The sequence below is a fragment of the Neocloeon triangulifer genome, unplaced genomic scaffold (genome assembly GCF_031216515.1).
Source record: "Neocloeon triangulifer isolate White Clay Creek 2 clone unplaced genomic scaffold, ASM3121651v1 ptg000009l, whole genome shotgun sequence".
NCBI lineage: Eukaryota > Metazoa > Arthropoda > Insecta > Ephemeroptera > Baetidae > Neocloeon > Neocloeon triangulifer.
The window spans coordinates 4,091,950-4,213,845 of record NW_026775551.1 but is presented as its reverse complement, the minus strand read 5'-3'; the positions used below and the strand labels follow the sequence as shown (position 1 = coordinate 4,213,845).

Here is a 121,896-nt window from a genome sequence, read left to right as displayed (position 1 = left end):
TTTTGCGCCACTTGCTTTTATTTTGCGCACAAAGCTTGCACGAGTAGTAAAATTCTACGTGTAGTATAAAAATAATAAGCCGCCCCCGCACCCTGGATTCGAGAGCCCTTTGACGAGACCGTCACTCACTCCGAGGACGACGGTGCTGCCGCCGCCACCGGCAGGCACCCCTTTGCTCGCCTTCCGCGCTCACTCGCTCTTCAGTTGTGGCCAAACAGCCCGAAGGGAAGCCACCCCACGCCAAACGTCCGCTTTTCACCGCACACGCACGTGACAACCTAAGTGAGTACCAAATAATGATTTTAACAAAATTGTTCTATTTTTAAGTTGACATAGTATATAATTAAATGACTTTATTTTATAAATTTTTATAATCCTTTTCGTGTTTTATTTTATTGTAATTTAAAATAATTAATTTTAATAACATAACACATTTTGAACTTGTAAATTTTTATATAATAAATTAATTTACTATCAAAATAAGCACGGTTTCTTATATTTTCTTTTTAATTTTTTTTTTCGATAAATGATGATGAACACTTTGTAGTCAAGATATCAAGATAAATCAAATTGAATATGAGGGAGCAAGGTCCGCGCATCAGCAACAATGAAAAATGATTTGATTGTTGTTTGAGCTCTCTGATTGGGTACAAGAAAAGTTGTACCCAATCAGAGAGCTCGACAACAATCAAAATTTTCTGACGAGCGGACCTTGTGTGGGAGAAAATTTTTTTTGATATGTCGTTTTCTTTGAAATTAATTTGCTTGAAAAATACTAATATTTTATTAAATAATTATATCTAATTTTAAAATTTTTACTCTCAAAGACCTAAAAGAAGAGGAGCTATTTTGTAGTATGCATCAAATATATTAGTAGCTCATATTTTATCGTGGTTTCTTCTTCACGAGTCAAAATAATAAAATGTGAAGAAATGGCAACACCTCTGGCTAATAAGTTGCTAAAACGCGGGCTATTTTAAATTTCAAATAATAACCGTAAAATTGGGATAAATTTATTTTACAGCAATTTTTCTTTACATTTCAGCAAATATTTCTTGCTAAAAATTGACACCATTATAAACTTCTACTTAGAAAACGACAACTTAATAAACCTTATTGTTATTAAAAAAAGAAACACAAAAATTATTAACCAGTCAGATTAATGAGTCTTCGGCAGATTTTTCCAGCTAACAATAAGTCCTCCTGTATCCAAAAGGTTGAAATTCATCCTAAATTCTATTAAAAATAATTTCATTGCTTTGATACGTCCAAAATGTCACTTTCAATCGCATGAATATTTTAAATCGGAAGGCTATGAAAAATTATCAAATTTTAGAGCTAATTTACATTAAACCCGGTTTCATTGCTTGACGTTGAAAGGGGTCAAGAGTGGCGAGAAGTTAACTTTAGGCGCAATATTAACTTACAATTGAAGCTGGCAAGTTTGCCCGCTTTGTGTCGCGCCGGCACCTTAAACAGAGGGAGAGACAAACACAAACGGAGTAAGAGCGAGTTGAGCGAACTCATTAAAATCCCCACTTAAAGAATACGTAGTGTGTTTGTACTTACATAATATGTAACAACTATGCACAGAGAGAGTCGTCGAGTGTTGCTGTTGCAAAGCAAAGAGGACAGGCCGTTTCGAAAGTATGCAATGCGCTTAGCTCCCCAACTCAACCGGTTGCATAACAGCGACATCAAGTTTAATTTCAAAAATTTCCGGAAGGACTAATTTTGACTCGGCAATTAGAGCAAATTAAATCCTCACTTTCGCCGACTCTCATTCTGAATGAAACTTAATGAAGGCGCGTGACTGCTTTCAATCAACTGGGCTTTATTTGCAAGAACAAAAACGCGATTAATTTGCCATTTCTGACGGAGAATTAATTAATTACTGTGTTTTGAAATAGACGTCAAGAGCGTGTTCGGCTCGTTGGAGAGCACTCTCGCTGCTTTTTGGCGTTAACAATTTTTCTGCGTGAAAAAGTTGTGTGCAAATTGAATGATTAAAAGAGCTTTCTCTCTGCTCGCACTCACTTTTAAGGGCGTAGGCAAAATATTTTCATGCATTTGCACACCCGAATGAAACGAACGCGGGTATAAATCAGCGCGACACCATGTTGGGGATTTAATTGGGCCGCGTACGGTGAGGTATGTGCATTAAATCAACGCCACTCTGGGCACATTTCCAATTTAAATGCTCCGTTTTTCTCTCTTTTCGCTTTCTCTCTACTCTGCTTTGCACAAGCTTCAATTTATATCAATCAACGCGCCGGCGCCTCATTCGTAAAAAAAAAATTGCTTTTAATCATGCGCCGCACACGCAGGGTGCTTAATAAAAACGACGATCAAAGCAAAACTAAATTTGTAATTATTGCATGCGCGCAGAGAAGTAAAAAAAAGCATTAAAAAAAAACACGGTAGGCTGCCTCCGATTAGTGATGAAATGTTTTCAGTTTTACATTCAATGAGCTTTGCAATCGAAGCCAGATGGATTAATGGCTGACAGCCAATAAGTAATAAACACGTTGAAGTTATATTTAAAACGGTCATTTCATATTTTTGCTCTATAGAATCAAATAATAATAATAATAATATGCAGATTTTTGCAATATTCACTTCAGATCCCTGGACAATACTGTCAATTCTCATAACTTTTTCATCGCTTTTCGAAGCTTAAAACTGATTAAAATGTTAATGCAAAATTATATTTTAATACAAAATAAGCTCAAATTTTTACAATAATACTGTACATATTTCTAACTGAAAATCTCGTCGAATGTCTCGCCACCTTTGCTCATTTTTATAAACTAAATTTGATTAACATAATTATAAAATGAATGCACATTAATTTTTCCTTTTTAACTTTGTAAAAGATATGTTAAAAAATTCAAATAATTATTGAATATGTTATTTTTCAATAGATTTTTTTATATTTTAGTATCGCACCAGGATTACAATATATTGTCAGAAGGGATGTTGTTTACAAATAATTACTATTATCAAGTTTTTGCAGATTAAAAAGTGTGATTAATTTTCAATGTTGTCAGAAATAATTAGCCGGAAGTAATGAAGTCCTGGTCCTGTTGAGGCTGGCGCCTATGAATCGATGCATAAATAATCCAGGGATGGAAAATAATGAGGCCAATTATTCATCACCGGGCCGATGCTAATGCACGTGTCGAATTAAATGTGAATATGCATCGGCCACATACAAATCACCATCAGAGTTTATCCTTTCAAACAGCGACGGATGAATAATGAACGGGCTGCCGTTCGGTCAGTCGACATGCATAAATAAATATAAGCAAATGAATTCGCGCAGCACGGCGCAAATACAATTACTAGGTAAGCAGGTGAGTGGGGCTGTGGACCGGACTGGAGCGCTGATAGTGACAATTTGCAGTGGGCGCGCCGCTACTGGCGATTGATCAAAGCGACACGACTGATTATGCCAGCCAGGATCAAACAGAAACACATGAGTAAGCCTGCGTCACTCAAGCCGCTATGGAACGTGTGTGTGTGTGTCTGCTCGGCCGTGCACTTATAGATTAGCCAAGTGGAGTGAGTGCATGGCCTAATGCCTCCTCGCGTCCCACAAACTCTCTGTGCGCGCACAAATAAGCACATAGGTGCACTTGGGCATGCCTTTCATCATGGTCGACAGCTTCGAGGCCTAATAGTGCGCGGTCGGCCGACAACAGTCGCTCGCCGCGGTTATCTAATTTTCATGATCACACTAATCAATCAAACTCCGAATCAACAACGACTGCGAGAAACCTTCAAATTGATTTAAGAAATCTCAAAATTTTCTTCTTCTTAAATATTATTAATAATAAAAACGTCACCACTGTAATGCAAAAATTATTTTCATCAAACCAAGAGGAGTGGATTTAAAGATTATGGAACTACTGGTGTTTGTAAACAATTAACTTTTTAGTAACTTTTTCCAATTTAAAATTTTGTATTGACCGAGAAAAATAATTAATAATAATAATAATAACTGAATGTAGCCTAATGTTTAAAAGAAAAATCAATAAAAATTAAAATAGAGAAGAATTAAAGGGATTGAAAAGTTTTCTACTGTGTGAATTTTCGGCCTATTTCCTTTCGGATAAACTCCGATTTTTTTTCGGACTATTTCCAAAGTTTCAGATGAAGTCCGTTGGCATTTTCAGACAAATTTTCAGATGAAAGGCGATTCACCCTATAAAGTTCAGTCTTAGTAGAGATAAATGATAATTGGTGCACCCTTCAAAATGGTACTCCAGTTATAATTTATACTCGCTTTCATGTCTTTTTGTCTGCATTCAAAAGTAGAACATTGGAATCTTGGATTTAACTGATTTTTCAAGTAAAGCTCGAACTATTGCTCCTTTGGCACGATGTTTTCCTATTTTCAAACATCAAAGACACACGTTAATTGGCGAGTTTCATCAAACACCGATGGCGGCCATATTTATTATTATTTATTATTATTATTGTTGTTTATTTGTCCAAATTGTTACATCACATTGTTTATTACTTTTTTTCATTCAAAATGGGGGCAATTTAATTTTTTGTTGACAAATTTAAAAATCTTTTTCAATTGCATTTAAATAAAATAAATTTTGAACAGTCAAGAGTAAAATATTCCAATTTCAATATTCAAAAGGCTGTGTAGACATTCTGTCGAGCGCGCAGACACATTTATACATTACAATTAACATTATTGTACATATCACATTGGCGACTATTCGCCATGTACTCACTCTTCTTGTACAAACACACTCGGTTCTCACCAGAGCACACTGTAAACTCTCAAAGCCTCGTCATATAATAATCCAGTCTGGAGCAATCAAGTGTCACCCTGCGAAACAAGCGCCCTCGGGCGGCTACAGAAGCGCTTATGCAAAGCCCTTCTCCATCTATGGATAGATCTATTTACATGCAGCGCCGACTATTTATCCACGGACGTATTTGGGTAATGAATTGCAGCCGGGCTTAATAACGTATGCTAATATTGGCGGCACCGCATGATCGTCGTCCCATCCGGCAGCGCAGCTACCCGCTCGCTGCCGGGGGCCTCATCTGATCGATCGACGAACACACGTTCCTTAATTAAAAAGTCGAGAGCTGTGGCCTGATTGGCGACGCCGCTGCAATCACCTCGGCCCGTAATTATCTCTCGGTCTAATTGTAGGTAAACGCACGTGAGCGTGAATGAATTGCTGCTCCTCAGCATCTCGACGGAAGACGAGCCATTGCAAATTACAATGCAGATGATCGATCGGGCGCTGATCGAGTTGAGAAAACGAGCACGAGATGAAAATTGAAGCAATCTTGGCGGGGCGAAAGTCGGCCTGGCAAGTCTCTTGTCACTTTTGACGCAATTTGCTTGACAGGCGTACGTGATGTGGAAATTATCAGAAATTATTTTCTCTTGTAAGAGAGGATTTTATTTAAGTTGTCAAGTCCTTGAAGATTATCGTGAATTACAATAAATTTAAAAAAAATCTACAATTCGAATTTTATTTACATTGAATTTACATTTAAATTAGCCATAATTATTGTTTTTTAGTTTAAAAAATTTTGATTTCACTAGCAAATGTGTCATCATATTAATTAATCAAAGTAGCTAATGCGTTTAATAAATTATTTTCAATATTTCTCATGGTGGAAGAAAATAATTCTAAACTTTATTTAATCAAAAATACAAGGAAAAAGCCCCTCAATGCTTTAATTTTGTAATCACCTCCATAAGTACACACTTCTTCCATCAATCAATTATTTGTAGTTTATTCAATATTTCATTGAAAATTTTCAACCAGAATGATTGATGCACATTGTTTTTCCACGAATCTGGCCGCGGCATTGAAAAGAGCAGCGGTGGCAGCAGCCATTGCTGCTTTATTGTTTGGCAACATTTTGTCTCATTGTTTGACAGGGCATGACCCACCACCCGTTCGTTCCCTTCGGCTGCTCGTGACGTTTTGAACTTCACAGCAGCAGCTCTGAATCCGTCGTTTGCTGTATATACTGAATTCATACATATATGTGCCTGTCAAAAGCCCTCGCAACTCAAATGCACACTTTCTGCATTTCCAAAGGGAGTCGCGCAGGCATTTTCGTTCGTCCCCGCAAATCGATAAACACGCGACTTTGGAAATGAGAGAATATAAAATGACGGGTAGGAAACCGTAAGCTGATTATCAGGTAAATACTCTGTCTCTCTGTCGATCCGATATCATTCAATGCTGGCGTCCGAACAAACACACATATAAATCCTCGCGGCCTATTTGCCGGTTTTCGCAACCGAAAATCTGGCGAATGTAAGCCGCTTTCCACGTTGCAAATCGACGCGTATTGCCTTTCAATTTCGTCTATCAAAGAGATCAAACGAATTTTTCGCTCGCCTTCGGCTGCTTTACAGACACGTTGTATTGGAAAATTAATTTGCCTGATGGTGATGGCCTACTTTTGCCTATCAAATTACTTTCAGTAAAAACACGTTTTATCTTTTTTAATACGGGTTCATCACTGCACAGTTGTATTATTTATAGCCAAAAGCTCTCAGAAAAATTAAGATCACATTTTATTCCTATATTTCAATCGTGCATAGAAGTTATTTGAAAATAATTACATTTTTTGTTAAATTGATATAAAGAGCTATTCAATAATATATTTTCTTTGGTTTAGCCAACAAATGATTATTCAGAAAGATAAAATAAAAATTATGAATAGAAACAATAATTTTAGTTTCAAATCATGTTTATTAATGTATCACCGGGCATTCTCTGCCCAAATACATCATCCATACATTCAATATTTTAAATTAAATTGATTAAAAGAGAGTGAAATTAATTTTAAATCCCAAGGATTTTAATTTTATTCAAGTTTATTGATCAAATTTTTTTTTCATTTTTATGAATCAGAAATTTATTGGCATTTTCTCCCTGTTAACGAACAATCCAATTAATCTCTCCTTTGCCTTTCTTTGCAGAGCATAGATTGAATTTTTCCAACAATAAACCCTGTTAAGATTTTCAAATTTTTAGGACACTTATTTTTAGGACACTTGAAATTTAGGACAAATGAAATGAAAAATTTAGGACAATTTATTTTAGGACCTTTGATTTTAGGACAAATGACGAATTCAGTTTTAGGACAAATGATTTTAGGACAAATAACGGCGACTCCTCATTTGCGATACCAAGATCTTAGAGATCTAACGTGATTATATGCAAGTTCACATATATTTTTTTTTTCATTTTAATTTGTTTATGCTTTTCAGCAAATAAAATGTGTAATTTTAATTAAAATAAATTTACGTAGAACCCTACTCAAGAGTCAAAGAAAGATTAAATTTTAGTTTTCAATTGTTCCCAGGGTGGGGAATGAAACATGCAAATATTTATATATTTCAACATATTTTATAAATAGTAACACTTGCAGATTGAAACAAATATGTTTATATCACATCATTATACAATATATGTTGAAAACACCCTTTAAAATTTTATAAAAAAATAAATATGCAAAATTTTATTAATTAAAAAAATTCAATCATTCACGTTTAAAATAAAAGGACAAAAAAATTTTAGTTACAAATTTTAATTTAACAAAAAAATTTTAATTCTCATCAAATAAAAAGGTCAACAGCTTACATCACGTTTGCCCACACGTGTTTGTTAGGATAAATGTAATTAATAATGGCCGTCCTCCCATTTTCATTATCCGCACGTTCGGAACGTTGCAGAGGAAAATAGATGGATTCGTTTTCGAACAATATTGTTCATTTACCAAAGTGCTTTGAACGGTATGCGTGCTGCAGCACCCACAGCAGCAACTCGGTCCGCGAAACATCAGCCCAAGTTTGCATATTGGATGGACAAACACGATTTCGAAATTAATTCGTTCTTTGTGTTTCGCCGTCAAAAGCTGGCGCCGTTCGACATTAATGTTAGGGTGTGCGCGGCGGCGGCAAATTGCAATTCGCTCACGTGGCGTAAATTTAATGTTTACTTTTATAATATTCCATTATCGCGGCTAGTTTGGTCGGCTTTGCAATATATGCGAGCGCAAAAACCCGTCAGTGTGTCTCTCGCTCGTCCCCGCCTGCGAAATAAAATAATGTATGATGACGCGCTCGGCACCCTGTGTGCTCCTTTATGCATGTACGTGTGGAAAAATATCCCCACGGAAAAAGGGAAATTCGAGAGAAAGAGGCCGAGTGTGCCAAATAATGGGTGAATTGGAGAGCCGCTAGCCACTGTCCTGCAACATAGCGGTCAGTGATTGTATTTGCTTAGCTCAGCGCTATTTGGATTGTAAAGCCAGCAAAAAAAGAACCGGAACGTTCTCGTTGTGCCCACAGGGGATGAGGAAATGCAAACACAATTTGCGTGCAAATTTGTGGTGATATATTCCATTTCCATGCAAATTATTATTTCATTTTTTCTAGTTGTTTGATATGATATAATCAATACAAAAAATAATATATAAATTCAAATGGGGATTTGACAAAGATTGAAACTGATTTGGACTTTATGTTGCAATTTTTATTTATTCATTTTTTAATAATGTTTGTAAATAAATAATAATTTTTATTATTATTTATTTTATTTATCTATTGATTTACTAATTTACATATATATTAGTAAATTATTTATCTCTTATTTATTTATTTACATGTTCATTTATTTCCCAATCATTATAACCATTACATTGCTAAATAAGTAAAGTATAAAAAAAGCGGAATCGCCATAGAAAAGTAGTAAAAAAAAATAAATTGTAATATAGGAAGTCCTTATTTATTATTATTGTTGTTTATTTGTCCAAATTGTTACATCACATTGTTTACATACAAATTGTTATCTTATCAATCTTTCCATCATAATTTATTTAATTTACATACATAAAATTCCATGTAAAAATTTCAAATTTAATTTTTTAACTTCTTCGTCGTCAACAAAGACAAAGGGTGGGTCCGAATATCAGAGAAACGATTCTTGAGAAATGTTTCTCGAGAAAAGATTCTCGCGCAAGGATTCTCAAGGAACGATTCTTTAGTTGAGTTTTAAAGGCAGAAACGATCCTGGAGAATCTTTACGCGAGAATCTTTTCTCTAGAAACGTTTCTCTAGAATCATTTCTCGAGAAACGTTTCCCTGATATTCGGACCCACCCTAAATTTTACTTTTTTTTTTAATTATTATCTAATCATTTTTTCCAAATTTCTTATTTCTACCAAAACTTACCTCTCTGAGAAAAAAGATATAAGAATAATTTTATTGCACCAGCCCTCTTGGTACATCTTTCAAGCGCGTGTGTATAGTTCCGAAGCCAAAATATATGGTGCAAGTGTACGTATATTTTTGCTGGTGCTGCAGAGTGTTTGCTCATTAGAATAGCACCGGCGTCGCCCGTTCGCTTGCTCGCTCACTCGCTGCTATGGCGAATTTATTTCGACATGCTGCAAACACAGAGGACGTGAGCACAACAGTATAAATAGATTTTCCTATCGGGGCTTGCTGATTTTTGCATCAACTCGATTTGCAAATGTAAAATTTATCTATCAGCAATAGATAGAAACAATTCCAAATTCGGTGCCGCGGACAATTTCAACACCGACCAAGTGTAAACGACCCATTTGCGTCGTGTTTTAGTCACAGCCCAATATTTTCAAACGAGATATTGCAAATTCTCTATTCGCGGTCAAAAATTTCGCAAATCGCATCGGGGAAATGGACGCTCGTAAAACTGTGCTCAGTGTGTTGCAAAATTATTATTCATGTGAATTGTGATTATAATTATAACCTGGATTTAATATTATAAATTAGAAAATCAAAGTAGAATTATCGCTGCAAATGTGAATTTATGTTCATTTTATTTATGTATTAATTCACAATTTAACTTTTTCTTTTTGGACTTGCTTCATTGGGCTTTTTTCCAAATCTTTTCGGCAATAACTTCCATTTCCTGGTTTTACCCATAAATCCTCTTAACACCTTTCGTCTCTGCGAAATATTAACACAGAATTTCACACTTGCTCCAAAACGTCGTTGAAATTTGAATGGAACGCGTTGCCTGGCATGAAAACAAACGTGACAAGCCCGCTTTTTTCTTTTAGTGAATTAACTGTGAGCGACGGGCTATGCGGCGCAGCTTTATTATTATAGAGTGGAAACTTACTTAGTTAGTGCGGAGGTGGCTTATGTGTCGCCAATGTTCTTCTCTTTCCACCTCGAAGGCTTTCGCGGCTGATTGCTAGATAAAAATTTATCGTTGTTGCCGCCCGCAATGAGGATAAATGAGCGGCGTGCCGGTGGCTCTAGTGCCTCAATTCTAATCCCCAGCCTGCACTTTCTTTCGGCCCGTCCGTGCGCGCTTCTCTCATATAATAAATACATTTTCCCTTTTGCGTGGAGAGCAAACTCGGGGGAGATGGAAATAAGCGTGAAATTTTCCTCTTTTTATCCAGTGAGCGAGTGGGTTTTGGGGAATAAAATGAAAAGGAAGGATGCGGAAGACTGGCATAGCCGAACCGCAGTGGCCGTCAACACGCAAAAACTTCATTTACTCAAGTTTGCTTTGGCGCAGCACAAGTGTTTTTGCGCCGGTACTAATTTAATTTTGTTTGCTCTTCTACAGACAGGAAGGAAAAAGCTCTCGGTTAGGTTTTTACATTTAATTTTAATTATATTCCAAGCAGACCGTTCAATTTGAATAAAAATATCATTGGAAAGAAACTAGTAAGCTATTTTTCAACATTTCTATATCTTTGATAAAGAACTAGTATATAAATTAAATGTGTCATACAAAAAATAATTATACTAACTACAAAGATCATTTCTTCAAAACAAGTTGTAAATATATAAATTTTGAAATAAAATAAAATATTAATAATAAACAAAATACATTTTAATGTCTGTTTTTTTTATCAAAATACATAAATAATATTGGTTTTAAATTTTTTTTTTTTAAATTATATAAAAGTTATAATTTAAATATAAAACTTTGTTTTAAATATTAAAATAAATTCTAAAAAATAATTCATGACATTGATGAATTTTTTTTGCATAAGTGTGTATCTTAGCATATTAGGAGCCTGAATTTAGTTTACAATCTCTTTAATTATTTTTACAGGAAAAACATTTAATTAGAATTTTCAATTTTCAAGCACAAAAAGAGAGGCAAAGGGTTTGTAGGGCTCGCCGCCGGAATTTATCTGCATTTCCCATTTAAAACGGCCTTTTATTTCGGCTCGAGAGGATTGATGGTGGAGCCGGCGTCCGCCTCAAAGTGTTGGTCGCAATTCGGGCCGCAACTTTCTCTCCCCAGCCGGCTGCTCTCGCTGCTTCTTCTCTTTTCCAGTTTCACGGCCGAGCAATCGCCAGAGGTTAATGGCGAAAGAATGCCAGCGAGCTCAAAGTGCTGCAGCAGCCCAAACTTATAACATACATACTTTTGCACACACAAACACAGCCTACGTTCCATTAAAATTCCTTGTTCTAGAATTCCCTGCATCTCTGGCCGGAAATTCGAAAATGTTTTATAGGAGCGATTGTCTGAATTGGCACAACGCTATCGGCTGCAAATGAAACGCATCTCGTTGTTGTCCGGGCCATAGAAGAGCGATTAGCTGCATTATTGTCCGTGTTAACGTCAATTGCGACGTTGTTTTGGCGGCCCGAGGCAGCCGCACGGCTCTTCGGGCGAAATTCGCGCGCTCGCAAACACACCCGGATTACACACAACACACTGCGTTTGCCAGTCGCTCTCGCAAAAACAGCCTTTATGATTTACTGCCCCGCCTGCTGTATATTATTATCGATTCGGATCGCACGCACGATTCGGCAGCAGGCTCGGCTCTGCCCGATAAGCAGATTTCAGGCGCAGGACGAACAAACTATTCCGACAGAGAAGTATGGAACCTAAATTTATTGCTTATCGAAACAGAAACGGACTTGATGGGTGAGTTAGTGGTGCATCTGAAGCGTCCTCTGCAAATTATATTGCTTTGGAACGAGTTGTTCCTGCCAATGATCATATAAAAGTTTATTACATTTTGTTATTGGTGAATATATTTGAATGTTGTTTCAATAATTAAAGCTTACTGCGACGGATCATGGGGTCTTTTTGATCTGGGAAGTTTTAGCAAAATTGTTTTGCTAGTGGTGGTGCCGTTTTGTCCAACAATTCCCTTTTTTCTCAGATAAATTGTTTTCAACATTAAAATTTAAGCACTGCAATGTAGCAATTTGGACAAAAAAACAAATCTAAAAATGCTAAAATTATACTTTGTTTACTTTCAATTTAAAGTTGTCGCTAAATAATAGTTTCTAAAAATTGTAAAATAATATTTGTTTATAATTAATAATTCTTTTATATTTAGTTTAATTTATGTTTTAATTTTTTTATACATAAATTTTATTTAATTTTATAATTTAACAAAAAAAAAATAGTAAGTGTTTACTTTATTTAGATGATATTCTTAGTAGAGCAAAATATTGATTCATTAAAAAGAAACAAAAAATATTTATAAATTATGAAACTAAATATTTATTTTCATGTCGGCAATGAATAAATCATCCTATTTCTGCTATTTAATTTGCATGCAATTCTTATGCGAAAATATATTATTCGCTTTTTAACATTTTAAGGCTGCAAGTAAAATTGGAAAGATGAAAATTCAGATTAAAATTTGCTTCCATGAAATAATTATATTTTACAATAAAATTATAATTTATTGATGTTTGATAATAATATAATTAATAATTCAATATTGATTGATGTTTAATTTTAAACGTTTTTTTTTTAATCAGGAGATTTCAAATTCCATTTAATTGATTTGTAGGAAGAATAAGTTAGTTAAAGATTAAGCTAGTTATTGTTAAAGTTTATCAAGGCGCTGCAACTGTGTGCAGACATTTGCTCACTCACTCGGTCCACCTTTGCGCAAACAGGCAACGCGGCGCGTCTCCTGCTCTCTCGTCAAAGTAACTCCAGCCGAGCTACTTAGAATACATAATTTAGTCGTCGGCGCGCGCGTGTGTGTGTATCTCGCTTGCATTATAAGAGCGATTAAATCCTTCCAGATGTATTACTTATTTAAGCAACAGCAGGCTAGGCGGCGGCGCTTAATCAGTCAGTCTTATCTCGCAACCAGATCTTGAGAGAAAGATTTATTGCCGTGTTTAATTAAACAGCAGGAATTTTGCATGCGCTCCCCATGGCACATGCACTGCACACATACGACGGCGAATTTCATCTCGCGCCTCGCACACTTGCGCAATTTCGCGCTTAAATAAAACAATGCGATGGTAGTCTAATTAATGTTTTTCGCGTCGTAAGCACTTAAAACTGGCGCAAAGCCTCTGCCTCTGCGACTCGCCCGCTGAAAGGGTTTAATTTAGTGTGAGCAGACGCAAGTTCATTGTTTCAAGCAAGTATGGAAACTTGGTCTGCCAAAGAAGATATTGTGCGTTCATTTTATTTTCAAACAATTTCAAATTATATTTTCAATCAAAAGTCAAGGCCCGTACCAAAGTCGAATTTGTTTGAAGAACTTGACACTCGAGGAGATGATCATGGAAATGAAGCGATCGGGCTTTTCCTCGTTGCAGAAAATTCTTTTTATTCAAAAACAAATGGCTCTACCAGTTTATGTTAAATTGTGGTTTTTTTTTCAAAAGTCAAGGCCGCTAAAATTAAAAATATGGAATGAGGAATGATTCACTTTTTACTTTCAAGAAATGTTTATTGTGTTCGATATTAGGGCAACTATGCCTCATACATGAACTCATCCAAATAAGTAGCAAAACAAAAATTTTAAATCAAGATAGAAAGAAAACATTAGTATTGCTCAAAATATTGCTTTTTCAGAACTGCTTTAAAGAAATTATCATTTTCATTTGACACACAGATTTGAAAGTAATGCATTCCAGAGAATCCCTAGAAGTTTTTAAAGTTAAAGTTTCATACTAAAACAAACAAATATTAATGGAATTGATCAAAACAGGCATTATACTCGTTGAAACAAATTTTCAAAAACCTTGACCGAAACGATAGAGCCGTTTGTTTTTAACAAAAAACAACTTTCCCAAAAGGACAAAGCCCGATTTTTTATCTCTCCCACGATCGTCGCCTAGAGTGTCAATTTCTTCAAAATAATGAATATCAGGAGAACTAATTTAATAACCTTTGCTCTCAAACCACAATGTTTACTCATTATTTTTTTATAAAATTGAACTCTTCTGAAATGCATTTTATAATAATGATTTATTCAAATTAACTCCCATGAAAGATATTTTTAGAGAGCACAAGAAGCACCGTCTTTTCTAAAAGATTTTTTTTTTTTTTTAAATATTCTCCACTTCCTCACTTCATCTGAGCTCTAAAAAGCTTTTACTTACCTTGCCTGTTTATAACCAAAGTTTGCGGTCTTATTCTTCAAACTCGCAGCCAGGATAAAAGCCTTAATATTTTTTCCTTTGGAGCAGAATTCAAAAATACAAAATTGGTCACAGACGTGTCTGTGAAATGTTCGCACCGCAGTTGAACATAGTTGGTGGACTTTGTGAGGCTGGCAGACTAAATATTTGGGCGCTTTGTCTCGTCCGCAGCGCACAAAGGACGAATCAGTCGTGCGAAAATACTCCGTTTGAAGTTGTATGTGTAATCAGCATTAAGGCTGTGTATGTTGTGTGTGTGCAGCCGGCGCATTATCCTTATATATGCGCGAGCGAGAGAAAGAGAGACAAACATAAAAGATTCGCGGCTTTGATATGTCTGTGGGTTCTTTTTCCTGTTGGTGAGAAAAAAAAAGTGAGAAAACAACGAGTTTTTGTTTCGCCTCTCGGCAGACGAAAATGAAAAACAAAACACATACAAGAGAGTGCAAAAGTTAGACCGCAGGGATTTGTCATTAAAATTACTTTTTATTACACGACGAGAGAAGAGAGCGCGAGTCACGTGTGCGAGTACTTTTTTGCGCAAGGCTGTACTTTTACTCAACCCCTATCATCATTACGCAGCAGTAATGGTTCATTATTTAAATGCTCTCGCTAAAAGTGTTTGGGCCTCTAATGTCAAAACAGCAGCGCCCTAATGAAAATAGCTGCGCCAACTCTTTACTCTCGCCTTTGTTCCACTCTCTCAACCTCGGAGCGCAAAAGTTTGTGGGAAAAAATCTGCACGCAAGAAAAGTCGGGCGAAACGAAACGCGGGGCAGTGATAAATGGCAACCGTCCTTTCTGAGGCGGTCGCACCGCGACAAATTGAGTAGCGCGTTGCTGCTTTTTTCCAGATGGATGCATCGCAATTTGTAATTGCCGAGAGCCGGGCAAACATACACGAGTGGGGCATTGTTTGCGTAGCATTTTTTGGGTTTTAACAAATTGAGCCTCCGCTGTGATTATGTCCAGTTTTAGCTAATATATCATCATTTTGTCCAGTGAGCCCAATGTTCTTTTTTTACATTAAGGCGGCTTTTCAGTTTTTGTATTAAATATTTCGTAAGGTAAAATAGGTGACATTAATAAGACTGATGTGTGATTGATAATATTTATACAGACGACACAGCGAAGGCCTGAATCAAATCAAAAATATTCGTAAAACAAGATTAATCTTTAATAGAGCGAGTAGAACGACAATTATAACTAAATTCTTAAAAAAGGGGGGGGGGGAAAGAGAATACAAAACGCATTTATTAAAAATAATTGTTTAAAAAATAATACAATATATCAAAAATATTTAATAAAAAAATATTAATTATTAAAAACTCATTTTTGAAATAAATTTTTAATATTACGGTTCTGATTAAAAATTGTTATTATAACACTAATATTAATTTTAATAATTTTTAATTTACTGCAATTTAATAAAAATAATGTTAATGAAGAGTTTAGGCTCTTCCTGGTTGCAGAAATTGTTTTTTTTTAATAATCCGCTCTACCAGTTTCGATCACGGTCTGCGACCCTATTTCATGAGCAAACGCGCTGCTCGCTGACTGAATAAAAAACGATTTCTGCAACGAGGAAAAGCCCGATCTATTCATTTCCATGATCATCTCCTCATGTGTCAATTTCTGCAAACTAACAATAAATAAAATTTAATAAAATTAAAATAACAAAAAAATATATTCAATCATATAGTTTTTTTTTTTTAGTTTTTAAGATTTTAATTTTTATTTTAAAATATGGTGTTTTTTCAATTTGCTGATTTTTTGTTTTTTTTTCTTGCTCATGAAATAGGGTCGCAGACCGTGACCGAAACTGGTAGAGCCGTTTGTTTTTGAATAAAAACAATTTTTTGCAACGAGGAAAAGCCCGATATCTTCATTTCCATGATCATCTCCTCGAGTGTCAACTTCTTCAAAAAAAAATATATTCAGATTGTAAAAACAATTTCCTGCTCTAAATGTTTTGCTTTTACAAAATTTTCCCATTATACCCAATAAATTTATTTTCAAAAATTCAAATCACGCATAAGATAAGTAGAATTCCCATTTCTTTGGTTTTAATTTAGTGCTTTCTCCGCTCGTAAAAGTTTCAAGTACCTCAAGCATAAACGCACCTTCGCAATCTATCCGCCTCGCACTTGATCAAAAGTAACTCCTAAAATTTATCGCTCTTAATCACCAAACTTTTGGTGATGGATGGTGTTTGAGTGCATTTTTTCACTTCCCCAGCAGGCGGTAGATGCGCTCGCTCATTTAAAAGAGGCAGGTTTTGGTGGGAAAATCTTGGGCCGGGTTTTTAGTGTGGAGCTAAAGCACTCGGCTCATACTTGGCAAGACAAGTTTGCGCTGTTAATAACTAGGAAGAGAGCACCGAGGCTCTAATCCGCCGCGCTTATCAAATAATAATTCATCCGGCGGCGTGTGCAGACAATAAACAGCAGAAAAGCGCCAACCTTGGCTTCTTCGGCTTCCTTATAAGTCGTGAATAAAACGCCGTTCCGCTGAAAAACGAGGCCACAAAGGAAGAGGCCCTTTCTCTCGCTCTGGAAAAGCATCAATAGCGGATTTGCTTTGGCGGCGGCAGCAGCTTTTTGGTCAGCGTAACCCGGGGCCCTTTCTCTGCTCGCTCTCCCAAGAATACATATAATGCCAGTTAAATGTGACGGTATAATTTTCATATGAATGTCTGCCGCTTCCTTCTGAAAACAAACCGCGTGGACACGAGGAAAAAATAGCACAGCGTCTCCTAACTTTCCCGAGACGCACGCACATTTTAGGGGCGAGTTTTTTGCTCTCTTTGGCTGCTGTTCACAGTTCAGTAAGCCATTCCAAATGGACGATTTGCAACACAATTACGGGGCGCACCGTTCGATGAAATAAACGGCCATATCGATTTTGGACGAAAATGGAGCCACCGACCGCTTTCCGAACAAAAGGCCAGATTGCAATTTATGATTTTGGGGCATTTCATGAACACTAGCTTTTGAATTTGGTTGGCTTTCATGAATGTAGTCGTTTAATGAAATCAATTTCCTATTTCCATTCGAAATCCTTGCCTGTGAGGACCACTTTCAATTTACTGAAATCCCACAATAATATTTTTCTCACTGAGAAAATTTAAAACTTAATGCATTATTTTATTCTACCGATAAAGTAGTTTCCCGCGGGACCGGTAACGTTTTCTTCAAGAGCAACGGGAACGGGACGCGGGACCGGGAAATTGAAGTTAGTTGCAAAGACAAACCAGTTCTAAATTCCCTGTTCTGTCAAATGAATTATAATTTTCAAGCCAAGTCAAAATTAAAAGTTTTTGAATATCATATTTTTCTAATTGCAAACTCCGTTTCGCACTTTCTTTTAAAAAAAAAAATATACATAATCATAAATAAATTAAGAAATGAAGACAATATTATAGAAATTTGAGGTATTGATAAAAATTATGCAATCCGCAATACATACGAGTAGTGCTATTTGCATACCACGAAAACTACTGGACGATTAATAGCTGATTGCAGGAATCGGGACTCGGGGCGGGTCCGGGAATTTCGTTTCAGGCACTCCCGGGAACGGGACCAGACTCGGGAAATTGTTTGAAAAAAATTCGGGAACGGGACGGGAAAATTTTCAAAAGTTGGTCCCGTCAAACACACATGAATTTCAAATCAAGACATCAAAATTAAAAATTAAAATTTCTAATTTTTGATTATTTCCTATAATTTCTCTTATTGTTGTAACAATTTTAATTTAATATATTTGCTTATTAAATTTTTTTTCAAAGGAAATGAATAGTATCATTAATATCTCATATTCATATTATTCCAATATTTAACTATTTGCAATGTTTTGCATTATAATTTATAATTTAATTTCGTTATAAAACCACCATCAAAAGTTGTTTTTGATAGGGAAGAAAAGCACTTTGTTCAAAATTTCAGTTTTAATATCTTCCTATGGAGTTCCCAACCTAACAAAACTTTCTGCAAAGCTGAGAACCGGGTTTTAAAATTTCATCCTGTTTCGGGCGTTTTCATTAAAACCTCTCATATCTCTCTGTGGCTCGACGGCAACCGAAACTCGCCTCAATCAAGAAAAAGTAGCCCTCGGTTGAGAGATTTTTTCTCATATCGCAGGCAAACACAAACACAGGCAAAACGCACACACGGCGATCGGCGTTGCCAAAGCAAAGGGTCGGCCGAGCGTGTTTTGTGCTGCGGAGGCAGGCCTGGCGTTATCAGATTTATAGTGGGCACTGTTGGCAAAACATAAGTGTTGCATTATTAATGGGCCGCATATGAGTACCTCTGCAGTGGGAGCTCTTTCTGATGATAATTCCGCGCTTTGAGACACTCTTTCAGCGACGGAAGCAAGAGGAGGAAAGAGGCTTGTGTGTGCAAAGCTTACGCCGATCGGCCGCAGAGATAAGAATTCCCCGTCTGCGCCAACCAAATTGCCCCGCTGCAATATGCATGACCTGCTGAGAATGAAGCAGAGACACACGACGCCGAGGCACTTTTGTCATCCGCGCCCAAACTATTAGCAGCATTTTTTTTTTTTTTTTGCCACAGATCTGCCGCCGGAGATAAATCCCTTTATGGAGCTCTCGTGGGACTCACGGGGGTGTGTTGGCCGAGCTCAGGGTGCCCACGTTCGCAAGTGCGTGTGCCGAGTGTGAATGGAAAGGGGCGAAAGCGCTCGCAGGGAAATTGTTTTAAAAGCCCTCCGTCCACTCACGGTTATTGCGAGAAACGGACCACTTTCTCGCCGAGTCATTTTTTCATTGTTATAAAACACTTTCAGCAAAAAAAAAATGTATGTTCTTTCATAGCGATTATGAGGCTTGAACCGTTATAATTTATTTTAACTCTCTCTAACGCTTTTTTCTCAAAACAAAAAAAAAAATGAAAAATTTCACACTTTTGACGAGAACAATTATTATAAAGTCAATGAGAGTTTCTGACACGTTGATCAGAAATTAATTGGAAAACTACCAAACCAAACCAAGACATTTACATTTCTTTATAAATTCAAAAAATTTCCTTAAATATGATTGCTCATTTAAATAGTAATTTCTATTTTGTTGCTATTTATCACAAATGAAAGCGCGCAATCTAAGCATCTTCTCTTAAGTTTAAGCCTGATCGTGAAACTGTCCCACTATTTGAACATGGCATCGTCAAACAACAGCAAACATATTTGCACAACGGAATTAGTTCCAAAGCATTTCTATATCTGTATGTCTGCAGTTCTGAGCGTTTATTTCGTCCAGTGTCTCTCACACAGCATTGTTGCGTCAACAAGAACGCCATTATGTAATAATGAGCTTATTCTGCTCCCACGTCCGCTCTTCATCCCAAATGTTTGCAGCAACACGAGATATTCCACAACACCCACGCGCAATCGCTAATTACGAAATTTGTAATTTGGATTACACTGGTAATCGCTTTAAAAGCTCAAACGTTGCGCAAAACGCGAGTTTAAAAATCCAATTTGAAATTTGAGCCGCGGGTTGCGTGCTAAAAATGAAAATCGCAAAAAAAAAAACAATTTCAGGTCGCCAGGGGCTGCGATACATTTTGCGAAACACGCGTGCATGAAAATTCGTTGTGTTTTGTTTGGCGATAATCCCACGCGCCCATAGAACCCAATATTCAGGAATTCCTTATGGAACCTTATCTTGATTTATGTCAACCTTAAATTTAGTACTACGCAGCAATAATAATTGAATTAACTCAAATAACTATTATTTTCATTTTTTAATTTGAATTATTGAATTAAAATAGACAATATTAATTTAACACTTGATGGGTCTCGGATACTTTGTCTTTGGGGACTCCAATGCAAATCCTCACTTGGAAAACTAAAAAAGTGTGAGTAAATCTGGTTTAAAATCATTAAAAATTGATTAAATGAATCACCTTGACAAGTTTTACTAATTTCAATTTCAATTTCTTCAGTTAATGATAGAGAGGAATATTTTTTACAAAAGTAAATGGCTGGGAAAATTTTGAAATTTATGATTGAAACGATTTTGCGATTCCATGCTGTAGAGGGAGATCAAAGATGTTTGAAATTTTTCTCATATTATTCATTCATTTTTTTTGCAAATTTTTTTGGTGATTAAACTAAGAATGGAGTCCTCGGACAACCCACATCACCCATCAAGGGCTAATAAATAATTTCTTTCGTAAAAAATAATTTGCCTAGTTAGCATAATAACAACATTTTATCATTAAAAATAATTTTAAATCATAAGTATCACTTACTTAGCAGAAAGAAATGCATCAAAACTTCTGCAATTGCCAGATTAGGCACATTATTAAAAATGTATTTTGAAAATTTTCCAAGATTATTAAGACTATTATATTTTGTTCCGTTTAATTTAAAATGTAAAACCAAATTAAATTAAATTGAGAATAGCATATAAATAGAAATTTCTACTTGCAGTCATGAAAAAAATAATTAAATTATTTATAGACACAAGTTTAATTTCCTTCAATCATGCACACGAAGCTTGAAAACATAAAATGCTTGGTCCAGTGTCAAACCGGAGTGGCACAGGGAAATGTGTTTTCTGCCGATCAAAAGGGCTGAGCGAGCCAACGGGCACGCTGACCCACAATTTCGATATTGTTGTGCCAACAGAGAGTTTAATCCGCACCGTTGGGATGGCCGGACCGGCTGCTAATCAATAGAATTTGCGTACTTTCGACGTGCGAGAGAGAATGCATGGCGGTCTAATGGCGCATAATACGCCGCAGATACATTTCTCGTGATGGCACGCCATTAATAAATTCATATTAGCAACACAAACAGGCTGCTGCCTCGGTAATTGCATTCTCACTGGCAACTGATAGTGGAGCTACTCTTGCTTGCGCTCGCAATTAGGCGCTTGAATTAGACTGCTTGAAATGCCATCCGTCCGACGAACGTGGTAATACGATCAGAATGTTAATTTGGAAATGCATTTCGCATGGTTATCCCTTGCCTGCGCTCTCGGCATAAACAGCAAGCCCGTTAACCTTAATCTGCGAGCCAATTATCTCTGAAATCTGATGCTTGACGTGTTCCATGCCAACTCGTGCAGCGCTGATCAAAACAGGATTAATTCATGAGGCCTGGACCAAATTTACTATTTCTAATCAAGCAAGTTTGGTCAGAGAAAAAAATTGGAAAATTTTTTGTTAAATAAAAAGTACCAGTTAAATTGATTTTTGTTTAGATGCAATTGTGTTTATTTTGTATTAAATGAATATCCTACGAAATTGTTTAAGATAAAATATTTATTTTTCTGTAGTGCATGTAGCAGAAATTTTAGAATTCAAATAAGGTTAAAAAAGTGAAAAATATATCTAATAATAGTAATAATTTATCAAATTCGTGTAATTTACTCAAATAAGTGAAGAAAATGATGAAATGAACGTAATGTGATTTTTTTATTTTGATTAAATAAATTATTTTATAACCTTGTGTTTAAGTAATTAGAGGCAAATCAAGCATTTATTTAATAGAAAAAATGCATTTATCCAAAAAAGATTATAATATATATTAATAATTTTTTGCTATTTAAATACAACAATATAATTAAATCTAATTTTCGCTAATTTTATTAGTAAAAATTTATATTTTTATTTATAACATTATTAAATATTATTTTTTTATATATATTAATTACAAATCAATTTTTTTCGATGTTATTTTGGTAATATAACAATTTATTACTATTTTTAGTAGTTATTTCTTTTCATTCTGTTTTAATAAAATAAAAACGGTTAAAATCCTTGCCGGGTGCCAAGCGTCAGTGAGCCATCCAAAAGGCTTAAGATTGGCTTCATCTTCTCAATCCTATTGACAAGCACCTTAAAAAATAAAAACATTTTTTATTCATCAATTGACCATCAAAATTGTATCAATGTCCTCTATTCTTGGTCTAATGATTTCATTTTTATGTTAGAATAGTTTTTTTATTCAATAAACTATACTTTATATTAAAATATTGAGTTATTACTTTTTAATCTGTACTTTTTAAGCTTTAAAGTTTTTTTTCGTAAAAAAAGTTTTGCTTCTGCTCCAAGGGTTCAGCCAACGGTTCCGAACCGTACGGTCGACTCTAGTCAGAGGCACTCTCTGTTTATCCGTATTGAAAAATTATTGCGGCCGTTCAGCAGCTCTGCGAAATAAATTTTTCACCCGCCGAGCCAATCCAATTTAGAGCCAATTGCTTTACATGCAGCATCGGCTAATGCAGCATCCGAATGGCAGATAAAGGCGGCCAGGGCTCGAATAATAATATAAAATCCGCCATGGTGTGAGTTGTTACAGCGCTGCTTCAATATGCAAAAAAAATACAATAATACGCTGCTCTGCTCTGTATCCGTGCATTATTATTATGCAGCAGCGCATACGCGATTCGCATCGTCGCGCTTTTCAATTCCAGTGTTATTTCGTTTTATGCGCACGTGGCATTACGATTCAAATTTACTATACTTGTTATTTGTACTTTCAAAAATCGAATAAGCGAAAAAAAATTGCAGCTAGAATATAATATTACAGGGTAAATATAATTTATCCTTATCTTTATAATTTTTTTGCTGCGTCATTTTAGTTTGAAAACAGTGAAATGAGATTTTGGATCACCGCATAAATTTTATATGAAATTCTTTAATAATGGTCATCGATGAGTAACTAACAACAATTCAAATATCATTTAAATTACTTAATTAAATAACGTTAATTATATTTGAGTACAAAAAATCCTTTGTTGCATCCAAATTCTGCACACAAATCTAATTAAAAAATTAAAAATCTCAATTAGGAAAAGTTGACAACAGAAATCTGAAGTTTTAATTGTGCTGACGAAAACAATTCTCATCTCAAATTTGCGGCATAAATTGCAAGCAACAGAAATCCCCCGGAGCCAAAACACTCGCTTTTGTCTATTTGTTTTTAGGCCAGCGGGTGGAGAGGGCGTAAAACAAAAGTAAAGCTGCGAGTGGCGGCAGAGGCGAATCAGGCTGAGCAACAAATTAACAACTTTTTGCGCGAGAACGAGGGCGAGGGAAAACGACAGTGTCGGCGCGGCACATAGTTAAGACGTCAAACTTTTGTGTCAGAGTCAGTCGAGTTGCTAACGAAGCTGAAAAAAAGCTTCAGGTTCAAACACATCTCTCTCGTTCCATGGATTTTCCGTTTGTTCTTGTCATCAGCAAAGAGGGAGAACGAACGGCGCGAAAAGGTAAATTAAATCTGCGCGCCGGCAGAATTATCTGAAGGGCGGCGTCGGTCGACGTGAAGGACAGACTGACTGCGTGCGCAATTTGCCAATAGCAGATTCGCGCTTGATTAATTTCATTGTGCCCCGCAGATGATTTATTGTGCGTCGACTGCTGCAACAATTCGATTTATCAAATTTATCGCCAATCCAGAGACATTTATTCAATGAGCACTAATTCTGAATCCTTTCTCCGTGCTTAATTGAACTGCCAGCAACAAAAATCTGAGCGAAATTGCTTTTGTCCAGAATTTACCGAGACGGAATTTACCAGGTTCACATGTACTGGTGATTTTGACAGTTTGGTTAATTTCTAAGTCTATTTCTAAGTATTCTAGAAGTAATAAATAATTTATAGTCTATTTATTTGTAATTGTCATATTTATTATTGATTAAAAGCAATATTAATTTGATTTTTTAGAAGAAGGATGGACTTATAGTGTTTTAAATTTATATTTTCCTCGATATGTTTTCTGAGTCATTTGCACCAAACAGCAAATCGTTCCCAAACTCAACACTAAAGAAAACAGCGGACAAAAGTGGTGACAAATAATAAAATGCATTCTTTTTACAAAAATCAATTGTAAAACCTGCAAACTCAAGCAATATTGAAAATTAATCCAGTTACAATCCGTCCCGAAAAATACTATGACTTTTTTCTCTATTCTGATTCGTATTGATATAAAATTTACTTTCAAAAAAAAAAAAAAAAACTGTTATAGTTTTCCTATGACTGAATGGTTTTGGTGAAACATTGAAACTTTCAATTAAGAGATATTTTTTTGATGTTTAAAAAATCAGAAAATTAAATTTAATGTATTAATTTTTGTCAAAATTATTTACTGCAACCCAAAGCTAGAAACACATTGAGCAGGGTATTGCTTTTTTCTGGTTTTCAAAGAAAAACTATAATAAAAAAACGTAGAGGAACAAATGTGTAAACATTAAATTATAAACTAATAAATATTTTTCCTAAACAACTCAATTTTTAATTTTATTTTCATTATAAATTAGAAAAAAATTATACTTTTAAATCAGTAACTGATAAAATCAGTTTCCTTTTAAGTGCATTATATTAAACAAGGGGAATAAATTTTGGCTCCCGCCCCACATATAATCACGTCTCGCGGACGCAAACCAGTCCATTTTCCGCTCTGATAAATTTGCCACTCTCTCGAAAATATCTTCGTCACCCCTTTCGACTGACCAAATTGCGCAGACACGCAATTTCGCAAATTCCCGGACATTGCCCGCTCGAGCTGGCGGGGCAATTAATCATGTCGTTGGGCGAATGCATAACGCGCCGGCTTTAGTGCGGCAGCGGGATAAAATTTTAGCTGCAAGACGCGGTCCATTCCACGCACACACGGCCTGTTTGTTGCTTCATAAACTTTTATGGGGCGCTCCTCTCGCGTGGTGGCGCAATGAAGCAATAATTATTGCACCCATTACCATCAGCCGCGCCCTGCATAACATTATAAAGCACCGCCCGTATTAATTCCGCATTAAAGGCCGCGCGCGCGTTCGTATCAATTGGGCCCCCCGAGCAAGATTTGGCCCGATTTGGACGCGCTCCTGACGCGGTATACGTGCTAAATTCGCGCTTTCCTCGCTCATAAAATGCTTTATTGCCGCAACAAAATTTTATCATCGCACACTCGGTCGTTCCTTTTGCGAACAATGCAGCAGCAAATTTCCCGTGCAATGAATAGCCGGTACTGGAAAACGGAAAAGACATTTGGAAGTGGAGAAGCAAGTAATAAAAACGCAAAACATGGTTGATTTCAATGAAAAAATATAATAAAATGGCTCTTTATAGGTTAAATTAAAAATAAAAAGACAATTATTGGGAATCTTGCCATAGAAAATAACAAATTGAAATTACAGAACTCAACAGACTTCCAATAATTGTTAAATAATAATTTATGCTACTCGATATTGAAATATATGTTTAAAACTAAAAATTTAGCTTTTAAAACTTTGCTCAAAACATTTCTGCCGATTAAAAATGGCTCCCATAAATATTCTTGTTAAAATACTTTTACACTGAAAAATAAATAACTAATTTTTCCCCTTTAAATATTACAAATTATAACAAGCAATATTGTCTAGAAATATTTCACTTCCCTTTAAAAAAATGTAAAATATTAAATAAATTTACCTCTTAACTTAATTCGACTCTCTATAAATTGGCGTAGGCGTATCCTATTTCATTTTAGGCAGGTATCGCTTTCAAATTTCCTTGTTATTTCCAACTTGCTAAATTCTGATAATTACGTTATGTTGTGATTCCTCCTACGTAAATTCTATTCTGATCAACAATCTGCACTAATTGGAACGGAACTTGACTTGCGAGGACCAGTATAATAATACACTGGAATTTGTGCTAACTTCTGACGCATTTATTTGGCCGTCGCTTAGTTACAACAAACTTCCCACGCCAATAATCCAGATTCAATCCCTACCCACTCCACTGTAAAACCTTGAATTTGAATAAAGAAAACAAAATTCACGTAAGACTTCAAATCCCACGACTTTCATTGTCCCTATAAAAATACCGAAAGCAGTAAAATGTGTTACGAGCCGGGGTGGATCAGGTTGCGCGAGAAACACCTCCTGGAGTGTGACTTTTGAAAGTGCAAAGTCGCATTTTGGTGCCGGCTTTTGCGCCTACCCTGCGACGCTGCTAATTGCAGTGCACACTTCGGCCCGCTCCGCTCTTACCGGTGCTCACGTTTATACATACTTTGCGCTCGCAGGAAACCGACCCGGCACTCACCTTGGGGCTAGTCAGCCTTTTCCCATAATTCTCGCCCGAGTCTAAAAGCAAGCTCAGCGCTCTGCTGAAAAGGCTTTTAGTTTCCGCAGTTAATTCCTTTTCTGTCATACAATACAAGAAAACTGTATCACGGCACTAGATCACACGCACACACCCACACTTTTAAGGGCACCGATGGGAAAGGGTTCCGAGAGTGAGCGCAATTGGCCCGAGCTTTCTCGCTCATTCTTCGGAACGGATTTTAGCAGAAAGCAGGTCAGAGAACATAACGTAAGAAAGAAAGATTTTTTAAGTTATTAAACGTGCAACTAATAATTAAATTTAAAAATAATTAATTATAGAAAAGGAGTTATATGATAATTTGTTTTACGATAGGTTCGAATTTTTCGGACATAGATTTTAATTAGTAACGTAAGGACTCTGACGTGTTCTAAGAGCAACATTAACTAGTTTCGGTAGTATTATTGTGTTTGTTAATGAATGTATATTTTGTGCTCAAATAAATAAATAAAAAATTTAATTTAATCTAATCTAATAACATTTATTATTGATATTATTATTATTATGAAGATTTTTATTATTATTATTAATTTTTATAAACTTTTTATAAATATAAAATTTAAATTATTTAATCACTTATTAAATTGCTGTTTAAGCCTAATCCATTTCATAAAACATATTAAATTAACAATATTTTTATGAATATTTATATAGTTATACTGTAGACATGATCTATTAGACCCTAAACATAATTAATTATAATATTACTATGAAGCTCTATCTTTCTTATCAATAAATTTGTAATACGCTGTTTCATTTATATATTTACTGATCCACAAAAGCTGCAAATAAAATAATGAAGAAAATGTGGAAATTTTGCTAGAATCTCTCGTAATTTCTCTACATAATTTAAAATTTTTTTACAGTTACAAAATGTGCTTCTCTTGATGGATGGACGGTAAAATTGAATTTTCTCTCGCCACCGCAGCCATGCTGGTGGCAGCAACAATATTCGGCGAAACAATTTTGAAATATTTACCACCACAAACACTCGTAACTCGGCGGTGGAAAAACAATACCGCCGCTGTCAGAGATGCGGTGATGCACAGCTTGCAGAACGCTAAACTTTTTTGTAATGCCCAGGCCCAGAGAGCTCAACTAACTAGCCAAGGTAAACAGCGCAACTTTGCCGGCGCGATTTTCGTCAATTATAGATCCCCTGTTGCGAGAGAGCGCTGGACGGCGAGCGGAAGGAAAAACAAAACGTGCGGGGAATGTGCAAGGATGGCGCCCTCGTAAATTGGGTTTATCATCCGGGGGCAGCGTAATCCGGAGCGGCGTCTCCATCTCGGCCTATTACCACAACAATATTTCATCTCGACGCGCTGACTCAATCAAAACCGTTCTGATTTCCCTGAACGCCGATCGCACCCCCTTTGGTTTTCTGCAAAAACAGCCAAAATGAAAGGCTCAATTTTCAACGCTAGCTGTCGGCACAAAAATTATGAAAATTAATATAATAAATAAAAGTGCAGAACATTTTCTGCCATAAATAATGGATATAAAATTCTGAATTATACACATTTGTCGCTATTATATTTAAATTATAAATTACTAAAATACCGCTTTTACAGGCTCGTCAAAGGTCACTAACTATAAAATTTTCAAAAATTTTTATTTATTTCAGATATGAACAACGGTAAAATTTTGCAATAATTAGATTACAGAAAAATAATTAATAATTAAGTGACTAAAGAAAATATCTAATCTAATCTAATCTAAATAATTTTGATTATAAATATGAATAACCATCTTTGCCAATGATTACAAACCCACATTAGTTGTAGTTTTAACGATTATTAGTGGCCAGATCTGATTCTGAATGGCTCTTTTAGGCACTTTAAAACTTTGATAGAAACTTAATTGCATCTCTGAACGATTGTTCAGCAAGTTTGAGGATAATTGATGTTTGCTTTCACTCAGCTACTTTGCAATGCAAATAGTGACGAAGTTTCTCTCACCTGTAGATTTTTTCAACAAACTGCCTCCAACCAGGCTTTGCGATTCAATGTTTATTTTCCAGCTGATCAAATTTTGACCAGGCTTTTTTTTGTATTTGTTCTATTTGCATTTTCGGCATGGGAAAAAGTAATCTTCTCTCAGCTGCGAAACAATTTTCCCTCCGTAAGCAAACAGCCGCAGAGAAGCGCGGCGGAAAATCGAGTTATTTTTCCGCCTAACTAATCGCATTTCGAGGCGAATCCGGAAAAAAAGATTGAATGGAAAATAAACAAAGTTTCTCGCTGCGAATTCTGAAAAAAAAAAAAAAATCAGCCGGTGGATGCTGCGAGCGCTTTGATTAATTTCCTGGCTGGTGACCGTGCAGCAGAATGTGCGCGACGCAAAAAGCGTCAGAGAGGGTGTCGTGATGGGGTTAAATTTATGACACAAAGTGATAAAGTGCTTTCCAAATTGCATTACGCTAACTATAGAATGCAGTCTGCACCTGTCTCTGCATTTGCTCTGTTTCCTCCATCGATCGACAGACCTGCAGGGTCATTTTTCAGTGACGAATAATAAACACCCCAGTCAATAAATCACGTTCGGAATTTATTATTGGCACGTTATTTATTTCCTTTCACACGTCTTTTCTCGCAGGGAGGGTTGCTTTATAACGAGCATTCCTCGTTTCTTCCGCATATACATTTCTCTCCGCTGCAAAGTTATGAAGCTTTCTATTTTTCGCCGTGCGCAGATAATTCACTGCGAGTGCTATAAATTTCCCAATGATTAAAGGCCGCACTGAGACTTTTCGACGTTGCTTCTGCTCGCAGAGAGACTCACCTTGATTTCTTTTTCTCTCTCTCCAGCCGCGCACCATACATTGCCAGGTTTGATCGTTTGCGAAAAACGCACAGAGCTCGAGAATGAGAAATTTGACGTGGTAAGCTAGTGTAAAAAAATGTTGTATGGAGCAGTAAATTGCCGTCTGACTTTTTATTATATTCGTGTGAGCGAGGAAATAGTGCTTTTCCTTGTACTCTAAAAGAGGAATGTTCGCAAACGTTATAGCTTACTACATTTTATTAACCCTGAATAAGAGTTATACAGGACGTTTCGGAAGAGATAGAAATTTAAGGTCAATTGTTATGAAATTACGACGTAAAGTAACCTTAACTTATTGTTAGTTGAAAAATATTTTCCTTTTTTTATATTTATTCTTTTACAAATTAATTGGAATATTTTCATTTTGACATATAGCGTTAGCAAATTATATAATTTATAAAGATGTTTTGCTACGACCGAGTTATGGAAATTTTCCAATTTTTTTAAATAATAATGTAAAGCTTTTGTTACTTGTAATTATTTGAACAGTCAGCATTGCACCAATATATATTGAAGAATTTCCTCACGCCGATTGAAATTATTGGTTGAATATTTAAACAACTTGGTAACGCAATTGTAGCAAAGTGTTTCCATCGAAAATGTGCGACTGTTGCGCATGTAAATTCGGAGTGAAAATCGATTCGTTCGTTGAATTGACAAGAAGTGAGCGCACACACACGCATTAAAATTTAACAGCGCTGGCAAAACCCATTTTCATTATTAATTACAAAATCCTATTCCACGGAGGTTTGGACCACTTTTTGTCACTCTGCCTGTTTCAAATTATGCTTTTTCATTCATTTTGCGTTTGAATAATATTTTTTTACTTTAATACCAACGTTAACATTTAAATTTCTAAACGAGAATTTCCATTACCAGAGTAAATGGAAAATTTGAAATTCATCAAATAAGTTTGGCTATCTATAAATTAACTAAAAAAACCATTGTTATTGTTTCAGATACCGTATTTCTACGTCTGCCCCTCATGACGCCATGCAGATAATTTGGCCAGCTTTTCTCGGCCTCCTACCAGGTAAGTCACCTTTTCCATGTTTGATCTATCACGTTTAGACATCGCCAAACCGCTCTTTGTATGCAAAAACCAGCAATCTCGATTTCACATCGAACTTGACGACAGAGAGCTGCTTCAAAATTCACAGAGCTAAGCCGCACTAAAACCGAATTGGCCGCTGTTTTTGCGTCGTTCGAACATCCCTACACGAAGTTTTCTCCCTCGATAATGGCGCGTGTCTGCGCAAAAAGCGGCTGTTTACACACAAGTTATTCACCTCATCTTTCGCCAGCCGTTTTGTTATCTTGGCAGCCAACCATAATTATCGTGTAAGCAAAACACAATGGACCGGATTCGCGCGCCAACGGATCGATAAATTTAATCTCATGCGATTTCGTTGCAAGACGCTCTTTGTGAGAATTATATATGGCTAATAAAACAAGCCTGCTCTGGAAAATCCGGATTAATTCGCGTATGTGTGCTGGGTAGCGTTTTATTTGCTGAGAACTCGTCGGCAATCACAGCTGACACGCATATTATGCGGCGCGCGAGACTCGGCAACCAGCAGCAGCGCCAGGAAATCGTTATGGAATTTAATAAGCCAGAGCAGTGAGGGCGAAATGTATTCGCACCCCCAAGAGAGGGATTACCGGTGCCAAATGCCGTTTTTAACCCTTTGTGTGCCACCGCAAAATGCGACAGAACTGACAGACGGACGTGGAGTGTTGTGTTGAGACTTATGAGCTGCAGAAAATTGTACACATGTTTACCTTCAAAATTTAAAGTTTAAACTCCATTTTTGCAAAACAATGCTTAAGTTTTGATTACAAAAAAAGTGAATTATATTTATAATGTAGTAAAAAAATACTTCAATAATTTCTCACGAAATAATTTATTATATGTATAATTTCATCATTTATTAATCTTGCAGTTTATATTGGGTTGGTTCTCTTCTTAATGAAGTTTCAAGTCAGGAAAGATATCATTTTTTATAATCTGTATATATTTAACACGATATTACAGAAACACGGTTGAAATATTTATATTGATACCTCTATGTACATGTAATGCTTGCTACAAAGCATTTCTATTAATGTGACCAATTAATTTTATCATGTTATAGAATAAAAAGAGTTTTAGAGAAAATAAAATAACTATAAAGCATAATTTTCAGATAATTATATATTTATTTATAATATTAATTTAATAAAATAAAGACAAAATATAAAATATAAACAACAAAATAAATACCTTATTAAATTTAATAACTTAAATTAAATTGATAAGTAAGGTTCATAAATGTTCAAGCATTTTAAGGTAATGTAGTTTTTACAGCAACAACGCTGCTATCCCCTTTCGGGGGAAGAGATATAAATGTCATAAATGTTTTTTTTTTAATAATTTCACGATCGAGAGTTGATTCATGGTGATTTGAATTTAAATTCGGCTTTTCCTCGATGGGTTTTTGAGAGTTGTTTATTGTTTCAGTAAAACAATATCCTGCTCTACATGTTTCGGCTGCAGCCATAATTCATGAGCTGTGAAATTATTTTGACAAAAATTAGTACAACAATCAATTTTATAAAAATATTTTTCTTTGAAATTAACAATTTTTCGTGAAAAATTTATTTAAAGGTTACATTTTTCTGAAACAATAAAAAAACTCACAAAAACCCGTCGAGGAAAAGCCGAATTTTAAAGTCAAATCAACATATATGTTTCGTTTAAAATTTAAAAATTTTCAACTCCAGCCAAAGATTGTGTCAAAGCGTTTGTCGGTTTTTGGAAAGCGTCAGCGTGGCAGATCAGAAGACAAAGTAGTCATAAAGAGGATTTATTCAGTCGCTTTTATTAATAATGCAGGCGGTCTCGCGCACTGGCAGCGCCACCCCTGGAGGGATTAAATCTCGGTCGAGAGCGATTCTCTGCCTCCTCGCGACGGTTGCATTGAAAATCACTTAACTAAATGAGAATGTAATTCCTTGCCTTCGCTCTCCTTCGTCTCCAGCCTCCATCGTCTTCCACTCAAATAGACAAAAGGGAAGCCATTTGCAGAATTTCGCTCGACGGCAGCGGCTTTTTGAGCAACACACAAAATCAGCAGCGCTTGAATAAATAAACACGCGAATAAAACGTGTTAAGTAAAACAGAAGCTGCCTCTGAAGTTTATAAATTGAAAGCGCTGCGAGCGCAAGAAATTGCCTGCGCATTAAATTAAATGCCCCTAAATCGCCTTATTTATCCCTCCCACCGCGTGCTCTCATTTTTATGGCTCGCGGACCTCAACTTTTCTGCAAACACCGTGTCTCTTTCTCTCTCTCGCGAGAGCCTCTTTCGTCCACAATGGTGGCGGCGGAACAAGAAGAAGACGCCCTCATTAAAATCCAGATTATTTTCCCCGAGCGGAATTATTATATTGTGTTCGTCGGACACAAAAAGATTCTTTTCCTCTTTTCTCTTTTTCTCCTGGAAACTTGCTGCTGACGAAGTTGAAAAGTTCCGCGTTCAATGGAGCGAATTACTTTCTCTCTCTCTCACACGCTAATTGAGTCGTTAACAGTTCTAACTTTCCGACCGACTGAACTTTCAGTCGTGTCTCTCGCGCTCAAATTATTTTCACTGTAGCGCCTGCCGATCCGAAATATGCAACACGCGGAGCAGCAGTGACGAGCGCGTTGCCGAAACGCCGCATTGATATTCTATTTCGGGAGGCCCTTTCATGCCAGTGGACGCAGCTCCGATTCCAAACGGATGCTTTGATGAGCAATTTGATATTTCCCATTTTGCCAATCTGGGTTTCCAGAAGACGGGGCATGATTGATGTGTATTTATATTATTATTTTAATACAAATGATTTCTAACATTTTGGATGTTTCGTTTTCTTGAACATTTTTATTTTAACATTAAAATGATAAATGATTTGATATGAGTAGATGTAAGAAATATAAATTTTCATGACGTTACACATTTCTGTTCAATAAAATTTAATCTATCTCTTATACTTATACAGTTTTTTAAGCATCGGTAAGAGATTTTAAAGAGTTTTATTTAAAAAAAAACCAAATATTCAACACAAATTAAAATTGCACAGCATAATGTTAAGGCCAATTTTAGAAACTGTGCGAGGGAGCAAAAAACTTTTGTGAAATTAAAAAATTTGTGATCAGTCTTTAAATACCAGAATTTGAGCTTTTAAATTAAAATTTATCATTTTTAATTTCATCTGTCAATGATTTGGCCCATGAAATTTGATTAATCTGCGGCTGTGGCATATTTTTTCTTTAATTCAACAATTTAACCATATATCTTGAAATAAGTCTCAATATTTATGTGCCTCCAAAGATGCTGCTTGGAATATTAACATTACCAATTTTGCAGTTGGCACCTTCAAACGACTCTAATTTGTTTGCCCGTGAAATTCTCTGGAGGATGCAGCCATGCTTCTGCTCCGAGCAGCAGCATTTGTGTATCGAGCCAGAAATTTTTTGTTGACTCAAAGTCGTCGTGGAAAAGGCATGGTTCGTCGTCAGCGCGGCGCAGAGCGTGTGTTTTCGCAAACAGCACTATCATTAGGCGGCGAGCTCGAGTGTGTTTTTCACCTGCCCGGCAAATTACAAAAGCAAACAACAAGCGCCGTCCTGCGAGGAGAGGAAAAAAATTAATTAGCCCCGAGCTGCGCTGCCAGAGGAAACACCGCCCTTTCTCTCCACGGCGTCATTTTTACTTTTCTCCGCCACCGTGCCCAAATTTATCTGGTTTAAGCACAAGCCCAGGCCAGAAATATGCGCCCACTTTAATCTGGCTTAGGGCTTTTTTTATTATTTTTTTTTCTGGAAATAAATTCACCGACGGCTCCCTCGCTGGATTGCTGAGCTGAATGCAAAGGCCTGTTTTTCGGTTGATATCACTAAGCGTCGGCCGATCCACCTCGCTGGGCCTGCACTTTGAATGCCTAAACAATAGACCAGCCTAGCCGGGTCAATACATTTTATGAATTAGCCTTTCGAACCGACCCAACTCTCGAATCTCGACAGGATTTCAACAGAATTTAAATGCTGCCCAATTTGAATGGTCCTGTACTAAAAAGTAGTGCTCGTTTGTTCTTCCTTTCTCTCTGCGAAATAAAATTCGCTCGCTCTCTCTCGTCGAAGGATAAAATCGACCCCCCGTAACGTTGCTCTTAATTTATTTATGCTTTTTATATTGGCGCGCAGGAAAAGAGGGTTTTATCTTTATCGGATTTGCGTTTGCCGATGCTGCGTTATTTTTTTTTTCCTTCTTTTTTTGGTGACTTTGTATTAATGTCCCGTCGCGATCGATCTAGCGTTGTGCGCCATAAAAGTTTACGAGTTTCGAAAATTTTGCTGCGTGGTTGGTGTTTGCGGGAAGAGGGTCGTAAACAGCGGTTTACCAGTTTTTTGTTGTGTAAGACAGTGTTTTCTCTGTAATATGATCTTTAATAAGATTTCAGACTTAATGCGCTCAAACCGATTACGGCAAAAAGCAATTAATTACGGCACAGCGATTTTGGAGAAAACGAGGGAGATGACAAAAGGATTAAGGCGCTGAAAGCTTTTTAGAAAGAAAACCCCACAAGCAGTAATCATTTCAATTTAATCGTGAATGAATGCCCGTCCATTTAAATTGACGCAAATATTGGTACACGCATATTTTAAATTAAAGGTACTTAAAACAAACACTATTTACTAAAAAAGGGGATTTTTTGAAAAATTCAATTAAATTTGTTATTTTATAATATTCTTTAGCATTTTGTAAGTCATTCATCCAAATTGTTTTATAACTATTGATGTTTATTTTAGTTTTTGGTGTAATTTTACGACCGAACGTGTTTGAATGACAATGATAATTTTTTCAAAGCAACACAAATGAAGCAATTTATACTTTTCTTATTTTAAATTGTTATTTTGTCATTTATTTGGGTGGGCAAAGTTGCCCTTTGTTTGAACTCAATAAACATGCTTTTGAAAATAAAAAACAAAATCAAAAAGAAAAAAAACATATATTACGTTTGAAATAAAGAAACACCAGCATATTAAAATTACGTTTCGTTCTCTTGGATACTTTTATTGGACGTAAGTAAACGTCACGCGTGCAAATCCTTGTTCGCTTTGATAACAATAACCACTTTTGAGTCATAATATTCTTTATCTTCTCTCCATCTGCAGCTGCCGCCGTTTTAAAGCTTCTTGTACAGCGTGTGAAACTTCCTGCAGCAAACTCTCACAAAAACTTCTTTTGCGCCTAAAGCCTCTGAAAACGCCCGACAATCCGCGCCTTTGTTACAGTCTCAGCCGCAGCTGATCCTAATCTGGTAAAGCTCGATTCGCACATTTTTATGTGAGTGTGATACACACAAAAAGCAGGAAATTTGAGAGACCAAACACTCTCTGGGGCGAATGTAGGTTGAAGAACAATAGACGCGAACGTGCCCAAGAGAGAATAAAAGAAGCGCGGCAAAAAAGCAGCTCAGACAAGGTGAAGTGTGTTCGAGATAAGCAGCGTCGCCGTCGCTGGTGTGTATCGGGTGTGGAATGAGGTGTGTTTAAAGATTACGCGTGTCGGCAATGACAGGTGACGGTGGCGAAAAAAGAGACGCCTCGCTGGCTTTGCATGGCAGTCAACAGGGTGAAACTTTGATAACAAAACTCACGGGGCGGCCCAGTTGCCAAAAACTTGATAATAACTCCGCGAAGTTTCTCTCCGAAAGAGCTCATCCATGCACCGTAAAACTTTAGATGGGTTTGCAATTTGCAACTGAAAACATACATTTTTTTTAATACATAAAACATTTAAGTACTTTGTTGTTTCTCTAATATACTAAATATAAATTCTCTATTTAAAATATACTTCATTTTTTTAAATAATTTATTGCTTGATTATTTTCTAATGTATTATATATAAAATTTATGCCTGAAATTTTTAATATTTTCGTCCAATTTTTGCATTCGTAGTTTACACTTATATTGGTTTTGAGAAAAGGGGTTTTTTTGGACAAAACGGCATAATACATAGTAAGATAAAAATGTTAAAATATTTAAAATTTATTTTATTCTAATCACTCACCAAAGAATTATTTCTTAAATATCATTTAATATTTTTAATTAAGATCGAAAAAAGTTTATGAGGGAAAGAGAAGCACATTCTATTGAAATAAAAATAGAACTTCAGCCTTTTTGTTAAATTCTTCTCTTGTGTAATAAAATTTCATTCAATTCTCTTGACAGCCAAGTTCTGGATCGTTTGTAAGCCAACAATCCAAAAAACAAACTGTTTGAGTAAATTTCCGTTGAGGAGCGCATCAAATAAACTGATTTCGGGAGTTTTGAGCGACCCACTGGAGAGAATGACGTCGTCTTTCCCTCTTTGTTCCGCTTTATTCACGAGTCAGTTTTCGCCAAGAGAGAGTTTGAAAAAGCTTCTCATCTGCAGCTTTCTCCTCCTTCCCGGGGGTTTGTCGGATTTAGTTCGTTTGATTTCACACAAGTATCCATCATTTGGTTTTAAATCAATTTGGCGGCGTCGTCTCGAGGAGGAAAAGCACACAGTGAAAATAAAGCAGATACCTGATGCCTTCCTCCTTACTCATGCGAAAGTGCTTCTCAAACTCACTTTTCTCTCCTGGGATGAAATTCTGCTGTGCCAAAAGCAAAGGCGGCGCAGGTTCTATTTTTCGCTCAGCTCGCGCCGCGCCCGCCTCCGGGATGAAATCTGTTAACGTGGCATCATCAAAGTTTCACGCTCCAATGATTTTATTAATCGATTTTTCTCTCAAATTGATGCCTTGCTTTGCCTCTCCCACGGCGATGAAACTCGTTCGCGCTCACGAGAGGGATCACTTGCTACTCATTTGAATTCTTAATTGGCCTTTTTAATTAGGCGTGGGATCGATTTCGTGGAATATGCAAATTATATCGGAGGGCAGCGGCGCTCGTTTTTAATAATTCCACGCATTTTCATATAATTTGCAGATAAATATTCCGGCCAACTCTGCTCGTTTTAATTTAGGCTGTAGATTTTTGTCTGGTGCCAGAATAATGGACTAAAAATATATTTAAATAGGTGGTATATAATGAAACAGAAGCCAATTAAGTGCTAAATTTGCATAAAAAAACGGCCATATCACTTGGACAAACCATTTCTCATAAAATGAAAATTATGATAATTATATCGTCAAGTAAAATTTATAAATAATAAAAAAAAAACTTTTTTTAAGTGCGCGATAAATTATGAATACTAAATTCATGCTAAAAGCAATTATTTAAGGTAATTTCCAGGGAAATTTTTAATTAAAAATATTTTCAAAAATTGTTTCTTCAAATAATTGAATCCGTAATGATTCATTTCTTGAGGAAAAGTACGTAAGTATATTTCTTATATATTGGAGAAAACAAAATAATCAAAAAGTAACCAAAATTTAATTAGATTTCTTTCAATTAGAAGGACGTAGAATCCATTAATTCAAATTTTTCTCTTCTGGTAGATGCAATTTCTTAATTAATACCCGGTTTCCTTTGATCCGCGAAGTTGGGTCATTCCGAGTAGCCGGCCAGTCTGCCGGAGCAAAACTTCTCGGGGCCACTCTTGGCGATCATCAAGATTGATCCTGCAAGTCTGCTTCTTCTTCTCGTTAATTCCGATGAAAGCAATCAAAGCGGGCGGGGGTGATAAGCAGCAGCGAAGGCGCTTTGCATTTGCACAAACTTGCAAATTCAGCGAAACTGCCGCCGCTGAGTGGAATATTCTGGCTTAATTAATTATTCGCCGGCTGAATGTTGTGATCATCGCCGAGGAATTCTGCCTTATCTGTGGAAAAATCCAACGAGAGCATTTTGCTTTTACGACGAGAGCAGAGTCAATAATCCGCTTGACGAGAATAAAAGGCCTCGAAGCAGCAAGGCGGGGGAGGAAGAGCCGCCGCCGTCCTGGGAAAAGAACAAAGGGCTGAAATTTATGCAAAATGGCAATATGCCGGTCGATTGGCGGAGATTCTCTCGAGTTATGCTCTTGAGAGTTGGAGGAAACTGTTTGAGACTTGGGAATTGGATGTGATTCGGGGAAGAATGGAATTTTGAGGATAATTTGAGACAATTTAAAAATCGCGCCATTATTTATTCTAAACGAGTTTTATTTTTTCTGAAACTAGCGAATTTGTAATGCAATATTTACTGTATCATCAAGTTACATCTCAATTTCATTTTACATAATTATTGAAGAGATTAGATATTGAAGAAAATTGAACTCGGCGTTTTCTCCGTTGTTTCTATGAACTTTTGTTGAAATATTTGCTCGTAATTATTTAAATGCAGGAAAATGATCCTTCTCCTGTTTCGGTAATTTAACGAAAAAGCTTAAATAACATGAAAATGAAAAAGTCTTATTTAACTTCATATTCGCTAAAAATTTATATTTTCCTTTGCTAAAATGGTTTTATCCAAGTAATAAAAATAATTCAAGCGTTTTAAGATAATAACATAAAAATAAAATTCATTTTAAATAATGATTTGATATGGTAAATAATTTTTATAAAATAATATCAAAATTCCTCTTTGTTTTAGACTTTTTTAAATTAAAAAATTACTCATTTCGCCTCCGATATAGGACAATTTTGCAAAAGCACGTTAAACTCGTTACAATCTTAGGGCCGGCAGTCGTTGAAAAACCGCAACACGCGAGATTAGCATTTAAGGTGAGCGGCGCCGAACACACTTTCGGCTTTATAGGTGGCCGTAAAATCCAGTGCAGGTGCACTACAAACTGGGAAAGACGTAAAGTTTGCGAGAATGTGGGCTAGAAAAGCAAGGATAATTGAGCGCACGACGCAAACCTCGAAGTTAAGTGAATGCAGCGCGGCGGTTCCTAATTTCAGCGGCGACGACGCTCTTGCTCTCTCTCTTAAGTAAGAGAGCAAGGCGCAGAATTGGAGTATGCAAATGACACGTTAGCTCTAATGAGTTTACAAACTTGTGTTGCGGCAGGCAGGGTGAAAGAGAGGGCGGAGAAGCAACTCGCAGGGCGACGCCGCCAGCCAAGCCCCCCCGGCCAACGACTCGAAATGCGATTAAATCTTCTAATTAGAAAGCATTCAGCCAAGCTCCAACGCTCACTCGTCGGTACATAGAAATACCAATCACGTACACTCGTACGTAATTTGCATCTCGCAAGGTGAGAATTTGCCGCCGCCTGACGACGACACGGCGGCGGCGACGAAGCTGCCGCTCAAACAACTCCAACTGGGTTAATTAACTTGAGCAGGCGTTTGCCGCTGCTGAATACCTAATTAGCTGCCGCCAATGCTGCAGATTTTATTTGCTGAATTTTCTTTTTCGATTAATTAGTCATGCTGATTGCTGCATTTCACGCGCCACGGATTTCCAGTGGGAATTAATAGAGTTAAAATTTGGATGTTTAAAATTTACTTTTATTATATAACAATTTATAATTATGCGTATAATTACATTTTATAGAACTTTGATGATTGAAATAATACAATTTTCACTATAGATTATTATTCAGCGAATAAAAAATTACACTCATTGTCAATGAAATGCTGTTTGTAGCTCTCATTCCAATGTAGCTTCCAAGCCTGAATTTATTATTACTTATTGACAGAATTATAATATTAAAATAAAACATATTTAATAAATCAACCAATAATTTCTCATTTTAAAATAATTCTAAAATAATAAATTAATATAAAATATAATTAAATTATCTAACACAATCATAGAAAATAGCCTAAATATAAATGGAAATTATAAACATTTAATGCGTAAGAGCCAAGAGGTTTTACAGCAACAGTAAATTACGGTAAACAAGGCAAAGAATGAGTAAATTATTTTCTTGCAAGTCTTATAAAAATTTTAAAATTAAAAACGATGCAAAATGCGCGGAACATGTTTTATCTGGAAGTATTATAATTATTTATCAATTGATCAAGAAAAACCAAATTGTATTCAACAATTTAAAAAAAAAAAAATTTACAGTTAATTTTGCAACAAAAGAATCAGCAAACTCGAAGTTCCAAAACTTCATTCCGAGGCAGCGACAATTCGGAAACATTTTGCAAACTTTTGCGCTCGAAGGGAGTATGAGTTACAAATTAACCCAAAAAGACGTAATCAATCTCTCAGTGTGCCACTTTTATCGGCCGAGAGAGCAGCAGAGACGATCAAAGGCACAACTCTCGGGTTGAAATATACAAGCAGAAAATCTTTTCTGGCGGCGGCTGAGAGAGAGAGCGGAGATTAAATTGGGCTGTCAATGGTACACGCAGACGGAGAGAGCACACAAAAAGTTTCGCATAAAAGCTGCTGGTCGACTTTGAGATTCCATCCCTCGCTCTGCTGCAAAGTGTTTGATCTGAAAAGTTTTTATATTAGATCATCAGCAAATGGGTCGGCCGCACGCTGATGATGGCGAAATTTTAATATTCCGCCTCTCTAATTCTTTTCCTGCTAGAGGAAGAAAGGACGTTGTAAGACGATAAAAGCTACAGCGAGCGAGAAAGGGCCAGGGATTAATTATATTTTGCTCTTCCACATAGGCAGAGAGGTGTTGGGATTCGGTAATAAGATTTTAATGAATTCCTAATGGCGAGAATTTTCGAGCCTCGTCGTCGTTGCCGTGAAAGAGTTTGCACAAATGGAATTATCGCCGGTCGCTCTCTCTCTCTCCGCTCCGACTCGTTTGCTCCATTAATTAATCGATTTTTGCAGGCGGCCGTGCTTTTCAATTTGGCACCGGTCGCTCCTTATTAATAAAGCACGACGGCGAGTAATTATTTCGCAAGAGGGACAGACAAAAGGGTCCAAGTGAATTATTCCACTAACGAACTGTCAAGCCCAAATCCGTCCCTTTGGCGAATTAATTCGTAATTTTCTAATAAAGTCTCTAAAAAGTTGTTGATCTTTGTTGCTCCGAAACGGTCTGATACCCGCAAGTTTCCGAACGGGGATTAATAACTATAATTGCAAAAGTTTCCCGAGTCTTGCTGGATGCTAATCTCACGTAAATCTGGAAGTTGCAAGATTTCGCAGAGTGCCGCGGAGTAAAGTTTTTATCTATCAGGAGTGAATAATGGAAGCAGAAACTTGCGAAGAGGGGAAATTTATTCTGCCTCACCTGTGGATGAAACGGCCTGTTACATTTTATTGATTCGGCGAAATATTAAATCTAGCAGGCTGTCAATTGGTTTGACTGACACCCGACCACTTATTGAATTTCCTCCTGCACGCGCGAGAACTCTTTACACGCGGCGCAGATGGGTACTGGGAGCTCCCGGGAGCCTGCCATTGACATTGTTGCAGCGTTTCATTTGAAATTGATTTCCCTGCAAAATACCAGCGAAAACCAGCAGCAAAAGTTGAAGACTTTCATAGTAGAGTTTTATTATTTTTTATTTATTTTATCTGTCGATAAAATATTTGAATTAAATTTATTATGCTTGAAGTACTTTGATGAGAACCATGGAGTACCTAGAATTCACCCTTATAGCACGAGAGCATTGCAATTAGGACCAGTAATTGAGCCTATAAAAGAAAGTAAATATTTCAATAGAACGTCGGAATGAATATTACCACGTTTGTGGAATCTGTTGCCACTAGAGTTAAAAAACTTGCAGAACAAAAATGATGTGAAATACAAATTTAAAAAAAATGGATGTTAAAACAAAATTGAACAAGTTGTATGAACAAATTGAAAATAATATAGAGCACTGTTAAATGTCCGTGTAAGCACTAAAAGCTTCTAATTTGAAGCAATTAGTCTGATAAGCACCAGCCAATAATTTCTTCGGATATTGGCTGGACTTGTAATGAAATAATAAATAAATATCTTTCAATAAAAAAAAGTATACAAATTTAAAAACAATTAAAGTAGATGATAATGTGTTGAATTAATTTATTATATAACATTTTTAATTTTGTGTGGACCAAATCTTGGCAATGAAATGTCACGTAATTATCCTAATGGTAATGAATATAAAGCATGAAAGGTTTTTGACATATTTTTACCAAACTCAGCCAAAATTTCTTCATTTGCATTTAAAAAAATACATTGTTCACTATGAGAGGAGGAAAGCGCATTACAATTTAAATTGAGTGCAAAATTACAAAAGTGGATTACGTTTAGAAATATTACTATTAATTGCTTTCAGAGGCGAGTAATTGCGCCGTGTGCAGGAACAGGAAAGCGTCTTTTCACATTAGCGCGTGCATAAAAAGTGACTTTCGTCATTTGCGCGGAGAGTTAAAATATGACCGAGCCGCTCTGGAAAGTGGCAAGTCGTTTGCTTTTAGCACTCAACGCGCTGGCAGAAATAAATAACACAAAGAGCAATGAGCGTGTTAAAAGCTGCGGTGAATATCAACGGAAACGCGCGCAGCGGGCGAAATACCGCTCGTCGTACCACATAATGCAGACATTGAGGCTCGCAGCCTCCGCGCCACGTTGCGAAATGATAATAAATTAAAAGTGCTGAGCTGAAAGCCCAAAAGACTCATCCCGGCCGCCTTTTTGCTCTCTCGAAAAAATTTGCGTAGAATGCAGAAGGCAGCAAAAACTTTTCCGCAGTGGCATTCTCTCTTTTCCACTCGGCGCTATTGCCAGGAAAATGTATTCAAAGTGGACCCTGACGCGCGCATTCCGACCGTTTTTGGTCAAACTTGGCTTGCTCTCGGTGATGTCTGAATGCCGGCAGGGCGTGTTTTGTCTGTCGGCAAAACTTCTTCTTCCTTCTTCTTCGGATCTCGAGAGGGTCGACGGCATATGCCGGGAATTCGTGCCCGAGCTTTTTCTTCTACACCACCCCGGCGGCCTAGTTAGGCAACAATTGAATTATACGCGGGCAGAGGGTAAACGTAATTACTAAAAGAAGCTCCGTGCTATCAGGAATATTGATTTCGGGCGTGTTTGCCTTCTTGCTGGCAAAGCTAAGCAATCCCTAATCTATACGAATGGAGAACTCGATCCTTATGATTCAAGCAAATATTAAGTTTGTACCGGTTAAAACAAATTGAATTACTTTTATTGTTAGTAAAACAATAGGTATGATTGAATGAAAAGAAAAATATAAAACTCATATAACCATTCATACTTAAACTAAAAGAGAGAGGGTTTTGCTAACGGCACGATTCATTTTGAAGGTAAATTTTCTCTATATTAAAATTCTTTTAGTTTTTTTTTTAGATGTGCGAGTTCTATGACAATAAGTAATTGAGATTAACTGATTTTTTTATATTTAAAATTAATTCTCATGTGAAATTTCTAAATTAATTTTTGCTCTTCAAATTTGACATGACCAAAGAAGTTGATAAAGATATCAGAAAATCACATTTATATCACCCAAATCAAGATGGTGAAACGGGTAAAACGTATAAAATCAACAGGTATGAAAAATTCACGTTGCATTCTTTTGGGAAAAAGCAAAGAAAATTTAATTTCAGGGTAGAAATTTTAAGCTCCTTATTAAAGACATTATTTGAATAATTTTAGTTTTTTTAAACCATTAAAATTTGCTATAGATTGATTGAATTTTGATCAGGGCCAAAAAACTTATCTTCTTGGTAGTAAACAGAATCAGACCCCATTTCTACGTGACAAAAGAAGAAATGTTGTAATATTTGGCATTTTATTTAAAATATGAAGTATGCAAACATATGTTTTGTAGAAAACACTTTTGAACCACGCAATCCTCCACTTGCTTTGTTTTTTCTTTCTTGCACTCCTTCCAAGAAATGAGAACAAAAAAGCATCAAAATCTGAGCTGACGTATTGCGCCTTTTGCAAAAAAGTTAATCACTTGTAGCTCTTTCTCTCTCAGAAAACACAACAAACGATCCGTGTTCACGCACCTCGCCAAAACTTCTTCTCCAAATAGAAGAGAGCAGCCATTATTTTGCGAAAACACACGCTCATCATTCTGGGTGGCTTTATTGCAGAAAGGTGAAAAAATAAAGAACGAGACCACTTCCCAATATTAAAAGTTATACACAGTTGCATTGATTTTGGCGTGCTCGGCGACGGCGCCTCTGGGCCGCCAGTGTTTATGATAAGGCGGTATAAGTAGAGTGAAGGAGCACGGGTGCCTGCTCATAAAACCTTTCAGCGGGTTGATTAAAAAAGCAATCTCTGCCGACGCCTGATACTCTGAAATATGCGCCCCGACCTCGTTCCCGCTCGCTCCGCCACTTTAAGGACGCATATTGGCTTGTAACCGGTGCAGGAGAACGAGGAAATGACTTTGAAGTAGAAATAAAACGAATCAAACGTTATCGCAGCTCGTTAATCGCAGCAGCGGCGCATAAACTTTTGCAGCGCGCAGAACACGTTTTATGGGGCTGCTCTCGCGCGTATACTTTTCACTACTTTCGCTCCACGGAATGGATCTCGGGCCAAATCAGGGCAGTGTGAGATTGTTCTGCATATTAGAAAATCGATTGCCAAAAGAGGAACTTGGAGTTTGATTGGCAAAGTTGGCTATAATAGCAACGGCGTTCCGTTGATTGAGCAAATCAGTTGCTGAAAATAGATTCATTGGACGCGGTCAATGATTAAGCTCGTAATTTAATACAGACACACTGGAGAAGTTCCTTTCACGATTTTATTTAAAACTTTTCAACATTGATTGAATTCTGTTGATTGAGAATTTGCTTAAATTTTTTAGTTATTTGCATTATGTTTTCAAGATACATCAAAATCTTTCGACGGTTTGATACTTAATTTCAATAAAAGTTGAATGACATGCAAACTGGATTGAATTTTATTTTAAATTCCATATAATAGATATCGCTAAGTGGAAGATTTTATAAATTTTATTTTTATTAAAAAATTAATTAATCATAATTTATCAATTATGTACCATAAATGGAGAATAAATAAATAAATAAAATAAAATAAATAAATAAATATTATTAGAAAAAAACTAACAAATTTTTGTTATATGAATCATAGGAGCAATTTTTTTTTATTAATTTCTTGCAACACTTAATTTTTTGTTTTGAATACTCTAATTTGGTCGCAAGATTCAAATATTCTTTTGCATTCAATAAAGATACATTTTTGGATCTAAAAACCACTAAAAAATTTGAGTTTGTGACTCTTGACTGGTCCGCTTACTCAATTAATACATTTTCTATTCGTCTCACTACCCTTTTCTTATTGTTCCTTGAGGCGGGTTTCGCGACATCTGCAGCCAAATATTTATCGCACCAATAAAGTGAGGCAAGTCAGATTAAATTTCCATCTTCTCTTCTTTATTCCATCACAGAGCAAGGTCTCATTAAATTTAGCGCTCGTTCATTCACTTATCGGATAGCACCGAGTGAGTTGGAGAGTGATGTGATCATTAGTAATAACGACCTGCCACCGCTTCGAGAGGCCACCGACTGCTGGAAATAGCTTTTTGATACGAATAACTCTGCCGTCGGCACACCGAGAAAAATCTCTTTTTTCACGTAACGCGTGCAGAGGCGTTATTGAAGCAGTGAGGAGCAATCAGGTGGAAACTCTATGCTTTGTTCGCGAGCCGAGTGCACACACTTGCGCAATCATTTTTCCGTCTTTTATTACAATAATTGAGCCGCTGCTGTCGCTAGACAAGAAACTGTGGAATGGAATAATAATGATGAGGCTAGTGGGCGACCGTTGATCGTTATTCTCTACAACTATTGCATTGCTTAATAGGGAGATGGAGGCATGAATAATGTCTAACATGTTACATGCAGATTGAGGCCACTTGTAGATATAATGGGAATCAATTTGTAAAATGGAGCGAGTGCGTTAGAAAATTGTAATTCCTGCGAGAAAAATAATAATTATGCATTAAATTGCAAAACATGCACTGCATTTCCATTAAGATCATCTTTCTGCCTGCAATGACAAATAAAAATATTTTGAGGGCGATCCAAAAGCCTAACCTGGCCCAGGCTAACTTGACTTAGCCCCGGGCTAACTTAGCCCACCAGCAAAATTGAATGGCGGGTTAAATAAGCCTGGGCCAGGTTAATTTAGCCTGGGCCAAGTTAGCCTTTTGGATCGCCCTCATTGTAATTGTATTTTTTTGTGATCAAATTTTCTTGCCTCTCATCATTCCCTTTTTCATCTTCAACTTTCAGTCTCTTAATTGATTATGAGGATTTTCTGAAGAATGCCAGTTCTGCAAAAACCATTAAAGTAATTAAGGTGTTCAAAATAATTAAATTATCAAAATGTTATTAGAAACGGTGTTTTGTTTTGTTTGTTTGTTTTTCATTTTCAATATAATCGCATTTGCAATACAAAATTTTTGCTCTTAATTTCAAATAATAAAAAATAATAGTATCTCATAAAATTACTTATTGAGTAATTGTAAATTGGAACGTTTTGAAGTATGAATATGCCCCTTTAAAGTCACATCATCTCAAGCAGCGCATTATTTCAATGCAGTCTGTTAAGATATTGCAAATTTCACCACGTCTCGCTTCGTTTCCGAGGCGCTGCAAACGACACGAGAAGAGCCTCGCCAACGTTCTCTCTTTATCAAATGAAATTTCTCCATTCCGAGAGTTGAGAGTTGCGAAGCACTGGTGTCTGCTTTGATAAATAAATTCCGTGTCTTATCTGCAAAATTATTACCTGCTGCAGCGTGCACGCTTCTCTATACTCGCGCACACACGTACCATAAAGTGCCTACGTATGCAGGAAAATATAGAGACGGCGCGTGTAAATTAGCTCAAATAAGTTGTGAAACATGCGACATTATTCTGCGGCGACCGTTATGCCTGTGCGATAATTACGCGCAATAATTGCAGCCAACCGGGTGTATGCAAATGAAAGGAGTCGCTCTGCTTCTTGTCTCTATTACGACGCCAATGACAAATTGCTCGACGGCGCGAGGCACGCAACCCGCCTGGCACGGTAATTAGACCTTGGTTCGTTCGCACGCGTGCGAGGGGTGTTATTAGTACTCTCTGTGTGTACATGTAGGGAAAAACGCACGAATATGCGGGTATGATTAAGCACAGACTGTCACTCACTCCGACACTTCGCCGTCTTTGATGTGCAAACCAGTGCAGATTTCCAGCTCCTATTGCAAAGCTAAGTTTGGAAAGGGTTATTACTTGAAAGCTAATGGGATAATCAAAGCAAAATAGATCATTGATAATTTTAAATTTGGTTTACAATTAACGCTTTTTATTATTGTTGTTTATTCGTCCAAATTGTTACATAACATTGTTTACATTCAACTGATGAAAACTGAAAACAATTTATTTGAAATTGTTCTATAAAATATTATTTCAGATCAATAATAATTTCTTTTCGCTAAACTCATTGACAATATCTTGGCTCACTATTTATTCAAGCAACAGATAATTAAAAATTAAGTTTCAAAATTAATAAAAACAAACGGTTGCTATTCTTCGAATTATTATTTATCACGTGAGAAAAAAAAGTGTAAAATTGTAGTCTTTTTTCGTATTTCACTTAACACATCATGTGTGCTCTCGACCCTTCACATATTCGCCAAACAAAACACGCTCCGGCCAAAATTATGGGCGAGCGGGAGCATTTTCGAGGACGGCGGCGGCACTCCCAAAATTCCATTGGAGCGAAAGTTTTACTTGTTGAAAGCACGAGAGCGGCGGCTGCTGTTGGGACCAGTGGTCAATACGTTCACGTCCTAATGCACCTTTAGTCCTCTGTGTTATTGTTGCCGAGGGACGAGGAAGGACGCGCTCGGCGGGTCAGCCTAATGCACAGGGTGCGTGTAATGCATTAGGTATGCCGTAATGTAGCTTGGCATCTGCCGCCTGCACGCAAGCAGCCTGCAAGACCGGCCAAGGCGCGCTAGTTCGTACAAGTGATGTGTGCTGGACGGACGTTGGTGGTTTGCGAGAGAGTTAATCCAATGCATTAACGTGTCGCATGCGAATGACCTGGAAAATTGGTCCATTTACGCTCCGACGACCAGTCATGGATGCGCAAGGCAGATTAATTCCACGTTTCCGATTGGCTCTGAAATTTCTTTTGAATTTGTTGAGGAGAAAGTTTGAAAATTAACATTCTAATTGCACAAAATAATATCTAGACTTTATTTAATAGGGTATATTATTTATTAATTAAATAACAACTGGTCCATATGTAACTTTAAAAAATTGTTCTGTTAAAATAATTTTAATGCTACATCAAACCTGCATCAAACAATAAGATCAAGTTTTGAATTTAAATTTAACAAGTTCTAAATATATATTTTTCCTTTTTTTAACAAAAAAAAAAAAATATCCTTTAATATTTAAAATTATTTTTTAATCATTTATTTGTTTTATCATATAATAAACACACTAAAAATTATAATATTTATTTTATTTACATATTCATAAAATCGATTTCATGTCATAGAATACCAGATTTGAGAGCAGAATATATATTTTTAATGTTTATTTTCAAATTAATTATTATATTGGCTCTGAGAATTTGCCAGATCCATATAATCATTTTTAAATAAGAGATAAATTCGAGTTCTCTAGGGGTGTGGCAAAAATGAACAATCCATAATGAATTCTACAAAGTTAAACTTAATTAACCATATATTCGTGCCACGAACATGCGTCTCTCTTAGACAAGACGCCAAACAAGCGCGATATGGCTGCAAATAGAAACGCAAGATTGCCTCGCGGCGGAGATGTTTTGTGTGTGTGGGGATGCGTGTAAATGGCGTGGCACATGCACATTATGCAAATAATCTGCTCGCTTTCGCTCCCTCGCTCGTCTGCGAGCGAATTTGCGAATGGAGAGAGAGAGACGCGCGCGCGGAGAGTGATTAAGAAAAGGGCGGCGCGCGCGATTATGATGGCGTGCTTCTTGTAACCACAACTTTATTAGAGCTGTCTGCGTGAGGCTGCGGGGTGCGTGCCTTGGCGCTCGCAGGACAGATAATAATGCCGCCCAAACACCCCAAGCACGTCCTAAAACCAACTCTAGCCGCAAAAGGCTCAAAGATATTCCGAACTGTAAGTATGTAATACCGAAAGGAAAAAGTTTTGTCACCGCGGAAAGTTATAGCATCGTGAGAAGATCAAAATAATCTTGATAAAAGCTAAATAAGTTATGAAATTTGAGATCACTTTTCCTTTCCTCAGGCTTTCAATTAAATAATATCGATTGAAAATTAATATATTTATTTCCTTAAATGAAAACATAATTATTAAAAAAAAGATATTAATGGCGTTTTTCCCAAAAAAATCTGAGCTTTTTTAAAGATTAATATATTTTACAGCTCATCTATTGAATAATGGGCGAAATTCTTCCAGAACTGGTCTTTTATTCATAATTCATATAAAGCATTTAATTGAAAGGAAAAATATGATTCCGCAATAAATTGAGATTTTTTACTATCAAAATTTGTTGTGTAATTTTTTATGCCTCAAAACTTCTATTTTTCCCTCTCATATGCTTCATTGAATACCATTTCCAATTTAATCAAACTTTTCTTATTATTTGATCAAATACAATACTTACAATAGGAGGAAAATATCACGGCTGAAGAGATAAATATAAAAATATTCTTTCTCTCTCACTTACACAGTGCAAAAGCAGGCGATGATAGGGCACTCAATGGAAAAAGTTTTAAGCTGCTGCCGGAAAATTACACAAAAGCGGCTCGCACGGCAAGAGCAAAAGAAAGTTTGATAAATTTTTCCCGACAGCACCTCGAAAACAGAAATAAAGAGCAGATCCCGCTCGCGCCACTCCCATTAAATTGTAAATGCATAGTTGAGCAATTTGCCCGACGAGATAATGGAATTTCGCGAGCGCTCTCTGGCCGGACGGGCCGAGCTGGTGACGAAATTTATTTGCAACAGACATGAGCTACTCTCATTCGCGCGCGCATTGTTATTCAGGCAGCGGGCATAATTCGATTTTCCCGGTGGTGGCTGCATGAGCTGCTGAAAAGAGCGTTTTTCTCTGGACGCACGGCGCGCACGCAAGCTGCCAGAGAAAAACGTGTTTTTCATTCGGCAGATGAAGATAAAGGAGCTTTAAGACAGTGCTTTTAAGTCAGGCGAGGAGGAAAATTTTCCATCACAATGATTGCGCGAGCGTGGATATTTTCTCTCCGCTTTTTTGCAGCACGTCACGCGGCCAACAGTATTTCTCAATTTGAGCAGACACCTGCAGCTTTCGTTCCGTTCCATTTGTTGGCCACACTGCCGCTGGACACGCGTCTATTTGTTTTCCTTACGTTCCGCCGACTCCCTACACCGTGCCCGTCTTAATTTACATAAGATATTTCCGGGGTCTGCCCTACTGAAAGATTGTCGTAGATTTGGATTTGCGGCCTGAGAAAACCAAGCGCGGAGAGCTTAATTATTCATCAACAATTATGTTGTTCTGATTATATCATTATGAGTCTAACCAATTGACCAAAGCATCGATCGGTTGGCAAAGAGTCATTTTTTTTAATTTTTTTTTTTTTTTAAATAAAAAATTTGCAAAAGTTAATTTGTGAATTTTGCACTTTTACCGATGGTTTAATCTTCATTCCGAAAAAATACGCATCTGCTGTGGCCAAATTTAGTTTTTTATGAATGATAAATTTATAAAGGAAGAAATTAAAAACAGACCATTTTGACTATTGGCTAAATTTGACATATTCAGGCTTCATCTATGCAAATTTATATTAATGAATAATTCCGAAAAAATTGTTCCCACCTGCTAGGACAATTTAAAAAAAGCCTTTTCAAAGATGGAATATTTCTCTATAATTTTATTAATACATAATTATGGCCTCTAGAATAAGACCTCTGAACCATTTGAACAGCTAGGGTTGAAGAGGGCGGAAGAGGGGATATCAATTGTTTAGGTTCTGGCCGTTTTATTGTTTTTCAAATAGAATCTGATTTTGAAGTTACGTTTTCCTGGAAAAATTTGAATTTTTTTCCGCCAAACCTTTTCACCTGATTGTTTGCTAAGAAATCCACGAGCCTTTTTCCAATTTACGGGTATGCATTTTAAACAAACCTTAAATTTTCCTGTATTTTCTCGTTTAAATATTAATTAAAAATTGAATTATGCTTCAGGAATAAACTTTTAAAAAGTCTATTATTGCAATTTATTGCTGTTTTTCCAAATTATTACATCACAGTGTTCACATTGAATTGTTAAAAAATTAATTAAAAAAAAAATATTATTATTTTTAAATGTTATTCAATTTTAACTACTTTTCAAAATGTAATATTTATGATATTTTTATAACATAAAACATGTCATCTGCAATTTTTATTAATATGTTGATAAAAACTTTCCCCTGATTTTTTTTATTATTTATTAACAATTTTTTAAGAATTTTATTCGTTTTGGCAACATTTTCGAATTCATTGAAGATAAAAGAAACGGCGTTGCACAGACATAATGTGTACGCACGTGTAGGTGTATTAAAATAGAGCCAGTGGGTAGAAATAATGATGCCACGGCTCAATGAGCGCTTTTACGAGTGCACACACAGAATATAAAAGCTTGGGGCTCTTAAGTTGGGCACAGTGGCGCACGACATAGTGAGGGAGACACAATGGAACGAGAGAGAGGCACCACCGCACGTCGCATTCTTTCCTGAAAGAAACCTCCAACCTGCGCAACAATGGTCGACACACTCGGCGAAGGCTGAGGGCCTGTGCAGGAAAAAGAGAAAAGCCCGTCTTGAGAGGTGAATTCGGCCGGCCGGTCGTTTTTCGCCGGGGTGAAAATATAAATGATGATCAGAGCGAGGGATGCGAACGAATGTGGTGGCGCAGGATATTGGCCTCGCAGTTCAAAAGATACTCAATCCTGCCGGGAGAGAGTCCTTCCCTCATTCAAAGGACGACTAATTCCCTTTGAAAGCTTCTCTCGCTCTTCCAAAACCTGCAGAAAGAGAGATTTGTGTACCTGAAGCTGCAACTTTTGCTCTGCGAATCATAATGACGAGATTCAGAACGGCGGAAATATGGGGAAACGAGAGACGTGTGCATTCAAAAGAATCGTAATCAAATGAAGCCATAAGTCGTCGTCGGCATTCGTGGCTGCATCAGGGGGATGGAATAAAATAAAAAGATTTTGGATGAAATAAAAAACGGTCGCGTCGCAACCTCTACTTTTGTCTGCGGTGGGCGCGGAATCCTTTCAAGTATGCTTTGACTCGTATCAATTATCATGCCGTCGGGATGGTATTAAATTTATATCTGACTCAATTTCCACTTGTTACTGTTGTTAAAATTTCTCTTAAAAATATAATTGAAAAATTTATTTAATTTACTTTGCCTAATTTTATTTATTAATATTAAAATTAAATTAAGATTTCTGTTCCCTTAATAATCCCTCACCAATAATTTTATAGAATTTTTTAAGAGGTTTTTAGGGTATTTATCAAACTGAGCGAGATAAACTTGTCTTTAAAGAATGGAATACATACTTAAATTTTTACTTTTAATTAAAATAAAGGTAAAAATTTTGTGTCATTTAAATTTTATTTCTTAATTAAAAGTAAAAATGCTGGTAATATATTCCTTATTCAAAAGCCAAGTTTTTCTCGCACAGTTTCTGTAAAACAACGTAAAAACCTATTAAAAATTAAACCCTGAAACTGCTTCACACTTTGCAACACAAAGACACTTCCCTACACTAATGAGAACAGAAAAAACACACGCACACTAACAACTATAGAAGAATTTTATAGAACTGCAAATAATTGCAAACAATGTAAAAATGAAATTCTTATGAATTTTGAGCATTAACATAAGTTTGGAGCGATATGGTTTGCAAGGATGTTTTCAAACACAATAAATTTTTAACTTTAAGCTCGAGCAACTTTTTACTTTTAATATTTATTTTTTTTCTATGAAGACAACTTTAACAAAAAGAATCCCTTTGATTTCAGGTTTGCTGGCACTGAGTTTGCAAGGGCCCGTGTTCATCCAAGAGCCGCCCTCGTCGGTGGACTTTTCCAACTCGACGGGCACCATCCTCGGCTGCTCTGCCCTCGGCAATCCGCCGCCCACGGTCACCTGGCTCGACGCCTCGAACCGCGAGTTGCCCACCGTGATCCGCTACAGGTAGGCGCCATTCTGCTCAAGAGCACTCTTCTTTTACTTGCACACCATAAGTGCTCCTATTTGCAATGCAAATTCAAGAGGGGTTGGGTGCTCAGTCGGCGGCACGGCTCAATCTTGAAACTGACGAGAGAGCAAACACCAATTAACCGACTTAATTATCTCCGAAGAATTGCGTTAACGTCATGGTGGTCTTGTTAATGCGCCGCCTCGTTTGGCCTGGCGCCAGAATTGAAAAAAAAACTCTGCTAAAATGACGAAAAGAAAAGAAAAATTTTCATAAAATGTATAGCGGTTTAATTTTTTTTTTTATCATTTGGCTATTTTCAGTTCCCTTTGTTTTTTTGCAAATAATTTTGGCAAGTTATGAGCCGTGCTCATTCTTGGCACGTATATGAACGTTGTTTGTTTTTATAACTTGGCTGCGACGCTTTAATTGATAAAATCATACAAGGCGCGCGCATCGCTCATTCTCTCACTCCTTTTTCATTTGTTTCCCCCGAGCTGCGATAATAACCGGCTGACGAGTTTGACGCTTTTATTAACCTTTTGTTCCACTTGGCGCAACACAAAGACCATTCATATTCTTTAGCCCCGCCGCCCGGGTTTTATTAAAAGAGATTAATGTCTGTCCGCGTGCGTATACTTTGTGCGGAAAAATTGCTCTACGTTGACATTTGTGATAAAGATGAATGCGGCGGAGGTTTCATGAAGAAAGGAGAGGAAAGAAAGGGGCAACTTATTTTTCCTGCTTGAGCAATTTGCTCTCGTATCACCGGCATGATATGCCCAAGGAGCTCTCTGACGTCAATTATACCTATAAATGGAATGCAAACGTCACAAATATTATATGAAAAGAAATTGCGACTCATGTTTTGGAAATAAATAGAGCGTCAAAATCCTCTGCTAAAAAAGTTCATTTCCTTTTTTAGTGAAAGAAGGAAAATGGTTTAAATAGACTGTTGTGTATTGATATGGGCAGAGACAAATTTCATAAACTTCAAATACAACTAATAAAGTTAAATAAAAATTGAATTTTTATATACAAATTTTTTGTAATGTGCGAAGTGACTAGAATCCTTGATAGCTTTAGTAAGACGAAATCAAGACCTTATGAGAAATTAATAGTATAAATCAGTATTAATATAATTTATTATTATTTAAAGCAGGGAGTCTCTACGAATAAATATTATTAACCAATTATATTTGCTCTTAGAAATTTGAATATATATTATTTGTTCTTCACTAAGCTTCTTTCGGCTAACAAAATAATAATATACTAAATGGAAGAAAGATATAAATTATATATTTGTCGCAAAGAAAAGTGTAAATAAATTTCCTTATTTATTTATCCATTCATTAAACTGTTTATCACATATTTTTTATTGGTGGAAATTATTGTTATTATATTGTTTATTTGTCCATATTGTGAGTAAAATTTTTTTCGTAGAGATTATAATTGCAGATTAAAATTAATTATAATTAATCCAATTGAAAGCTATAGTAAAATGAGAGTTGCTATGCTAGAATTTTTTTCAAATTTTAATTATAAAAAGCACTTAGCAAGCTCAAATATTGCCTAGATTTCCCCTGGGCTTCAATTAATCTGCTAAACAATATCCCATTAATATAATTAGCTGAAATCAACGCAAGGACAAACTATATTGAAACCTATTTGTATATATTTTCATACGAATGGAGAGCAAAAACGAGATGAGTAGAAATCAAAACCCAAAGTTAGCAAAATGAGCCTGGGGCAATGTTAACCCACCGCATATGTATGAGGAAGTTTGAAATTGAAATCGTAGATGCGGCGGGGTGAGGGCGACGATGATTAAAAATGGTGCGAGTCGGCAAACGGGCGTTCGGATCAGCAGAGAGCAGGTCTTTGAAATGGAAACTGCGCTGCTCACGGATGACTAACTGAACTGCGAGATAGGGATTAAGGTCACACGGTTTGATTACTCGCCGGCGCGGTGTGCGATTCGCCGAGCCTGTTTAAGGTGCATGTCATATAAATGTGATACACGGCCACTCTCTGTGCAGCCAGACTTCTGTGCGACGAGGAGTCGAGATTTACATACACACACGGCGAAAGGGTTGTTCATTCCGAGTGATGGATGCCGCCGAGTGCCGCAGCCCATCCGCAGGCCGGCTTAATAGTGCTCTCGGTTAATGGCCCCTTTTAAATTGTGCGCCGTATTATATGAAATTATAAGCCGCGGGTGCTGCTCGTAAACACACACGCAGATATGATTTAATTGCCTCTTTTCATTCGCGCTCTTTTACGGCTTTTGTTTTTAATTATTGCGCCAAAATAAAGTTCGCAGGTAATAAAGCGGCATGACAGAAGTAATAGTTCTCGCTTGCCAGATGTAAAAAAAGGGAATTCTAGAGTTAGTTTACAAAGGCGGACATTAAGAAAAATTTTACACTGTTATCGTGATTTTTATCATTTAATGCTTCTGCATCGAAGAAGAAAGAAGCACAAAACAGGAAAGTGACGATATGATAACTTTGGCGCTATTTCTCGTTTAAATATAATTAAAGTAATTATGGCATTAATATAATTATTTTAATAACAATATTGCACTGGGTTTAAAATAAGTACAGTCGTCGTGTCTCACAAATCGTTATTCCAGTTATGCCGGTTTATCATTAGGTTCAACGTCAAACACATATTAAGAAATTAATTTAATTAATATTCAAAAATTTTAAATTAACAAGACATTTGGACACACAATATTTATCTTATGCATTTGAATCAGCATTGGATTTATATATAATATCTTTAAGATCCTACAATTATATTATGTATTTAATAAAATAAAAAAAAACAATAAAAATATTTAGAAATAATAATTAAAAAAAAAATATTGTGAAGAAAAATCTAAAAGCTCCTGGTAAATTAAATAGTTATGATAAATGGTCATCAATAGAAAAAAAATAATAAAGAAACCCAGTACATTAAATAAATATTCTAGACAAAAAAATTCACCATCGTTTTTATGCACTAAAGAAGTAATTTATGAGCCTATAATTCCACACAGTGAAATGTGCTAATTGCATAATCCCATTGATCTTTCAAGCTGCGTCGTAAATAATCGCGGATAATGTAGTTGGTGTGCAGTGCACGCGCCACGTTGGGAATATTTACATTTCAAATTACACCTCGCGCGCTTCCACCGCCACCACCGACGACGACGACAGCGTTAAAAATATTTTAATTTCGCCTTGCGCTCTCTTACTTGCGACACACAAAAAAACTCAATAATTAATGAAAGCTATTTGCATAATAACACCATCACGCCGCACAATGTACGAAAAAAAATACGTAGTCGAGAGTGTAGCGCATTCACTTTTGCAACGCAAAGAGTTTTAAAAACACATCAGCGGAAGAGGCGGCGGCGCAGCTCATCAGCACCGCCAGCGCTCTCGCACCCTGTATATTTCATATTTATGGACGAGATGCAAACGAGCTTAATGGAATACATTTTAATATAAATCCACTCAAAGGCTTTTTCGCCGTTGCGCTGCTGCTGGCGTCGAAAAAAAAGTGCGGACGACGATAAGTGCAAAAAGTGCGGAGGCTTGATGGCTTTTGTTTTTATCACTGATGAGCCGTCGCTGCATTTTACTCATTACACATGTTGGCAGAATTAAAATTAACAAAGAAATATTTATTCATTTACTTTAACACCACGTGGGAAATTTCAGTACAAAATATATTTATATTTAAAGTAAAAATATAGCTAATTTAGAATAGTTGATTATCTATAACTAGCATTTACAAATAGTCGTAAATAATGTTTTATTAATTTGATAATTTATAAATTAAAATTAATTTTTTTTATTTATTAATTATTTTATTGTTAGAGCGTTGAATTTATTTCACACTTGCAGTAATTTTAGTCAATTTAAAATAAACATAAATATTTTTATTTATTTAAAATCAACTGTTGAACATTTTTCAGCGCAAGAGAAGACAATTTAATTAAGCAGTTTTAGGATAGTGGAGAAATCTAACAACTTCATATCATAAATTTCCAAGGCTTGCTCTTTTCTGTAATTTGTTGATTATCTCTTTCTTGAAATCCATCAAAGATTGAAATACTTAATTATGGATGGTGCATTTTGGGCAGAGACATGATTATCGCATCTTGCGCGCCATATTTCATGTTTAATTCAATTAATTCGGTTTCAAAATGCAATTTCCTCTCATTTCTGATTCAAACATATAGAAATGTAACCTGCTGCTTAAAAATTTCTGCACATTACCTCGAAGCCAAAGTCACTCGGAGCTAAAAGCAGCTCTCGCAAAAATACACTTCCGAGGTTAACGAGAAAAATTTCATTATTTTTGCCAACCTCGGTGCGCCGGAGAAAATTTTCTTTGGCAATCTTCAAAGCAGATTTTTTATCCCTCACACGAGGTTTAACACGGTGTGCGAGTGGTGCGGCTGGATATTTATTCCGTCTATGTAGTCGGAAGGTGTGAGCGTATTTATTCTGCAGCTTTATGAACACGGCACTCATTACCGCGAGCAGAGACGCCGCACCTGCCGCTACTTTTGCTGCGCGTTTAATGCACACGGCACTTGGTGCGAAAAGTGGCGCTCCTTGCATGTTTGTTTTTGCACGACTAAATCCAGGCTAAGCGCATATTTAATCCTGAAAAATTAGACGCTTTAAATCCCGGTTATGTTAATTTCGGTTCGCACCCTTTTCACAGGGGGTTATGAAAAAAATTTTGAAATATATATCAGGAGAATTAAGTCGGCATATAAATTTATGTTACTTGCAACACCGTGTTGGATTTGAGAATTTCAAAAAAAAAAGTTTAAATATTTAAATAACAGTTTTAATACAACATTCCTCTATAAAATGGGGAGAAATCCTGAGAAATTTAAGAAAAAATATCAATAAAATAAAATCGAGGCTAAATTATTTGCACACTTTGTAGAATTTGTTGCAATGTTCACTCTGATTTATTTTACTGCTCTAAATTATTCCAGATTATATTCAAAATTATATTCCTATAAAAAAATTTATGCCAACGCAAACTATTAATATACAATTCTTTTTCAAAAATGTAGATGCAAAAAATTTGGTAAATTAATTTTTGTGTATAAATCATCTTTATTCATGCTATTTTTCCTCCCTAAAGATATTGTTTGGGAGTGTAAATATGAAGAAATATTTGAAATTTTTAAATGCAATTGGAAATTTAAGACTCCATAATTATCAGCAGTTAGCCTCGGTTGATTAATATTGATTTTATTTAAAAATGTACACGAACCAACAAAAATGTGCGTGAAAGAATAGCGAGTGACTTAAATTTTCGAGTTTGGCTCGTTTTTTCTAGATTTTTGTCTGGCAAAGACAAAAATTGCGTAGTTGCTGTGCTGGCAATCCTAATCCGCCCCTGGAGAGTGCGTTAGTGAGAAGGGCAAAATTAATGAAAACACTGCACGATGGAGTAAGTCATGCGTTGATAATTGGTTTAATTATACACGCACATATACAAGTTTGCCGGGAAAAAGGTCGTTTGCTGCGCATGCAGCTTTTGCTCCATTTTCTCCGCACGGGGTATTTTCAAATACAAACATGTACCGAACGCGCAATGTACTTTGTGTGTACCAGCGTTATATGCTCGTTCACCTACCTTCTCACTCGAAAGAGCTTCCAGGCGGCAAAATCGCTTACACAGAGGCGCGTAATTATCCAATTAGCCGCCGTGGAATTATTAATGCTGCCACTCTATTACCGGTGAGCTGCAAAGTTATTCAAGCGTGATATTAATTTGATTAGAATTTATTGAACCTGCTTATATGTTTCATTTTTTTCCCAATTAGCTCAAGTAATTTTGAAATATGTAGAAATTATTCACCATTTTTTTATTAGCAAAAATATCAATATCAGAATCTACAAAATTAACTTTTTTCTAATTGTAAAATATTTAGTAATGATGTTGAAAATAAGCAATTCACCAGAGCTCTTGGCAGGACACAATCAAAGAGGAATAATTAATTAAAATTAAATTGGGTGGATCCAGGTATGATTTGGGTGTGATTGTTGATGAAAAGTTACCATTTTGAAATTCATGTATGTTGTTGGGGTTGGAAAAAGGTGCTTCCTCCTAAATTTTCAGCTAAAAATATTGGGTGCTTTTCCGGGAAATCAGATTTATCCAAAAACACTAAAATACCAATATCTCTGCTCCTACTAAGAATAAACGTATGCTCTTTTCACGTTCAGACGTAACTTTTTACGCCCGACAACTTTGCCGTTGACAAATTTGGTAACTTTTCATCAACAATCACACCCAAATCATTCCTGGATCCACCCAATTATAAAATGAAAATACAGGAAATAAAATGCAAGGTAGAATTAAAAAGTTTGAAATTGTTTAAGCTATTATTATAATTAAGTGAATTTGCAAATTATAAAATAACACTGATAAATCACAATTATTTAATTCAAAGCTGTTTAAACCATTAAATGCAACCTGCATTTATTTCTCTTTCATTTCAAATTTGTTAATTTCATTTACATAAACACGTCCTTATTATTGATGTGTTTATTCGTTGCCAAAATCAACAATTCGCCAATGAAAATACGCGTTTGCAAATAAACATTCAAGAATAACATTAACTCGCGTTTGGTAATCAATAAAGGCCGATGACGCAACTTGCTCCCAATCAGGCTAATTAGCCGGTGTGCAATCAGGTGATCGGCAGCACGCTCGACGCATAAGACTCGTCGCAATTCCCTCATGAACTAAAAGCGCAAATGGAGCAAATGTTGCATCAGCAAGGCTCACTGCTGCGGAAATTTTGTCAAGATGCAATTTTCACCTCAGCTTGAGATATTTTGCAATTTCGCAAAGATACAGTTTGCTTAATATAACAAGTACCGGCATCAAAATAATAAATTTTATTAATTTTGGTGTCTTTTTTTTAAATATTAAGTTCAAAATTTGGAGTTTTTAGCTTTCATCGACTTGCTGTTAAATTTGATTGAATGTAAAAAGTTTGCCTGGAAATCACAAACAATTTGCAAAAAAAATATATTCATAGAATTAAAATTTTATTGACTTTCGGATTCTGCTTTGAAGGTCCACAAAAGGAAATTCTAGCGGAAAAAATTTATTTAAAAATATCTGAAATTTGAAAAAAACTAATAACTCTCTGGCATTTAATTTTCATTCCTAATTAATTTTTTATTATCAGATAAAAAGTTTTCGTTCTTTTTTTTAATTAAAAAAGGCCAAGTAACATCTGGCAGACAGCAGAACGCAAATAACTATAAAAAATGTCTGTCCATCCAACCGCCTGGCTCACATAAGGTGAAAATCATCGCACTATTATTACGAAAGAGGTTTTTACAACTGGCATTCTTTGGCGGTCGTATTTTGGCGGTGTAGACAAATGACAAAAAAGGCTCGCGGCAGAGACAAATATTTTACGATTGCGATGCCCGGCATCAGCACAATATTTCATTTTGCGTGGCTGAAAGAGGAAAAGCAAGAGGCCCTTTTCTCCCTCACAGCCCAAAGGCGTTGCAGCGACCTAAGAGAATGGAATAAACGTCTGCGCGTGGATAATTGCGTCAAATTCTTCGAAGTTTGTTATTTGCTCCGCGCCGATTTACAAAGAGAGGGCCTGTTAAAATTTCCGCCCTTGGCGAAAAGTGAGCCTTTGCGGCGCATCTCGTTTCTCACAAGGCTAGGGTGTTTTGTGCGAGTCGCAAGAATAAAAATAACCATCTGGCTGAGGGGAATAATGATGTCCTCGATATTCGAGGGGATTGAAACTTATACCTTTATCAAATCGTATTCTGCCTCGCAGGAAATTGGCATCCTTTATCAAACTTATCGAAAGTCACTACGACATTTCGTCCAATTTTCTGCAGTGCTCTCCTTTTCCACAATGTCAAAAAGACTGCTACACGTTGAGCGTGTTTGGTACGGATGAAAAATTGGAAAAACCTGCACGCTTGGATGTTGAGCGTATTGCACAAGAAGGATCGTTTTAGAAAAGTTTAATAAAATTATCCTATTATTCTGCATTTTATTTTATCATCGCTTTTCTTTTACTCAAATGCATCCATGTAATTTACACATTTTGGATAATAACAATTAATTAAATAACTTCATTTATCTCTACGACATTACTTTTAAGCTCGCACTTTTTGTGCCGATGGATTATTTCCGAATTTTTTACAGCGTACAGCTATTTTTGCGATTGTGTTATAAATTGATGGAGAATAAATTAATATAATTAATATTTAATAATGTTACAGGTAATAATAAAGATCAATTAAATGTCCCAAAATTTTAGAAAATTCAATTCCACAATTAAGAATAACGAATCTGATTGAATTAATTGAACTGAAAATACTAATACGTTATTAAGATGAATTTCACGATCAAGGGTTGATTCATAGTGATTGAATTTAATAAAAAGAGATGCAATAATACTAATAATAATAATAATTACATGGGTTCTGTTCATTGTGTAAAATTAGTAAATAATTTGAAAAACCCATTTTAAAATATTTTAAATTCAAACGTCATGAATTCATGATGAAAAAAGTGTTAGTATCGTTAAAAAAAAATAAATAAATTTACTGCAAAAATAAATTCCTAAACCATTCATTTTATTTTTAATTGATGTTAATCAACTAAACTTCTTTCAATGTAGAACATAGGCCTTGTATTTCATTTAAAATATATAAAAAAAGAAAAAAAATCATTTTTGGTAGACATTTTTTTCCTCACGTGCTTTTCTTTTTAACCGTTCATAGTAATTGTCGATTGAATTAAATAAAAAGAGAGATACAATAATACTAATAACAACTTTTCCTGCTCTGTTTGTATTGAAGTTTGTCAACTAAGCTTTGTAAACATTATTATCTTTTTCAAAATAGAACAGAGACCATGTATTTAATTAAATATAATTTTAATAAAATTTAAAAGGAAATTCAACCTCTCAAAAACCAATTTTTTTATAGAAAATGTTATTCCTCACGTGCTTTTTTCAAAGTTTCATTGTTGTTTTTTTTTCCTGTAAAAGCTGAGATTAACTTAACATGAATAACACGAATGCTTGCAGAGAGATTTTGAGCAATGGCAGCCTCTTCTTTCCACCGTTTCCACCTGAGGAGTACAACCCCGAGGTGCACGCCGCTTCCTACAGATGCAGGGCGACCAACACCGTCGGCTCCATCGTCAGCCGAGAGTGCAAAATCCGCGCAGGTCAGTGCCCTTTGTGTTTCATTTTCCAACACAGCAATATTTGTATAAGCGTCAAAGTGAAAAAGAAAAAAATCCAAATATAATCCTCTGCGTGTTTTCCAGTTTTAATTATCTGAAAGCCGTTTTTCCACTTTTCCCTGTTTGTTCCGATCTCACCCGCATACGGTCGTGCAAATTTCATTCCGCGGATACGAAGCGTCAGCCGCACTCGTGCTGCTACACGTAAACAATAAATTGGTAAATCGAAACCGTGCGAGAGCGAGGCGAAAGCCGATGCTTTGGCAAAAAGTTTTTGCAGTCGCGTCTCTCTTGTCGCTCGCATTGATAAACGAGCCGCGGGCGTTATTTTGCTTCAGCTAATTAAAAGTTAGTTAATGAGCTTTGGGACTTTTACTGCCTTTGTTTGTCTCCGCGCTGGCTGACAGGCATCGTCAATATAGCCCTTTTCCCTCTGTGTCGCGCCTATTATTATGCATCACTGCTACACATCCCTTACAACACTCTGATTTCCTTTGCTCTGCTTTACAAAACAAAGCACGCCACCAGAATCACTGGCAAAACTACGTGTTTATTTATACACACACAAACATATGAATGAGCATGATTTTAGGACAAGTAAAGCTTTGTTAACAAAAAACCTGCAGTCTAAAATTTATCTGATGCTTGATAGTTTTAGTTATTCTCATCTTGATTTTATGTTCCATTGGACGCAGTAGATGTTATTAAATCTTTAACTAGTTTCAAGACAAAAAGTGTTATTTTATATCTGAGAATGTAAAGATTAAGATTTATTATATCAAACGCAGTTTATTTTCTCAAAATCCTCAAAATATTTAATTAAACGTTAACAATGTGATGTATTATTATTGTTGTTTTGTCCAAATTGTTACATCACATTGTTTACAATTTGTAAAGTTTCGAAGAAAAAACAATTTTGTGTTAGAATTTCATGACCGAGAGTTGAATTCATTGTGATATGAATTTTAAATCAGCTTTCCTGGATGGGTTTTGTGAGTTGTTTATTGTTTAAGAAAAATCAATATCCCTGTTCAACATGTTTCAGCTGCGGACTGCAGCCATAATTCATAGGCTTTGAAATCATTTTGACAAGGATTAGAACAAAATTCAAATCTTTTTAGATAATATTTTTCTTGCTAATTAATATTTTTATTTTTTGTTACATATAATTTTAAGAATACATTTTCACACAAAACAATTACTAACACAAATTTGACACTTGAATTCAACTTTTTTTAACAAATAAATTTTTTTGATAATTTTCGTCGGTTAAAAATTGTTATTATCTTAAACAATAAACAACTTTGACAAAACCCATCGAGGAAAGCTGATTTCAAAATTGAAATCACCAACAATAATAACAATAACAACAATAGTTTACTGGCAATTTATTTAAAATAATTTAGAGTCTGCGGTCAAATTAATAATATAAAAAAAACGTTGAATACAAATATATTTTGAATACTACAGATCAATCAACTTTTCCACGATGGCGTAATTCTTTTCATTCTTTCTGTCGCACATTCATTTTCAGCAAGCAATTAATCAACTTACTGTGCGTTCTAGTGTAATTCACATTCCTTTTTCCCACAAAGCTCTCGTCATAATATATTTATTTCCATCTGCGAAAATTCCAAATTTCTGCTGAATGGCGCGCCGCGCGAGACTAATGAAGGCATTAGAGGACAGCAGGTGATTTATCACCAAAGTGCGGTTGCTCTTAATCATGGGGGCTTCAACGGCGGCATTACGGCGAGTGAGTGAGGCAGAGTGTGTATCACAGGGCGCTGGGCGTGTCACCCTTTGCAGAAATTAATGGCTCAAGGTGCGACACAATAACTTAATAACACCAGCACGCGCCCGCCGCGTACACGTGTCCGCGGCTTGTGCACAAACTTCGCTAAACCTTTAAAACTTTTTGTCTCACACATCTCATGATTATCGTAAAATATAAATGTCACATTGAGCCTTTCAAAAAACCTTTTTGCATATAAAAAATACGTTTAATTTTACGGTTTAAGTTTAATCCGTTTTTATGCTTAAATTATATGTTATTATGTATAAACGGTTTATGTAACCTGTAAATCAGACTTTTTGAAGATGAAATTATTGAATTTATTTTACATAAAAAAAATAGTAACCATTTAATTTTAGGGAAATATTTTTGTTGTGACGAATCAAATTTTATAAATAAATTCTAGATTGAGACGTCTTTATTCTCAGATAAAGACATCTTTTATCTCAGATAAAGACATCTTTTTTCTCGGATAAAGACATCTTTTTTCTCAGATAAAGACATCTTTTTTCTATGATAAAGTCATCTTTTTTCTCAGATTGAGACATCTTTTTTCGCAGATAAAGTCAACTTTTTCTATGATAAAGACATCTTTTTTCTCAGATTGAGGCGTCTTTATTCCCAGATAAAGACATCTTTATTCTCAGATAAAGACATCTTTTTTCTCAGATTGAGACATCTTTTTTCTCAGATAAAGACGACTTTTTTCTAAGATTGAGACGTCTTTATTCTGATAATTATCAATAATTATTATAAATATTAATATTTCCGTGATATTTTCAATACCATATTTATTTGATATAAACTTATTGATAACAACAAAAATATGATCTAATGGACCTGTATTTTTCAGACGTGTCGCAGACTTATCAGCTGCAGGTGCAAAATGTGTTCGTGGTGCGCGGCAACTCAGCGGTGCTGAAATGTTCCGTGCCAAACTTCATGAAAGGCCTTGTCGTCGTCAGTTCTTGGATGAAAGAAGATCCGGTGCTGGGACGAACTTCCATTCATCCTGGTGGAAGGTACGAGTTTTTTGCCGCTCTCATGAACTTGTCAAACAGGGCTGATTGATCTTTTCAATTTCTGACACTCCACTTTTTTACCACATATAAATAAAGTATCTTCAAAAAGTGTGAACAATCAAAGCTGGGCTATGAATTATTAATAAAAAAAAAATCTTGAACGAGGGAAATTGTCAAATTGAAACGATCACTTACAAAATAAAATGTGATTTTAATGTTTTTTTCCCTACAAAATATTGTAAATAATATTAACATAGTTCCTGATTTAATTTGCGTTATATTTTCAATACCAATTGAATTTTGTTTCAGGTTTACTATTACTGCCGGCGGTGCTCTGCAAATCAGAGACGTCCAGAACGAGGACGGATACACTCGTTTCATGTGCCAAGCGATGCACAAACTCTCGGGGGAGCGGCGCGTCAGCATGCCTGGCCAGCTTATCGTCACAGGTCGGAGCATAAAAGCATAATTTACTTTCTAAACTTGCCTGTCTCGTACATTTTCATTAGTCTTTCAGTTTTGGTGAAACAATATTGTTGAAAACTCCATTTTATGTTTGTATTTGCGCGGTGGATGCGAGCTTGAGCGTGGGTGAAAATTGCAATTTCAGATCCTGACGGCAACACGGCGCCTCGGATCGAGCAGTCAGTCTCCAGCATTAACGTGCCAGTCAACACGCCAGTCGATTTGATGTGTTCAGCCCGTGGATTTCCACCGCCCTCTTTTCGGTCAGCAAATGATTAACTTTTCAAAAATAAAAGCTTTTAGCGAATATTGCAAAATATGGAAAATGTAAAAATACCATCACAAAATCCTCTCTAAAAATCAGAAAAATGTCATTTTCATTGTTGTTAATTTCTCTATTTGGAGAAATTTTATATCATTTAAATAAATATTCAATAGAACTTGGAGTTTAAATAAGATTGAGAGCAATAGCAAATGATATTTAGTCACATTTTGTTGTAATCCATTCCAAAACTAAAAAATAAAACGTAAATTATTTGCCCTCTGTGTACTTTTCAATTGAAGGTGGTACCGAGAGAGTGGTTTGATGCAGCAGGAAATCAGCCTGGTTTCGCCTTTCATTCGACCCATGGGAAACGTGCTGCAGCTGCTGAGACCCCAAACTAGCGACTCGGGCCGCTACATTTGTGTCGCCAACAATCCACTCGGGGAAGACAGGCGAGACGTAAGTTTAGACTGATCATTTGCAGCCGAGGGTGGCTCAGGCACATTCGATTATCCCACCCAACTTTTAGCAAGATTGATTTCGAGCAAAGGGCCACGCTTATTCGCGCTCTCGAAATTGCACGTCGGTGGCGGCGATCAGTCGCAGAATCCCAATCGTCCCTGTGGCTTCATTGAATTTCATATTATTTCATTGAGTAGAAACATTGATGTATTAGAGCCACCAAATTTTTTAGCATCGAATTGATTTTTTTTCCCGACACCTTTCAAGCCAAAGCACAGGTCGGTTGGCAAGGGGTCGTGGATTTATTTGAAAAAAATTAGGTGAAAAGAACACAAAATTTGACGGATTTTGGCGTGGAAAAAACTCGGAAAAGTCAAAAGCTTTCCCGGAAAAACGCTACTGTAGTTTCAACTTAAAAATGGAATATCTCGGGTTCTAATTGAGATACAGAAATGCGGCTAGCACCAAAAATTTTCTTTTTACCTCCTCTTCAATCCTGAGGGGTCAAATAATCCAGAGGTCAAAGGTCAAGGTCATTTTTCAGGGGTCACACGTACAAAAAAATTCTAGCAAAAATATGCCACCTTCGATTGGGCTGAAATTTTTTTCTAAGATAGTCCTAACATGTAGGAACAACATATTAAAAATTCAGAATGGCATATTTTTTAGATTTTTTATAAAAAAATCACAAAGGTAAAAAAACGTGAATTTTTCGTATTTTGGCAATGGTCGGATATTGATTTTTAGAAATTTTAAGAAATTTTTTGAAAATTTAGGAATTTTTTGTCAATAAATAAATAAATTTACCCATTTTAGATACGTACTTTCTCAAAATAAATTTTTGATCATGAGCAAAATGCGAAAAATTCACGTTTTTTTACCTTTGTGATTTTTTTATAAAAAATCTAAAAAATATGCCATTCTGAATTTTTAATATGTTGTTCCTACATGTTAGGACTATCTTAGAAAAAAATTTCAGCCCAATCGAAGGTGGCATATTTTTGCTAGAATTTTTTTTGTACGTGTGACCCCTGAAATATGACCTTGACCTTGTACCTCTGGATTATTTGACCCCTCAGGATTGAAGAGGAGGTAAAAAGAAAATTTTTGGTGCTAGCCACATTTCTGTATCTCAATTAGAACCCGAGATATTCCATTTTTAAGTTGAAACTACAGTAGCGTTTTTCCGGGAAAGCTTTTGACTTTTCCGAGTTTTTTCCACGCCAAAATCCGTCAAATTTTGTGTTCTTTTCACCTGATTTTTTGCAAATAAATCCACGACCCCTTGCCAACTGACCTGTGCTTTGGCTTGAAAGGTGTCTCCCTATAACTCTATTCAATAATTGCACAGAAAAATTTAACAGTAATTCTCTTTAAATAAAGATAAATTTTTTTTTTAGAAAATTTAACTTTCGATTGCCTTAAATTTTAAATGAATTTAAAAATTCTTATTTAACACGTAAAGATTGTGAGGAAGAATGAGTTTATATTTAAATTAAAAAGACCTTAACAGTTAATTTAATTATACAGAACAAAAATTTATGATGGATTATGAATCGATTGCGCTGGTTGGCATTTAGGTGACTTTGACGGTGACCGCACCGTTGTCGGCCTACATCCGTCCGCAGCAGCAGATGGTGGACGCAGGGTCGGTGGCCAACATGAATTGCACCATCGCTGGAGACGCGGCCGGCCCTTTGGAGGTCGCGTGGTTCAAGGACGGACGACCCCTCAACATGGGTGGCCGCCACACTTACACGGAGGGAGGAAAAGTGCTCACCATTCACGGCGTGGCCAGGAATGACAAGGGCATGTACCAGTGCTTGGTCAGGGGAAGCGAAGACAACGCTCAGGGCAGCTCGGAGCTCACGCTAGGAGGTGCGATTTAAATACTGGAATTCAACCACATTTTGAATTTAAACTTTAATCCAATTTTTTTTTTAATTATAACGAATTTTATTTTATAATAATTATTTTAATAATTTTGTAATTTACATAATTGGAATCACAACTTTTTTTCATTTTTGCAAAGCCGTGGCTCCAGAGCTCCACGGCACCTTCATTGCTCAAACAATCCAGCCAGGGCCGAGCGTGTCCCTGAGATGTGCGGCCTCAGGGTCTCCTCACCCACACATCACTTGGCTGCTGGACGGTGCAGAACTCGGGGGAAGCAACGGCCTGGTGCTCAATTCCTTCCTGGCCTCCGGAGGCGACGTCGTCAGCCACCTGAACATCACCTCTGCCAGGGTCCACCACGGCGGACTTTACACCTGCCTCGCCTCGAATGCGGCAGGGACGGCGTCTCACTCTGCCCCGCTCAATGTTTACGGTAAGATTTTTATGTAATTGTTTAAATATTAAATTAATATTCTTAACATATTTTAAACATTTTTCTTATTTAAATTTTTATAAAAAATAATTCATTTAATTTTATAAATATTTAAGGCACTCTTTTGTTTTGTTCTGGTCAATTCAGGGCCTCCTTCTGCACGGCCTCCTCGCAACCTGACCGTCGTCGCTGGCACTGACGTGTACCTGCGTTGCCCAGTGGCCGGATTTCCCATTTCCAGCGTGACCTGGCGTCAGGGGGATTCATCTCTGCCCGCCAACCCTCGACAAAGGGTCTTTTCAAATGGCACCCTGCTCATCAAAAACGTCGAGGGTAGCATCGATAGCGGGAAGTACTCCTGCGTCGTTTCTAATACTCAAGGACAATCTGCACAATCCAGTCTTGGCCTCGATATCATGAGTAAGTTAAAAGTATTAAAATAATTAAAATTAGGAAAGCAGCGTTGTAATAAAATTGTATTTTACATATGTTTTTATGAGTTCTATTTAAGTTTTCAGTGATTAATTTAAAAGTAAATCCAACAAATTGGATTAAATTATTTTCAGAGCCGCCAGAAATTGCACCTTTTCAATTTCCGGCCACTCTTCGAGAGGGAATGCGCGCCCAGGTGTCGTGCAGCATCATCTCCGGTGACTTTCCCATTTCCATTTCGTGGAAAAAGGACGGCGCCCCTCTCGCGCCCGAGCCCGACGTCGCCGAGCAGCAACACCAATTCTTCAGCAACCTTCTGTTCATGAACCTGGCCGCGAGACACTCTGGCCAGTACACGTGCATCGCCAACAACGCCGCTGCCACCGCCAACTACACTGCCAGACTCGTAGTCAGAGGTGAGAATTTCTAAAAATTAAATCAATTTCGCCCGAATTAAATTTTGCCTCTGACACACAAACTCGGAGAGCAAATTGCGGTCCCCTTGATTTTGGAGCAAATTTTAGTGAAAGCCTTTCATGCGTTTTGCCCGCAGTCGCTCCAATGTGGGAACTCGAGCCCAAAGATACGTCCGTGCTCTACCAGCACTCTGTTGTCCTTCACTGCCAGGCGAGCGGTTTTCCGCACCCGACGTCCACATGGATGCGGTCCAGAGGTAAAGTTTTGAACATTTTCTCCATTCCAAACCAATAGAAAGATCAACATCGACGAAAGACAAAGCAGATTCTATTTGTTTACTACTGAAAAGGGAATAAATAATTTGAAATTATTGAGAGACGGATGGAGGCAAATTCAAATTGTCCAATTCGCCTTTAAAAATTTTCACATTGGAGATAATAGGGCGATCCAAAAGGCTAACTTGGCCCAGGCTAAATTAACCTGGCCTGGGCTAATTTAACCCGCCATTCAATTTTGCTGGTGTGCTAAGTTAGCGCGGGGCTAAGTCAAGTTAGCCTGGGCCAGGTTAGGCTTTTGGATCGCCCTCATTAAATTTTTTGCTATTACTTTAGCATTTTATTTTTATTTCTAAAGAAAATCGCCAAATATTTTTCTTGGCACAATAGATGTGCAAGAAATGAATTTTGGGATAACTGTTGTTTTTTTTACATATATAATTTATAATAGTTGTTAAATAGGCTTCACAGATTTTATTAAAATACTGGATTAAAAAAATTGTTTCTAATAAACAGTAAATAATATTTATACAAAAATTCTGCTTTTTAGCCAGTTAACAAAATCGTAACAAAATAAAGAAAAAAAATATCATTTAGTAAAATTTATAAATAAAGGTTTATTGATGGTGTGAATATTATTTAAAAATTCGCAAGGAAATTTTTTTATATATATTAATTTATATTTTGAAACTTGTTTTTGTATGAATTTCTTGCTAAGTAAAATTATTGTTATTATTACTGTTGATTTGTCCGCATTATTCCCAATTATTACATCACATTGTTTACATTCAATTCCTTTTGTTAAAAACAATTTAAAAAAAAAAGGGAAAAAAACTAGCAAGAATTTAGCTAAAACTTCCGAGATAAAAAAGACCCCATCTGCCGCAGTGAAAAGTTAAATAATTTTAATAAATTAATCAAATTAGAAATCTGCTTTTTTCTATAAAATTTTCATTGTGAACCGTTTCTGAGCGACTCCATTTCTCATGAGCAGATTGCGACAGATTGTTTTAAATTGAATCAAGTGACCTTAGTAACATTAAGAAAGACCCGTCGTGCTTCCCGCGAGCGGGTATGCGAGAGAAATAAAAAGGAAGCACCCTAGATTCAGAGTATGGCAAAAAATCGCGCAGGCCTTGCTTTCATGTGAGTCACGTAGGGGCCAAAACAATAAAGTTAAGACTTGCTACAGGTTCGGCGTCAGACGAGTTCGTCCCTCTGCAGCCTGGTCCCCGTCAATTCATCGCTAACAATGGCTCCATTGTGATCCACGCGGCCGACTCATCTCATCAGGGCCACTACATGTGCCAGGCAAACAATGGCATCGGCCCCGGACTGAGCAAATCAATTTTCCTCAGAGTCAGTGGTGAGTGAGAAACACGCCCTTTTTGTCTCTGATTTTCTCTACGAAATACAAAACTTCTATTTTTCTGCTTCTTTCAAGCTGTTTGATTATAATTGATTGTAATTAAAAACTAATGAACTAAATTTCATGCGATGCTAGCAAATAATTATGCAACGGAATCTTAATGTTATCAAACAATCTACTTGCGGGTTTTGAGTAGAAATCCTTTTTTTGCATGAGTTACAATATGGAAATAAATTTTTCTTCACAAAAATTTACTTTTATGGGCCTCATTAGAATCTCGCCGGTCCTTAAACGATGGTACAGCAAACAGCATCAATTTTGATTTATGCTTTTTTAAAGTTTTTATTTTAAAAATAAATATGAAATCAATAAAAAAAATTGACTTTTTTAAGATGCAGTATCAAAATTATTGAATCATATTTGGAATCAAAAATAATTTTAATACCTTTTATGATCTTTCAATAAAATTTTATTATAATAGACAATCAATAAAAAAGTTAACGTAAGAAGACGTCCTCTGACACAATTATCAGTTTTAATTTCGTATCAATATGAGCACACCTGATCAAAGCTCAAAAATATTTATACTCTTTTAGGAAAACACATTAGAAATTGTTTAAATAAACAGCTAGCAAAAAACAAATTAAATTGTTTTAATTAAATAATAAAATAAAATAACAATGTAATGTATAAAATTAAAATAAAATTATATATAATTATATAGGCAGATAGTTTAAAAAGCATAATTCAAAGAAGCGATAAGATTTATTATTAACTTTTAAAATGAAAGTTGTTATAAAAAAATTTATTTGTCACATTTTTTAAATGAAAATTTGATGTCTGAAGAAATAGCCGCTATAAAATCAATAATGCCAAAAAAATTGAATAATAATTTATCTATCACGCCAGTTCCAGCACATTTCAGCCAACGGGCGATCAACCAGAGCGCCGTGGCGGGCGAGTCGACGGTGCTCGTGTGTCCCGCGCTTGGAGACGCGCCGCTGCGAGTGACGTGGGTGTCCGGGCCGCGCTCCCTGTCCATGGGGCAAATGCGCGAGGTGTCGACGACCGGGGGCGGCGTGGCGGCCGAGCTGCACCTGAACGCCCTCACGCGCCGCGACACCGGCGCCTACCGCTGCGTGGCCAGCAACGAGTTCGGCCAGGACGAGCTCACCCTCCACTTGAACGTCAAGGGTACGTACGAAGGAAATTGCATGTGTCACTTGCCGCGCTAAAGAGGAAATTAAATGAGCGAGCGCCAGACGATCTGATGTGCATTTCGAGCTTTGTTTGCGGTGGGAAAATGAATCGCTTTAACCCTTTCCGCGGATTGAGGATGTTTTGCAAGTTAATCATCTGGTATTTTGCTTGTGACGTTTTGCATTAGGAATTTATAAAATGGATTTGGATTCCATTAAAAAAGATCAGGAATCGCTTTTATTTATAATGTTTAAATTTTATTAATACTCTTTAAGCATACAATATATTTTATCCACAATTTAATGTGAGCTTCAAATTCTTTAAGAAATTTTCTTAAAATATTTAATAATAATTTATTTAATAAACGTTTAATTTTATTTTCAAAAAAAGCCACATTAATTATATGGTTTATCTCATTAAATTCATTTTTTTTTCGGTGTCTCTGCATTCATTTGTAAGAGAAAAATCTGCATCACTGTTTAATATGAATAACATGCTTGCCGGCTTGAAACTTTCAGAGCCTCCCGAATCTCCGACCGGAGTTGCTCTTCAGGAAGCGACGAGCAGATCAATTACCATTGGATGGTCGGCTCCGTATTCAGGTCATGCAGCAATTTCACATTACGTGGTTCAATATAGAGAACAACACACTACGCTTCCAGCCAGGTAAACGCTCTTGGAATATCAAATTTATAGGCAAGGATTTGGTTGAGTGCATGACTTGGTACAAAATTAAAAAAAAGCCCATCATTTATGTCAGTACAGCAGCAAACATCCTTTTTCCAAACACTTGTTTTCAATGTAGAAAAAAATTTCTGATCAAAATGCGATAGTTATACACTTTTTTAATTTTTTTTTTTTATTTCTTCATTTCACTTTTTTTTAAGTTATATATTGGCAATAAAAAATTACAGAGAGACGGTGTGTGAATGAATATTTTCTCAAAATATTCATTACCTGTGCAAATGTTTTAGTAAAAAGAACAAGGAAATGTAAAGATTTGGCTTTTTCTTTGATGCTGAAATTGGTTTTTATTCAAAAGAAAATGGGCTCTATCAGTTTTGGTCACGATCTGTGACCATATTTCATGAGCAAACGTTCAATTTTCGTTACGAGGAAAAACTCAATCTTTTAATTTTTATAATCATCTCCTCTTCTTTAAATAAAAAGGGCAATAAAAAGCTAGAAATTTTTAAGGAAGCTTTTTCCTAGTTGTAAAAATTTATAAAATATTGCAAAACTAAGAATTGTGACTCAATATAATTCTTTTCTAAATACATTAAATTTTTATGCGTTGGATTTATGCAAGGGAAATAAAGACAACAGAGAAACATTAATAAAATAAAATAATTGAAATTGTTAAATCTTTTGTAAGAAGTGTTTCTAAGAAAGCATATTAACGAACATATACATATTATCTATAAATACTCTAAAATTTAACAGTGAAATAAAGAAATAAAGAGCAAAAATCACTCTCACGACTTTCTAATTGAATAAAATAATTATTCAAAAAGAACAACTACCCAACCGCTGAAATTGCATAGAAGCTATTTTTATTTTAATTAATTTGCTTTTTTTAATACAAAATTTAAATGAATAAAAATTTTATTTAATAATTATTATTTATTTTGTTTATAAAATAAGCAATAATTTTGCAGGTATTTATTAGAAAATAAATAATAATTCCCATTTCAATTATCGTCAATACGCTTTTAAAATAAGATTTTGCTTTTGTGAATTCACGATCTTTAAATGATTAAATCAAAATGAAATTTTGCATGTGAATGACAGCATAAGTCCCCCGAACTCGCCGGAGAGCACGTGGCAGAACGCGACCGTGGGCAGCGATGTGAGGAACGCGCGCGTGTCCGGCCTGCGACCGGCCACTGCCTATTTGCTGCGCGTCATGGCCGTCAACGAAGTGGGCCTCGGCGCGCCCAGTCAGCCCGCCCTGCTGGCACTGACCACCCAAGAGGGTAAGCAACCCGCCCACCGCAAAACGACTGCAAATTAAGTAATTTATCTTCAGCGCCGAGTGGACCACCTGTCGACGTGTCCGCCGAGTCGAGTTCGCCCGACAGCCTACAAGTCAGATGGAAGGTCAGCCAATTCTGTGATTTTTTGCTTCCTAAAGAGCTTCGCTTTCGCGCTCAGCTGCTCTCTCGACGGTTAAATCGGCCGTGCTAAAGGGTCGCTTCAGCCGCCGAAAGAAGGAACGGGAAAATAAATTTTTATTTGCCATTGCGCTCAGGCCCTTAGGGTCGTCAATTGCAGGCACAGACTAAAAGAAAGCAATCATGATTTGTTTGGGAATTTTTTTTCCTTGGATAAACATAAGTCATTTGCTTTGATTACGTTTTGAAACTAAATTTATAAAATGCAGCAAAGAATTGATTTGTCGGTAGAAAAGGCAATAAAACTTTTAAAAAATGTTGATAAAAAAAGTTATTGAAGATGAAATTCAGGTTAAAATTCACTAATTTTTTTTTATATATATATTTAAAATTTTTATTCAATCTTAAAGAGAGCTTAGAATTGAAATTTATCACATTTCCCGGATCTACTTTACAAAAAAGTTTTTACTTTGAATATACGGGTGATTAAAAAAAAAATTTAAATGAGACAATATATTATTTGGTGCAATTCTAGTGCGAGTTCATAATACAATGAAAAAAAAAAATAATTATTTAATCTCCTCAAATATTTTTATCTTTTTAAATAATCAAGGGATCTAAAATACTTTTGTGAAAATTTTAGATCTTTTGATTAATTTTTAGGAAACCTAAATACTTGACCTTTCGTAAATAATAAATTGGTTGTGTTTGCCTCATTTTGTGGCTTTGTTAAATTTTTTGAGGGTACCGTTTGTGCTCAAGTCTCATCAAACTTTTGTGACTAATTACCAAGCAAAATTGATGACGCGTTGTCGCAACAAACAAATGGTCTGCGGTCGCCCATTAAGCAAACCTAATTTTCTTTCGCCCCGCAAACGACCCTCGCCCGGACGAAGGGTCGCTTGCTTGTCACTTATTGTCGCGGTGCCAAGCACGTGCGCGCTCACAATATAAACAGTCTGGGGCGCAATTAGCCGTAAGAGGTGCTTGGTACGTGTGTATGTTTGTGCTGAGAGAGAACTTGATATTTTGACAGCCGCCCGCGTCGACCTACTCGAACGGCGAAATCCTCGGCTATCAAGTGGCGTACAAGGAGGTGTCCGCCCTCGGCGAGTCGCCGCCGCAGCTGCGGAGGGTGAGGGGCCGCAACCGACTCGAGATCAACCTCTCCGACCTCAAGCAGTTCACCAGGTATCAGATTACTGTCAGGGCATTCAACCAAGTTGGACACGGACCCTCGTCGCCGCCGCTCATTGTCACGACCAAGCAAGGGGGTGAGAAATCTTACTCATTTCTTACATTTTTTCTTGAAAATTCGCTCTTGCAGAGCAATTTGTTTTTTGGGAAACAACAATACTAATTAAATTTAAAAATTTTGATTTAGAGTTATAAAAATTCACAATCAATTCAATACAACAGGAATTTTTTATTGAAGGATTTAAATTTATTCATAATTTGCAGTTCAAAGGTTAAATGTGGGGATCTTTTATTTATATAAAAACTTGAATATTTCTTTAAAACGTCTAAATACATGTAAAAACCATTGTTTGATTTTTAATAATTATTTTCATTATCTTATTGACCAAAAATAAAGAGAAAGAAAATTAATAAACAATATATAAATATTAGAAAATAATTAAATAAACTAAAATAATTTTTATTAAATGTTTTTAATATATCTTTTCTTTATAATATCGTTCTTAATAAATTTCATCATAAAACCTTAATTTTTTTACATATTGATTTGTACCTTTTTTATCATATTTAGTTATTTGTCTCATTTTACATCACTATTTATATAATTTGAATTTTTTTTTAAAATTAATTATGCAATGGCAATGACTAAAAATACGGGCTCATTTATAGTGAAAACAAATAATGCAGTTCCAGAATCAGCCCCCACAAATTTCCGCTGCAAAATGCAATCATCCCAGAGTATCTGGACCCGATGGGACCCACCGCCTGTTGAAAAAAGAAACGGAATTATTGAGGGCTACAAAGTGTTTTATCAACTCGTTTCCTCATATTCAATTGGTAGCTGACTTCTGTGTAAAAGATGAAATTACCATTAAATATTTTCATTCCTCAGACTTGACGTCAGAAGTTGAGGTTAAGAAAACAACCAACCTAGAGACGAGCATCCATGGCCTCTCCTATTACGGCAACTACAGTTTGAGGGTGGCGGCGCACACAGCCGTCGGGGATGGTGTGCGGTCGGCCCCGATTTTTTGCACCACTGACGAAGATGGTAATAAATTGAGCCCATAACGTTCCCTTTTTTCCTCAGGCTAATTTACTTTTTGGCAGTTCCTGGTCCACCTGAACAAATTAAGGCCGTCTCCATGACGTCGGAGAGCATCTTGGTCACTTGGTCGCGACCGGCTCGGCCTAATGGGATCATCACGAGATATCATGTTTACATCAACGCAGTGCAGCAAAGCGGACCAAAAGTAAGCATTGTTTTTATTTATATATTTATTTATTAATTTATTTTTAACTGTTTAATTTAATGATTTGATAAATTCCTGTGTGGGTTGATTTATTTTCATCTGTAAGTAATTTTATTGTAAGTGCTCATTCTGGAATAAAATGGAATTTTTTTATTCCATAGTTTTTTTTTCCAGCGACGAAAAAAAATATTTTATTTGAATGAACGTTAACACTACAACTGTTAGGCAACCTGCTGGGCCTCCGTGCGCAGCAGGTTGCAGCACGCAATCGAGATAAGCTCTCCCCTCCTTGGTTTCATGCCAAATTATAGGCAGAGATTGCCGAAGCCATTCATTTCACAGCCAAATGTAATATTATCCTCTTTCAGGAGGTAATCAAAGAGGTTGTTTTCGGCGATCGCGATCCCACTTTTGAAGCGCGCAGACTGAAGGAATTCACAACTTACGAATTCTGGATCACGGCCTCTACAAGAGTGGGCGAGGGTCAGCCGAGCGCCAAAGTCACCCAGTCACCCGTTTTGCGAGGTGAATAAATATACATATTATTTTCCCCAGAAAACTGCAACCCGAAATTCCATTTTCAGTCCCTGCTCGCATCGCCGGCTTCTCTCGAAAGCACGTCGTCAACTTGGGCCAGGCAGTGAGCCTGAGTTGCATAAACGTGGGGCTTCCAGCGCCGGAGAAAGTTTGGAAGTTGCAAGGACGAACCCTCAGCTCATCCGACAGCGCCAATCTGCAAATTATGCCTGACAACAGCCTTTCGGTGGCTTCGGTCGGAACTTCTGACCAGGGAAACTACACGTGTCACGTCGAGAACATTTACGGCAAGGACGAGATACATTACGAAGTGGTTGTTAGGGTGGCACCTTCCATTCCAACCCTGAACGTGCTGGCCGCTGGAAGCAGTAGTCTCACTCTTCAGTGGAGACTCACCGACGACGGAGGCAGCCCAGTTACAGGTAAATACAATTTAAAACAATTTTTTTCCATAAATTTAATTAATTTTTATTAAATTATTGAAAAACTTAAGTTATAAAAATTATTTTCTAAATCTTATAAAAATTTAATGAGCTATGATTTCATCATTGCAGCCTTTGTAATTCACTATAGAAAGGAAAACGCCATTGAGTGGCAACATCACATGGTGGACGCAGACAGAAGAAACTATGTCTTATCAAAATTGGCCTGTGGAACATCCTACAACGTCCACATTTCTGCCATCAACAAAGTCGGCAAAGGAAAGCACAGCCCCACGACCTCCGTTTCAACCAAAGGATCTGGTAAATTTTTCATTGTATTTTAATATCAATTTTCTTGATAATTATTAAAAAATATTCAGCTCCGAGAGCGCCGACCCAAGAGGAATTTCTCGAAGTCAACTCCACCTGCGTGACCCTTTTCTTGGACTCGTGGCCCAGTGGAGGGTGCGCCATAAATTACTTCACTGTGGAGCTGCGGGAAGCTCGTCAGGGTGTGCCGTGGACCCTGATTTCCAGCAAAATCTCACCAGACCAGGGAGAAGTGACTTTGAAGGACCTTCATCCCTCCCGATGGTACTCAGTCAGGGTTGGTGCGCAAAGTGACACCGGTTCTGCCCAGCAAGAATATCTTTTCGCCACCAGAAACTCTCTTGAAGGTAAAATAATTTTGGCTTTTCCGAATTTTGGTGATAATTTTATTTATTTTTAGAAATCGTTATGCCTGACATGGAACCCCAAAGGCCGGGATCGCAGCACTCTGTGTCCTTCACCGACCCCACTGTAATTGTGCCAATCATCTCTGGTCTCATTTGCACAGCCGCTGTTGCTGTCTGCGTGTGCATAGTTGTCAGGAGGAGGTTGTAAAAATTTAAAGAAAATATTTGTTTATAATTTAAATTAAAATAAAAATTTTTAGGCAATACGAGGGCTACCAGCAAAGCTCAAGCAGCAGCACTAGCGTGACCACGGCAGAGCAGAACCGGTACTTGGGGAAAACGCTCTTGATGGAAATGGAAAACAAGAGGAACGCGGACCAGCAGCACCACCGAGGCCAACTTTACTCGCCCAGCCCTGCACGTAAGGCAGCCGATTCTTCCCTGAGCTGTCACAAAGGCAGTGATACCACTTCCGGTATGCCCCTCACTTTCTCGCACGTGCTTTGCTCTCTTTGAATGGCCACAATTACTTTTAACTTTTAATTGCACCAAGAATTACTTTAATTTTTTAAAGGCTTCCTTTTCATTTTATGGTATAAAAGTAATATATTTCTCTTCTTGAACAGATTTTTTGTTTATTTCATGCAAGTTATTCAGAAAAGAGGCAATTTTTTTTTTAGATTGACGCTATTTCTAGATTCATTGGGATAAAATTGTACAAATTTTAAAATCATATGCTCATTCAAGGGACAAAGATAAGAAAGAATTGATTTTTTAAAAGAATAACTAATTATTGCACGGCTTCCCCTTGCTTCCAATTTCTCCTATTGTTTCCTATCTTTAAATTGAATGTTGAATATTTGTTTTTAATTTCATTTTATTACTATCAACGAAGTCCTATTTCTCCTGCGATTAAAATTTTAAACGGTAGAGGTGGTAAATTTGATTCCAGCCCAAGACTATGAAATCTGCCCTTACGCGACGTTCAGCCTGAACACGGCGCCGCCACCGCCGCAGAACAACGGCCACCAGACGATGGACTATTGCATGCAGTTCCAGACGTTCAGCCAGCAGGACTGCTACGCCGGCCAGCCGAACACGTCGTCGTTGGCCTCGGCGCAGACCAGCAGCTACAAGGGCGGCGGAGGCGCGGCCAACAAGGAGTACTACTCGCGGGTGCGCCGCAAGTCCAACGGCCGCATCATGACCAACGCCGGCGAGGCCACCTGCTTACCAAAACGTACATCCAATAGCCCTCCAGATGGTCTCAGTTTAGGTACACTCCCTGTACCTAAAACCTTGCTCCTCTGATCTTAAAAAAAAAATTATAAAAAAAATTCCCTGACCAAGAGACCTAGATTTAGAATTTCACAATTTTTGTTCTGCCAATTTACTTCTGAAATGTGTTTTTGAATATTTGCAGAGATTTCTTGCATATCAAGCCAGCAGACTCTGCCTTTGAGCAGTACTGCTGGCGTGTCCTCTTCGAACGGGGGTCGGAGTCGGCAGAGCAGGCACTCGCCGCCACCCATGGGACGTCCACGAAGTTGTGCCATGGCTGACAGTGCTGACTCGCAATCGGACAGCAGTGCCAGCAGGGTGAACGCCAACTTCAGCTCCAGATCCACATATCACTTGCACAGTCAAAAACAAGGTAAATCATATTTTTAGCAAACAATAAATAAATTTAATTGTTTTTTCTAAATTACTCTTAAAAAAATTAATGCAAAGTGTCATTTTTCTTTTCTATAATTTGTTTTAAATTTTCTTTTGTATGTAAATTTATGAAATTTAATAAATTTATTATATCACCATAGGTTTCTTAAGTTAAATAAATTATAAAAATTACTTTTAATATGTATACAATCTTATTTATTCAATTTATTTGGATAAAATTATTGTTATATAATGATTTTTTTTTAATTTGGTTTTATTATTATTAATTCTTCTTGGATAATACTAATAAATCTTTAATCGGAAATAAAGTAAAAAAGTAGTTTAGGATTCACGCTGATTTTAAATGCAATGCACAACACCAAATTATCCTTCCATCAAATTATGAAACACTCATTACATAGAACATTAATTAAAACTAAATCACACTTTTTCAGACAAAATGTATGAGCGGGACTCGAGCACCGAGTCGGCCGAGGCGTCGCCCGAGGTCACGCACAGGTCGCGCAGATGTGAGGGGCCAACCAGGTAGTTCAAGTAGGTGGCAGGTAGTTCGGCCCCTTGCACCCCCGAGCGCCGCCAAGAGCTGGTAACACTGACGCAGCCCTCTCGTTGCAGGCGGCCAAGTGGTGGCGGAGCCCTGGGCCAGAACCCCCTCCAGCCGCCCTCGGGCTTCTCGGACTCCCACGAACTGTCCGAGGCCGAGTGCGACCGGACGGAGCGAATTCCCAGCACCAGACCCCGAGTGGACTCGCACCAGATGCCGGGACTACCCCTTTTCCGTCACGAGCAACTCGAGCAGGAACTCGTTTCTTTAGTTAAAAGGTGTGATATATGCACTTCCCACTTCTCTTTAATTTGAATTTAAAAAAAAAAAAACATAAAAGTCTCAATATTAATTTAAATTTAAATTTTATTTTGTTATTATATCTTTGTTCAGAGTCAGGCCAAGACAAAGTGTCTTATCAGCCTGTGCCCTTATGAGCTTGCATAATTAATTAATTAATTTTTTTAGCAATATGTTGTTAATTTATATTATAAAGAATGATGAACAAAAATATTAAACAAATGAAATTTAGCCCACTTAAATTGGATAAGAATTTAAATTTTTAATTTGCTGCGACAGCTGCCCTTAGAAGCAACCATACCATAAAATATTTATAATTATATTAAATCTTAATAGTCTTAAATAGGAAAAAATGAAACTATACTTACAGAAAATATTAATATAATGTAAAAAAATGTATATTAAAAAAATAATATTTTGTTTAAATATAGAAAATGTGATAAAAATATAGTTATAATATCATATAACTTATTTAAATTATATAATTAATATTATATTTAAAAAATAAAAAAATATATGTATTTATAATTATATTCATTACAGGTACAGAAATGAACGAGACAAGGAGAAGCAGGACTACACCATTCACGTCTGAATAGACTGAGCGCTGACTAAATTAGGATAATGAACATTATGTGCGCGATTTTAAGTTTTCCATTTTTAATAAAAAAAAATTCATAAAAGTTCTATACTCAAGCTTCTTAAAACTGCTACTGGAAAATGGAAATTTTTGTCCAAAATAATCAGTGTTACACACCAGAGAAACCCTGACACGATTTAATGAGTTGCTTTTAGCCTATCGTTGTAATTTGTAACAAAAATATCGTTGCTACCCCCATTGTGATTAAAAGTGATAAAAAAGATTGTCATCAAAAGCTTACATGTGTATGAAATATGACTAAAATATTGGCAAAAGTTATAAAAATGTTCTGAACGTGTGGCGAAAAAATGCCAAAAATGTTTTAAAAAATAAAGTTTTTATTAAATCTCACTCACCCTTTGTATGTGAAAATGATTTGGTTTAATTTTAAAATTTCCTTCTTTATGGTATTTTTAAAAGTCTGTTGATAAAAGTATGCAAACAAAAAATATTAGTAACAAGTCGCTCTGCAGGTGTTTGTTGTTTTCATTAAAGCGTTTGGACAAACACATTTCTCAAAAGTAGCACCTGTCGAGTCAGTCAAAGGCGGACGAGCGCACTGAACGCTGCTAATGGCGCTCTACTTTTAAACAACTCTCAAAATGACAGGTATAGTTCAAACTTTTTCAAACTTTGATTAAAATAATTTTATTAACACGGTAGTTGGAGACGTGCCTGTTAATAATCGACCAAGCCTGCCAAGAGTTTTGTCATTTAGCAGGAGAGAAAATGATTTTCAACTGAAGTCTGCTGCATATTTAAATGAAGGTTTTGAAGCAGACGAAACTAATTTGCACGGTTAGAATATTATTTTAATTTTTTTTTATAACTAAATAGGCAAATTTATTATTATTTTTGTAGCGAAAACTCCAAATAACAAAAGCGAAAATTCTCAACCATCATTTGGTCCAAATGGAAATTCAATCAAGTAACTCTGAATTTAAATATAGAAATTCATGGTTTAATTTTGGATGATTTTCATTTAAGAATATGCGCCACAAATGTCTGGACAAAGTTGAGACAATCATCCTTCATTCCAACGCGATTGCGAGCGACTAGACTAACTGCACTTTGGTTGCTGGGCTTCGCGTCATGGGGAACAGTTCGCGACTCTATATAATAACGTGATCACCAAATGTCTTATTAAATTTTTTCACAAGGTTCTATTGCTGGTCGGCGCGGACGCAGCTCCGCCGAACGGAAAGTTGTGGCTTTTAATTTTGCTTTCGGTTGTGGCAAAAGCCGGCGGGTGGCTCGCGGTGCAATTGCGGCTGCCTGGGCTGTTGGGGATGCTCCTGGCGGGGATGGCCCTGCAGGCCGCCGGAGTGGTTTCAATTGAAGGTCCGTACTTAGGTCTCATCAGAGTAATAAGGTAATAAAAAAATATTTAAATGATCTGCAAACAATTAATTAATTACTTTTACTCTAATTCCTCAAATTGTTATGTTAAAAATTATTTTTTTTTTTTAAATTAGGAAAGCTTCCCTGGTCATAATTATGATGCGAGCTGGATTGGATTTGGACCCCAATTCTGTTAAGAAATTGAAATTCACGATTTTGAGGTTAGGCTGGATGCCCTGGGCAGTCGAAATGTGCTGTGTTGCAGGCATGGCAAAGTGGCTTTTTGACATGACCTGGTCTTGGGCCTTCATGCTAGGGTAAAGTAATTGCTCAGTCAAATGTGCGCAACCCATATCAACACAGACATATTTATATGAATTTTATTCAATTTTTTTTTTCTCAATTTCTTCTTCAAAAATCAGTTGTTTTTCTCGAGTTTCATTGTTAGATTTCATCTTGCGGATTTAGATTTTCAAAGCCTTGGAAAATACGAAACCGGTTTTTTTTTCTAAATAGTAAAATATTAGTGTAGGTTGGCCTCAGAATCCAATGCAAATTCAATAGAAATTTATTCAAATTCATATATCTGTGTTGTGCAGTAATTCAACTTTTTTTCATAAGTTCTATTGAAATATTAGTGCTGTGGAGGCAGCAGTGTCACCAGCAGTGGTTGTTCCAAATTTGATTTTGCTGAGAGAAAAGGGTTTCGGCGTGGTTCAGGGTGTCCCAACCTTGGTGCTCGCGGTGACGGGAATCGAGGATGCGATTTCCATTGCTACTTACGGAGTTATCACCAGCATCATGTTTAGCACAGGCAAATTAACAATTATTATTTTTTTTATAGTTTTTAAAATAATTTACTTCCAGGGTCTCTGGTATTTTCAATTTTGCAAGGCCCCCTGTCCGTTTTCGCGGGCATATTAACAGGGGTGCTGATTGGATTTCTATCAAAGTTTGTCCCTGATAAAAATGACGTAAATAAATTAAATTATTTTGATTTTCCCGTAATAAAGATTTCCCAACAGCCGTACGTGATTTCGATTCGCGTTTTTCTTCTCTTACTCGGCGGCCTGGTGGCCGTTTTGGGCTTCGACCGCCTCAGTTTGTCCGGTGCGGGGCCGCTGGCCGTGATCGTGGCCGCCTTTGGTGCAGGAACGGCCTTCGCCTACCAAGGCTGGCCGGTCGGCCAAAATCAAGTCGCCCTAACTTTTGGCGTGCTCTGGCAATTTTTCGAGCCAGTCGTTTTTGGCCTCGTCGGCGCTCAAATCAACGTGGTCGAGCTCCCAGCAAACACGGTTGGACTTGCGGCCGCGTGCGTTTTCGGACCAGCACTGGTAATGGAAAAAATAATTTTAAATTTAAAACCTTTTTTATTTTCTGTCCTTATGGAGAAATACGTAAACAATAAAATGAATTTTTGTATTATCTTGTTTGTTAAAGGTGAGGTTTATTGTCACGCTGGTGCTTCTTTCCGGAAGTTCATTGAACTTGAAGGAAAAGTTTTTCGTTGCTCTGGCATGGATGGCAAAGGCGACAGTTCAAGTAAATCAAATTAATTAATTAAATTGAAGTTATTTCGGCATAATTATTTTAAAAGGCTGTTCTTGGACCTGCGGCACTTGACTTGGTCAGGAATACTGAAGACAAGCAGCTTGCCGAGTTCGCAAACATAATGTTTATCGTGTGCGTCATATCCATTCTGTTGACGGCACCCGTGGGCGCAATTCTGATTGCGACGACTGGGCCACGGCTCCTCAGAAAAGCAACGAACTCTGACGATAGGAGATAAAATTAAATAATCAGTTTTTAAAGTTCCTCATTGTTACTAAAGGTTGAAATTTTTAAAATGTAATTAAAGAGTGAAAAAATTATAAATTTATATTTTTTCCGGCACCAAAATAGTGATAAGAAATATATTGCAAGGCAAACAAATATTGTTTTGTTATCAAACACTGGTGGCACAATGTAGAGCTGCACGATACATCAGAGAGTCTTTTATCAATTTGGTCCTTATCAGTGTGGTGTGCGGATTATTGAAAATGTCTGATTCTTCCTGTTTTCACATACCCCGCCCAAAGTTGAAGATATCAATATGAGATTTTCACCACTTTACCATCTTAGTTTGGAAGCGACTTTCCTAAATTTTTGACTAAAAATTTTCAAAATTGCGGGTTTTGCGGGACATTTTGGAAAAACAAAAAAACGTGATTATCTCAGCTTCTGGTGGTCGTAGAACAATTTTCCGGGTACGGCTGAACTCGTCTTAGCAAGTTCTACAACTTTGCTGTTGAATGTAAAATTTTAAGTCAAAGGTCAAGGTCACTTTTGGTGACCTGAAATTTTCAAACTCAAATTTGGAAATGTGCTGCATGATGAAAATCATTTTTGAGATAGCCATTCGATTTATCATGAAATTTTACGTAATATATGTCAAAATTGCGATGTTGATATTTTTAGTTTAATTTAAATAAAAATAAGAATATTAAAAAACGTAGTTTTTCGCACCTCGGCAGGCAGTGTCAACAATATAATCGTCTGTAACTTTTGTTCTGATGATTTTAGGTACAAAGTAGTTATGACCAAAGTTAATCTCCACGTCAAGACCAATCGATTGGTGTGTATGTCAATGACCTTTGGTGACCTTGAGGTCAAAGGTCACTCAGGTCGGTGACCTGGGGTCACGCGACCTAAATGTGTGATACGTACTTAGAAAGGTCTTGTCAAGAGGATAATTTTAGTCACCAATTTTTTTACTTTACGTCTACTACAAAGCAAGTAATCTCTAATTTCCAATAAATTTCACTCAAAATACTGCATTTAATTAGGAAAAATTATAATTATTCGATTTGTAGTAGACGTAAAGTAAAAAATTTGGTGTCTAAAATTATCCTCTTGACAAGACCGTTCTAAGTACGTATCACACATTTAGGTCGCGTGACCCCAGGTCACCGACCTGAGTGACCTTTGACCTCAAGGTCACCAAAGGTCATTGACTTACACACCAATCGATTGGTCTTGACGTGGAGATTAACTTTGGTCATAACTACTTTGTACCTAAAATCATCAGAACAAAAGTTACAGACGATTATATTGTTGACACTGCCTGCCGAGGTGCGAAAAACTACGTTTTTTAATATTCTTATTTTTATTTAAATTAAACTAAAAATATCAACATCGCAATTTTGACATATATTATGTAAAATTTCATGATAAATCGAATGGCTATCTCAAAAATGATTTTCATCATGCAACACATTTCCAAATTTGAGTTTGAAAATTTCAGGTCACCCAAAGTGACCTTGACCTTTGACTTAAAATTTTACATTCAACAGCAAAGTTGTAGAACTTGCTAAGACGAGTTCAGCCGTACCCGGAAAATTGTTCTACGACCACCAGAAGCTGAGATAATCACGTTTTTTTGTTTTTCCAAAATGTCCCGCAAAACCCGCAATTTTGAAAATTTTTAGTCAAAAATTTAGGAAAGTCGCTTCCAAACTAAGATGGTGAAGTGGTGAAAATCTCATATTGATATCTTCAACTTTGGGCGGGGTATGTGAAAACAGAAAGAATCAGACAAATGCAATTTAACTAATAGACAAGTGTTGGATGGCAACACTTAAATACACAATTAGTTCGAAATTCAACCTGCTGTTTTCACCTCAACATGGCTTTTTGCTAATTATCTCCTAGTACCTTGTATAGGAATTTTTCAAGGTAAGTAATTTGTTCTTAATAACTTAATTAATTAATTAAATTTAAACAAGGACCGAATCTCAATGCCGAAAACAAAAAGAAACCGCTCTTTTCTTCCTAGTCGGCAGATTGTTTCACGCCTGACAGCACTATGGGTGCTTGGAATCACGTTCTGGTGTTCGGTTGAGATATTTTTTTTATTTTTTATTGCTTTTATAATTTTCTCATCAATTCAAAAGATTCTGCTATTGCTCGGAGAAGATGCTCTTCCGCCAAATGGACAGCTCTGGCAATTAATTTTATTGGCCCTTGTTGCCAAAGCTGGGGGCTGGATTTCCGTTCAAATTCGACTGCCAGGTTTGCTGGGGATGTTACTAGCGGGGATGGCTCTGCAGAGCGCAGGTGTTGTCACCATTGAGGGAAAGTATTCAGATCTCATCAAAATAATAAGGTGCGCCCTCAATACACTTATTTTAATTATTATTTGCTATTAAATTTCTTTACAGAAAGGTTTCTCTAGTCATAATTATGATGAGGGCTGGATTGGATTTGGATCCGAAGTCTGTGAAAAATCTGAAATATTCGATTCTGACTCTGGGCTGGATACCGTGGGCCATTGAAATGTGCTGCGTGGCGTCCATGAGCTGGTGGCTATTGAATCTATCTTGGCCTTGGGCTCTTATGCTTGGGTATGGTTTTTTATATTAATTTAGCATGAATTAATTTTTTTATTAGTGCCATCGAGGCTGCGGTTTCTCCTGCAGTAGTGGTACCAAATTTAATTTCCTTGCGAGAGAGAGGCTTTGGAGTGGCCAAAGGTGTTCCCACCCTAGTCTTTGCTGTGACCGGAATTGAAGACGCGATCTCAATTTCCGCCTTTGGAGTTATTAGCAGCTTGATTTTTACGAGCGGTAAAATTTTGACAGGATCTATATCTGATATTTATATTATTAATTTTTCATAAAATTTTAGGTTCGTTGATTTTCTCAATTATACAAGGTCCGTTATCAGTTTGTGCTGGAATTCTCACCGGAGGCTTAATTGGACTAATATTAAAATTCGTGCCAGATAAGGACGATGTAACTAAAATATTAATATTTTAATTAAATTGAAAAATAATAAAAACCTAATTTTCCAGCCATACGCGATATCAATTCGCGTTTTTATGCTTTTGCTCAATGGTCTCGTCGTAATTCTGGGATTTGACTATTTAAATCTGTCTGGAGCTGGTCCATTGGCGATAATTGTGGCCGCCTTTGGAGCAGGAACAGCTTTCGTGGGTCAAGGAATGCCGGTGGGCCAAAATCAGGTTGCTCTGACCTTTCGAGTTCTGTGGCAATTTTTCGAGCCCATCGTTTTTGGACTTGTTGGTGCTCAAATTAAGGTGGCTGAGCTGCCGATTGAAACGGTGGGATTAGCAGCAGCCTGTGTTGTCGCTCCACTTTTGGTAATTTTTATTTTTTATCATGAAAACATTTAAATTATAAAATCTAATTGAAATTTAAAATTATCTTTCCTTGTGATAAAATTATGATAAAATTTTCAGATACGATTTTTGGCAACGCTAGTGCTGCTCACAGGAAGTTCATTTAACGCCAAAGAGAAAATTTTCGTTGCTTTGGCGTGGATGGCAAAAGCAACTGTTCAGGTATCAAATTTTTCACATCTTTATTTCCATCTAAATAAACAGGTTTTAACAAAAAAATGTATTATTAAATAGGCCGTGTTGGGACCCGCAGCAATAGATTTGGTGAAGGATACCGAAGATGAGAGCTTATCTGAGGCGGCGAAAATTGTATTCATTGTTTGTGTCACCTCGATCCTCTTGACAGCACCACTCGGCGCAGTTTTGATTGCAACAACTGGACCCAGATTACTAAAGAAAGCGAGCAGTAGTAATTTGGAGCGGAAAAGAGCCGTCAGACGCGCGTCAAGTGCAGAGACAACAAGCTTTTTAAGAATTGAAAATAAAATTTCAGTTTCACCTGAGTTAATTTAAAAATGAGAGCAAAAAATTAAATTTCTGCTTTTTGCCCTCAAATAAATATTCCATTAATATAATAAAAAAAATTCTTTTCATTGTTTTCATTATTGGGTCAAGATTTGAGTGAATAATATCAATCAAAATGTTTCTTATCATAGGCTTATGGCTTATTATTCATACAGCATTATATATGAAAATTTTCGTTCATTTGTAATCAGCTCAGATTGATCTACTGACGAAAAAACTTGTATGTTAATTCTCAAGTGGCTGATAAAGGTTTTTAGAGACCCAAACTTATAAAGCGCCGAGATTCGGTTAATTTTGCCACTTCATCATGATGATCCGATTGTCGGCAACTTTGATCCTCGGCCTTTTGGTCGCCCACGTAGCAGGTAAAATTCGGCTTTAATTTTTTTTTAATTAATTTTAAATAATTTGATTTTAATTAAGTGGGCGCTCCAAGCCGCAAGGTCGTTCCTCCCGCCGGGGGTGAGGACTGGGGCTACATTGACGTGAGGACCGGTGCCCATATGTTCTACTGGCTGTACACCTCGACCGCCGCCCCTGACCCCACCACTTTGCCCATCATCCTCTGGCTGCAGGGCGGCCCTGGCGGCAGCAGTACCGCTTACGGAAATTTTGAAGAAATGGGACCTTTGGATGTCAATCTGCAGCCCAGAAACTCCTCATGGGTAACTTTTGCTCAAATTTGATATATTTGGGAAAATAGGTGATTTTCTTTGGTTGAGGTGGCGGTTTTTTTTTAAGAAATAAATGACAAATAGCTTTTTAATTGCATGAATTAATTTTTTAAAGCTATTTTTAATTAGTAATTTTTATGATTTAAAAGTTTTGATTTTGGATAAAATTTTCAATCTAATATAGTTATGAAAAGATATAAGAGGTGAAAATATTTGACCGGTATAAGTGGGTCTTAAATATTAAATTCTAGTTCATTTTAAAAATAACACCAATTCTTCCCATCTCTAATTTAAATCACTTGTGATTATACCTGAAAAAACTCGACTTTTGTAGGTCCATCACGCCAACTTGGTGTTCATCGACAACCCTGTTGGTGCTGGCTACTCATACGCCGACAATTTGGCCGACTTGGCGACGGACACCACCCAGATCGCCATTGATTTGGTGGAGTTCATGAGGCAGTTCTACGTCACATACCCCGAATTCCTCAACACCCCCGTCTACTGTTTCTCGCAGTCATACGGTGGAAAAATGGCCGCTTTCTTCGGTCTAGAAATGGATAGGGTAGAAAATTTAAATTTTTAAACGAAAGGCCTAAATTTCAGTAATAAAATATCTCTCTAGGCTATCAAAGCAGGTGAAATCGTGAGCAACTTCAAGGGTGTCGCCCTTGGTTCTGCCTGGATCTCCCCGATCGACTCGACCACCAGCTGGGCACCCTACCTTTTGCAAACTGTAATTTTTTTATTTGAAAATGAATGGAAAAAGTTTCATTTGCAATTTTAAAGGGCATCATTGATACCAGGGGTCACGATTTCATCAACAACTTTGCCGCCGGCTGCCGCGACTTGGTGAACAACGGCCAGTGGACCGAAGCCACCCAGTGTTGGTCGGACACCGAGATCTACGTCCTCATCTACGGACACAACGTCGATTTCTATAACATCCTGTACAGAACCCCTCCCATCTTCCTTCAGGAAATTCTTGAAATTAAGGATCCCAGGAGTACGTTCATTTACGAAAATTACAGAGTTTTAAATAAATATTTCAAATTTAGAGCGAGCCTACAAGTTGGCGAATAGGGGTTCTAAGGCCGTTGAAGACCTCATGAACGGACCAATTTACGACAAGTTGAGCGCAACCTTGCCCTACCTGAACCCTTGGGACGCTCAGGGTGACGCCGTTTTCGATGCAAACTGGGACGATTTCATGAAGCCCGCCATCAATGCTGGTTTATTTGAGAATAATTCCAATTTTTTTTAGCTAATTTTTTACTTTTACTTTCCAGTCGAAAGGTTGCTCGACGAAACCGAACTCACAGTTGCTGTTGATAACGGCCAGCTTGACTTGATTTGCGACACTCCTTGTAAGTGACACAAAACAACTCTTTTTGTCATTTATCTTATCTCTAAATATGTAAATATATATACTGAGGTTTTATTGTATGTAACATTTAAAATTCTCTGCTTATTTCTCTTAATAACAAATAATATAAATATTTAATATTTAAATAATTTTAATATGTTAAAAGCACCCCATAAAAAATAAAAAATATTGTATTGAACTAAATTGTTTGAAAACTGTTGCATTGTAGGCATGCATATATTTATTTATTTATTTAATTATATCAGTTGATTTTTAAAATAATATGATTTGATGGAATTACTAATATTTAAACATTAATTTTGACTCATTTTGTTTCTAGCCCAAGTGGTATGGTCTGAAGCCATGAATTGGTCACAGGTCGGCAGCTGGTTGAGTGCTTCCCGCAACGCTTTCACCGTTGACGGTCTCACTGAGGGTTACAACAAGCGATTTGGACGCTTCAGTTTCTGGTGGATCAACCGCTCTGGTCACTCGGTAAGACTTTCTTGGTATTTTTAAACTGGTTCGAAAATTATCTGTCTGCGCTTCATAGGTGCCTTTTGATAACCCGTGGGGCTCAATCGTCATGATGCGTGACGTTGTTGGACTGCCTCCGCAGAAGAACGTTGAATTCAACAACGAAGAAGCAGAGAGCAAGTAATATTTAGTTCTGAAAATAATAATAAAATTGCAACGTGATTTAATAAATGCGTCGTTTTTTTTTTATGTTTACATCAGTTAATAATTTAATACTTTAAAAAAAAAATTGCTGCAGAAAAGCATTCATTTTTTTAATACCTTTAATTCTCTCAGGCAAAAATATTTAAGAAATAATTTTTCAAAAGACTGAAACTGACTAGAAAGGGCAGCTTATCAAAAAATAAACATTGCTGTCATTTTTACTAGGCAACGAAAAATCCGAAAAATCTTTTAGGATTGGATTATTATTTAGGACATTATGATAGAACAATATTCTGGTGCTGTGTGACGTGACCTATTATTGTTGCTAACTTATTATTAACTAACATGCTTAGTGTTGTAGCAAACACACCATAATTTTAGTAATTAATTTGCTTTATTGGAAATTGGCACTAACACTATTTGTGGAACGACGCTTGAATCTCCGCCAAAATTTAAATCAACAAACGCTTAAAATTTACAAGGTTTTAATAAATTTATTACATATTTGGGTTGTAACATCCGGTTGGAGTTAATCAAGCGCAAAGCAAGAGTTTTTCTCTTGGCATGACTTTACAAATAAGCATTTGGTGATAACCTCAGTTAAATAAATGAAGCGCACAAGAGAGGTCATTTTCTACTGGTTCACAAGTGACACTCGGGCGATAAAACAAACCGCTCGTAGAGCCTCACACGGTCAATAACATTCAGATCTCTGAAAATAATCGATGCAAATATTTATTTGTTCTCAACGGGTATCCTAAAGTTTCTTAACGTGCAGAAAACTTGGATTAAGGTAAGGTTCCTTTTTCCATAAGAAATTATTCACTGCGCATTTTCTATTTTGTCTTTAGTGATTGAAAATAATGGCTCATCTTTTTTTTATTTAGGATGAAATATTTAAGTAAGATTTCTGTCCTTGTGACTTGCATGAACATTCTTCGTCCCATCAGGTCTCAGGAATACCAGCAACATCAGGAATATCAGGAAAACAGTCATGATCTGGTAGTTGGTATTAAATCTATTTCTATTGATAGCTAATTTTTTGAAGGAGCAAGGAATTTTTACCTCATTAAAAACTAGTACACAGCCATGATAAAGCATGGAGAATAATTAAATAATTAATATGATCATATATTATGTTTATTAATTAAACCAATAATGCTCACACATTATAAAATAATTAACTTTAAAAATATTAGTGTATAATTATTAGGACAATGACTAAAGTTAATGTCAGGATTTATTATAAAATTAAACATTGTCATCTTTAAAGAAAATAAATCTTACCGAGTGCTGGAATTACCAGAAGAGTAAGCCTCTTTACCCTGCTCCAGGTAAAAAATCATATAATTAGTATAAAATTCTATAAGAATGCAAATCAATGCGAATCAACGCAGAATATTTTAAAGGTAAAATTGAAAAATATTTTATTTCTGTAGTTTTTCGCGCTCACAAAATGAAGGAAAATCTGAGTTTCAAAGATTGTGGTGAATGGAAATCAAAGAAAGGAATCGCACCATGGCAAATTGTGATCAGAAAACAAAACAGACTAAACAGAGGTTGCGAAGGTTTGCTCATCTCAAAAAAAACAATCATCTTTTACAGCCAAGCATTTCGTAATATGGATTTTTATTACAAAAAAATTAGTTTCATAAAGTGAGTTTCTTCTAGACTGCTATTGGATTTTCAACACTACTGATGATGTAGACGAAATTATGTTATATGGTGGTGAATGTATAGATGAAAAACGTGAAAACTGCTTTAGGCGACGCAATTTGCTCAGTAAAGAGGTGAGTCAAAATCTTTATTTTATAAATTTACTTTATTGCAAGTTTTTAAAAAAAAAAACTTTCCAAAAATCTTTCCAGAATCACACCATTTATAGGAAAATACGATTTTAATAAAATTCTTTATCAAAATTTCATTAAATGTGATAGTTTATTTGCCTAATTAACAAACAAAAAACACACATTTAATAGAAAATTGTTGGGGATCAGGGGAAACATTTAATATTGTTTGACAAAAAAGGCTATCATAGATATTATGCTAAAACTGCCAATAGAAAAAAATAATCCCATCAGCCGCACTGAGCCTTGGTTGACTTATTAGATGTTGTTCTTCTCAGAAATCACGATAATTGTAATCACAGGTGCCCTTCATCACAGATTTTCAAGAACTAGAACTAGAAGAAGTGCATCAACAAAATGGATCATTAAGCAAAGCTGCAATCATAATTATTAGTGTAAAAGGAGTCGAATTTTCAGACACTTTAAAGCCCATTTGTCTATGGAACAGAGATAACCAGCACGATTTGAATTCGACTTATATTTTCAAGCAGCAAACTGACATGGTTGTAAGTATCAAAATTGGTTTTTTTCCCTATTAGCTTATAAGGCTATTGTGTTGGCCTCACGCCAAAATCAAGATTGTCTTTAAGTAGTTTGAATGGAGAAAAAAATAAAAAAATATAATAGTTAGGTATAATAGGTATAATTGCACTAATTTGCCTGTTTTTATTAGGGAATAGCTACAAAAACGAACATCAAGTCTGAGGAAAATTGCTTTGAAAAGATAATTACGAAGTTGGACTGTGACATATATGGGAAAACAATTTGCACTTCCTACTTTCAGCCATGTATGTAATATTTATTATATTTTTCATATTTTCCTGATACAGGTGTTTTTTCTTTTTTTTTTTAAATTGACTTACAGACGTTGGAGTGTTCTTAATTATTGAAAGAGAGAAGCGTCACTTTTTAAGAGGCTTACGATTTAAATTTCTCCCAGATAAACAACATCTGCAATGGATTGATTTGCTCCCTCTTATGGAAAAGATTGTTTTTGCAGCCGCCGATGTGGCGATACTGAAAAAAACGTCCGAATTAAAACCAAGAATATGTAAGATCTTGTTATGTTTGTGCAATGAATTTGAGTTTTGAAACGAAATATCTTAGCGGAAAACGGGTTTGTCCTCGTGGTAAAGAAAATTTTTTTTAGAAAAAAAACGCTGTTGGCTACATTTAGGCCGCGGTCTGCGAAACTTCTCAAATAAAAGCAAGGATAAAAGAAAGAAATGTTTCGAAAAAATCCCAATCTAACAAAAAATTAAAATTTTGTTTAAATATAGACCGATTTTGTTATTTTAATAGTGCTTGAAAATTTATTTATTTTAAAAATTATATGATTATGATTCGGTTGTGAAATACGGTTGAAGCAGACTGTGACAAAAACTGGTGGATCTCAGTTCTACTTTATTTGCATAAAAATTTGCAAAAATTCCATGGAGGACTAGCTCGTTTTTCACTTTTCTAATAATTTTTAGTTTTTCGTGGAGAGCAAAGCTTCGATAATTGTGGTCAAGTGGCGAATTTTAGGCGTAGAAAAAGAGACGACGAAGAAGCATGGGGTGTGTTTATCAACGGAGGCATTGATTCTAGAAGAGGACAAAGTCCGTGGCATGCAGGACTCACGTTGCATTTTCAAGATGGTCCCAATCCGGTAGCTTGTGGGGCATCTTTGATTTCCAAAAGGGTTCTCATCACAGGTTGGTACATTTTTCAAGAGAAATTTTGTAAATGCTCAATTTCTTTTCAGCCGCACATTGTTTGATAAGCAATGGCGTTCAATTGGAGGCAAATTTTGTAGAAGTTATCCTTGGAATGCACAACAAAAATGACCCTAAAGAAAGTGAACATTGGTACAGATTCAGGGTAATTATTATTTGCAGATGAAATTATAATATATTTTTCTCAAAATTTTAGTAAATTTAAAAATGAGATTGTTTAAATTTTATTTAATTTGTATAATTTCCTACAGGCGTCAAATATTACCCTTCATCCTGATTACAAGGGCATGAAAAATGACATAGCTTTGATATTCTCGCCCAACGATATTAGTTTTTCAAATATCATTAGGCCAATTTGCCTTTGGAATGATGAATACAACCAGGACAAAATCATCAACACAACAGGCAGCGTAAGAAAATCTTGCGAGTTTTGGAGTGCAATTTTTTTTTGTGCCGGTCAATTTGTTCCGCGATAAATAAAGAACATTTTAAATCGTTGTAGGTAGTTGGCTGGGGCTACACGACGAATTTCACTCAGCCAAATGTTTTGCAACACGTGGAAATAAAAATAGCCTCGCACGAAACGTGTTATGAGAGTAGCAAGCTTTTCTTTTCCGGAGCATTGAGCCCAAATGAAAACTTCTGCGCAGGTTTTCCACTTAATCGTGTGTAGAATAATTTTTTGGCACGAAATATATAAAAAAATTATATTATAGGCACGGGCGTCTGCACAGGAGATAGTGGTGGTGGACTCGTAATATACAATCAAGCTGACGGTCGATATTTTCTACGCGGCATAGTCAGCGGAGGGAGAGAAGTAACAAGAGTCTTACCAGAAGGTACAAAGAGGTTGTGCAACCCAAACTTTTATGCAATATTCACTGATATAACATATCACATGGAATGGATCGTGAACCAAACACCTGACCTAAATTATTAAAAAAAAAAAAAATATTAATATCTGTTGCGTATGTTATAGACTTAAAATAAATATGATATTAAATTTATTTCATAAAAGTTTTGAAAATTTCATTTACATTGCATCAAAAAATGTTTCATCAAGTCTTACTTTGTGAAATTAATTTAATTCCATAAAATTAAAAAATTACAATGCAAATACATGAATATTATTACGTAAAAAATAATACACCGGAAAAAATATGAAAATTTTAATTGAAACTAAATCAAGAAGTAAATCATTGGGGAGAATATTCTCAGCAAGCCTAGGTCTCAAATTTGTGTTTAAATTTAAGAATATTGAGAAATTATTTAAGGTCAATTAATAATTTACGATACAACACCTAATTATTATAATTTTTTGATAAACAAACAAATAACTCTGTCTACGTTCCAAGAAGTTCATGAAAAACATTACGATTTGAAAATCTGAAGGGACAGCTTTATTCTCGCAGGCCTTACATTTCCTTGTCTCCAAGTTCAGCAATAAATCAGTTACGACTCTTTTTTCTTTCACGTTAAGAAGCAAAACCTGGACCTGCGCAACATCTTTTCTTTAAAGTGGCAAGCAAAGATACACACGCGCTTCTCCGATATGTTAATGCAGCGCGGTCACGCATACACTCTAAAGGTCATCCTGATGAGAATCTCACAACCTAACTGTTCTGTTGCTGCGACACCTTAAAGGCGAGAGAAGTTGTTTGCCACCTCGTCAGTTCGCAAACGCCATTCAAGCAAAATGCGTCTATTTGCAACGACGGTTTCAATTCTCTTCCTTTTAGTCAATGACTCAGGTACGTATACAAATTTTGAATCAAAAATTATTTTTAATTGATTTCATTGATAATTAAATAACATTTATAAAGGTTTTTTTTAAATTATAATTTTTCATTTTTAAAAAAATTCCACAATTTTATTATATTGCAGTAGCAACGTCAGTACTTTCTGAACCGGCGCCAACCAACAAAAGTAACATTCCCGACCCTGGTGGCGAAGACTGGGGTTATTTAGATGTGAGGCCCGGAGCTCATATGTTTTATTGGCTTTACACCTCGACTGCCGCCAGCGACCCAACGACCCTTCCTATTGTAATCTGGCTGCAGGGTGGACCTGGCGCCGGTGGCTCAGGGCATGGGAATTTTAAGGGCATGGGTCCTCTTGATTTAGAATTGAAGCCAAGAAATACTTCATGGGTAAAATAAAAATAATAAAAAAAATTATTGCAATTTTAATTTTTCGTAAAAGGTTCACCACGTCAATATTCTCTATTTGGACAACCCAGTTGGTGCCGGCTACTCATACGTGGACGATCTAAAAGATTTGGCAAACAATGCCACTGGAATTGCTCTCGACTTGGTTTCATTCATGAAACTCTTCTATGAAAAGTATCCTGATTTTAAAGAAACGCCGGTTTATTGTTTCTCGCAGTCGTATGGTGGAAAAATGGCAGCTCACTTTGGACTTGAAATGGCTAATGTATACGTTATAAAATCATAATTAAATTTTCTAAATATTCTTTTTTTTCTCTACAAAGGCGATGAAGGCAGGAGAAATTGAAAGTAATTTTAAAGGAGTTGCACTTGGGTCAGCCTGGATATCTCCAATTGACTCGACTACAAGTTGGGCTCCGTATCTACTGCAAGCCGTAATTTTTTTAATCTCTCTCCCTCTTATTAATTTTTTTTAATTTTATACAAATTTCAATTTTTAGGGTTTAGTTGACACGAGCCGCTTCAAAATGATTGACAAATACGCGGCAAAGTGCCGGACGCTCGTTGAAAAGGGAGAATGGAAAAGAGCAACTAGGTGCTGGTCCAACACGGAAGTCTTGATCACGATTCTTACGCACAAAGTTGACTTTTACAATATCATGTATAAGACCTCGCCAACATTGGGGAAATCAGATCTTCAAACTGATGATGAAGACGAAGAAGATAATGAGGTTCAAAGTAGGAACATTTTTTAAATTATATTATATAACATTATTTAAATAATTATTATTTTTCCCTAGCACGGGCCTTTGATTTTAATTTCCGTTCTGATGATGAAAATGGACTGTCAATCAACGATCTCATGAATGGGCCAGTTTTTGATAAATTGAGTGCCACTTTGCACCATTTGAACCACTGGAGTGACCAGAGCGCTGACGTTTTTAAAGCTAACTGGGTGGACTTTATGAAACCAGCAGTTGATATTGGTAGTTTAAGGAAAATTGTTATGTGAAAAATATCTTGAAAAAATTGTTTCCAGTTGAAAAGTTGCTGGAGGAGACGAATCTGACGGTGGCTGTTGATAATGGTCAACTTGACTTGATTTGCAACACTCCTGGTAAATATATTAAAAACAAAAATGTGTTTCCTATTTTCTTATTTTCATCCATTGTTTTTAAGCTCAATTGATTTGGGCTGAGAATATGAAATGGTCGAATGTGTCAGACTGGATTCGAGCGCCCCGCAACGCATTCACTGTAAATGGATTTACTGAAGGTTTTGTTAAACGTTACGGTCGCTTCAGTTTCTGGTGGGTCAACCGAGCAGGACACTCGGTAAGGAAAAAGGGAAACTATTTCTTTATAAAATAAATTAAATATCTGATTTTTGTCAGTGCAACTGATATTCATAATTAATTTTATCCTTTAAATTCATATTTAATTTTTACAGATTCCATATGACAACCCATTGGGTTCGATTGTTATGATGCGTGACATTGTTGGCCTTCCACGAGAGGAAAACGCTGGAATCACTGAAGAGTACTTGGCCGAGTCAAAGAAAATTTTGGATAAAATTTTCTGAATTAAAAAATAGAAGCATTAATTTTTATTTAAATAACTATTTATGATGTGCAATTTTATCGTTAACTATGTTGTACACGACAGTGTTTAATAAATAACTGTTGATGATTATATGGTGGTCCAAGTGAGTGAAAATTTGAAATACAAACAAATTTTTAATTTTTTTAACAGCAGTTTTTTACTTAACAGCAAAAAATGCAATATTTCTTACACAGAACTGATGAAATTAATTCTTTTAAATATAAGTTTTTCTTTCTAAAATTAAAATAATGTATTTAGAAAAACATAAAGCACCAAAAAGTATAGTAAAAATTTTAGAATTAATTATTTTAATTGAACGTTTAATTTTCAGTAATTCTTATATAACTTTTTTATTTTCTTTTATTATTATTATTATTGTTTTTTGAGAAAACATATTATTATGCATTGAGTCTATTGAGTAATTCTGCGTGGCATTAAAAAAATAAATAAATATTATTTTATGTGCCTCTCTGAATCCGCATATTGAAATAGTTTCATGGTATACAGAGAGATGCCTCTCCTTTACCGAGAGCGCAACCTCCGATCACAGAGACGTCCCTCGGGCAAAGTGAAAACTTTTTGAAGCATGAATAGAAACGCCGGGTGTTTCTAAATTTTCAAAGTATATATAAGGAAAAAAATTTAAAAAGAAAATGTAATTTATACTGTATGTTTGAATTGTTTGTTGCCAAAATCTACTAGAAAACAGGCTTTGCGCTTCTTGTAAAATGACTTTTATAAAATTGCCACGATCAAATTGATCAGTTATAAATTTTAGTTTAATTCAACTCTATTCTTTTTATACGCTTCTTGCAGAAGATTTTTTATAAAACTATAATCAAAGTAAATCCAATTTCCAGTTGTTTCAGTTAAAATTCAGCAGCGAAAAACATAAATTTTTTCCAAATAGTTTGTAAATAAAAATATGAAATATAATAAATGTGTCTTAGAAACGCACAAGTAAGCGATCAATAATGATTTTGTATAGCGCATAGATCATGGATAAATATATGGAAACTCGTTGGCAAGACCTTCAAAGCATTATTGCTCTTGATTTGAGACCACAATCGAAGCGGCAGCAAAGCAGTTCAAAGGCGAGAAATTGCTCGTTAGCGTCTCTCGTAATTTTAATTAAAGTCTTCTTGCTTTATCGCCTCTCTTGTGTAGTGTGAAATTTCTCCGTGTGCAGAAAGAGCGGCATAAATAAAGGCGGCTCGATTACGTGATGCATGGATGAATTATTGGCTGCGGTAGAATTTATCGATGTGCGAGTGAGTTAATAGCGCGGCCCTCTTTCTCACACCGTGTCTAACATTAAGGGCTATTAGGCGGACATAATTATTTGTAAGCGACTGGTCTACGGCAGCGTTAAGACTTGCAGGGCCACACACGTTCACCAGGCACTACCTGAACCTTCAACCCAACCAGAGACAACTAGGAAGACGAGGCCCTCCAAATCCACAAACAGATTAATTTTAAAATCTATGATCATTGAGATAATATCTCCATATTTAATACGAAAAGCATTTTTTTTTATAAAACTTAATAAAATAGTTAATTATGTTAAATTTTTTAAATATTGATTCACTTAAAAAATTTAAAATTAAATCTTGATAATTTTATCTAGATTCTCGATTCAATTGAAGATTGCAATAATAATAATGCAGTAACAAAACCAGAACTAATAGAGTGTTATTTAAAATGTTATTTAGCAAAAAATCCATTATTTTCTTCAAAATATTTTATTTTTTGCACTAAATTTAATTTCAACGGTAATTATTTTTCTTTCTTTCCAGCCCATCTTGAGACTGTTCTTTCAACCACATTATTTTGCATTTATTGTATGAAAGGAACCACATTTTTGTTTTAGACGAACGTTTTTCATGCAGACCGCATCACACATTCAGTGTCGAAGTCATTATATAGGTGTGAACTTCTCGGTAGATAATTACAACCCCCAAGAGCCATAACTCAAACACCTTCACTGCTCCCACCTTGGGCACCCATGAGTGTATTTAGAAATTTTAAAAGCAGCGCACGCAAGAGTTGAGGTACAAAATAGGCAGACGGGAGTGAGAACCTTCAGGTGCTTCACTGAGCACTTTTATTCTCTGCTCTTTGAGAGATAATAAATTAAAGGCAATAATTCTCGCGCGGCCAGATCAGCTCTGATAATGCTACACAAGAGAAAAAAAACCTTGCTGCGTGCACTCGCAGCGATATCAATCGGGTAATCAGAGATTTTTGAACTATAAAAAAATCACAGTTATGAATTATTATATTATACACCCTTCATTTCTTTTGTGTGTGGTGAGCTCTGTGATGTCCATATTAAAATGTAGACATAAAATTCAGGTGAAAAATGTTAAGCGTTAACAATTTATTATCAAATGGTTTTGTTAGCGTCGTTCATCAATATTGAATAATAAATATAAGTAAAAATAACATATTATTTTTACTAATATTTTAATTTTATTTCAAAAAGACAATATAAATTATTTGCGCATAAACATGTATATTGGGGATAAAATATTACATAATTCGATAATTAAAGGCTCCAATAGATTTAATATCATTGTCAGGATATATATTGTAATTATTCAAATTTTAATTATTTACAAATAAAATTTTGTTCAATAAAAACATATTTTTATGATTAGTGCTTCACGGTTCATGGAAGACTTATTTTTTTTTTTAATTTTAACTAAACCTTCTCTCGAAATCGGAAAAGGTTTTGAATAGTTCAGCCATAATAGCCTTCCTAGTTTTGTAAAAAAAAAAAAAAATAGAAATTAAAAGGAATAAATTAAATATTAAAAATAAAATTAAACAAAATAAATAAATATATTTATTATGTATGGGTTATTATAGTTTAAAACAGACACTTATAATTACTATTAATTCTTTGGATAAAAATAATGCTAGCAGTAAATATTTTATCACTCAAAATTGGATCATCTGCAGATATGAAAACAAAGTAAACGTTTTGAAAAAAGAAAAAAAAAATATCTTTATTAAATAATTATTCAACGAAAAAGAAGAAAAGCGCCTAAAATATTTAATAATTCCTTTTAATTTAACGATTGCAGTTAGGAAATTTTCTCTTTATACTGAAAGTGTGAATTATTGTGAGTAAAATTATAATTATTTAAATTCAATCTGCAAGAAGACGCTTTCTGGAGGCATCGGTAGATAATAATAGCCGTACTAATAAATACCGACGAGTGCGCCGGGATTTTAATGGGCGGGCGGGAATGGGCTTGAAAATTTACGACTGCCTTTTGTCTCACCGCCGCGCTGAAGCCGCGGCAAAACTGATCATCTTCTCCACATATAGAATGTGTATTATAGGCCAATACACGCGAGGATTAATCTGGCTGCACAATATAATCTGTGCGCCGTCATCTCTCGCGGGCCGCGCTTTCGTTAATACCTTTTGACTTACCGATCACAAAGGCAATTCTTCATAACACCTTTTCAATAATATTCGATACGAATCCACACGCGGATTAAGGGAAACAAAATAATCTTGATAGGAATGTGGGACGACTTGTCACTGAACATTATTACTTACACGCCGCGGCTACAGAAACGCAGCCGCCCCTTTCGCTTCTGACGTTTGGAAATATCCTCGACGTGAAAAGCGGAGCACAATCGAGGCCGACACGTCAAAATTAAAGAGAAAGAAAAACAAAACATCTCTCAGGACACGCCGCCCCGCAACAGATGCGCTTCCAAATGAATGGAAATTAATACCACGAGCAGTGGAATATTAATGGGGAAAATAAATATATATCTGGGAGAGAAACTAACCAACGTCCCACGTCACTTGCAAGATAAAATAGAAACCAGACAAAATATGAACGCATCCCCTAATATTTACTTTTACTCTCAAAAGGAAGCTAGATTTTTTTCATCAGCTCAATTACATTTCAAGAAATAACCCAACCAATCCATGTGAAAATTTGGTGTTATATTAACCAGCGCTTTTTTATACCTGAAAAACCTTTATGTGCAGTATTAAAATTCAAATAATGTGCATTAAATCAGAAGATGAAATATATTAAATATGAAACCGTAAAAAAATCATGATATATATTAAGAAAATCGCACTAATTTCTGGAAAACAAAACCATTGACCTGACTGAATAATTTTTTTTTTTTTTTAATTCAGCCATTTTATAGAAGCTTTTAAAACTGTTCATAAAATTTAACCATTATTAAAAAATCATATACATAGCTTAATTTTTTTTAATTGTCAAACTTTCTCATTTCTTTGAAAAATTGTGGCCCGAGATTGTCTTATACACACCAAACTATAAACTGAAGCTCAAAAGTTAATTAAAAAACCTATTTATTCCTGGATTATGTTAAAATACTGTATGTTTAACATGTCTCAGAGAAATGAAAAAAAAATACAAATTCTATGATAGCGTGTAAATTTCCACTTAAAATTTAAAAACATAATTTTATCTTATCTAAATTTGTAAAAACTATTTCGATAAAGATTTCAAGCAGTTCTCAAACTCAAAAGCCAGAGAGAAATAAGTTTGCAGGCTAATTTCACGGAAAAGCAAAAAATATCTTTGACCTATTTTTCCTGTAATTATAACCATTAAATTATTTCATACATGGAGGAAGTAAATAAAGTCTCTCTATAAATTTGTATGCACAGAAAGAAACATCACACGGCATTGTTAATGAAAAATAACTTCAACAATTCAGTTCGATGAGGAAACTTCTGCTAAATATCTTTTTTATTTGCTCCGATTATTAAGAGCAGTTCTAGTTTCAACATTTTCCCCCAAAAAGGAAAAAAATATTCTGATTATGCTCTCAACAGAAATTGTCAGTTTTCTTGAATTTTTGCACACACATGAGAAAATTTACAAAAAAGTACAGCTTTAAAAAATAACATTTAATTTTTGTCAAAAATTGGTAATATTTCAGATTTTGCTCTTAATATTATGTTTTATGTTATATGAAAACCTACTATCAATATTTAGAGCAGGATATATATATTTTATAAGAAGACTCTGATGCATAAAAATGGGGGTGCTGACATGATGACATTTTTGCTGAATGCACGTCATTAGCCCAAAGAAACAAACTCGATCGCTCACAGTCGACTCTTTTTCAGAGTTGACACGTCTTTCTTTCAGCGCGACAAAGAATTCTTTCGGCTTCATCAGCAGCTTATCAAAAAATATGTTATAATGGGCAAAGCTGCTGATGACGAGAGATGAATGCGGCCGAGAAAAATGATAATAAATAAATACACACGTGCATGATTGTGAGTAATGAGCGCAGTCCTTTGATGATAGGGTGCAATCGCCAGCTCTGGACAAAATTATTAATGACGGTGCGAGGCGAGAATGATGATTATTTATTCCCGTGCATGCATTTCGCGTTTTTTCAGCTCGACAAATTGCGTGTGATTGATAGGAGGGATTTCGTTGCCGTTCACGAGCTAGGCCGCCGAAATGAGATCGTTCGTCCGAAAGAATGCGCCGATTTAAACCAACTCGCATGGATGAAAAAATTAATTGATTTTGATTTTTTTAAATTATATTCAACGCCGATAATAAAAAAAATTTGAATCATTTTATAAATAAAAAAACGGCACTACAACGTAAAAAATAAAGCACGAAGAAAATTTTAGAAGTAATATGTATCAAAATCTTTGTTCTTACCTTGAGAGTTTCTTCAAAGGTCACCTGGACGTCTTTTTAATTAATTCTGGTTCTTCAAGCCAAAAGTTTTCGATGTCAAATACCGACGAATCTCTGCACATAATCACAGGATCAAATAAAAAAAAAAAAACACTAACTAAATTCACACACAAAAATCACCAAAAACTGTCCGCGGCAGCGCAACTGAATCCATACAGTATTAAAAAGGAACTGATGAAAAGTGTAATTGTGGCGATGAATGTAACAACAGGGCAAACGAAACTATGCCTGTTTAAAGAAAAAAAAAAAAAAAAAACAATAAAAGATGAGAGGTTGCAATAAGTTTTGCTTGCTCTGCTGCCCGCATTCCTCAAACATTCCTAATTCCAAATCGTTCCCTTCTTGCTGCATGACTCTGTACTGAACACTCAAACGTCTCAAACAGTCTCAAACACGTACAAACGTCAAAACATCCATACAATTTCCATCAATTCAATTTCAATACTGAATGGATTCAGTTGACAGTTGCCGCGGACAGTTTTTGGTGTTTGTTGTGTGTGTGATTTTAGTGAACTGTTTTTTTATTTGATCCTGTGAATAGTATGAATGTGAACATATCAGATTCGTCATTATTTGATATCGAAAACTTTTAGCTTAAAGAACCAGGATCAAAAAGACGTCCATGGGACCTTTGAAGAAACTCTAAAGGTAAGAAAAAAGATTTTAATTTTACTTTTCAAAATTTTCTCCGTGCTTTATTTATTACTTTTAATTTCTAATTCACTTACATAATAGTGCGTTAACAGTTCTCTTTTTTAGAAATTCAATAACTTTTATTTTATTTATTTTGAATTGATGTGAAATGCTGCGTATTTCAATGGAGAGGAAAAATAAAAATAAATTATTTGTTCGCTTCTGTCTTTGCAAGTGAAAATATATCACAGATTCATTTTGCCCTGACATAAAAAGGGATTACCTGCAGCAGTGTGTTCTTATTTTATGCTGTAAAGATGTAAAGAAGAGGAATTTATTTGATAAATTAACAAAAGATAAATAAAATTATGTTATTCCAATATATTCAGTCATTTCAAATTTTAATTAATAATTAATTAAATTAATATTTCTTTATTTTTTTCTTTTCTTTTAATATTATAATAATATTCAAACAACAAGCTTCATTTTATACATATTTCTCAAATAAATTAATAATTTTATGGTATGCTACAAATTTCTCCTTGCAAATCTGATCGAGAGGCGGCACCTCCAGATCTGCTGTTTTGCTCTGCATTTTCACGGCGCGAGCCGCGGTGCTTGCGGAACGATCGAATGCGCCGAACAAAGCCTCGTCTGCTCTTTGTAGCACACAAACATAAATTTATATTTGGACTGCGTGAATCTCATCACGATTCTGTGAAAAACAGAGGTGTTGGAGATGGGAGGGCATGCACAAGTGGAGAGAGCACGAGATTTTAACTAAAGGAGTTATTCACTTGCGCGCGGCCGCGGCCGGTCGGTCGGCCACTTAATTAAAGGCCTCGGCATCGCTTTAACTTGATAAATTAGTTTTTACTCTGTCTTTAGAGAGCAGCGGCGTGTTTCGTGAAAAATAAATTTGTGTGGTGATAAAAAAGCGCCGCAATCAGCTGAGATATAAATGATGAAATAATAATAACACTCTCTGAAGCACCGCATTACCGACTCGATCGTCCTATTCCTACCAAAGCCGACTTCTTTTTCACGGGCCCCCTCTTCCATTTCTTGCCAGGAGCCATAAATTACGATGAAAAATGTGAGAAAGTTTAGTTTTTTCAATTAAAAAATTGGAAAGCAATTTTTATTTTAAAATATTTCCAATAAGTAGTAATTACAAAAATTGCAATTAAGTTCTTCATTTAAAAATCAATTTATCTGTCTTTTTAGGACTAGACTTGTTGTAATTTTTATTTATAATCCTCAATCAAAAATAAATTAAATTAATATCAAAACTATATCAAACTTAAAAGAAAGCACATAGGGTATATCGCAACTAATGGATGTCTAAAAACGCCTGACGCAAAAATAATTTGTATTAAAGTTTATAATTAATTGTAACTTCCTAAATAATTAAATTTATTCTGATATTATATAATAATTATAGATAATTTTTCTTTATATTAGCAAAGAGAATCTTTGCTTTTGAGAATTGCGTTCTTCTTCCGTTTGTCGCAAATAATTTTAAATGATAAAATTATTTCATAATTTGGCTACTTCTGTTTTTGTCTCCAACAATTTAAAAGTTTTTTAATAACATAAGAGAAACTGCCGTTTTTATTTATATATTTGTTAAAACAAGATCGGCATTTTGGATGGCAAATTAAAAAAAAAGTATCAGTGATATCACCATAACTCTGGAGTTGATCTCTCTCGTCTCCGCTTCTTTGGTGGCGGACAAGTTGGATAAAGTGGGTGACAGCTCTTCAACTGCTTCTTTAAATTTTCTCTCTCTCTCTGTTTCGGAATAAAAAAAAAAAACGGAGAAGCTACTCACGTGTAGGCATTTAGATTTTTTAAGCCGGGGCCGCAGCGTGAGTGACTGCTCTCCGCTGAGAGCAGGTAAAGGGGTTTTACCTTTTCATTTATATTATTCCACTGGTGCTCGTCCAAATTTGTTAGCTTCGTATTCCGTGTAATACAAAACACAATCGTCGGCCGCTACTATTTTTCCATTCGAAGGTGTGGTGGATGTTGTGGCCGTCCCGGCGTGGCAATCGGAATGACAACTTTTGAAATGGACCTGCCTCCTTCTCTGATCCGTCAGATCCATCTTCCTGTTATGCTCATTTCGTCTCCCGCCGTTGATCCTTCTCTTGGGAATTATAATTCTTAAAAACACAATGGCAATTAAGAAAATATGGCTATTAAAAATATAAATTAATTAAGTTCTGTAATTTTTTTATAATGTAAATTGTTTATTTTAAAATTTTTCTTTATATGTACAGAACAGATCATGCATATAACAGTATAATAAAATTTTTAAATAGTTAGGAAATGCTGCAAATTAGTTTCACATTTTTGCATGTGTTTCATTGCCGGTCGGCTAATCCATTGATCCATTTGATATCGCGCCAAACTTTTTACGACTGCAAAATAAAATCATCTTTTTATTGCGCCATATAAAATTCACATTTGACTTTTTGTGTTTTCCTCTTTTCTGTTCTGCCCGGGCATAACGATATGACGTGCTAGGGTTTCATTCACCAAAATTTAACGTCCTCCTCTCCAGCTTCTCCGCATCTCTTTGATGCTTATTTTTTATGAAAGAATGTGGGAGGGTTTCAAAAACGCTTTCATAATTTATTGAGGAATTAAAAATTCCCCGCCGACGTGTAATATTATATCGTGACAAGGGAAGGGCCTGAAAATTGCATCAGTTTCATAAGTGATTTTTATTGCGACACCATACAGCAGATATAATAAAAAAAAATATATGTAATTACAAATATTAATAATATTTGATTAAAATAGTCTTCGATTCGCTACGAAAAGTTGGTAAGCATCCAAAAATTATTTTTATTGTTGATAGGAGCGAGAAAAAATTCAGGGAACCCGGCGAGATTTGATTATGGTAATCGTGCAGACAGAAAATAATATTAAACATTCATCGCTTATTATGAAAAGTCTGCCGAGATGCAGGGTCATCCATCTAGAAGGAAAAGGACGCGAAGAACTGGGGAATAAAAAATGCCTGGTGGTCACAATGACAGTGGGACGTCAAAAAATATCCTCGGCAGGCTAATAATCAGTCAACGCAGTGTTAAAAAAAAAACATACAACGAAATCTCACGAGGAAAAATTGGATTCGCTCACGGTCAAAATGTTTGAAAATACCTCCTACTGATTCCACAAAATGAGACAAGAGTATAAAAAAGTGTCTTCGTGATGAGAGTAAAAACAGGCGGACAAATACAGGAGAGCAAACTTATGTTAGAGAAAATTTATTATTAAAAATATATAATTTATTATTTATATAATTATGCAAACAATAAATAAATTTATTTCTTATCTTGATTGCATCTTGTTTGTTATAAATTTGCATTATTTGGCAGGCAATATTTGTAATTGGATGCAAATGTCGCTCCTGATTTCTTTTGATAGTCGTTTGCAAAATATCACTCGATTTACAAAACGAAGAAAAAAAGGGGTTTGCTCGTGGGCTTAAAAGGTGAGCTTGGCCCAGCAGCACGGTGAGCGAGAAACATGATATCCAGATTAGATCTTCACTTTTTGGCCCTGGAGAATTTCAGGAATGCTGTCACACACAGAGGATGAAAAATATAGAGTTATCAAAAAGCTCATGTTTTACTGTTCATTGAGGTCTCTTGTTTCGACGAGAGTTGGTCCGCGGCACCAAATTAATTTCTCGCCTCTGCCTGACGAGAAACAAATGAGCTCGGGTTCGAAGGATGAGATATTCTGATATTATAATGTTGCTAAACTTTGTGTTCTAAAAAGTGTTAAGTTCTTAGATATTATTTGTAGAAATGAGAATGCTAAAAAATTATTTTGTTTAATTAATAACTTCTTTAAAATTAAATTAAGAATAGTGCATGGATAATTTTACTCATTTTACTCTTAAAATTAATTAATATAAATATTTATCTTTTTTTATAAAATTCATTTTATTTATTTATTTATCATAAACTTCCAGTTATGGTAAAATAATCTTACACAAATTTAATTTCTTTCAAATCTTATATAAAATAAATACTACATACAAAATTAGTCTCTCAATTGAAGTAAAAATTTATAATAATATGCTCATTGGTCTGTTGTGATAGTTACAGAAAAGAAGCAGAAAATTTGTTAATATATTTGTTCATTCAAAGAAAACGTATGTAGATTGCAAATAATTAAATTGAATAATTGATTATATATGTAAAAAAAATTTTAATGTAAAAACGAATGGATCTTAAATTCTTTAATTTAATTCAATATTAACGAATTTTATCAAAATAACCGATATAAATGCAAAAACCTTGTTTTAAATTTCTAATTTGCTGTACACTTTTCTTTAAAAATACGTATGCCACTTTTAAATTTCTTCGAATTAAATTTTTTTCCTTTTCAAATTGTATGGGCCAGGTGTGGCTCTTGGAGAGTTTGGGTCGTCGGGTCGGTTATCAGCAACAAGCGGTCTATTGCCTGTCGGGCTACCGCTCTTTAGGCGAGCACCGTCAAAACCTTTTGTCTCCACCTCTGCGAGAAACACACACGCCTGAAATTGTCCGCCTCTGCTGTTTTATTCACGCGGCTAGATAGATAAAATTTATGGAAAATCATCTAGGTAGGTGGTCAGGAATTCCGGCTTTTAAATAAATTATTGCTCACAAACAATTAATATTCGGGCGCGCGGTGAGTGAGCGCTTGAATTTTAATCAGTAGCCGTGCACGAGTTGGTGTCCGCGACACGGCCCGCCGTCTTCTTAATGCGGCCCATCGCTCATTCCGAGTGACAGCAAACATTATTTGAACAACTTGTGTACGAACAACCGTGCCTCCCATTACGAATTTTGGCAGCCAAAATGGCAAAATGTGATTTGCCGGAATGAGACGTTTCAAAAGAGATAAATACTGACGCGCATTCAATTAATCTGTCAAATAGGATTTTACTAAGATTTAGCTAACCAGAATTAGTTCTCTTTTCCTTTTATAAGTCTACAATGTAATGAAAATTTTAAAGATTTATAAACAAATTAAATTTATTTCAAGTTTTAAATTCATTTTTAAATATGTTATTTTAAATATTTTAATTAATAAATTATATACTTATTTTAAATTTTTATATTTTATTTAAATAAATTAAAATTTGCAGTAAATCTCATTGTTTATTTAAATTAAATTATAGATAAAATACAAATTTATAAAAAAATAAATAGCAAAGATTGAACATTATTCATAACTATGAATCACTAATGCGAATTATGATCCTCTCGTCTCCTTTCCACATGCATGTATAAATAACTAGAAATTTACGTTCAGAATCAAAGAACGTCAAAAGTTTTAATCTAGAATCTAATAGCCCGTTGTTCATACATTTGGCCACATCATTTCGGCCGCCACAGTGAAAAGCGCCGTGTGTGGGTCGTCGAAATTTTCGGCCCGCTGTGCTGCCGCGAAAGGCACCGAAATTCCAGCGGGACCTGAATGAAGCCATAGTGACGTTATCTGCCTTATAATTGCAGGTGTGGTCCTCATTTGTCCTTGCTGCAGAATTTATGATTCACGCCAGATGATTTGTCAAAGATACGGCATCTCTCTGCGCGCTGAGCAAAGAGCCACGGACAGCAGCGAGACCTGGCATTTATAACACAGGCAGTCACTTTTGTGCACTCGCGGGAATGCTCTTTCACACCTATATGGATTATCTGATTTTGGAACATTTCCATGTTTATAATATTGCATTAATAACAGAAAAAAATTGGTATTTTAATGTTTTGGTTAAAAATATACATTATTAATGCTCTTGCTACAGAACCTCATTTAAATTCTATAAATTAAAAATAAATCTTTCTATATTATTTGAATTTTTTTTTAATTTGTGAATTTTTGATTAGTTATTAACTTTTATTAACATCTTCGGTTTTTATTTATAGCATGGTACTTTTTTCAAAAAATTTTTTTTATTATCTTGAGAAATAATTTTAAATCGTTAAAATCTGTCGGAAATAATTTTGCACGTCTGGACCACGCACGCTTTCAATACAAGCTCGCACACATTGTCTCTCGCTTCCAAATTGATAGCTGTGCAAACAAGGACAAGAAAAATTGCCTCGTGACTGCCATTTGTGAAGTACCTGGATGGGCAGGGCGCGGTTGCCTATCTTCCTCAGCTGCTCACGAGAAAGAATAAAAAGAGTAGAAGCTGCCCTATGGTGGTGCTCAAACAAAGCAATAATTCAGTGACACAAACAGACGGCCTGTTCTTTATTACACACACCAACAAACAGAGCGACTTTTGAATGGGCGCACAAAAGAAAAGTGCGCGCCGCGGGGATTTGACTAAGAATTCGAAACAGGTGTCACGTAACTCCGCGTCTCTCTGAGCTTTTTGTGAGCTCAGTCAGTATCGCTATCAACGGTGCTACGGAGATAAGCATCTGATGATAAAACGAATTTCGTCCGCTCGATAAATTTACAATAAAAATTCGGTTTTTATTTGGCATTGAGCAACAATGTAACAATGGATTTCTCTCCCAACAAGCATGAGCGGCTGGAGGTGAAAATTTCTACCATGTAAATGTTTTTATTGGAATAGTTTTTGTATAAAGGTAAAATCAGAAGAGCATAACGACTTCATGAATAATTTATTTTCATAAATACCTAATAATTTATTTATTGAATTTGTATTTAAACAAATAAAACATTCTTAAATTTTTTGAGACAATAATCAATAACAAACATTTAGGTATAATAAATTTTGGTTAATTTTAAAATTTAGTTAATCCAAAATCATTTAGAAAGAGTTTCAAACGATTCCATTTACACGTACCAAATAAGGAGCTAATCCTCCAAATCTTGTGGATTTTGGTGATAAAAAAAGCATCTCACCAGAAACGATATTTTGACTAGTCGTTCTATTCTCTCTCTGCAAGCATTGTGAAAAATGCGTCTCATACATAAAATTTTTATCTCCATCCAGACACCGAGTACATTTAAGCTGTTTCTAAGAGGGGAACGAACCTAGCTGGAAGTCGGACTCTAAAAAACACAAATACTATTTCATTCCTTTAACAATCACGTTTCAGCACTGCCATATATTTTTTATGCCGTTGAATCACATAAATTCGGCCACATATGCGAGAGACACGCTGACGTCGACGCGCTGCCGAGAGAATGAAACGGCCAAGTGCTGTCAGCCGTTTATGAAATCCAAGTTTCGGCTTATCCGGAGGTGTCATCTTTTACGTAATTCTTTTCCTCTCCAAATCTCCACATTGCGATGTTGTGTCAGCTCAAAATTAAGTGCTGCCTCGAGAGTGAAAAACGCGCAGCGAAACGAATTTGTCAGCTGGAGGATTGGATTTTTTGTTCACAAAAGTACAAAAATGGGTGGGCATGAACTGTTATCAGCTCCGCTCAAAAATAAATAAATTTCAATTCTGTTTTTTTACTTCACAATAAAATTTAAAAAAAGTATTTATCAATTTAAATTAATTCACAGCAATTGTTCAGTTGCAAAAATATTTTGGTTCAAGTTAATATTAATTTATATTAGGTAAAATAAGAAATATTAATTTGTTAACAAGAAAATAATTAAATAATTTTGAATTGTCTGAAAATTAATATATTTTTCCATGATTTCAGTGTGATAGCATTTTTTTATTTATTATTACTAAAAAAGTTATTTTAAAAAAGTCCCTTATAAATAAATTTTAAGATTATTAACCAGCAATTTTTTATGATATAAATTGAGCTTAAACTTTTTTCTATTAATTATTAAATTATAAATAAATTTGATTTTTAACTATCAATATCAGTGGTTTTTGCAATTGTGCTGACCAAACATTATATTATATATAGTTTGTCAGCTGAAATTATTATTTATATATATGTTTTTGTGTATGCTTGGATACCTACAATTACGAATTAATTTGACTTAAGTGTTGGAATTTGGAATTTCAGACCTTTAAAATTAGAGAATATTACACACTCAATTATTGCAAACTTCGTAGACAAAACTCGTGCCTCTAAATTTCAATTAGCGGAAGATTGGTGTGATCACAACAATAGAATTTATTGCTCAAAACGAGAATCCCGAGGAATTCCAGCGAGGCGCTCTGCTGCGAAGTGCTTCTGGGTCCGCGCGCGGCCATCAATTAGTGGCAGCAATTACAGTAGCAGCTCTCCACAAGACAACACCAACAGGATGGAATAAATATCTCGTGCACTCTCTGATTTGCCTCGACGGGAGGCTGCGCTTCGTTTTTTACACTCTCTCGCGGTGCCACGCATATATTTATTACACGGCTCGCAGAAGGTGCAGCACAAGTAGCAGAGAAAACTCTTTTCTTCTTTACACCGCGGTCCGAGGATATTTATTTGAAAAAGAGCTGCGGAATATTATGAGACGAGGCATCGGACCCCTTGCTGGTGCATGATGGTGTCATCTAACAAGCAGGAATGCCATCCTCTCGCGCTCTCGCACAACCCTTTGAACGATGAGCTCTGCTGCTCCTACCAGTCTCGGCTATTTAATTTGCAAGTCCCGCGGCGAGAGAGCCGTCTTGCATAAATAAACACTCCGAGAGTCAAATTTATTTGTCTTGCCGTGATTAATTGAAAATTATTTTGGTCGATGTCTTTCGATTATTTATTTGTTTTTATAAAAAAAATTATATGTATTTTGGGCTCCGGTAAAAATTGTAAATTAAACTTTGGTGTCCAAAGCCGACAATCATTTGAACTTTTGTTTAAATCTCAATTATGTTATAATTCTGCATTATGTAGAAAATAATATTTTGAAGATCGTAAAACAAATTAAGCGCTACTTACAATTAGTTGACTTAGTTATCCCAGGATAAATCCAAAGGGATAATTATTTTTTAACCCGCCTTATTATTATTATTGTTTTTTATTTGTCCAAATAGTTACATCACAATGTTTACATACTAATTGTTGAAAACATTTATTTGAGAAAAAAGAAATTGTTGTACAAAAAGGCATCAAATTTTTTGTTTCTTAACCCGCGTCGGCAGGATAAATATTTAGCCCGCGCTTTAATCATTTGCAACTAAAATCAAATCACACAACTTGTCAACTTTTTAAATTTTGGCCAATTGCAACAAACAAAAACAACTTTCTCAGATCAAAATTCTGCGAAGATATTGAAAATGATTGCAAAATTGATATCCAAAGCGAAAAAAAAATCTGAGTACAATTGAATGTGAAATGTTGTTCATATTTTATTGAAACAAACATTTAAAGGACATTTTAATCGAAGCGAATATAGGCGAATAAAGTAATTTTTTTATTGAAATTTATGCAAAGACTCCAAAGAATTCTTAAAATAATTTTTTTATTTGTAGTAACCTATTAAATTCATTTTTTTTAAATTGCTTCACAAAAACAAGACACTCGACAAAAAAAAAAGAACGTAAGAACGTATAAATTCAAATTAAAAGAAAAAAAAACAAGTATTTGATATTCACCAATCTTCCCCCTCCCCACCGATTTAAATTTTACGTCTTATATATATAAATATATTTATAAATATTATTCTGGGAATAAAGACCAAAGTTTGATCTATATTCTGGGAATAAAGACCAAAGTTTGATCTATATTCAGGGAATAATGACCAAAGTTTGATCTATATTCTGAGAATAATGACCAAAGTTTGATCTATATTCAGGTGATAATGACTAAAGTTAGATCTATATTCTGAGAATAATGACCAAAGTTTGATCTATATTCAGGTGATAATGACTAAAGTTTGTTCTATATTCAGGGAATATTGACCAAAGTTTGATCTATATTCTGAGAATAATGACCAAAGTTTGATCTATATTCAGGTGATAATGACCAAAGTTTGATCTATATTTTGAGAATAATGACCAAAGTTTGATCTATATTCAGGGGATAATGACCACAGATTGATCTATATTCAGGGGATAATGACCAAGGTTTGATCTATATTTTGAGAATAATGACCAAAGTTTGATCTATATTCTGAGAAAAATTACCAAAGTTTGATCTATATTCTGGGAATAAAGACCAAAGTTTGATCTATATTCAGGATATAATGACCAAAGTTTGATCTATATTCAGGTGATAATGACTAAAGTTTGATCTATATTCAGGGAATAATGACCAAAGTTTGATCTATATTCAGGGAATAATGACCAAAGTTTGATCTATATTCTGAGAATAATGACCAAAGTTTGATCTATATTCAGGTGATAATGACTAAAGTTTGTTCTATATTCAGGGAATAATGACCAAAGTTTGATCTATATTCAGGGGATAATGACCAAAGTTTGATCTATATTCAGGGAATAATGACCAAAGTTTAATCTATATTCAGGGAATAATGACCAAAGTTTGAACTATATTCTGAGAATAATGACCAAAGTTTGATCTATATTCAGGGGATAATGACCAAAGTTTGATCTTTATTCTGAGAATAATGACCAAAGTTTGATCTTTATTCAGGGGATAATGACCAAAGTTTGATCTATATTCAGGGGATAATGACCAAAGTTTGATCTATATTTTGAGAATAATGACCAAAGTTTAATCTATATTCAGGGAATATTGACCAAAGTTTGATCTATATTATGGGAATAATGACAAAAAATTGATCCATATTTAGGGAATAATGACGAAAGTTTGATCTATATTCAGGGAATAATGACGAAAGTTTGATCTATATTCTGGGAAAAAGGACCAAAGTTTGATCTATATTCAGGGAATAATGATCAAAGTTTGATCTATATTCTGAGAATAATGACCAAAGTTTGACCTATATTCAGGGGATAATGACCAAAGTTTGATCTATATTCAGGGGATAATGACCAAAGTTTGATCTATATTCTGAGAATAATGACCAAAGTTTGATCTATATTCAGGGAATAATGACCAAAGTTTGATTTATATTCAGGGCATAATGACCAAAGTTTGATCTATATTCAGGGGATAATGACCAAAAATTGATCTTTATTCAGGGGATAATGACCAAAGTTTGAACTATATTCTGAGAATAATGACCAAAGTTTGATCTATATTCAGGGGATAATGACCAAAGTTTGATATATATTTAGGGAATAATGACCAAAGTTTGATCTATATTCTGAGAATAATGACCAAAGTTTGATCTAAATTCAGGTGGTAATGACTAAAGTTTGATCTATATTCAGGGAATAATGACCAAAGTTTGATCTATATTCAGGGAATAATGACCAAAGTTTGATCTACATTCAGGGAATAATGACCAAAGTTTGATTTATATTCAGGGCATAGTGACCAAAGTTTGATCTATATTCAGGGGATAATGAACAAAAATTGATCTTTATTCAGGGGATAATGACCAAAGTTTGAACTATATTCTGAGAATAATGACCAAAGTTTGATCTATATTCAGGGGATAATGACCAAAGTTTGATCTATATTCTGAGAATAATGACCAAAGTTTGAACTATATTCAGGGGATAATGACCAAAGTTTGATCTTTATTCTGAGAATAATGACCAAAGTTTGATCTATATTCAGGGGATAATGACCAAAGTTTGATCTATATTCAGGGGATAATGACCAAAGTTTGATCTATATTTTGAGAATAATGACCAAAGTTTGATCTATAATCAATGGATAATGACCAAAGTTTGATCTATATTCTGAGAATAATGACCAAAGTTTGATCTATATTCAGGGGATAATGACCAAAGTTTGATCTATATTTAGGGAATAATGACCAAAGTTTGATCTATATTCTGAGAATAATGACCAAAGTTTGATATAAATTCAGGTGGTAATGACTAAAGTTTGATCTATATTCAGGGAATAATGACCAAAGTTTGATCTATATTCAGGGAATAATGACCAAAGTTTGATCTATATTCTGAGAATAATGACCAAAGTTTGATCTATATTCAGGTGATAATGACTAAAGTTTGTTCTATATTCAGGGAATATTGACCAAAGTTTGATCTATATTCTGAGAATAATGACCAAAGTTTGATCTATATTCAGGTGATAATGACCAAAGTTTGATCTATATTTTGAGAATAATGACCAAAGTTTGATCTATAATCAGGGGATAATGACCAAAGTTTGATCTATATTCTGAGAATAATGACCAAAGTTTGATCTATATTCAGGGGATAATGACCAAAGTTTGATCTATATTTAGGGAATAATGACCAAAGTTTGATCTATATTCTGAGAATAATGACCAAAGTTTGATATAAATTCAGGTGGTAATGACTAAAGTTTGATCTATATTCAGGGAATAATGACCAAAGTTTGATCTATATTCAGGGAATAATGACCAAAGTTTGATCTATATTCTGAGAATAATGACCAAAGTTTGATCTATATTCAGGTGATAATGACTAAAGTTTGTTCTATATTCAGGGAATAATGATTAAAGTTTGATCTATATTCAGGGGATAATGACCAAAGTTTGATCTATATTCAGGGAATAATGACCAAAGTTTAATCTATATTCAGGGAATAATGACCAAAGTTTGAACTATATTCTGAGAATAATGACCAAAATTTGATCTATATTCAGGGGATAATGACCAAAGTTTGATCTTTATTCTGAGAATAATGACCAAAGTTTGATCTTTATTCAGGGGATAATAACCAAAGTTTGATCTATATTCAGGGGATAATGACCAAAGTTTGATCTATATTTTGAGAATAATGACCAAAGTTTGATGTATATTTAGGGAATAATGACGAAAGTTTGATCTATATTCAGGGAATAATGACGAAAGTTTGATCTATATTCTGGGAAAAAGAACCAAAGTTTGATCTATATTCAGGGAATAATGATCAAAGTTTGATCTATATTCTGAGAATAATGACCAAAGTTTGACCTATATTCAGGGGATAATGACCAAAGTTTGATCTATATTCAGGGGATAATGACCAAAGTTTGATCTATATTCTGAGAATAATGACCAAAGTTTGATCTATATTCAGGGAATAATGACCAAAGTTTGATTTATATTCAGGGCATAGTGACCAAAGTTTGATCTATATTCAGGGGATAATGAACAAAAATTGTTCTATATTCAGGGAATAATGACCAAAGTTTGATCTATATTCAGGGGATAATGACCAAAGTTTGATCTATATTCAGGGAATAATGACCAAAGTTTAATCTATATTCAGGGAATAATGACCAAAGTTTGAACTATATTCTGAGAATAATGACCAAAGTTTGATCTATATTCAGGGGATAATGACCAAAGTTTGATCTTTATTCTGAGAATAATGACCAAAGTTTGATCTTTATTCAGGGGATAATGACCAAAGTTTGATCTATATTCAGGGGATAATGACCAAAGTTTGATCTATATTTTGAGAATAATGACCAAAGTTTAATCTATATTCAGGGAATATTGACCAAAGTTTGATCTATATTATGGGAATAATGACAAAAAATTGATCCATATTTAGGGAATAATGACGAAAGTTTGATCTATATTCAGGGAATAATGACGAAAGTTTGATCTATATTCTGGGAAAAAGGACCAAAGTTTGATCTATATTCAGGGAATAATGATCAAAGTTTGATCTATATTCTGAGAATAATGACCAAAGTTTGACCTATATTCAGGGGATAATGACCAAAGTTTGATCTATATTCAGGGGATAATGACCAAAGTTTGATCTATATTCTGAGAATAATGACCAAAGTTTGATCTATATTCAGGGAATAATGACCAAAGTTTGATTTATATTCAGGGCATAATGACCAAAGTTTGATCTATATTCAGGGGATAATGACCAAAAATTGATCTTTATTCAGGGGATAATGACCAAAGTTTGAACTATATTCTGAGAATAATGACCAAAGTTTGATCTATATTCAGGGGATAATGACCAAAGTTTGATATATATTTAGGGAATAATGACCAAAGTTTGATCTATATTCTGAGAATAATGACCAAAGTTTGATCTAAATTCAGGTGGTAATGACTAAAGTTTGATCTATATTCAGGGAATAATGACCAAAGTTTGATCTATATTCAGGGAATAATGACCAAAGTTTGATCTACATTCAGGGAATAATGACCAAAGTTTGATTTATATTCAGGGCATAGTGACCAAAGTTTGATCTATATTCAGGGGATAATGAACAAAAATTGATCTTTATTCAGGGGATAATGACCAAAGTTTGAACTATATTCTGAGAATAATGACCAAAGTTTGATCTATATTCAGGGGATAATGACCAAAGTTTGATCTATATTCTGAGAATAATGACCAAAGTTTGAACTATATTCAGGGGATAATGACCAAAGTTTGATCTTAATTCTGAGAATAATGACCAAAGTTTGATCTATATTCAGGGGATAATGACCAAAGTTTGATCTATATTCAGGGGATAATGACCAAAGTTTGATCTATATTTTGAGAATAATGACCAAAGTTTGATCTATAATCAATGGATAATGACCAAAGTTTGATCTATATTCTGAGAATAATGACCAAAGTTTGATCTATATTCAGGGGATAATGACCAAAGTTTGATCTATATTTAGGGAATAATGACCAAAGTTTGATCTATATTCTGAGAATAATGACCAAAGTTTGATATAAATTCAGGTGGTAATGACTAAAGTTTGATCTATATTCAGGGAATAATGACCAAAGTTTGATCTATATTCAGGGAATAATGACCAAAGTTTGATCTATATTCTGAGAATAATGACCAAAGTTTGATCTATATTCAGGTGATAATGACTAAAGTTTGTTCTATATTCAGGGAATATTGACCAAAGTTTGATCTATATTCTGAGAATAATGACCAAAGTTTGATCTATATTCAGGTGATAATGACCAAAGTTTGATCTATATTTTGAGAATAATGACCAAAGTTTGATCTATAATCAGGGGATAATGACCAAAGTTTGATCTATATTCTGAGAATAATGACCAAAGTTTGATCTATATTCAGGGGATAATGACCAAAGTTTGATCTATATTTAGGGAATAATGACCAAAGTTTGATCTATATTCTGAGAATAATGACCAAAGTTTGATATAAATTCAGGTGGTAATGACTAAAGTTTGATCTATATTCAGGGAATAATGACCAAAGTTTGATCTATATTCAGGGAATAATGACCAAAGTTTGATCTATATTCTGAGAATAATGACCAAAGTTTGATCTATATTCAGGTGATAATGACTAAAGTTTGTTCTATATTCAGGGAATAATGACCAAAGTTTGATCTATATTCAGGGGATAATGACCAAAGTTTGATCTATATTCAGGGAATAATGACCAAAGTTTAATCTATATTCAGGGAATAATGACCAAAGTTTGAACTATATTCTGAGAATAATGACCAAAATTTGATCTATATTCAGGGGATAATGACCAAAGTTTGATCTTTATTCTGAGAATAATGACCAAAGTTTGATCATTATTCAGGGGATAATAACCAAAGTTTGATCTATATTCAGGGGATAATGACCAAAGTTTGATCTATATTTTGAGAATAATGACCAAAGTTTGATGTATATTTAGGGAATAATGACGAAAGTTTGATCTATATTCAGGGAATAATGACGAAAGTTTGATCTATATTCTGGGAAAAAGAACCAAAGTTTGATCTATATTCAGGGAATAATGATCAAAGTTTGATCTATATTCTGAGAATAATGACCAAAGTTTGACCTATATTCAGGGGATAATGACCAAAGTTTGATCTATATTCAGGGGATAATGACCAAAGTTTGATCTATATTCTGAGAATAATGACCAAAGTTTGATCTATATTCAGGGAATAATGACCAAAGTTTGATTTATATTCAGGGCATAGTGACCAAAGTTTGATCTATATTCAGGGGATAATGAACAAAAATTGTTCTTTATTCAGGGGATAATGACCAAAGTTTGAACTATATTCTGAGAATAATGACCAAAGTTTGATCTATATTCAGGGGATAATGACCAAAGTTTGATCTATATTCTGAAAATAATGACCAAAGTTTGAACTATATTCAGGGGATAATGACCAAAGTTTGATCTTTATTCTGAGAATAATGACCAAAGTTTGATCTATATTCAGGGGATAATGACCAAAGTTTGATCTATATTCAGGGGATAATGACCAAAGTTTGATCTATATTTTGAGAATAATGACCAAAGTTTGATCTATATATTGAGAATAATGACCAAAGTTTGATCTATATTCAGGGGATAATGACCAAAGTTTGATCTATATTCAGGGAATATTGACCAAAGTTTGATCTATATTAAGGGAATAA

At 35.5% G+C, this 121,896-nt stretch overlaps 6 protein-coding genes across 18 annotated transcripts; all 6 read left to right on the top strand.

Moving 5' to 3' along the window:
• Positions 1 to 211: 211 nt before the first annotated feature.
• Positions 212 to 82,504, top strand: LOC132195450 (cell adhesion molecule Dscam2-like). Of its 7 annotated transcripts, none has more exons than XM_059617453.1 (33): positions 212 to 282; positions 30,336 to 30,409; positions 53,298 to 53,472; positions 62,586 to 62,728; positions 65,395 to 65,563; positions 65,873 to 66,012; positions 66,174 to 66,291; positions 66,593 to 66,752; positions 68,336 to 68,633; positions 68,788 to 69,084; positions 69,232 to 69,504; positions 69,651 to 69,932; positions 70,070 to 70,189; positions 71,401 to 71,574; positions 72,487 to 72,771; positions 73,296 to 73,443; positions 74,569 to 74,753; positions 74,807 to 74,877; positions 75,928 to 76,165; positions 76,776 to 76,925; positions 76,981 to 77,139; positions 77,199 to 77,341; positions 77,710 to 77,866; positions 77,926 to 78,300; positions 78,433 to 78,621; positions 78,681 to 78,977; positions 79,031 to 79,178; positions 79,238 to 79,398; positions 79,930 to 80,253; positions 80,401 to 80,631; positions 81,089 to 81,179; positions 81,270 to 81,476; positions 82,042 to 82,504. In XM_059617453.1, the coding sequence occupies exons 2-33, from the start codon at positions 30,370 to 30,372 to the stop codon at positions 82,091 to 82,093; spliced, it is 6,000 nt and encodes a 1,999-aa protein (XP_059473436.1). In that variant the 5' UTR covers positions 212 to 282; positions 30,336 to 30,369; the 3' UTR covers positions 82,094 to 82,504. The 7 variants fall into 7 exon arrangements, with proteins under 7 accessions (XP_059473436.1, XP_059473435.1, XP_059473434.1 ...); XM_059617452.1 differs by having other exon boundaries at positions 79,238 to 79,452; positions 79,930 to 80,217; XM_059617451.1 differs by having other exon boundaries at positions 79,238 to 79,452.
• A 166-nt stretch (positions 82,505 to 82,670) lies between these two features.
• On the top strand, positions 82,671 to 85,869 carry LOC132195383 (sodium/hydrogen exchanger 9B2-like). The gene is made up of 11 exons (XM_059617334.1): positions 82,671 to 82,747; positions 82,802 to 82,936; positions 83,000 to 83,066; positions 83,126 to 83,240; positions 83,299 to 83,510; positions 83,614 to 83,796; positions 84,118 to 84,293; positions 84,347 to 84,453; positions 84,505 to 84,813; positions 84,920 to 85,021; positions 85,077 to 85,869. Exons 1-11 carry the CDS (start codon positions 82,741 to 82,743, stop codon positions 85,266 to 85,268), a joined length of 1,605 nt encoding a protein of 534 aa, XP_059473317.1. The 5' UTR covers positions 82,671 to 82,740; the 3' UTR covers positions 85,269 to 85,869.
• A 1,025-nt stretch (positions 85,870 to 86,894) lies between these two features.
• On the top strand, positions 86,895 to 89,217 carry LOC132195384 (sodium/hydrogen exchanger 9B2-like). The gene is made up of 9 exons (XM_059617336.1): positions 86,895 to 87,193; positions 87,244 to 87,354; positions 87,412 to 87,623; positions 87,679 to 87,861; positions 87,908 to 88,083; positions 88,145 to 88,251; positions 88,311 to 88,619; positions 88,719 to 88,820; positions 88,893 to 89,217. Exons 2-9 carry the CDS (start codon positions 87,256 to 87,258, stop codon positions 89,169 to 89,171), a joined length of 1,467 nt encoding a protein of 488 aa, XP_059473319.1. The 5' UTR covers positions 86,895 to 87,193; positions 87,244 to 87,255; the 3' UTR covers positions 89,172 to 89,217.
• A 176-nt stretch (positions 89,218 to 89,393) lies between these two features.
• Positions 89,394 to 91,931, top strand: LOC132195385 (retinoid-inducible serine carboxypeptidase-like). The gene is made up of 9 exons (XM_059617337.1): positions 89,394 to 89,548; positions 89,607 to 89,848; positions 90,192 to 90,422; positions 90,483 to 90,593; positions 90,647 to 90,863; positions 90,916 to 91,089; positions 91,147 to 91,224; positions 91,564 to 91,718; positions 91,777 to 91,931. The coding sequence occupies exons 1-9, from the start codon at positions 89,491 to 89,493 to the stop codon at positions 91,882 to 91,884; spliced, it is 1,374 nt and encodes a 457-aa protein (XP_059473320.1). The 5' UTR covers positions 89,394 to 89,490; the 3' UTR covers positions 91,885 to 91,931.
• Positions 91,932 to 92,516: 585 nt separating this feature from the next.
• LOC132195426 (hyaluronan-binding protein 2-like) lies at positions 92,517 to 97,086 on the top strand. Of its 6 annotated transcripts, none has more exons than XM_059617402.1 (14): positions 92,517 to 92,697; positions 92,792 to 92,906; positions 93,178 to 93,238; positions 93,344 to 93,520; positions 93,576 to 93,694; positions 94,054 to 94,257; positions 94,425 to 94,539; positions 94,617 to 94,802; positions 95,227 to 95,448; positions 95,499 to 95,614; positions 95,721 to 95,879; positions 95,972 to 96,134; positions 96,186 to 96,308; positions 96,950 to 97,086. In XM_059617402.1, exons 2-14 carry the CDS (start codon positions 92,793 to 92,795, stop codon positions 97,084 to 97,086), a joined length of 1,896 nt encoding a protein of 631 aa, XP_059473385.1. In that variant the 5' UTR covers positions 92,517 to 92,697; position 92,792. The 6 variants fall into 6 exon arrangements, with proteins under 6 accessions (XP_059473385.1, XP_059473383.1, XP_059473387.1 ...); XM_059617400.1 differs by having other exon boundaries at positions 92,792 to 92,909; XM_059617404.1 differs by having other exon boundaries at positions 92,792 to 92,909; positions 96,882 to 97,019.
• On the top strand, positions 97,082 to 99,356 carry LOC132195427 (retinoid-inducible serine carboxypeptidase-like). Of its 2 annotated transcripts, none has more exons than XM_059617407.1 (9): positions 97,082 to 97,220; positions 97,354 to 97,619; positions 97,672 to 97,902; positions 97,961 to 98,071; positions 98,138 to 98,375; positions 98,438 to 98,623; positions 98,677 to 98,754; positions 98,817 to 98,971; positions 99,087 to 99,355. In XM_059617407.1, the coding sequence occupies exons 1-9, from the start codon at positions 97,166 to 97,168 to the stop codon at positions 99,216 to 99,218; spliced, it is 1,452 nt and encodes a 483-aa protein (XP_059473390.1). In that variant the 5' UTR covers positions 97,082 to 97,165; the 3' UTR covers positions 99,219 to 99,355. The 2 variants fall into 2 exon arrangements, with proteins under 2 accessions (XP_059473390.1, XP_059473391.1); XM_059617408.1 differs by having other exon boundaries at positions 97,126 to 97,220; positions 97,357 to 97,619; positions 99,087 to 99,356.
• The last annotated feature ends 22,540 nt before the right edge of the window (positions 99,357 to 121,896 follow it).

What these genes read in the sequence shown, in the direction of transcription:
- LOC132195450 (XM_059617451.1), top strand. Translation starts at nt 30,370, where the DNA reads ATGCAGATAATTTGGCCAGCTTTTCTCGGCCTCCTACCAG. An exon ending in CACATGGATGCGGTCCAGAG is followed by an intron (nt 70,190 to 71,400) that starts GTAAAGTTTTGA and finishes GACTTGCTACAG; the next exon opens with GTTCGGCGTCAGACGAGTTC. An exon ending in CGTTTCCTCATATTCAATTG is followed by an intron (nt 76,926 to 76,980) that starts GTAGCTGACTTC and finishes TTCATTCCTCAG; the next exon opens with ACTTGACGTCAGAAGTTGAG.
- LOC132195383 (XM_059617334.1), top strand. An exon ending in TTGTCCCTGATAAAAATGAC is followed by an intron (nt 84,454 to 84,504) that starts GTAAATAAATTA and finishes ATTTCCCAACAG; the next exon opens with CCGTACGTGATTTCGATTCG. An exon ending in TGGCAAAGGCGACAGTTCAA is followed by an intron (nt 85,022 to 85,076) that starts GTAAATCAAATT and finishes TTATTTTAAAAG; the next exon opens with GCTGTTCTTGGACCTGCGGC.
- LOC132195384 (XM_059617336.1), top strand. Translation starts at nt 87,256, where the DNA reads ATGCCGAAAACAAAAAGAAACCGCTCTTTTCTTCCTAGTCGGCAGATT. An exon ending in TCGTGCCAGATAAGGACGAT is followed by an intron (nt 88,252 to 88,310) that starts GTAACTAAAATA and finishes CTAATTTTCCAG; the next exon opens with CCATACGCGATATCAATTCG. An exon ending in GTGTTGTCGCTCCACTTTTG is followed by an intron (nt 88,620 to 88,718) that starts GTAATTTTTATT and finishes TAAAATTTTCAG; the next exon opens with ATACGATTTTTGGCAACGCT.
- LOC132195385 (XM_059617337.1), top strand. Translation starts at nt 89,491, where the DNA reads ATGATGATCCGATTGTCGGCAACTTTGATCCTCGGCCTTTTGGTCGCC. An exon ending in TTTGGTCGCCCACGTAGCAG is followed by an intron (nt 89,549 to 89,606) that starts GTAAAATTCGGC and finishes ATTTTAATTAAG; the next exon opens with TGGGCGCTCCAAGCCGCAAG. An exon ending in CTTGATTTGCGACACTCCTT is followed by an intron (nt 91,225 to 91,563) that starts GTAAGTGACACA and finishes TTTTGTTTCTAG; the next exon opens with CCCAAGTGGTATGGTCTGAA.
- LOC132195426 (XM_059617400.1), top strand. Translation starts at nt 92,793, where the DNA reads ATGAAATATTTAAGTAAGATTTCTGTCCTTGTGACTTGCATGAACATT. An exon ending in GCAATTTGCTCAGTAAAGAG is followed by an intron (nt 93,695 to 94,053) that starts GTGAGTCAAAAT and finishes TTGTAATCACAG; the next exon opens with GTGCCCTTCATCACAGATTT. An exon ending in CACTTCCTACTTTCAGCCAT is followed by an intron (nt 94,540 to 94,616) that starts GTATGTAATATT and finishes ATTGACTTACAG; the next exon opens with ACGTTGGAGTGTTCTTAATT.
- LOC132195427 (XM_059617407.1), top strand. Translation starts at nt 97,166, where the DNA reads ATGCGTCTATTTGCAACGACGGTTTCAATTCTCTTCCTTTTAGTCAAT. An exon ending in CCTTTTAGTCAATGACTCAG is followed by an intron (nt 97,221 to 97,353) that starts GTACGTATACAA and finishes ATTATATTGCAG; the next exon opens with TAGCAACGTCAGTACTTTCT. An exon ending in AGAAGATAATGAGGTTCAAA is followed by an intron (nt 98,376 to 98,437) that starts GTAGGAACATTT and finishes ATTTTTCCCTAG; the next exon opens with CACGGGCCTTTGATTTTAAT.